The sequence below is a fragment of the Euprymna scolopes genome, chromosome 19 (genome assembly GCF_053919585.1).
Source record: "Euprymna scolopes isolate OS-2025 chromosome 19, ASM5391958v1, whole genome shotgun sequence".
Taxonomy (NCBI): domain Eukaryota; kingdom Metazoa; phylum Mollusca; class Cephalopoda; order Sepiida; family Sepiolidae; genus Euprymna; species Euprymna scolopes.
This window is the reverse complement of record NC_136500.1, coordinates 21,475,764-21,603,850: the sequence shown is the minus strand read 5'-3', so window position 1 is coordinate 21,603,850 and position 128,087 is coordinate 21,475,764. Positions and strand designations below refer to the sequence as shown.

Sequence of the window (128,087 nt, the reverse complement as noted above, 5' to 3'; positions counted from 1 at the left end):
TCTCTTTTATTTTTACTTACATGAAAAGGAAATAGCCCTTATCATGTAACAGGATGAGATTAAATAAAATTAAAAAAAAAAAAATTACGAGGATGTCGAATCTACTATCTGAAAATGCTGACGAAAAATATATCCGTTAAAAAAGTACATCAATACAAGCAATGCAATGGTAAAGTGAAAGGACTCGCCAATTTAATACACAAGAGAGAGGTATGCAGAGAGAGGAGACTTACAATCTTTACTTTTCTTTTGTTTCATTTCGGATGGTTTAAAACATATTTGTAAAGTTTGCCGTTTATTGCTGCCGACATCACCTCCTTTCTTTTGCTGTTGGTGTAGTGTTTTCTCCGATGTTGTCTCCTTCTTTGCTGTTAGTGTGGTGTTTTCTCCAACGTTGTCTCCTTTGCTGTTGGGATGGAGTTTTCCTCAGCATTATCTCCGTCCTCCAACAGTGTCAAGTCGTTTCTCTTCCTCTTTCGTTGTCGGGATGGGGTTTTTTCCACATCTGTCCAGCGCGGCGTGCGGCCGAGAGTGTGTACCAAAAATGTCTCTTTTCCTCTCTTCTCCGTACTTTTCTTATCCTTCTCTTTCTTTCTTTGTTCGCTTAGGACCCGGAACTAAAAGGGATCAGAAAGTGTGTCGCTGACCAGGCTAACTCTGCTGAACATCTTTCTCACCTCTCTCTCTTTCTCCTATACTCTCTCTCTGTTCATTTTGCCTCGGTGACAATCAAACAACAGCAACAAAAAAATTATACATTTTTCGTCGACCTAAAATTAAATTTTGAAATTTTCATAAAACACACAATCTAATTTAAGGATTATGTCACAACATTTTTTGGATTTTCCGTTTTGTATTCTCTGATCAATCTAAAAGCAAAGCAATTATATCCCAAATTGTCTTTTAGCAAGGGAGACAATTTTAAAGGGAAATAACTTTTGTACCTTTAATATTTTCCAGATGGACTTATGCATCTAACAATTTTATTTTCACTCGCATTTACCGGTTCATTTTCTGCCTCTATAACAGTGCATACGTGAAGTGCTATTATGATTTTTTTTTTTTTTACATGAAATATTTTCCAGCTTTCATACTGTCTATTTCTAAATGAAACCTACAACTAGAACCTACTATTTAGATGAGGAAATTAAATTTGCTTTAAAGAAAAACAAGAAATCTTCATATAAAAATGTTATCCACGAGGGACGATATAAAAACGATGCATGGCGTGCAAAGTTTTGTGTTGGTAAAAACAGCATATGAACCGACATATGGCGGCATGCTCGCATTTATAGACTTATAAAAATCAACACTGGCCATTTTCTTTTGTTTATCTGCAGATAAGTACGTCTTTATAATAACCCATCTCCCAAACCCTGGCACCACTCCAATCCATGCCTTTTCCGAACTGTCATTCCATGACGTTAATATTTTTTTTTTCTCATTATGCTTACTCAACCTCACCCCAACTCGTTGAGGTGCTGCATTAAATTTCAAAATATGTATTAATTATAACCCCTATTATATCTTACCAATATGTTGCGTCCTTGTTTTGTGTTTGAGTCATTCAAGGCCAAATGCAGATTATTCACAAATCTTAGACGTATCATTTCATGTCACAACTCAGTATCTGACACATTTTTCTTTTTTCTATTCATTATTTTGTTTTACAAGCAGCGTAGGGTGAAAGTGCCCACTATAGAGTCGAAGATTCTAATCATGGGGTGACCACCCCGATTTAGCTTCTGCCAGCCTGTAACAAAGGGAATAACTTTAAAAACAAGCAGGTTTTCTAAGCCAATACCAGTAGCATCCATTGAATTATCCTCTTTGGACAAGTGATGGTGAAATGAATTGACTGAAAAAACACAGCTTCGATAGATGTGAACTTTTGTATTTAGAGAATTGTCACACACACACACACACACACACACACAAAGAGTTTAATATGGAATATATAATTTGGAGTTGTTATAACAGTTCTGAACATATGCGCACCCCACTGACAGCCACCAATGTGTAAAAGACTACAATAAATAAAATGAAAAAAGATGAAAGAAAAATCCATAGCAAAATATGTTGGGTTGAAGAGTTGTCTAACAGGGGGACGACGATGACAACACACCTGGTGTCACAACTATGAACATGCATTATGTATGATAGTTACATTTGTTATGCCACTTCAAAATTATTGGTGGCACTGTCAGTGCTGTGACAAAAAAATTTGCGTTAAAAAAAAAAAAAAAAAAAAGCCACAAGTTGTACAACAAATAACAATGTATTTCCTGGAGATTACAGGCCATGCTCACTCTCCCAAGGTTGAATGGCAGACTTGCAGAAAAAGATGTCGCCTGACCAGTCCAGAAAAGAATTGACAGTCCTTCAACAAAGAGCCCCCAACAGACCCACCTGGCAAGGAAATGTACACTGCCCACTTTAAATATTCAACTCCTGCACTAAGATTTCTCCACCTCCGACCTTTTTGTCATTGTAGATGACCTTGAATATTGTTTCTCTTAAAGCTGATCCCAGCAAAATTTCCTACTGAAGGAAGAAGTTATTTTCTTCAAAAAGAATATTTCTTTGGTCTGACTCTGGTCAGAGATATTTTCAGTTGTTTGTGCCCCATCCCTCTCCTTCCAATGGCCAAACGTCTATCAGTGCAGCCTGCCATTCATGTGCACAATACATGTCAAACCCTGCAGCACATTATTCGAAGAGAAATACTGAAACTGGAATTGATTTCTGAAAATTGTGATGTAGACATCAGATGAGATTATTCTTGAGGGAATATATGATAACATTGTGACGGCAGACAAATACACAAACATTAACTAAAATGAAAATGGTTGAATGAATTTTAATTATATAATTTGAGCTCAGATGTGTTCACCTGCATTCAAACTAATATATTAAATTAACACTCACCAAAGCATCCTTGCTCCTCCATTATTATTATTATTTTTTTTTTTTTTTGCAAAGAAAATTTAATTGACGGAAGACAATCTTAAAAACTGATGACACATTTTATTGGTATACTTTTGGTCAGGTATATATATATATATATATATATATATATATACACACACACTAACATGGGTACTCGGCGTTGCCTGGGTTGATGTGAAGTTCCTTTTAAAACATGCCTGCTATACTAATCATTTTCATCATAGGTAACGTGGATACCCTCCTCCCCCCACAACAATTTTAAAAATAAAAGAACGGATAAAAAACATGTAAATGTAATTGCACCCAAAAAGAAGTATCTGATACCCAAATATTTCGGCAGAAGGGATCACTGTCCTAAGAAAACTCACGATTTTGTGAACCTAAAAAAATAATGTTTATAAACATTAATGCATGTTTATTTTGGTAAATGTGTAGTTTAGTGGCGTAAATTATTTACCAGACAAAAAAATAAAAACTATTTAATTTTTATATAAAACATTGTTAGACCCAAAGGCTGAAATAAAAACCAGAAAAAAAAAAAAAAAAAATTCATTTTTATCACTTATATTTATTATTCGAGGCCGTTATATTGCTTTTAAAATTTGGCCTTTCTAAGGTTTGGCAGGCTCTGTCATGAACTATGTTTTTTTTGCTGCCATTTTTTTTTTTTTTATATAATGAAAGTGTGAAAAAGGCCAAATTTGGCCTTAAAAAAGCCAATCTGTCAAACCTAAAAAATGCCAAATTTTAAACGTGTAAGGCATGCACATTTGATCTAATAAAAAATGATAAAACAAAAATGATTTTTTTTTATTTTTTATTTCAGCCTTTGGGTCTAATATTTTATATAAAAGATTTATAATTTTTTTGTCTTGTCAAATAATTTACGCTGATAAACTACATATTTACTTTTATTTTTTGTAAGGGCACTTTTTTTTTTTTTTTTACTGGCTTATTTTATAAAGGAAATTTTCGATTTCGATTTACCCTTTTTTTGGGTGTGTGTGTGGGGGGTCGTCGATTTTCTTTTTATTTGTTGTTTTATGTTTCTAATGTAAGGCTGAAAAAAAGTAGATCTCCATTTTTTAGGGGTTAAATGTCGCTAGGTCACGTCATATAAAGTTAACTTTTTAATTAGAAAATTAAGTTTGTAATCGATGAAATTAACGTGAAAAAGAAAAAATGTAAATTGTGGAATTTAGAGGGGTGGGGAGTATTTTTTTTTTTTTTTTTTTAAATTTTTTTTTTAGGTATTAACGACGCTCCATTTAAGGAATAAAATAAAACAAACAAATCTTTTCAGTTTTTTTTTCGTAAAAGAAATAAAAATAAAAGGCAAACATTTTTCTATCTACAGGGAATTATTTTTCCAGCTAGAAACTTGATGAAATTACCAAATGAGATTTGGTGAACGTTTGTTTTTTGTTTTTTTTTATGGATAGCCTCTAGGGGTAAATAACTCTAAAAAGAAATGTTAAAAAGGTCGTTCTGTTGGAAATATTAATTCCAAAATAAATTAATTATATTATCAATATAATTGCTGTTTAAAATTTATTAAACAATTTTAAATAGAATACTTAAATTCTCTGGCTAGAAACATTAACTAAGATACCGCTATTTAGTAAAATCGATTTTTCTTAATGTCATATGCAAATAAGGTGAGCTCTTAATTGTATATTTTTGCAAGTATAATACTATATATAGAAATAAATGAAAGATCAAGGTAGGACACGTTTTGTATATATTAATCAAATTGTAAACAAACAGACAGAAATATGAATATATATATATATATATATATATAAAACAAAAAACAACAACAACAAAAGTCAGATTTTAAAGGTTTAATGTTTTAATTATGAAAATTTATAAAATGGACAAAAGTTGAAAGGCAAAAAAAAAAAAAACAACTGCCTGGACCCCCCCTTTCTTTGTTCTTCAAAATTAAACATTTTAAGATGGATAAGAATGTTCAGCTAGTTCATGAAGTCAATGAAAAATTTGAATAAATGAGATTATTGCACCAAACAAATCAGAAACTTAGGCAAACACAAAATACAAAGTGTCATAAAATGATCTGAGACATTTGAAAATTAAAGTAAAGAAAATATTTTTATTTTTTAAAATGTACGTAGAATGCCATTTTTAATTTGGTAAAAATTAATTTATATCTGTATCTATGCATTATTTTTTGTTTAGGGAAATGTTCCTGAATCATTTGATTTCTTTATGTGGTGATATTCGTTGGTTGCCCACAAGATCATCTGATCTAAACGCCTGCAATTTTTTTTATATCAAAAGTATTCAGCCACACTGCCTTTGATCTCTTGAAGAATTAAAATGAATTATTCGTTCTGAAATTGCTGCTATTCCACCCAAAATGATCCATCGAATTATTGAAACTTTTGTAAACGTCTAAAGTCGTATGTTAGCAATTATGAGAAACATTTGGTCAATTTAATATTTAAGACTGAAATAAAATGGTATTCTACGTACAATTAAAAAAATATTTTTTTTAATTACTATTTAATTTTTTTTTCACCAACAAACGTGTCAGAAAATCTGAAGACACTCAGTATTTATATATATATATATATATATATATATATAAATAAAGAGCAAAAAATAAATAAAAGAAAGACGTGCAAATACCTAAATTAAATATAAATTAATAAAAAAAAAGTAAATTAGCTATTAAATCAAACTTCGATAAATGGTATAAGTTTGAACGTTGTCTTACAATTTAAAATATATTTTTTCTTAAACTTTAAAATAATTATTTAAGACTATATCCAAAATATAAAGGAAAAGAAAATTAACACAATATGCTACGAAAAATAACTAATTATCAATTCTGTCATAATGTATGGTGCGTTTATTTAGCAAAATGAGAGGTTTTACATTTTGTCACAAGGATAGAGGAGGGAGAGATACTTCCTATCTTTATATCTAACACGATTCTTTTCCTAGTTGGTTTTAACCTGGCTTAGGACAAATGAAATTTTCCTCAATCCAGAAGGATTTCTCCTTCACTGACTGAGGACAGAACAGATGAAGTGTAATACCAGAACACATACTATACTCCTTGTCAAAAGAGGATTAACCTTGCTGTAATTTTATGCTTTTAATGTTTAAGTTTTTTTTATATTAAAAGTAAAAACAAGCTTGTTTTATTTTTGTGGAACTGACAAGCAATGAAAGTTGTCCGAAATCCATTTCACCGTGAATAATAAATGACAATACATTAGGACATATGCACCATCTTTTTAAATGTTAAAGAAAAATTTGTCAACTGCACAAGCTTCAGAATAAAGTAAAATCATTTTATCCTCATCGTGGTTGTTATCTACATGTTTTGGCCAATGTGACTTCCAACCTCCAGCTTGTAGTTCTTATTTACTTGCCTTCTGACGAGGCACATGGTCAGTTTTTAATGTGGGGAAAATTCTAGCTCCTCTAAAAAGGTTATCAGGTTGCGACAAAAATATTTGCCTCGGTCTAGAATTGTTTTTCCCACTGTAAGCAAGGATAGAAAAGATCATGTGTAGCATTAGAACAGATACTACAGTTTTCTCCTAACTAAAAGAAAAAAAAAAGAAAAGAAAAAACATAATATAGTCCAAATAATACCAATTACAAATCATCTACAAAAAATTTTGCAACATAAAATCCGTTTCTAATAAAGAAATATTTTTTTTCTTAAAAGTTGTCAGCTATAAAATAAAATTATTTCAGGTGCAATAGACAAAAAAAGCCACTTAATTTGAGGTGCTAGGATAAATATTTTAATTTGCTTAAAAAAATAAAAAATAAAGAAAAAAATTCTTTCAAAATCTGTTTATTTTTTATCTTTTTACTTTCAGCAGACAAGTTTTTGTCTTTTCCTTTTTTTTTTTCAATGCCAGGCAACAAATTGATTTGAAAGAACAAACCTTTTTTTATGGGAGGTGGGGGTAAGTGAGGGATTCAATGCAGGTGAAAAGGCAATCATGGATTAATATGGAAGGATTAAGATTAGAGGAAATTGAAAAACGAAAACAAAATGATTATAATTGGGGGGGGGGGAGATGATAATGTCATTTTAATATTCTTTTTTATGTATGAAACATTTAGATAGAATGGTTTTATTTTTATATAAACTTTTTCTAAATAGCGAAATTTATGTAAAGGCAATGATGATGGAGAAAACAATGGAGGTTGCATTTTTTTTGTTGTTTTGCCCATGTTCTTGATAGAGTAGAATCTTCAACACTTATTTTCTTTACTCTCTAATCATAATCCATGATATCAGGTTTTGTAGGAGCAATACAAGAGGTTCCTGACATTCCAGAAGTTTCTTTCTTTCCTTTTGTATCAAGAATCCTTTGGAGTATAACAGGCATCAAACTTCTGCATTACCCTAAAAATAAAATAGGAATAAGTAAGCATTTAATTTTTCATTTTTATTAAAATAATGGCACCAATTCAATATACTGCAATAAAATATTACTTTTCAGTAGTTATTTGTAAATAAAATAATTAAAAAGAAAATGACAAGTGGTTCTGAAATTTACAATATCTAAAAATGTTAGATTAAAATAATTTTTAGTAAATTTAAGAAAAATTTTGGAGATGAGGAATGGTTATTCAAATTATTTGGATCCTTCAGACTACTGTTCCCATCTTGAGTGTTGTCCGCACTAAGGATTGAACCATCAACCTTTAAAAGAGTAACTTACAACTGAATTTTACCAAGTATCTTACCCACTATGCCACAGACCCTTCTAGAGGTTGAATGTCGAATCCTCAGAGCAGGCAACACTCAAAATATAATTGCAAATTACTTAGAACTTTTACCCAGTCATGGGCGATTGAACAAGAGCATCATACCCCTATGGATTAAAAGAGTTCTGTTTGAAATTCTGTGCAGATTCCCAAGTTCAACAAGTGGAAGTTACATGGATTAAAACATGAAAACAATAGTCCGAAGGATGCAAATAAAATGAATACTCAATCCTTATCTCAAAAATTCCAAATGTAGAAAAGTTATGTTTACAGTCAAGTTTAAGAAACATCTTTAAAACATCCAAAATATTAAGTTGGAATTAAAGTGCTGTCTGGTTTCCTTAAATTGAATTAGATTTAAAAGTGACTAATTTCTCAATTATATTTGTAACTACAGAACCTTGTTCTAATAAGTAGCAGTAAGCAAATAGTAAAAACCTCAACTTTTCATTGGACAAGAATCCTAATACAAACATCTTTCAGCTAATCAGAAGCTCAGGAAATATATGCCTCTCCAATATTCAAAACAGAGATTGTAATATTTCACGCCTAGCGCTGACCAATTTATATATTCAAGAAAAAATCCAATTAGCATGTCTATAAAAAAAGCCTTGTAGCCTACGGCAACAGATTGGGACTCAATTACATTTAATTTTATAGAGGGAACTCAAGCAGCAAGCAAAACAGATCTCTCTTCATCTGTTACTGTCCATCGCATGCAGCTGCCGGAGAAGCTTACTACTCACTGGGTACTTTGGCATACCAACTCACGCCAAAGAAACAGCTCACTTTCCTGTCCGGTCTACTTCCTTTATCTGCTCAATAACCATTTTTTGTCGTTTTTGTCTTCAGGAGTTCTTGAATTAATAATCAGGAGTATAACATCAATTTCTTCTAAAACTTTTGATAATTGTCTTTACTTTCTAACTATGAGAAACCTACAGTAATAAAAGGTTAGATAACTAAATTTTTAACAAATAATTTGGATGATTTTATTGTAAAAATGTACTATTGGTCACTGTGGATGAAAACCATGGAAAAAAAATTACCATTTTTCACATAGCATGTTTATCTGAGATGCAGGAAGTTAATCTTTGATTAAACAAAAATTTTGATCCCCTCCCATTGTTAATTGGACTACGGCAAACAAATCAAGCAGAGCTGGAGAGAGAAAGGGGTGGGGGGTATAAGATCACCAAGATCATTGCTTAAGGAAAAATAATTTTTCTTTCAATTTTAAAATTCTGCTTATAAGATTTCACATCCCTCCCCTCCAGATGTTGAGATTTTACAAACTTACTCCACATAATTAAGCAGGTCATGTACATTGCATCTCAGCTTATTTTAAAAGCACCTTAATGGAAAGTACTCTGATGATCTAATAGTACCTGTACCCACCCCCATACAACCAGACGAGGAGCAAAATCTCACCCCTTCACTGTTGAGGTCTTAGATGCTGGAAAGTCTTTCCTGGAACTAATAGACTTTAGAATTTTCTCCCGTTTTTTTTTCTTTTTTCTTCTGACTGTACTAATATGCAGAAACTTAAACAGACATCTTATTACTTAACTCCCTACATAGTACCCTGTATATATTAAATCAAATAACCGATTACGTCCAAGTGACAATAATCCTTGTTGAATAAGAGTTTTAAAAAAAAGTTCATCTGTTGGACCAAACAAAGAATTCATGCAGTTGCTAAAACTAAAAGGTTTCTCCTTAAACTATAAAAGAAATTATTTTATTTGAATAGTTTAAAATGCATGTTGGAACCTGTTTCTGAATCGATATACCATTCATCTTGTTCCGAGACCAACTATGTATAATGGATGCATGGACAGACAGCATCTTTACCTTTCTTATTTTATGTTCCAAAAAGAGGAAATTTCCCTTGTTCAGTTTGCAGAAAGAGAATCAGGCGCAGGCCAATCTTTTGTGATACCTGTAAGCACTGCATACACAAGTTCAGTGGAAGTACTAATAGTTTGAAAGTTGATAACAAGTCTGTGTGCAAGAAGTGGGATACAATTAAGATGGATGAGAACTCCGATGTGGATCGGTTGTTTTTGTTTTACGGCATATCAACCCTTTTCAGGTTATTTAATGCCGAATCCAAAGATTATGAAGAAAAATTTTTTAATAGGATATATTTGTTGTTTTCAAGTCGGTTTCTATTTAACCCATAGTTGGGACCCTAACAGGTACTACAACTTCGGATCAGAGTGGACCTGGTAGCAACGGTAATTAAAGGGTGGCTCCACACTCCCCAAGGCCTGCAAGCTGGGGCCTCACCACTGGGTATAGTTTAAGGTCATATCCAGGACTCTCCGATGTGGAGAAAGTACGTTTGGATGATGGAGCTATTGAGGTTGTTTTAAAGTTTTACCTTTGTGCTGCCATTAAAGCACAAGGTGGTGCAGCCATTAGTGTGATTACAAGAATTAGCAATGGATCAAGTAAGTTGAGAGAGTTCCTGCAATTACCAAACATTGGAACGTCACCAGCGTCTAACAAAAGTAGTCTATCAAACGTGTATGCAGTGTAAAGACGTATGGAAATGAAACATGGACAGTGAAGGTTGAGTACATGTGTTGCATGGCGAGAAATATATGAATGAAACTGATGGAGGTGTAATGCGAGTCTTCAAATAGACTTTTGATGATCTTAGGAAAAGGTTAAATCTGGACGGGACAGAGACTTTTGCAGAAAAGTAGACTTTGATGGTATGGCCACATTGAAATGGAGTTCTTGGATGAGTAAATCGATAAGTTATGTTAGGTTCAGTTTACAAGAGAAGGCCAAGGAAAACGAGGAAAAAAAGTGATAAAAATGGACCTTGAGAGAAAGATAATGACATGGTCTGTTGCATACAAGATCCAAACGACAAAATGAAAACAAACCAAAAACTGAAAAGAAATAAGAACTACACAGACAGTTGGAAATTTGATTGTAATCCAATCAAACAATAAACTTAAGTTTTTAGACATTACCACTCAAGGATATAGAGTTACTGTGATAGGGGCTAGATTTATAGGGAGTAACCTGGATGGGAAGGTAAGCAGCAAAATGTTAGTTTACATTACATTTAAATATCTACAGGCAAGAAATCAGGGAGCAACAGTCCGAGGAAAGAAACCACCATAGAAAATTCTTTGGCATTTAGGAATATCCATAGTAAAAGAATGGTATTTTGCTGTTAGTCAGATGAGTCAGGCATATTTTCCTCGAGGGAGTAGAAGTGATGCAAACACATCAGAACATTTCATGGAAGTAATCTTAAAACAAGTACAAGCATGCAACTAAGACGAGACATTGTGAGCATGCTCTATCGTTATTTTCATGGCAAGTGCCAGTCTGAGCTTTAATCTATGCCCCCCCCTTCTCCCAAACTTTCATAAAAAGCACTTGTCTAGCTACAACACATAACAGATCCCCCCCCACTATCTGTGCTTAAATGTAAACGCAAATTGCATGAACAAAGCTTTCCAAGAAATGCTTGCCTGCTGACCTGCTTTTCAGCTGACTACAATATGATTGTCTTCAAGTCCAATGTAAACAAGTTCTTGTTGAGCTGACCCCCTAAAAAATCCATTTCTACCACTAACTATTAATATTCTGTTGTCTCAGTGACTACCATACACCTTATCCTTGACAAGTGATTTTCAGACCTTGATAAGTGGTGACTCCCACATAAAAATAAAAAAATTTGTTGCGATACAAAAGAGGCTGAGCAATCAGTGCGAGATCTATTTGAATCTAAATTTTTCTTCTGTACCCTGTCCAATATGGAAATGCTAGTTCACACTGACAATACGCCACACACAGACAAATGATGGCTCTACAGACATACTATCTATTGCTATTGTCTTACAAAAGTTTTGTGGGAGTGGAAAACTCCCAGCCTAACTCGATTGTCGCCCTTTAACTCAGAAGAGCGACCTAGCTATGTCACTTCCTGTTCCTCATATTTCTTCCTCTTTCATGCCGAACCTTTGAGCAGTCAAGATGTAACAAACACTGCTCTGGTGGGGCCATGGGCCACACCGCATTCCTGACTAGCCAGTCAACCGCAAGTAACGTTACTCGTCTTTCAATGAACTCTCATTCTTTCTATCACTTCTTCATGTATATTTATGTAAATAAATTGCATTTCTTTCGCTGATATTTAACGGTATGCTTTCGTCCTCATTATGCGACCTTCTGTCTTTTCAATTCCTTTACCATTAAATCCATACACCATTATACACATGGGGACGGGGTCGTCTATCACCACAGCAGACCATCCTGTCCCCCAACAGTTTGTTATCAAAATACTAGAAATAAAAATTTTAAATAAACATTTAATTCATAAGTTTCTTGCAAAATCGTAACATTTATTCATAAATAGATAACCATTAAGAACAGAGAGAAAGAAATCAATTTGATTGGGGGGGGGGTATAGTTAATAGGAGAGAGAAAGCTAGTAAGAAACAATTTAACCCCCTTCCTGCAAAAATTAGGGAGCGATGTTAAAGTTTTTAATGTTATTTTCTTATCAAACCATTTTAATTACTGTTAATGTTGACAAGATTATTGTATATATTTATATACACAAAATGACACAATAAAATTATAAATGTATAACACCAAGCATTAATTTATTATTAATCATTAAAAAAATAGTTATGCTAATAAGTTATTCAAATAACTGTCTTTGGATTGTTTGTTGATATTAATATACAGTCTTGAAATATGTATTATTGATTTAAATAATTGTAAAATATTTTGATGGTAATATATCAGTGATAAATTTAGAAAAAAAAAAACAACCACAAAAAAAAAAAAAACGTTCACAATTATTCATTTAAGTGCAATAAGTCTTTTTTTTTCTTTTTTTTTTTTTAAAAAAATCAATTTCCTTGATCCCAGCTGATGAATGTGACAGAACGACGAAGACATGTAGGCTAAGTTAAGGTCGACAAAATAATTACCAAATTAACTATTTATGCTTACAACTAAAAGAACCAATTGTCTCTGAAATAAGGGGAAATCCGTGGAAAATATAAATTTATTCGAAAAGACTGCATAAACCAGTTTCTCAGTGTTGGTTTGTTTATCAGAGCTGAAACAGGAACGTCAATTGTAATATTGCATAACTCCGCCTAACAATGTTAGTATGAAGCAAAGTTTTATTTGAACCTCAGTTCTCTATATTGTATGAAGTATTCCTGATATGTTATGGAAAAATTGATAACTCAAAAACTATGTCAGCATGCTGGTTACTGTTATCAAAATAACGTACAAATTTAGAAGTTGAAATTCTGACAAAGTTTTGAGCATGACCAAACTTTTTAAGGTCATAAAATGTGGAACTTCATTGGCTACAACATTAGACCAAATAGAGAATCTCTTGGAACACAACAAAAGTTATCACTAAAAGTGTGACTCACCATTTTGGTGACCTTGATATCCCAAAATTAAGTCAGTTCTAAATTAAACTGTGCCCAACATTTTAACCAACTTTGGTAACAATTGGTCTGGACACAACACTGTACCCAAATAAACTAGACAAAAAAAACAAAAAAAAAAACAATCTCCTCTAGTGGAGGTAAATAATCTTTCAGTTGTAGTTACGGCAGCCGGTTTAAGAATTTTTTTTGATGAATGCACTCGTAAGTCAAGGCAGGCAGGTTTACAAGTAAATTTCTCTGACTATTTTACATGAACCTGTAGAAGAAACGAGGTTGAATATTACGATGTTCATCCTTTTCAAATGCTTTTATTTAAAACAAATACTGGGGTATATAAATAAAATTCGATTCAAAATCCTTGAGTGACCTTTGGGCTTTGATAAGCAGTGAACCCCCCCCCCCCCCGAGTAAAAAAAAAAAAAAAAAAAAACACAAACACCCATAAACAGTTATGTAATACACAATCTGTTTAATAAATAACTAAATAAGTACAAATTAAATACCACTTTCAAAAACATTTTCCCTTCCTGCAAACACATAATTTGGGTTCAAGTAACTCTACTAAAAAGAAAAATTTTAATATTTGTTATAGAAATCAATAAGGTAACAGTTAAAAAATGATGATCAAGAATAGCGTTTAAAAAAGAAGCTAATTTCATTCAAATTGATTTGATTTATTTGTGGAGCACTAGGTTAAAAAAAAAAAAAAATGTTGATATTAATTTCTTTAAAAATAAAAATATTGTCTTTTAGCGGCAAATAGAATAGAGTTTTATTTTAACTAAATTTTTGGGAATATCTGACAAAGGAAACATCTGTTACAGTGAATATGGATAAAAATCACACACACACATCTACGTAAATATATAAAAATTTATGCTCAACATATGAAATCTGGAAAATGCCAGATATTTGTTACTAATTGTAACATTTACTATATAAAAAAAAAAAATCACAACTTACAAAATAACCATCCTTTCTTCTGTTGGGAAGGAGTCTAAAAATAAAAACAAAAAGAATAAAATATAGGGGTTGCGCGACTATTTTGGGTTTTTTTATGTTAAATTTAGGATGCAATAAGGGATATTTATTTATTTATTTATTTGTAGATATAATTAAGATTTCAGTTGATTAAATTATTTGAAATTTTGACAAAAAAAATAAAGAAAAACAAAATACAACGAATTTTGAAGAGCTAAAAATCAAAAAGGTTACTAAGGGAGATAATTCTGCCAAACTTAAATATCTAAGACATAGAATTAGTGATTAGTGCTGTAATTAAAAATATTGAGATTTGAATTTAAGAGTACTAACTCATTTTTTATTAGATTTTTTATTTTATTTTTTTTTTTTTAAATTCTTTTGGCAGAATTCTTTCGGGGGGGGGGGGTCTGCTAAACCATTATCAAATATTGGACATAGTATTTCCCCACAAAGATTAAAATAAGTTCTAACCGTTGTGAAGGATGCAGTGTATATACTAATGTGGACAAACTATAAATACTAAACTAAATTTTCTGTTTTAAAATTTCTAAACTTTTGACAAACTATAAGACTAGAAATAATCAAAATCTAGCATTAAATAAAAGGAAAATATTCTGGGTTGAGTAATTGTAAACATTTCTATCAAAAAGCAGTTAAAGAAAAAAAAGAAAAAAGAAAGATATATCAATCATGAAAATGGAAATGCCATTTTCCAAAAATCACTTAAATTGATCAAGTAGTTTTAGTTTATTTAAAAAATCATTTTCGAACAATTTAAAGCGATTTGTGTGAAATTGGTGCCGAGCTTTTGAGTTAGAATTGTTGGACTTGTGCCTTTTTTGCTTACTCATAAAATTTACTAAAAAATAAACAAAAAACTTGATCACTTTACATATTTTTGAAATGACATTTTCGTTCCACAAGAGGTATAAGATTTAAAAAAAAAAAAAAAAAAAAAAAAAAAAAAAAGGTTGAATTCTAAGAACCAAAAATTAAAAACTTTCAGTGCAGTGCCATGCACAACAGAATTTTTATCAGTGCTGTAAAAACGTAAATGTTAGTGGAATGATTGAAACAATTTAGAAGCAAAGGAAACAGAAAAAGCAATTCGCATAAAATTAGCAGAGAAAGAGATAAATGGAAGACAATGGCGATTACAGATCAAGATAGAATGAATGAAGAACCTGGAATGAAGGAACTTAATGATTTACAATGATGGATATAAAATTAAAAGTGTCAAAAATTACAAGAGTAAAAAAATAAAAATAAAATAAAAATTGCATAATAAACGTACACACAATAAGATAATACTTCAAAGAATTAAAAAGGAGAAATTCCAAATTATGATAATCACAAAATTAGGTGAGAAGATCTGACGCTTCAAGATAATTGTCTGTAAAACTGATTCTAATTTTATGTTATGCAGAATTTATAATATCAACTACTCTCGTGACCCAACCAGTCACAATCAATATTATTTTTTGATGTCATTTAAAAATTCATAAACTGTGCTAAAATCTTAAATTTTTTGGCACAACTAATAATAAATCTTCACTTTTATATTATTTATCTTGATGGATAGTACAGAAGCAAAGAGACTTATTTTATTATCTAATTTATAGATCTGCCTGTGCACACACTATGGGATACCGATTATATAAATCTCAAATGTTGATTTGGGTGTCTGTTCGTATATCCACTAAAACTTTTGTCAGCCGCATCGGACTGGGCTGAAACGGGTGCCATCTGAAAGAGCGATCCCTCGGATGCATAATGTGAAAATTAGGAAGAAAAAAAAAAAAGAAAAAAAAAAAGATTAATCCTGTAGTGGCCAGCTGGACAATTTCTTGCAAGGGGTGGGGGTCACTTTTCACAAGTCATGCACGCGTCATAATCATCGTGATTCGGTGGGCAAAAACGTTTGCCAGTAACATTTTTCTCTTTTTCCATTTCAGGCTCGATCCTGCCTATCTATCGCAGCTAATTTTTTTTTTGGGGGGGGGGGGGGGGGTTGTATGGGCACTCGCTGCCATTTTGATTGAATGAAAAGTTGTTTTGATTCATTTATGGGGGGGGGGGGAAGAAGTTGTCAACTACTTCTGCTCTTTTTTGGGGGGTTGCTCAATATGTACTTCGTACAGCAGCTTTGTCCAAACCAAACTTCATGTCAACCTGGCCAACACTGGGTATCCATGCTAGTTTAACTGAAAAGAGGGACTTTCTTTAAATACTCAGCAACATTAAACACTGTTAAAGATTGGTTGACTTAGCACAAAAGGTGAGAAATTGTGGGCACGTATGTAATCTTCACATACAGATGCACGAGTGCATTGTCAAATTATTTGTATATTAGCAGGACCCATGGAAATATATTTAAATGTTTTGATAAAGTCGATATTTTTTTCTGGATAGCAAAAAAAAAAAAAAAAAAAATCATTTTTGACAGAAATCAATAGCACGCAAATGAGTTTAACATGTATAAAAAAAAAAAAAAAAAAAAAAAAAAACAGTGCCCATTGTATTTTAAATATAGAACTGACCTAAATGAGAAATTAATTAGTATTAATAAATACTCAGAAAGTAATATTGTGCTACATAGTTCAATACAAATAAAATCACATTGTAAGAAACCATTTTTAATTTACTTCCTCAGTTTAGCACTTCTGGGAAGCTAACGTACTTCCTATTTTTATGTTACGTTTCGCTGACTTTTTTTTTTTTTTTTTTTTTTTTTTTTTCGGAAAAATCATTGCACGTTGCACCATTACAACAACAATCATATTATAATGATATTCGAAAACGAGGCTACAAAGAGGTCACTTGCTTTTTTTTATCCAGGATTGCCAGACTAGACTTTTTTTTAAAGCCAAATTTAGTCTTTTTTAAAGCAGTTCGGCCTTCAAAAATTGTATTTAGCTCTTTTCAAAACGTAACATACAGTAAAGAAAGAACAAGCAGAGTAATATAGATTTTATTTCTCTAAATGATTCTTTAGATCAATTGTAATGAGTCATCATCAGCTCACATTTTCAATTATCATAATTGAAATTCACCTTAGCAAAAGTACATGAAACAGTAAAGTATATAAATAGAAAAATAAATTTGCATCATTCAGACTATTTTCTTCTTGGCGTTATTTCCACATTTCAACCAATTGTAACCAACTTTCTTCAGGTACATCTTTTCAAACTTTAGAATCTTTATATCGAATTAAGCAGAATTTCTTTTAACCAAACTCATTATTTAATACATAGGTGTAGACTGTTCTTGTTCTCTCAGCTATAAGCAAGTAGAAGTTTTAATTTTTTTTTTTATTTCATTTATTATATTTTTAGTTATCACATGTAGTAGGGATTGAACCGGCAACACCAGAATAACAAAGTGATTTTTAACACCTCTAGCTGCTACATCAAGGATTCATGTGAAAAAGGGTTTCATTGGTTGTAACCTGGAAATGGATGAGAATAGTAGTCTGAATAATCCAAATATAAAATCCCCATCTCAAAAATCCAAAGCATAATGCAAAAATTACAAAAAAAGCTTTTTACACTTGCTACTTTTTTATTTTATTTTTTTTTAAAGCATCTCTGTATAGTGAAACAATTCTAATTGATGTAAAAAAAAAAAAAATGCGGAAAATAAATGCTGCAAAAGAAATATTAAATAGGAAATTTAAAACTATGTAAATTGACAAAATATTTTTTTTTTTTTTAAATCAAGAAAATCAAAGGTCATGAATTTTAGAGATTAAAGTTTTATTTATCTCTACAATTATATAAATGCAACTGTGTGCGTGTGTACGCGCGTGCAAGTTCATTCTTTATAGAGTCCGAAACGGCTGAGCAGGTTTTTCCTTAAAATTTACAGAACTTTAGTTAGTGTATAAGTCTAGGAGTGATCTTAGTTTAGTTTTTTTCTCAGAATACCCATCATGATAATTACTGCTAATCAAAACTCTTATTTTAATTTATCATCAGTAAAGCCATTTCTTCTATGTCATCGCTTAGCAACAATGATAGAACAACAAGTGGTGGAAATTCTACTGTGGGTAAGTTGATAGTGTTTTTTTTTTTTTTTGCATGACGTGGTCTGTAGGTTCGTTAACTAGTAAGAAGTTTATATAAAATAATTTTTATAAAAGAAACAGTAGGCTCAATTTACACGATTTTTGGAATATGACATCTCCATTCTGTAGTACGTAGATCAAGATTTTTCTGTATTTTTTTTTTATGCTTAAATAAATAAGCACTGGGAATTCAACACAAATTACCATGATTTTCATATTAGTCATGTTAACAAACAAAATTAAAGAAATGCTTTGTAAAAAGAGACTTGGCCAAGTTTAAAGCTAAAACAGCAGAAAGGAAAGGTTAATTTCTTTTTTCAGAGTTAACACGGAAGGCACACTTTTTTTTTTTTTTTTTAAACATCTTTATAATGCTATTAATTTTATTATAATATTCAAAACACATTTTATCTTTAAAATATACGCTTTCCTGATAATTGGAGTTCAATTTAATTTTTTAAAAATTTATTTTAAGTTTGTGCTTATTTTGGTTCTTTGCATTACATTAGCATAATCAGATTTAAAGAATTCAAATCCACATATATTATATAAAAATGATCTTGCTTGTGTGCAGAATAGTCTCTACCAAACTATTATTAAATCTGGTTTACAAGCTTGATTTGGTTTTCGTTGGAAAAAAAGTGGTAAAAATTCTCTACACATGCACAAATATACATTTAAGTACGTAAATTTGTCAAGTTTAATATGCATCTGTCATTAAGTAAGATAGTAGTGAATGTCGCTAGGTTCTTTGGTGTTTTGGTTACAATTCTAGTTGATGGCACCTAAACCATTTTTAAAACTTGAAATCACTACTATATATTAGATGCCATATAAACAGAGAATTGCCTCTATAATATGAAATCTACATAAATTATTTTACGATCTGGCAAAGTCGAGCAGTGTGTAAATTATATATATATTATAGTACCAGTAATTACCAAAATTCTGTGTGAAGACTGGTGTAAATTCCTTGTAGCAAATGATGGCAATTACAAGAAAATAAACTTGCAAAAAAGGGATATTTATATAAAAAAAAATATCTTGATTAGTTTTATGGTTGAAAGAATTTCAAGATATATACAAGAGAGGACAAAATTAAGAAATGTAAGTAAAAAAAAAAAAAAAAAAAAAAAAAAATTATATACCATATATACAAGTCAAACCAAACTGAAATTACTAAATACAGAAAAAATTGAATACTTCATTTATTAAGAATTTTTTTTCTCTGGAATTATGCTAGGAATGAATGAATAAAACATGAAAAAAAAAGTATAAATTCTAATAAAGAGCTTTTCAATAAAAGACGAAAAACAAAAACAAAAAAAAAATACTGGAGTTGCTTTGTCTGTTCATGCAGGACATGCAGAACAGTGATTGCAGCAGAAGTAAATGAGGGGGAAATGATAACAGTTTATGGTGATTGTGCTGGAACAGTTAGGGTTGGAGCAGTGGGCAAACTATCATTCAGTAGGCAATTTTTTTCCGCTTCATTCACAATCACACCACCATGAGAGAAACAGAGGAGGGAAAAAAAGAATGCAAACAAGGAACGATAACTTACTAAAAGTAAGAGTTATTGCCCTTAGCTGATTTTTCTTTTAGTGATCATTCAAGAATTTTGAAATGTTAAAAAACAATTTGCTGGATAAAGTATTTTTGTTTGTCTATTGCAAAGAACATTGTCTAGTTAGTATTCAAGTCAATAAAACTTATTTTTTAAAACCAACCTTTAAGATTATTTTTTATACGTTAGTAATAAATGCGGAATAAAAGATATTTTAGATCAGAATCGCAAACGAACGCAGCCACTACCAATTTCTACTGTACACTCTTTAACCCTTATCCTTGAGTGGCCTCTGGGCCTTGATAATGTGGTGATGCCTATGTAAAAAAAAAAAAAAAAAAAAAAAAAAAAAAAAAAAAAAAAAATCACAGAATTATGCCAGTAATCTTTCTGCTATTAGATAAAAGGAACTTTGTGTGTGCGAGTTCGTTCTTTATCAATTACTAAATAGCTGGGTTGACATTTTAAAAATTTCACAACAAATGCCTGGTCGTGTTCTTAATTTTTTTTTTTAATTACATTTTCACCTCAAACAAGGCACATTGCTACTTTGATGTAGGAGGCTACTATCAGGGACATAAGCTACAGGGGTACTATGTGGGGATTTGGGCAGCAAGATGTTTGTTCACATTACACTTGAACTTTTGCATGTTAGTACAGTTGGGGAAGCAGGAACCCAGAAGGGAATTTCGAAGTCTAGCGGTTCTGGAGAAGAAACTACTAGAGTAGAAGGCTCTCTTACATCTAGGGATCTCTGTGAAGGGGTGGAATTTAGCTGCTTGTTGGGTTTGTTGGGGGTATTTACGTCAAGGGGGGTACAAATGCTTGCAGTGCGTCGGAGCATTCACCGTTAAAGTACATGTAGAACAGGCAGGAGATGTTACATTTCGTCGATGAGACAGAGGCTGAAGCTTAGATGAGGTTGGCGACTCTTTTCAACCTTGTCTAGGAGCGAGAGACTAGTGGTATATGCATTAGCCCAAATATGACAACAATACTCCATACATGGGCGAATGGTGACCTTATAGAGGTACAGGATACTTTCGGGCGTTAGTAGCTTTCTAGCACGGTAGAGAGAGCCTACCAGTGGTCCTGGCAATGCTCTCAATGTAATTGTTCCAACTCCTGTTTCCTGTGAAGGCCGAGGAGTTTAAAAGATGTACTTTCAGATAAAGAGTCATTGGCCATTGCTATTGATGGTAGAGAAGGTTCCTTGTAATTATTGAAGGAAACAAGTTTAGTCTTGGCAGCATTGAATGTGACCATCCATTTTTGTCCCCATTCCACTACAGATTGGAGGTCATCCTTTAGATGTGTTCATTTGTTTTCCTGTTGTGTCTGTTATAGAGCGTGGTGTCATCAGTATATATACCCATCTCAGACAATTTTGTCAGGGAGGTCATTTATGAGTATTAGGAATAATAGGTCCAAGGATAGACCCTTGAGGCACTCCCGCATTATATCATTGTTTAGATGTACGACCGTTGAGGATAACCTGGATTTTTCTCTTATCTATGTTAAGTATTCTTCCAGTGATACTGTATGATCTGATTTTCTGGAGAAGACCTTCATGCCATACTCTGTCAAAAGTCTTAGATATATCTAGAGCTACCGCTCTACCCTCCCCTGCTTTGTCCTGTGAATGGTATATATGTTCAGAGATTACAGTTAGGATGTCTGCTGTGAAACAGGCTTGCCTAAATCCATATTGTTGGTCGGTCAGAAGTTTAGTACCTGTAAGGTTATGGACTAGAGCTTGGTTAATTATGGACTCAAATATTTTGGCGAAAAGTGGGAGGAGGCTGATGGGGTGGTAATTTACTGGGTCAGTTCTTTCGCCAGAATTCTTGAAAACTGGTACTACAGAACCAGTTTTCCAGCAGGCAGGAAAGCAAGATTCATTAAGACATTTATTGTAAAGTTTGGAGAGAACTGGAGCTACTTCAGCGGAGCACTTTTTTAATAGCACAGCCGGGATGAGATCAGGTCCACGTGCTTTTGAAGTGTCAAGATTTTTTATGATAGCATGCACCCGAGAAGGGGTGATTTTGTATTGGAATGTTTTCGGTAAGTATCGATAATCGGAAAAATCCGACGAAAGGAACAGGCAATTTTGACCAAAGTAAACACCTTATACAGGCTAACATCACAAGTGCATTTGAGAAGTTTTATTACCACAAAAGCAGACGACCCAGCGTATAAAATCAACAGCAGGTTTTTTGATATGACATGGGTGCATTCAAAATTAATGTTTCTATTTAAAGCACAATTGCACCATGATACTTGACTTTCATTTTAAACTTAAATTGAAGCCATTATATACAAAAAATAATTTTTATAAGATCCACAGTAGGTTCTCTATAGAGCAATGAAGACTATAATGTATTGTGGATTAAGTCACTGCAGGAAGCATGTGAATCTTTCTCCTAGTGCACCGTGATGGGTCCCCAACTAGAGCAGGCAATCAATCCTTTTGATTGAAAAATTTCAATGGCAATAAAAACATGGGTGAAACATTTGTTGATCCTCATTCAATCCCAGGCAACGTCAGATCACTCTACTAATTATATATATTTTTAATGACCAGTCATTTCAGGCTATTTGCTTTTTCACTCTTCACTGCTGTTGAATGATTTGCGTGTGTGTGTGGGGGGGTACCACTTATAGTGCCTTTGGGGTCTTGATAAGAGAAAAGTGTTAGGTCGAGACATGATCAGTAATGGTGGAACTTAGGTAGGGCTAGATCATTTAAGAGGACGGCTCAACAAGAGTCTGTTCACCTTAGATTTGAAAATGGCCACGTTACAGTCAGCCAGTAAGCAGCCGTACAGTATTGTGTTTCACAGATCTAAGAAAGAAGCTCTGTGAAATTTTTGTTTAGTTTTAAACACAGAGAGTGAGGGAAAAGCACCATAAAAGTAACGATAGAGCAGAGACAGACTTGTAATATCTCTTCTGTGAGAAAGAGGAAGTCGGGAGGCAAAAAAATCATTATCCACTAGATTTTGAACAGTTTTGTACCCTGTCAAGGCAGAAAAGGGTAGGCTTAGGAGCTTTACTCAAAATGTGGCACCGGTACTCCAATTTAGGATGTAAGTACATATATTTATTAATATACAGCATATTAATATACGGCATATTAATGTGTTTATTAATATACGGCATATTAATGCGTTTATTAATATACGGCATATTAATGCGTTTATTAATATACGGCATATTAATGCGTTTATTAATATACGGCATATTAATGCGTTTATTAATATACGGCATATTAATGCGTTTATTAATATACGGCATATTAATGTGTTTATTAACATACGGCATATTAATGTGTTTATTAACATACGGCATATTAATGTGTTTATTAACATACGGCATATTAATGTGTTTATTAATATACGGCATATTAATGTGTTTATTAATATATGGCATATTAATGTGTTTATTAATATACGGCATATTAATGTGTTTATTAATATACAGCATATTAATGTGTTTATTAATATACGGCACATTAATATATTTAGGTTGACACACCGGTTCTCATCAGATCACAGAAGTTAAGCAACTTTGAGCCTGGTTAGTACCAGATGGGTTACCATTTGGAATTCTAGGCGCTGTATGTGCTCTCTGCTTATCTCGGCATTTGTTTCCAGTCATCCTGTGCATATACTTCACTTGCCACTGATATTCAACAATGTCGACTCAGGACAGGTGTGGTTGGAGATTGCGCATCTTTTGCCACAAAGATTTCATGCGCAGGCATCCTTTACGTGGCTATCTATAGTCTGTCAAGACTGAAGGAGCCTCACATGTAAATACATACTGGTCTTTATTATAGAGGGAGCGGGGGAATGTATAATGGTTTCATGGTAGGATTGCGGAAGCACAAAACTGTATTTCAAAGCGGAAAAAAAAAAAAAAAAAAAAAAAAACACACACACAAAATAATGAAAATTTATACTTTGCAAGACTTTTTTTTTTTTTTTTTTTAAATACTTAACCATTTCAATTTTATTTTAAATGAAAATCAAATAGTTCTTAATTTTTTCACTATTTTCTAATTGTAATAGTTGTACATCGATACTGATATAAGAAATGTGTAGGACTTAATGTCATCAAATGTAATTAACACGTAAACATGTCTCCAAGATTAGTAGACATTATCAATTAACGCATAAAAAGATCATTGTAAGGGGGGGATTAATTATGCGACCTCACCTTGGATCAACAACAAGGAGTATTTTACATAGGATGAGTAAAGGTGATATTATGGTAACTGCAATAATTTTTTTTTTTTTTTTTTTTTTTTTAAAAAGGAGGATAGACAGAGGATGACTCCTCTCCCATGTTAAAATGTATATCTTTTTTTTTTTTTTAATATCTTACAGCAAAAAAATATAGTGTAGTATCTGTTAGATCAGTGATGGAGAAATCACTGACTGAAGCAATTTAATTTTTTGAAGCTGGATTTTTATTTAAAAAAAAAAATAAAAAAAATAAAGATCTTGTGTAATAACTAATCTATTCTTCAGAAGGCAAGTTAAATAGGAACATTTTTTTTTTGCTACGAATTTGAAAAAAAAAAAAAAAATTTTTTTTGATTAAAGCAAAAACTAAATCAAATTATACAGATCCTCAAAATTAAAAACTTTCTGTAAAAATAATCTTCGGCAGCTAAATATTGTTTAAATAAAACATCTTTTTAAAATTATAAGAATTTAATTCTTTCTCAAACAAATATTCTTATAGAAATAATGTTAGCTAAATATTTTTCAAATGAATAAAACTAGTTTCTCTTAAAAATGTATTAATTGAAAATTATACAGTTTTATTTGTCAAAACAATTCAATTTCAGAACAATTCATATTAAAATGGGTGAAGTTGGATTGATAAAAATCCAATTTTATTTTAATATGAATTGTTCAGAAATTGAATAGTCTTCTGGCGAATAATACATTTTTAAAAGAAACTGGTTTCATTGATTTGAAAAATAAATATTACTTATAAACGTTAGCAACATAAATCCGATCGTTACGGATTGGCATATATCATTTAATAAAAATGTGTGAAAGGCGATAATGCACAGACAAACAAAATATCTTAGTGCGTTATATAGATCCTGTAAAGTATAATTTTTCATCATTTCATGTGAAAAAGAATGCAGTTGTAGCAACAGGTTCTTTTTTTTTTTTTTTTCCTTTAGCATTGTAATTTCGACGTTTCTTCACAATTCAATCGATGAAAAAAATTGCCATTACAATGTAAAAGAAAAAAAAAAGCAATTGGCAAAAATAAACATAAAAAAAAGCATTTTATAACAGTTTTTTTTTCCTTTTTACCAGATTAAGATCGACCTAAACAACCCTAATTAAAGCAAGCACACCTCACCATGACAGTAATGAATAATTCACCTTCGATGTTTCAACATGCCAACATTTATTCTTGCATTTCAATCTAATTTGGAACGCTAAGATGACCCCAATAAAGACAACAAAAATCTGTGTGAAAATTTGTTATACTTCAAAAGTGTATACTGAAGCAGTTAGCTTTAAAAATATCCGGAAAAAATTTATTCACTAGTTTTGTCTTTTTTTCACAGCAGTGACAAAGATTTATTAATCTACTTATTAATTTGCTACATTTTTTTTTGCAAGTTTCTGTATATTATTTTTCAATCTTTACTTTTCAAATGTTAATATACCCTGTTGTGCACGAGATGATTTCTTTGATGACATTCTAAATCGTATATGTCATCATAATCATTTTGGTGCTTATATAGAATTATACTTTTAAAAAAAATAAATAAAAAAAATATTGAGAAATCTTTATTATGTACGTATCCATCACGGAACAAATGGGTCATATTCCAAAAAATCATACGCAAAAAAAAAAAAAAAAAAAAAAAAAAATACTTGATCAATTTAATTAAGAAAATCAAACTATGATTTTTTAGCAGCCATTCTTTATAAATTAAATGAGACAATTCAATTCGAACTATCAAAATCATGATCAGCATATAATGAATACAATTTAGTCTAAAAATTCTAGAAAATGATATATAAACTACTTTATAGATTTACGTGATTTTTGGAATATGATATCTTTGTTCTATGACGTGTATGTACATCATAAGGATTTTCCCCGCGTTTAAAAAACAATTTTTTTTTTAAATTCTTAGCAAGCCCCTATATTTTATTTTATTTGTTTCTTACAAAACTACTCTTCTTGGACCCCTCTACATACCCTAAGTTTAGGTGGCAACAAATCTTTATTCACAAAAAAAAAAAAAAAAAAAAAAAAAAAAATGTAGGGGGGGGGGCATTTGACCTGTCACTGCTGCAAGAAATGGACAAAACTAGATAAAATTTGCCAGCCATATACACTACTCCAATTTCTTTTCTACAAGATAGAAGCGTAATAATGAAAGTTTATGAATTTGCTTTTACTGGTCTACTAAATCTATAGGATTATGCTAAAATTATTTGTTCCAACACCGTCATGAAATAGCAAGAAGAAATTTGACTCAGTACGTGCCACATATTCCTCGAAGCAGCATTATATACGTACAAGATGGCGACGGGAATATGAAACTCGTTCCCGTTCCTGAAAAAACAAAACAGATTTTAAAAATATTAACACAAAAATGCTGATTGGAAGTAAAAATTGTCATTTTGTGATATAGAATGAACCAAAAGATTTGTTTAATCCCCCCACTTTTTTTTTTTTTTTACTTTGCCATTGCATTTTTTGTGCAATATAACATTCTATAAAATAATCTGGTTATTGAAGTAGGTTATGGAGAAAAAACATTAAAAGGAGCAAAAAGAACAAATTCAAGGATTGAATTAATAAATTTAAGTAATATTAAAGTTGAATAAATAAATTAAAAAAAAAAAAAAAAAAAATGTTAGAAAATTAAAAAAAATTTTTTTATTTTAAATGAAATTTAAGATTGATGTATTCTGAATCAAAACGGTTCATTCAAAACAAGTCTAAATTTCATTTAAAAAAAGAAAAAAAAAGAAAAAATTGAAAAGTTTAACCTGAACAAAATAAGTGAGTTAATTATGACTCTTCTTCAAAACCTTACCTTAAAAAGATCAACTTTTGAAACCTAATTCAAGATAAGGTTAATACAAAATAATTGCATTACTCAATAGAAATAGTAAATAAATTTTTCTTTAAATCCATTTTTTTTTTTTTAGACATTAAGTTTAAATGTAAGTATTTTTTATATGAAAAAAAAAAAAAAAACAAAACAAAAAAAAAAACAACAAAAAAAACTATTTCATTTGATAATTTTCTTTGCCCTTTCTCTTCTACATATCAATATTTCTTCAGAGATCTTTAAACACTTTATATCGATACGTTTCCATCATTGTCTATACAGTGTTTCTTTCCTGTGTTTCATAGCCTCACATATTTTGACAATATCACGTGTAGATGGTTTTATCCAACTTAAATTCAAGACTTTATAATATTCCCACAGCCTGAATAAGAAAATGCATCACCTCAAATTTAACTTTTTAGTTTGGAGGTACCAACTTGTAGCGTAAAGAGATAAATTTTCTAAAATCACAGGATTATTTTTTTTATCAATTTATTTTTAGATCTTGTTTTTAAACGATTGTTTTTTATATATAAAAAAAGACGTTTAGATTTTTAAATGAAAACATTAATGAGCTATAACCTTCAACTAGTTAAAATATTTTCTTTACTTTCATTTCAAACTCAAACAAAAACAATGTTTTTGGAGATAAAAGTCGATTACAGAAGGCAAATCTAAAATAAATTTCCTGTAATTTGAGGCAAGTTATCTCCCTTGATACAAGTTTCCATTAAAAAAGATCAAAATTCTGGAACAGTGATTCTCAACAAGTGGTCTACTTCATGACAAGTTTTGATTAATGCTGAAATACATATCTGAAATTATTGTATACAATTAGTTGAATACAAGTTGTCAGTCATCATTCAGTGGGGTAGTGTGATATTAGTATCTAACTGAACAGAACAAACCCGACAGGATTTAGATTCCATTTATTTTAGCAAAAAGATTTTATGCTTGAAGCTCACAATATTTTCCACCATTTAACAGATCCAATCTCGTAAACAGATCATTCATAGAACTATTGTTTTTTGTAAATAACAGTCTGCAATTGATTTTGTGGATTTACAGATATTACATTGTATTAGATACAAATCTGTCTTCAAAAAGGACATTACAAGTTACACCTCGACGGCATCAGTTCCTTCATAGTATCACCATTGTAATATGTTTAATGCATGGGACCACATATGAAACATAAGTCACACGCCACGATGATTCAGGAATGAATGTGTGGCTTTAATCCTGTCCTCGTGACACATTGACAATTGGCAGTTTGAGTCGGCTTTCTCTAAAGGAGGAAGTTACTAGGGAAACTTAAATTCACAAGTGATCTCTAGTCGCATGATCTCAGTCAGGAGAGAGAAAACTTGAATGCCTACTAGACACTATCCTCAAGCGTTTAAAGTCTCTGTACAAACCTGGCATGAGGATACTTTTTCCTATAAGGAAACCCCAATTAAATATTCAAAATCACATAGTATTCGCAGCCCAAATAACATCTTTGTATGGCTAGCCAAAACTGGCTGTTACAAGAAATGATGTGCCTTCTTTAAGTGAGGTTACTTCAAGTAACAGTGTGAAGCTAGATACTCAACCAGACTAGATGAATTCTGGTCCTGGAATCCAGAAGATCAAGAGATCAAAATGAAATGTATACTATAACATATTTAAATGGACAATTAGGTTTTCAACTTCTTTATTAACTCAGTATTTGAAAAGTAAAAGACTATTGGAATTTTCGAATATCTATGTAGCAAGAGTTATCAACATCAATACTAGTGTCAAGACATGCAAACACAGATGAGTAGGGCACATAGAACATAACAGATAGTCCATCAGGACAACGGAATGGACACCTCGTGAACATAAGAGGCCAAAGGGAAGAACAAGATGACCTTGTTGCAATATTTTGGACTTATAATGGGGTATGATCCCCACACAGTCGGACGATTCTATTTATAAACGATGCTGCTAGGAACTGACGAATCAAATTAATTCACGTTCTGCTACCAACCAATCAGAAACCAGAATTGCTTCATAAATATTAAACCTTTTCTGTAGCAATTTCACGTTTTTTCCGTCTCGACACGGTAAGAATATTTTGCTCTGTGGAACTGTCTACTGCAAACAAGTCACCTCTCAAAACTTGTTTAGAACAACGAACCATCAGAAACTGTTCTGAAACTACACATGGCTTACACTTCTAGAGACCTGATATAACACATGAATCCCACATGGCAGCAAATAGCTTGGGATAGAGTTAGATGGCTAAAGTCCGGTTCCTCATTGAGTGATAAACCCCTTATTGATTGATTGATGTGGTAAAGTGTTAGCCCCCGGAAGAACTTTAAAGTAAAATAACAAGAGATGATTTTAGAAGGTGTTAGTTTTGAACATAAGATTTGAGGCTGAGAATCACTGAACTAAAATCTGAAGAACATTTTCCTTTGAATAATTGTCAAACAGAGGCGAGTGTAAAAAAAAAAAAAAAAAAAAAAAAAAATATATATATATATATAAATAAATTTTGCCAACTTACAGGACTTTCACTTCCTTCTCTAACTGCACTAGTCCTGAAGGTTTCTACGCTTCGGAGCACGGATTTACTCATTTCACGTGATGCCATCTCCTATAAAAGAGAAAACATTAATATCTATTCATAAAAAGAATTTTTTTTTATACATTTCCTTAAAACATAAAATTCATAATTCTAAAGTGGTTTATGAAATATGAGTTATGTTTTTTTATAACTTCAGACAAGTTTATCTTTTATATCTGTATGTGTGGCAGCATTAATCCAGTGAGAGTTGAGCCAACAAATTCACTACAGCTCTCACTAGGATCCTTTTGTAGGCTTCTTATATATAAAAGATTTCAAAATCCATCAATTTGAAACGACGAAGTATAGAATTTAATTACAGTAAAAGCTATTCTAGATATCAAACTGCTTTAGAATATTCATTGATGAAATTTAAAACTCAATTTCTTGAATGCACAATGCCATTTAATACACAAAATTTTGTTAAAAAAAAAAAAAAAAAAAAAAAAGAGGGAGAAAAAGGGCGCGAAAGGGGACAAAAAGGGAAAGAAAAAGAAGATTTACAAGAACGTACATCTCCTGCTGGGTTCAGTAATGTAGTTTTCATAGAGTCTGCCACAAACCACTTTTGAGACTTCATAACCAAATCAGTTGGTGGATTGTGCGTTTGATCACTTTCAGCACTCCAGACCTACAAGTAAAAAAAAAAAACGGAAGAAATTGTAGAGAAGAATTCCACGTCAACACACCACAACTACTTTGACAAACAACTCACAAGCATTTGTTAGTTTTTATCTCATGTTGTGGACCGGAGCAAGCCTTGCAGGGGTAAGGATAACTTTACTGATCTTACCAGTCTATTCTGATAGACTCTTCGTTGTCATTCGTGTACATCTCTGCTGATGACACGACCATCTATGGCAACATGTCATAGGCCGTAAATGACAAAGTAACATTTTTTTTTATAGGAGTTAGTCACATCTTTTGAAAGCATTATTTTGTAAGGTTAAATTTGTAAACTTTAGAAAACCGAGTAGTGCTGTATTATCTTTTTATTAAATGGACAACTATTTTAGTTTTTTTTTGAGACTTTGGGTGATCCACTATAATCATAGAAGATGACTTCAATTTTTTTTTTTATTTTTTTCTCTCATTTTGTTGCTGATGTTAAGTCCAGGAGAGGTGGCCTCACAAAGAGAAAATTGTATGTCCAGTCTCATTGACGAGTGTATTAATACAATCGTCAATGAGATCGGATGTAATAATTTTTCACTTTTTCATTTAATAAATTATACAGAGTTGCCCGATTTTGTAAAGTATCAAAATTTAACCTTTTTTTTTGTGTTAAATCCTCTACATATATCAAGATTACAACGGATTATATAGACGTAACAACAGTTTTTCTAGCACTTTTGGTTCCATAGCTTTTAACCCTATCTGATTTTGTTTTAATAATAATTCATCAACAAACCCACTAATTATACATCGACCGTGTATCTAAACCACCAGAGATTGTTGAAAATTAAACCAATATTAAATCTGAGTGAATAAATTAAATATGAATGTTTACATTTAACAAGTCTGTCACTTAAATTTCCTCTGAAACCTTAACTAGAGTTAAATTTAAACAAAATAAGATACAATAGTGCTTCTTGACATAACAATTCTTGGTAAATGCACTAAATAAAATTTGAATTTTGGTGATTAAAAACTGCTGATCAAATTTTCGAGAAAACAATTCAGTAGTTTTTCTAATTATTTAAGATATATTAATATTTTTCTTTTCTAGATGCAAGTGCTAATATATTTATTTCAGTTTTTAATCTTTATCTTTTATTTCATTGTTTTATTAATTGTGTAAATGGTTTTTGAGGAAAAATGTGCCGATTCTATCTGGCAAGTTCATTTGGAATATATATTGTTTTATTTTTTTATAATAGATTTTTCTGGTCCATAAATGTTTATATTTTCCAAGTTGATAGCATAAACAGATTAGGCAATTGTATTCATCTTCAGTTAGTGAGGAGAATCTTTTACCATACCTTCCCTTAAACATGGCAAATGAATTTTTATTAAGTAAAATACTTAATTTTTTTTTTTTTTTTTTTTTTTAAATGGAGAGTAGACAATGCATTGTGGATGCATTATCGGCAGCTCCCGTTACTCTCGCTTTTCTCTTTATTTATAACTCAGTCCTCATATTTTAATGAGTGATTTTTCTGACAAAGGGAGAAGAAATTTTGCGTGAACAGTCGCCAGAGATGTAGGAAATTTTCTGTTTCTATATCTATCCTTGTAGCCATGTCACTAGTAAGGGTGCTGGAGGTAAACGTTTTATCTGGGCTGACGTTATCCACCTGATAGTCAGGGACCCAAACCTTGGATTAACCATTAACCTTTGAGAACTCTACCAAACTCCTCCGACAATTTTGGGCCTAAACACTTGAAATTTTAGATATAGGTTCCTTGGACATGAATCTAACTTAACTTGATTTGAGCCCAAAACAATAAATGTTAAAGGGTCACAATAAGGGTCAAACTTAAAAAAAATTGACCCTTTTTTTTTTTTTGCTCAATATACACCTCCAAACGCCCGGGCAGAAATGCTAGTATATATATATATTCTTTTATTAATATTATTGGAATTTTTTCCTTTTACACATTTTTGTGAATTTTTCCATGGATTTCTGCCTTTGGATTATTATGGACCATCTTCTTCCAATTACGGGACTTTTGGATTTTATTTGTGCAAATGGAAATTCATTTAACTTTCTTGAAGTTATATACTTGGATTTTACCGTCACTTGATTATTTATCTTCCACCAGACTATCCATTTCAGGTGTAATCACCTTTTTCTTCACCATATTCCCTCTGCTTCACTTTTTTTGTTTTCAAGTAAGATCTTTGACTTACTTGTCGTTTCATCAAATACTTTTGCATGCAAAATCCGATCCTGCATTTTGCTAATTCCTACCCTCTGATAAGGAAAGTATTTCTTCGAAACTCTGCGGATTAAGGACTATCCACTTATCTAGTGTTTCCTTTTCAGATTAAATATGTTTTTAACTCATTTCAAAGTGTTTTTTAACAGGTTTTATTAACTGTTTGCTCGTATACATATAAATAATATATATATATATATATATATATATATATATATTATTTATAAGTAACCGTTTCCATATTGTGGGTTAGGAGCATTACTTATTTCACGCTCCTTGTTAAAAACAAAAATAAATTTCAGATATAAACAGAAATCATTTTTGAATTTTTGAGAGCAGGATTGGTTATTTGATTCGTTTGAATTCTTCGGACTATTGAAATAAAATAGGTTGAAGCCTCCTAAAATTGTCACGCAGTGGTTAGAGTACTTTAGTTGTAAAAGTGACACTATTAGGAGGGTTGAAAGGTCAATTCTCAGTGCAGGCAACCGAAAATACAATTGCAAATTATTTAGGACTTCTATCCAGTCATGGCCGATGGAACAAGAACATGCTATAAATATAGGATTCCGTGCAGATTCCCAAGTTTGACAAGGTGCACTTGAAAGTCAGAGGTAACATCGACCAAAATGTTGTGAAAATGATGCTCAAGATGGGAACAGTAATCTGAAGAATCCAAATAACATGAGTATTTTTTTCATGGCTTACTAGCAAAACGCCAACAGCTGGCATTATGACAAATTTGAATATTGTTAAAATTCATGCACACTTACCGTTACTGATGAACCAGGTTTCAAGACAGCCTGACGATGGAATTTGAAAACGGTTTCATCATCTCCAGCATCATGCTTCAGTTGCCAACCGCCAATAGAAATTTCCTGGAAATTAAAAGAAAGAAAAAGGAGATTCTGTTAAACACTACAATTATTATTTTAAATGAAAAATAAATTTTTTTTTATGAAGTCAATTTGAATTCAGTTGGGTATATCCAGAAACTCTCACATTGGTACAACTTGATTGATCGGCTTGATTCTGTTGCTTTCTTACTGTGAAAGGAACATGTGAAGGTTGCCAACATCCTTTAGTGAAAATAGCACAGGCTGGATTTGAATTTGGTATGTCCACACTATCAAGTTACTTAACTATCATCCTACCTCCTTCCAAAAATGAAATCTGAAGGTTTCTTAAAAAAATTAAAAACTATTTTTCAGTGGTTTAAAAATCTCTAACCAGGTCTTTATTTAACCTTCTTTCCGTTAAGAACATTTTTATTGTTTTCTTCCAGGTTTTTCTTGGCCTTCCCCCGTGAACCAAACTTGCTATCTTAACTATTCTACATTTATTAACCCCAGAACGTTCATCGATTTATTCGATACAGATCGCCCCCCCCCCATACTGTTCAGATTTAATCTTCCTCGGACGTTATCAGATCTAAACACATGCACACATACCACTTGAAAGGGGATTTCAAGAAAGAAAAGTGTTAATGCATTTCATATAATTCGATCATCTTCACACTATTCTAGTAATATAGCTTTCTTTGATACTTATTTAGAATTACATTTTGAATAAGAAAAGGTTGTGTACTTTATAATGACATTCATAGAGCCGAACAGGTGGAGACAGGGGGGAAAAAAAAGATGAGACTAACCTTGTCACCAGTATTCGATAATTTTATGAATTTTCCCTCAGTGTCAACATCTTCAATACTCAAAGCAGATTTGCTCAAAGCCTTTGAAGCAAAACCTTGATTCGAAGAGGAGGTACTGGTTTGTTCAGAGGTCTCTGCAGCAATTTTTCGTTTCTTAGCACTTCGTACAGTGGTTCGAGAAGTCGATCTCGAAGGAGTGGAGTCAGAAAGATTCAACCTGAAAAAAAGCTCAAAGTATGAATAACAGTGTATGCATATGTAAATCGTTTTAAATGTGAAAAATAATTTTTTTTAACCAACTTATCAAATCATAGGCCAGGGGTGGGGGATGGATAGTTGGTTTGGTTGTTTTCCGGAATATCAACTTCTTCCAGGTTATTTAATGCTATTCCTGTTCCATTCAGTTATTTTGTAGAAGGTTTTTATTCGTCAAGCTCTTTGTATCTTCAATGGCTAGTTTGTAGGGTTTTGGTTGTCTTGCAGTGGATTTTGTTGTTTTTGTTCCCTGCCTTGCAGAACATGAATGAGTTTTGCAATGGGAGAGGGAAAAGGGTTAAATTATTAATGTCTGGTACATTTTATGTTGAACTGGAACCTCCTTCAATCGTCTCAATGCACTAAGTAACCATCTGTCTTGTAACGTCACTTGTTTAGCGTCTGAACAGCTAAAAGCTCTCCCAACCCCTCCAAGCGACCTGCTTTATATTACATTCTTCCACGTGAATCTCGCGAGATTACACAAGACCATTTCTGTTAAATATCACAGTCGCCATCTTGCTTTTTCTTTTTCCTATCCAACGCGCATGACAAGCAGACACGTGGGCGCTTAACAGGTAGGTCGTGTTTTAAAAAACATGACTGATCAAAGCAACATATTGTTTCATCGCAAAATTTGATTTTCTTGGTTAAAAAAAAAAAAAAAAAATACTTGATCAATTTATATGATTTTTGGAATATGACATCTTCATTCTAGTGGGTATGTACATCAAAGTTTTTTTAAAAAATAGGTTTAATTCTAGATAAGCAACTTTCATTATATATATATATATATATATATATATAGAGAGAGAGAGAGAGAGAGAGAGAGAGATATTTTTACAATATCCTTTTTTTTTCTTACTGAAATTATGCACAAATACATTTTAAAAAAGTCAGGAAGACATTCATTGATGAAATTAAAATCTACCAGCACCCTATCATGAACAGTTTGAAGCGTGGCAAAATTAACACTGTCATAGAGTGAAGAAAAGGCGAATCAAAACATGGTAGAAAGAGAGAGAGAGAGAGAGAGAGAGAGAGAGAAATAAAAATTGGGTACCTTTCCTCCTCTCCTTCCAACAACTTCCTATAGGCCGCAATCTCCATATCAAGTTTAACCTTGACACTCCACAGTTCTGCAGATTCTTCAGTGAGCTCAGCCAAAGATTCACGAAGTCGTTTGATTTCATCGTCACGGGCAGCCAATTGACTTAGGAATTCGGCAGAATCACGTTCAATTTGAGCCTCCAATTCAGCGATACGTTTTTGATATTGAGCATTCTGGAGTAAAATAAAATTGTTACCAGTAATGAATGCTAAGTGCTAATTATTTTCACACAAAATACGACAAGATGCGTAATGCAGCTAAATGCAATAAATTATATGTATTGATATGCAAATGCAATAAATTATATGTATTGATATGCAAATGACTGGAAAACTATACTAAAAAAAAAAAAAAAAAAAAAAAAAAAGCACTCAAGATTTACTTGTCTGAATAATCCAAATAAATCCATTGCAGTTATTTACTTGCATGCCAATACTAACATTTTTTTTTCTATAAAGCGTCACAAATTATTTCTTTGTAAAACGGAATTTACCGCTCAATAATAACTTAAAGATTTAATGGTTACAAAAAGCAGACAAATGTGAAATTGTTTTTTTAAATAAAAATTCCTATTTATCTATAAACATAAAAGCAAAAATATGTATGTATGTTCGCCTTTTGTGTATGTCCGCAGAAGGATTTTTTTTTCATCGGCTTACGAACGGAGGTCGCCCATCTATTTAATTTGCCCGAGTTTGAAACGTTAAATATTCAACATTTTGGGATCGCCGCATATTGCTTTCGTTTTTCGGTATAAAAAAAATGCGAAACTCGATTCGAATCCCTGGCCCACAGCCAGTGGTTTCTAGAAAGCGATGTAATATTTGGTCAATGTCGGCGTACCGTCGCCATATGAGACGGTTGTTTTCATTTCGAGACGAGACACACCCCTAATAAACAGGGGAGCTGTTTTTCCCCAAAGTTAGCTAAAAACAAACAAACAAACCGGATTATTGACCTCATTAAAAACTGTCCCGCAGAAAATGTTAACTGCTGAATAGCTACTGCTTTCGTCGTCGTAACACCCGGGCAACGCCGGGTACACACGCTAGTTAAAAATAAAATTGAATTTTTTTTTCTTTCAAATTTTTGAATAGTAAAATATTCATCTTCAGGAAATTCGACAGTGTTTTTTTTTTTTTTTTTATATGCCACTTGAAATGTTTGGAATTAAGTCAAAATGATCACTATATATCCGACTAGCCTTGGTGCCTGGCGTTGCCTTGGTGTTTGGAGGGGTTTTGAGCAGGGTAGAAGAAAAAAACCCAAAAAAACACTGATGCCTTTGCCGTTGCATCCATCGCCAAACCGGAAGTGGTGAATGCTTAAATTAAGGCTAGCCAATCGAAAAGAGGGGATGGTTTTCGAAAATATTGGCGGGGGGGGGGGAAAAAAAAAAAAAAAAAAAAAAAAAAACCACCCACCTTGTAGAAAAGGGCCCAGTTAAAGGTAAAGGAATTTAATGTTTTTAACCAATATTTTGATATTTGTCATCCAAAGGGTTGACCTTCAAAACAATACCGATCTTGTGAAAATCGATCACCTCTGTCATACATTTAAACAGACAGGTGAGATTTATATAGTAGACTAGCGGGGGTACCCAGCGTTGCCCGGGTGTTTGGAGGTGTGCGCGCTCTTAAATAAAAAAGAAACCGGTGGGGGTGGGGGATCAAACCCGAAGCCCTAAGGCGAAGTTGGAAAATAAAATGTGAAAAAAACATGAACTGTTCGGCCAGTCAGAACGAGTTACTGAAAGATGTTTGAATTTATTTAAGAACAAAATTGACAGGTGCCCGCACGGAAGTCGTAGAGCTAAGATTTTGTGCAAGCGTTATGACGACGACGTAAGCAATAGCTATTCAGCAAATGAGGTCAATGACCAGGTTTGTTTGTTATAAGCGAAGTAAAAAAAGAAAACAAAAACAAGTTAAAACTTAAGCTGGGGGGGATGAAAACATTGAGAAAAAACACAAAAAAAAAACCTAACGTAAGGCAAACGAACGATGTTAAATGTAAAAATCGAAAAAACAAAGAAAACAGAAAAACGAACGTTAAAAGCAAAAACAAAAAGCACATGAAAAATGGCTTAAATAAGCCGGTTTTGATATTAAAATTTAAAAAATCGGTGGGTACCCGGGTGTTTTTGGGTGTGTGGTCGGGGTGGATAAGCGAAGTAAAAAAAAAAAAAAAAAACAAACGTTACGTGAAAAATGGCTTAAATAACACTGGTTTAATATTTAAATTAAAAAAAAGACATCTCACACCACGATTCAAACCCAAAACGTTTAGATAACGAACCAACGCGCCAACCAACTGAGCTAACGCGACGTACATGAAATTTAATCAGTTTTTCAACTATTTAAAGTAAATCAGGTCATGACGTCATCGGACTTTGCCAGACTTTTACACACTATTTTTTTAGATTTTTCTTCTTCAATCGCCGCATCTTCATTTTGCTATTCAGTATAAAAGCAAAATAATCCGTAGCATCAGTTCTCTGGCACTCGTGGCAGAGACGTCCAGAGAGAAAATCAGCTTTGATCAATGCGGCAAAAATCGTCATATCAGACAATTACTTTTCAAATGGACACTCCTATTTTTTTATGGGGAGCTGCCCCCTCACCCACATCTTGGGGAAACAAACAGCCAAAGTTGGGAAAAAAGAAGATCTAGAAGGCAATTAGGTTTGATCAAACTCTTCATATCAGACAATTGCTATTCATTTAGACACTGCCAGAGTCCCCCTTTTTTTGGGGTGGGAAACTAGTTTTTCCCAACATTGTGGAGAAACAAATACAACAGAAAGCAGAAAGCTTAACTGGCCCACAGCCAGGTTTAAGTTTCGCTATCCACTATGGTGTAATGGTTGACATCACTAAATTTCAACGCTTTACACTTCTGCTTGCATCATGGCGTAGCGGTAAACTCTTAGCTTTTCTTTCACTTTCTTTTCCGCCTTCGCGTCGTGTGTTTGAGCCTGTCTGCTTACTACCACTTTTTTTTTTTTTTTTTTTTTTACACCTAGACACCCACACAACGCCAGGCACCCCTGCTAGTTGAGGATAAAAATAAACACAGGCAAATGCAAAATTATTTCAATGGACTACTAAATGGTTGAATATAAAGTAGAATTGTGTTAATGCCGAGCTATGAAGACATGTTTGCTGCAAGGCTAAAAATTAAAGCATGAATAGATATTACGTTATGCATGCATACTTGTAATGCCATCATTTGACCATCACCTGGCAAATTCCATTTTTCCAATTTTCACACGTTTGCACAGATTTTCCCCAGCTAAAACCCAAATATGAAAGTTTGCATGGGTTCAAATACCCTATATATTAAGTTTCATGTTTGTAGACCAAAAACTGACAGGTAGGCAAAACTTTTCTAAACAAATATATATATATATATATATATATATATATATATATATATAAAGGCTTGTGATTACTATAACCTTTGGACACAAATATTACACGGTAGAATACCTGCATAAAGATACTCAGCCCATAAGAAAACCGAAAAAACTAATAGGGAATTAATTAAAATGAACATTTAAAAGAATATGCAAATTAGCTAGATCTTCTACAGATGAATGCAATTCCATGACTCAATGTTGTATTTTTTCTTTAAATAAATAGAAATAAAGAGTTTTTAACATGAATATAAATATGCAAGAATTTTTTTTATAGAAGTATGTGTGTGTGTATATATATATATATATATATATATATAAATAAATATAAAATGACTAAATATATATGTATATATAATGACTAAAATAGACCAATTAACATGATTTAAAAAAAAAAAAAAAAAAAAAAAATTTAAAACAAAGGCTAGCTAGTCTCATTCCTTGCTCAGAGCTAAATCAAGGAAAATTACTATTAAAAAAAATTTTTTTTTTTTAAATGTCCCTAATATGGGGAGAGAAAAAAAATTAAATGAAAAACAAGAAAATAAGCAGGGGGGGGAAAAAAAAAAAAAAAAAAATTACAGAGAAATCAAATTAAATCCTAAGAGATTTTTTTTTTGCTTGCAAAGAGAAGGTCTCAGGGACTTGAAATGGTTTTTAGAATTTTTAGATGAAAAGGTGAGTCTGACTTACTCAAGATCGTATACATGTCACCACTGAAATTCGCGGCACACATGTTATTTATGAGATGTTCGCAAATCGAAGAACCATATGTATTACTCAGAATATCCAAAGGTGAAAAATTTGAATAACGAATCTTTGATGGTACGTGTTGTTTTAAACGAAAATATAATCTTTGCAATATATTTATTCACTATCATCTTTTTTAAAAGATGGAATCACCCGATTATTAAAGACACGATGCAAGCAAACAAGCAAGGTCCAGAGTTTTAGAATTATATAGATGATTTCGTTTTATTTACTTCGATATGTTTCAGTTATGTCCAAATTTTTAATGTTAAAGATTTTTTTTTTGCATTAACGCGGCTAAATCACACGTGTACATTGTTTCTAAAAAAAAAAAAAAAAAAAAATTCTGCAGTAAATTTTATTGAATGACTTCTAATTGTGTGCGACCTTCTCAACACAAATGAACCCCAAGTTTGATCTGTCTGCGATAGACTACAGTAAGATATCCAACAAAATTCTAGTGAAATAAAGAGTTGCAAATTATAACAGGACAAGGATGAAGACATACCTGGGCTTTCATGCTGTTCATCTCGGACAAGAGATCATCAATTCGACGCTTGGAAGATTTCAATTCTTCACGGATAAGACTAGAAGAGCCGGCACTTCTATCAATTTGAGTTTGAAGGTTCATCAACTGCAAATGAAAAATAAGAAACAGTTTTAAAATAAAATCTTATAAATTGTAATCTCTACAACTTAAATATAAAAAAAATATTTTAAAAATTTTATTTTTTTATTTTTTTTATTTTTTTTATTTAATTTTAATTATAGGATTTCTAAGGTTAGATTATAGAATCATTTGTTCCTTAAAGTATCTATATATGTCAATGTTTACGGGTACCCTATAGAAAAAAAGGGTTAGAGAATCTACATAAAAACAAAAAGTGTATACAATGAAAGTGATTCAGAATCTGAGTGCACCGCTAATGGGGGCTACGAAGCAGAAACTGCTTAAGACTTCAAATATATCTTATTTTGAAATTTAAAATCATATTTATGAAATTTAACAGAAAATTTCAGTGATCCTGAACCTTTATCCCACCTCCAATCTATAGAAGCTAAATTCATCTAAGACTTGAAATACATATCTGATTTGAATGAAATTTAAATTGTATGTACAAGGTACTAAATTCAGAATTTTCCAAAATGTAAATTTCTTCTGGATTTTCCTGCTAGTTATTAAAAAAAAAGTATTGTTGAGCCTTCTGTAGCCTTCCCCCTCTAAATCTGTGATGTACGTACCCATGACAGAAAGAAAATATTGTACACAAAAAATTAGTTCTATTTTTATAAGGAAAACCATTTTTAAGCAAATTTTAAGTTTTTCCAAAGCTAAGTGGTGAAAAAGGGAATAGAAATCCATAATGAAAACTTCACTGATTTTAGTGAAATTTTAACAATAAGTACAAAGGCATTAATAAATATAAAAAAAAAAATTCAGTTTATTTGAAATACTATAAATAGGTGTTTTTCAGGGATATAAACACAACCTCCCATTTAAAAATTTAGCCCTTTTTCTCAAATTTGATCGATTGTCATCAGACAATAAAATTCCCTAAATAAAATTTTTTAAGCCTAAACTTTCAGATAATTTTTAGAATCAAAATTGTGTAATAAATTTTGATCAAAGTTTGAATAAAGATTGTAGACACAAGGTTTAGTAGCATTATATATTGATTTTAATCTGTAAGGGGACATAAGTGTTAAAAAAAAAAAAAAAAGTCATTGTATAGGATGGGGAGGAGGAGGTGATTTTTTTCCCAGTTATATATTAGTGTTGGGTCAATTAATCGGAAATCAGAACTTTTGGGGGTATCGGAAAAATTTGTGCCTATTTTCCGATTCCAAAAACAATTCTTAATATTTTTTAAACTTAATATTCTATTGCTTTTACTGGTGATAAATCTTTGTTTTTAAACTTTAAGTAAAACTAAAGTCTATAAACCATAATAACATCCAAATAAGATGCAATTATTTTTATTTTTGTAAAATAAACCAAACAAAAAAAATGTGTTTTCAATTGATAAGTTCGGCATTAAATAACCCGAAAAGGGTTGATATGCCGTAAAACAAAAACAACCAACCAACCAATTGATAAGTATTCAATAAGGGACCGGTTTTCCTTCCTAGCAAAAAGGTAGGAGTTTTCCAGGCACCATTCGAAACTGATCTCCCTCTAAATACTAAAATGATTACTTTTTCCAGGCAAGGTCTTAGGGGTTTCACATCTTTAAAAGTAATATTTCATTTTGGAATGGCGATTTAGCTAAGGGTGTTAATCTACAAATTTATCATTAATCATTTTTTTTTTTTTTTTTTTTTTACAGCAAAGCAAGTTAATAACCCACCAAATTTTTTTTATAATTGAAATAAAATTTAAACTTCATTCATAGAGAGAAGGCACAGAAAAATTAAAGCTCACGCCCTCCCGTGGTTTTCTATATAGTAACATTACTATTTATAAATCCGTTCGTAACAATGGGAGAGCGTTGTTAGATATTTCGTTCTTACATCGTTTTCTCACTTTGCCTACCAATTGTTGACTATTTTCAACGTTTATGAGAACTTTCAAGTAGCATGCTGTACACTAACTATGAATTGATGCAATCTGGCTTTGTTTTAAAATCCAAATAAACCTTTGGTTATCTTACAATTTTCAATAAATTACAAGGAAAATAATTCAGAAAAAAATTATGTGGAAATTACCCGGGGGTTTGTGTAATAATTTGAAAACTTAACCCCCCCCCCCCCCAATAAAAATAACCCAAAAAACAAAGCTCTAATTAAATGTTTATAAATTTTAAAAGAATTGGAATTGAGAATCATATAGGAAATTTAGAAGGGAATCAGTAAAAAAAATTGGAATCGTCCCATCTCTAATTGTGTGTTTCTATGTTCTTTATGCTACAGGTAATATAGAGTAGCTACACCAGTAATGGAAATAATGAAGTCTGTTACATCTCAATTGGCGAGTTTTTTTCATAAATTTCTAGCCTTTTATGAAGATATTGTTCGCAAGCAACTTGTAGTTAATAAAAAGTATATCTATTAAGTAAGCTATAACTGAAAGTTTCAAGTTGAGCATGTGGGGTCCTTCTCCACAAACGAAAAATTTACTTTCACCATGACTAATGTTAGTGCAAATTTTTTTTTTTTTTTTTTTTTTAAATCCAAGGCATGGTTAGTGGAAAAAGTGCGAATAAGTAAACGGATGAAGAATTTAGGACCAATTTTACCTCTATAATGTCCCCTAAGGGGGCAACCAGAGTTTATCTAGGAAAATCCGTTCTGGCAAAAATTTACTTTAACCATGACTAATGTTTGTGCAAAGTTAAAAAAAAAAAAAAAAAAAAAATCCAAGGTGTGATTGAGAAAAGTGCAAACAAATGAACAGGAGTGAATTACTAAGTTCAATGCCTCCTCTGTCAAGGGACCAATAATCTGTCAAAGAAAGCTTTCCAAGCATCAACAGTTTAACTTCCCTCCCCTTTTAGACTTGGACAATACCAGTAGTTGTGATCAAGGAATGCTAAAATATTTGTTGGAATTTTATCCCTTCATAACATTATAGGGGCGGGGAGAAAAAAAAAAAAAAATCACCTTAGCTTCATAGGAAGTTTCAATTTCTTCACGAACCAACTGCAAATGAAGATCATGCTCTTCTCTCATTTCACGCAGGGCATCGGCAAGCTTGTCTTCATATTCGGTGTTTACACCATCAACTTCTTCAGTTGATGTTGTTGTACGGGTTCGGGTTTCATTCAGCTCCTGAAAAACAGATAAAATAAACAGGTTTACAATTATAATAATAATATCTACATAAATAAAACAGTAGACATATGTAAATATTTAACCTCTAAATTCTTGAACTGCTGGTCTCATAACAGTGAAATTAACAGGAAATAGTAATCATACACCAAGGATGGTTTAACGAGTAAAAACCGTTTGGATGGATGAATAACGTGTACAGAAATATATCGGCAAGCAGAAATGCAAAATGTTCATTTCAACTTGCCGACATTTTTATTAGCTTTACACATGCACAAATAGCGTCATCATAGTAATAGCTAGAAGTCATTTTAAATTCGTTTTATCTATATGTTAGGTTAGCTCAAACGGTAGGGAAAATGAATGGAGTACTAAATGTTTTGGTTTCAATTCTAACTGATGGCACCCAAGTCACTTTTTTCCCCCTTTTTTTTTTTTACTTTTTAAATCAGTACTATACATTAGGTACAATATAATATTCAATAGAGAATTGGCTCTGCAATAATAATCATGAACTCTAAGCGTATTTTACAACCGGCAAGGTTGGGCACACATCTACTAATATAGTTCTTTGTGTAAATTATATTTAAATAATAAATTAAATTACAAAGGATTCCTCCTGAATTATCCAAATGCTTGATGGATAGAAATGGTTTAAGTTTATTCAAAATTTATTCGTGTTAACAATTAGATCATTTCCTTTTTATATTATCTGTGAAACCTGGCCAGTGAGGGCGGAGGGTAATTTATAGACAGATCTCATGATCTCTGAGGTAGATCAAACTTAGACAGTATAGAGAAAAGTGTGAAGAACAGAAGGCTTCAATAATCCGACCACAGTTTTTTTTTTTGGGGGGGGGGGGGTAAATAAATAATCAATGAGAGTTCTTGGGCTAGTAGATATAGAACAGTTGAAGTAGCAGGGTAAGTCAACAGGGGTATGCCAAGAAAAACATGGGAGGCAGTGATGAAAATGGACTTGAGAAAAAGAGGGATAAATAAAGACCTGGCCAGAGATAGCTAAGTTTGGAAGCCAATTTCTTAGTCATCAACCACATGCTAGCATGACAAATGCGGAATGGTGATTTCTTTTTTAATACACAGAAACACTAGGTGGTCCTGCTAAATATAAGATCTTGAAATGCTGAAATGCAATACACTTTTCAGATATAGATTTTTTTTTTTTAAAATTATCTATCTATATCGAGATATATATATATATGGTCTATATACTTACGTAGAATTCACAGAGATTCAACATTTTCCGAATATGATCTTTAACATAATTCATAATTATAAAATATTCATTAAATCTAACAGTGTAAGATAATATTTTAGTGAGACAGTATTTACTGTGCTTATTTATAGGATACAAAATATTTTAATCGGTTGGCACATGATCAGAAAAGTGGGGAGGGCAAAGATAAAGAGTTTAGGAACAGTAGTCATGCCCCAATTCATTTATTCAAAAAATAAACGAAAGACGTAAAAGCAGGTGTTATGTAATGTTAGAATTGGGATTTCAATGGAAGGGTAAACTAGATAAATTGCTGAGGCTGAAAATTGGGTTGTTCCAGGATCTTCAATTTTTATTTTATTTTTTAACCTTTGGCTGGTTTCTGAACAAACGAATGCATTCAGTAAATACCAATTCATTTTATTTGTATCACTCTTCGGTCATTCTCTAATTATATTAGTAATACCTCAGGCATCAAACATTTCTCTAGTTGAACAAGTGTTCAAACCAAAAGTTGGAGATTTTGTCAAATGAAATTTCAGATTTTGAACAGCCAGCTTCACTGAATGTTTACAAGCAACGATGTTCCTCAGTCAAGTATTTGTGATTCGTACTAGTCAGATCAGATCAGGTCTGGTGCAGGATATTTTTTGAATTATACTGACCCTCCCCCTCACCCCAACAACATCACTATGCAAGCCTGAACTTTGCGACAAGTTATTTTTAGAATGGCATCATGGCAACCCATTTGATTGTCTAGACAGTTTCTGAATTATTTTTAGATAAAAGAACCTTACAATTGGTCGACTCCTTTTAACATGGTACGCAAGGTGTCTATAAAAAAAAAAAAAAAAAAAAAAGGACCAGGGCTTCAATGTGACATGAACAAAGCAAACTGGCTCTGGGATACAACTTGTTAATTGTGAGAAACAAAAAATCGATTTGATGATAAACAGGTTATTTAAACAACGAAGAAGAAATGGAAATTCTTTTCCCATTGGATAAAAAGAAAAGAGAAATGAAAGTGAAGCTGCTGCAAGTGCGAAAAGGAAAACTGCGAACAACTGAATTTAAAAATGAACTGATAGAGAAATTTGAAAAAGAAACGTGTATTTGCAAAGGAATACAATATGGCAAGTACTATTTTAATGCATAAAGATTCTATTAAAGCTAGAGATATAGTTAAAGGTGTGACTGCAATTACTAAAAGGCTACAGATGCTTAAAGGAAATAGAAAAGTTAACCCTTCTTTAACTAAAGCAATTGACGTTAGCTGAAGACGATATGATGAACTAGTGTGCAAAAAAAAGCAAAAGATAGAGACAATGGTTTATTGAAATCAAATCCTTCCACAAATGAGAAATTTGAATTTAAAGCTAGCAGAGGATGGTTTGAGAAATTCAAAAGGAGAAACGGTATTTGTAGCATTGTCTGACACAAGCGGTAAGTTTGGATAAAGTGTTGGACAATGGAAATGAAGGGGTGGGGGGAAACCAAGTTTCATTGAATAAGCATTTTAAATGTAAAGAAAACCACGTTCAGGAATCATCATACAAATAAACTTGACTAAGAGAGAACCCCAGATTACAATTTGCCTTCTGTTTTGATGGAAGCAGATTTCCTTTTCCAAGCAGTGACTTCTCTAGCCACTAATGGCACCAACTGCTAATCATTGAAAAGAAATACAAGCAGTTTAATTGGAATTACATTTTATTCTATTACTGTAGGAATACAGTATATTATAATCATCTTAATATATGCTTCTTAGTAATTTTTTTTTTGTGCACGAATGAAATCCTCAAAATTTGCAGATAAAAAGGGACTTTTAAAAAACTGGAACCAATTCTATTTCAGTTAACTTAAAGGGAAATATCATTTCAGTTGTCAAACATATCGGTGTTTGAACAAACTTCTGGAATGACGTATGACTGAGCTCTGAGGTACTACTGTAAAAGCAAATAATCCTATTTCAACTTTTAAAGAGAAATGTTCATAAAACCAGTTTGACAAAAATAGATGCTATACTTTTCAAATAAATAAAACGGGGGGGGGGGGGGCATTTCCCTTTAAATAAGTATTTCCATAATCATCACCAATATCAGGATTTGTTACGACAATCACTTATTCCAATTTTACATCGAGTGACTAAATAATCCTCACTTTATATAATACATTGAATCAGCTGCTCCTGATGTTTTATATACTGAATAACCTCCTTTAAGGTTTAGAAAAAAAAAAAAAAAAGTTTTTTTTTTTTTTTTTTTTTTTTCAAATAAAATAGAAACCCTGGATGTACAATACCAAAAAAATTAAAAAAAAAAAAAAAAAAAAAAAAAAAAAAAAAAAAAAATTACCCCCCCCCCCCCCCCAAAAAACCCGATTTATTATGGAGTCAAAAAAACAATTTATATCATTTACTGTTCAAAATATACATCTTTAAATGTTATCATATAGTCTGTTTGCCAGCCACTAACAAAAAGGTAAGTGGCTGATTTTTTTTTTTTTTTTTTCAAAGTTATTTTTCCCAAGTTGTGTGCACAAGTACAGAGAGAGAGAGAGAAATAGAGAGAGAAAGATAGAGAGAGAGAGAAATAGAGAGAGAAAGATAGAGAGAGAGAGAAATAGAGAGAGAGGAATGGGCTGGACAAAGAAAGAGGTTGGGAAAAAGAGGCAAAATGAGAGCAGACGAAAAAAAGAGAAAGATACATTTACATTGTTGCTAGTGTTACCATAAAATGTAAATCACTAGAAATGCAGAAGTGCTCCGTCATCTCTCACGAGTCTAAAAATTTATGGATAATACAACAAATGCAATCTGAAAGGTATTAATCAAAACAAAGATGTATTTTTGTACAATTAGCAACAAAAATCTCATTTGAAATTAAAAATGAACATGGAGGAAAAAAAAAGAAAAAGAAAAATAAGTAGCTAAACAAAGGGAGACAGCTGCTGCAGGACATTTCATGATGTGCGAAGGTTTTCAAATACTGGTTAACCACATTCAGTTGCGAGATACGAGCATTTGTTTTTCTTATTTTTAATGAGAAAAACCTGTTGAGCAAGTTCAAAAGCGGGGGGGGGGAAAAAAAAAAAAAAAAAAAAAAAAAAAAAATGATTAGCTGAAGGTGGAGGAGGGGGAAAAGGGCTTAAAGGGAAAACTAACTTATGATTGGTCGATATTTTTACCAATTACTATGGCAACAGATTGAATAAGATGTGGGAGCGTACAATTAATTACGTATCATTCAGACTACTATTCTCATCTTAGTTATGTTTTCATTGTAGCAAAAATAAAAGTATAAGTTTATATATGGTAAAAAGTTAACGTAAGGACTTATTTTGTCGTTGTCCTATTGTAAATTTGTTTTAATGACCAAATTTAAAATGCCTTTGTGGTTATATTCCAAATATCAAGTTTAATCCTTCCTCATGCTGACTTAGCAAGCCGAGAGTAGGCTCTAAAAACATCCCTTAAATAACGGCGTGATGTGACATCAATAAGATTTGGGCAATTGAAGTAATTTTCACAACATTTTGGCAAATTGCAACCTTTTTCAAGTACATCTGATTCTTAAGAACTTTAAGCAAGACTGTTTAACAAACCTTCCTTCATTTGTTGCTACTATATCAAAGCAACATTCACTTCATATGGGTTGAACTAGTTTACTCCAAAAGAGGAAGTTTCACAGGAATATCAAATTCACAAACGATCCCAGGTGCATGAATGTTCTGGTAAGGAGAGATGCACTTTTCTTTTTAGCCGTTCTTGCAGGAAAGCATTAATGTTCTATTGCCAAATGGTTGCCACCCATTTAGTGCTGACCAGGTTCAACATTGCTTAAGTATGGTGATCTAACAAGAACCTGTGTTCTAATATGATTATGCCATTTACCTTACCTTCATAATTGTAGATTGGTAATTCCTTATGCATTGAATGAATGTATCTTTCAATTTACTCTGAACATCTAGATCTATGAGATTCCAGGATCTGATTTTAGATATTGGAATTTGTGGCGTGTAACAGGACATGCTATCCCGAAATCACATACAAGAATCTTGTGTTCGATTATCCATTTCTAGTCAGAGCAGAGTTGGAGTTTCTTTATTCATTTGATCCAGACACCCTCCCTCTCACCTACCCGACAGCAAAATGTAGTCAACCGTCATCTTCACATTTCCAGAATTCTAAGACATCAGATTATTATAGAACAAAGTGGTATTCACCCTTGAAGGGTTGAGCTGGCTTCCTTTCCAGCAAAAATTATATCCACAAGCAGTCTACAGTTACAACTATATTTCACTCAAGAGGGACGACCTCAGTGTAGCAAAGCAAAAAAAGAAAAGGTCTAACGAGACGCAAAGCAAATTTCATTCTGTACATCAGATAAATTGCAGGTGATAAGAATAACAAAACTTAACATTTCTACCTGAGCATGGCTGACAGAACGAGAATAATCAACCTTAGATTAAACAAAAGAATCAGTTTGAAATACTGTATTGGTTCTTCAAGGTATAGCATGTTTGAAAAGACTCACTTGAACGTCCATAGTTACATTAAGCTAAACATAAAAGAATAGTTCAGATAATCCAAATACAAATTATCAATCTCCGATCATAGTATAGTATCTGTTTTGATGCTTCACTAGAGTAATTAGGTTTTGGTCACTGTGGGGGAGACCCTTCATACAGAGAATTACTTTTTTTAAGTCAATTAGGCCTTGGTCAATGTGGAGGAAACCTTTTATACAGAGACAATTGCTATTTATTTGGACATAAATAGAGTGTCCCCCCCTTTGGGGGGAGCTGGTTTTCCTCACACATTAAAAAACAACCTTGTACCTAATTTGCTTTCGTGGGGAAGCAAATGAATACCAACCCTTTTCAGGTTATTTAATGCGGATTCCAGTAATTTTGGAAAAAAGGGTTTGTTTCAAGTTCTTTATATCTTTAAATATTTATTCAGAGTTTGGTTTGGTTGTTTTGTAGATGAAAATTGTTTTTGATCTCAAAATTGTGTTTTGCGAAGGAAAAGGAAAAAGAAAACATTATGTTTGGTGCATTTTTAGATCAAGAAGCCAGCAAATTAAAACCGCCTGATCTGGTAGCACCAAATGAAAATAATATTGCATTCCAGGTCTGAAAACTAGCAGCTTTTAACCGCACAATTTAGGATGGGCAACCACCGAACAAGAAAAAAAAAAAAGGTTTATTTGAGATGAGAGTAATCTAGTTATGCAAGCTTTCTCTTCCCTACGACAACTACTACTTTAAAAGTAAGAGTTGCCTCCCTCCGTGATCACTGTTACTGTAATTTTTTTTTAATTTTAAAATATTTTCAAAAGAATTGACATTTTAATCACCCGGATAATGAAACATACACCACTTCTCCCTTGCTATCTTTGTTCATTATTGCAAATTCATACAAAATTTTGTGAGCTTGAGCCAAGTGAAAGTATGATTTACTATTTAGAAATTTCACATTTTTCTATGCATGTGTTATATATAATGCCCATCTCAACGCATATATATATATATATAACTAAAGAAAGCCAAACAATAAGGTTTTTTTTTTCTTCTTTAAAAAAGATGTTTATTTACCTTTAAAGATATGGAGCAATCTTTCACCTGATCGGGGCTTTACAGGCAATGCGTGACATTTTTCTTAAAAATTTTGATATTTATTCACAATGATAAAAAAAATTGTGCCTCCTATTTCTTATAATATTGTCACATAAGCCTCATTTATTTATATATTTAAAAAATGATTCATAATTGTAAAATTTAACATAAAAATACATTTTTAATTTAAAAACCAAGCCTTTAAAGTGTTCAAATGTCAGTATATAAATGTCTACTTCTTTAAATAGCGCTGATAGTAACACAACTGGATATTATATCCTAACTTTATACATTCTCCACACAGAAATATACAAAATATGAATCATTTTACCTGCTCAAAGACTTGCGACTTGAAGGCCATATCTTCTTTTAAACTCTGCATACGGTTCTCCAAATCAACCCTAAGGAGGGTCTCTTCTTCCAACTGCTTGCGGGCAGTGGCAAGTTGACGCTCAATAGCAGCAAGGTCCTTTTGGAGTTCCTAGAATATGAAAAAAAGATAAACATTACATAATGAGTCGGATTAGAACTTAATTAAAATTTTTTTTTTTTTGTAGTGAAAAACAAAAACGTTGAGATATAAGCTAACCCTAACCTCCCCTCGCCAAAACCACTATCGACAATTTCCCACACTCTTTATCGGTGCCTGAACCTAAACGTAGATTCCATGAACAAAGCTTCTTTCTTAGAACTGCATGCCTGTGGAATTCTCTTCCATTTGCCTGCTTTCCAGCTGACTAAAATCTAATTGTCTTCAAGTCCAACAAACAAGTTCTTGATGAACTGTCCCCCTAAGTAATTCAATTCATAAAATTCCCACTACTTATGTTTACTATGCTATAATTTTATTTCATGTTTTTTTTTTACAAGATAGTTACCACTTATCAAGGCCTGGAAGCCAATCGAGGATAAGGTTTATTGCGTTAGTATTGGAGATTTGATAAAGTGTCTTAAGGGGGGGCAGTTCATCAGGAATTTGTTTTATGTTGGACTTGAAGGCATCCAGGTTGTAGTCAGGTGGGAAACAGGCAAACGGAACAAAGTTCCACAGGCATGCAGTTCTAAGAAAGAAGCTTTGTTCATGGAATCTATGTTTTGGTTTTGGCACAAATAAAGAGTGGGAGAAATTTTTGACAGTGGTTTCAGCTAGACGGGTGTTTATCGTGAAAGATTGGCGAGGGGGGGACCAGAGATTGGAGCTCAGACGAGCACTTGCCATGGAAGTAACGATAAAACAAAGATAGGCTCGCAACGTCTCCTGTGGGAGAGAGGTTGCAGGGAAGAGAAAAGGGCATCCCTCACTAAGCCACGAAGACTATTTTGTACTCTATCAAGGCAGGATAGGTTGTTTTTAGCAGCTCCTGCCTAGATGTAGCAGCAGTATTCCATCCTTGGACGTACTTGGCTTTTATATAGATAGAGAATTGCATCAGTAGTGAGATATCTTCTGGAGCGGTAGAAGGATCCTACCATTTTTCCATTGACCTTGGCAACTGACTTGATGTACGTGTTCCATTTCAGGTCAGGAGTAAAGGTCAAGCCCAGAAGCTTATCAAAACATGGAGCTTCCCCTAGACAAGAGCCATCCATTTCAATTGATACCAGATGGGGATGAGAGCGTTGATGATGTAAAGATAGCTTGGTTTTAGATGCATTAAAAGTAACCTCTTCCCCCACTGTACCACGCGCTCCAGAGAGAACTTTGTCATTTACGGCCTTTCGCAATGACTAATGTATACCCATTAACCCTTATCCTCGAGTTGCCTCCAGGCCTTGATAAGTGGGGACTCCCATGTAAAAAAAAAAAAAAAAAAAATTCTATAATGTCTTTTTCATTAAGTTCAATAAGCTTGGATTTAATAAGAACGAAGCAAGACATAAGACAAATATACAAGGGACGTTTCAAAAGTAATGCCTCCTATTTTTTTCCCATCCAAATGGATTAGAGGAGATTGCAAAGCACTGTTATGATGAATGAATTTATGCATTCATAATCTGAAAGTTTTCTCTCTATTGCAGATATTGATGGTGTGAAACTAAGAAAGCAATCGGTCATGGACATGCATTAGAAACAGATAATTGAATTCCTCAATATAGAAAAAATTGAACTGCTTAACATTCACCGGTGCCTGTTGAACTTTTACAAGGCCGATGGCACTTGATATCAGCACAGTTAAGGGATGTGTTCATCAATTTTAGCGTGGTAACAAATGCGAGTGACAAAGCGTGCCCTGGGTGCCCATGCATAGCCACTACCTCATCGTTGGCAAAAGAGCATTGAGAATGGTGGTGACTATGTAGAAAAATAAGTTCAGAAACACAAAAGGTTGCTCGTTTTAATGTGTGGAGAGACAGTCTGTAGTTTCGCGCATAACGAACACAATGCACAACACTTTCGTTTGAGACATACAGTTATCACCCTTATTTTCAGCAGTTTCATGTTTCAGCTGATATATGGCGATATCCACTTCCGTTTTTTCTCTCTTTTTTCCCCCCCATGGCAGAGTTTGGTTACACATGCAAACCAACCCGATAATGGAATGATTTCTGCGTATCGAACAGCCTTATAGTGATAAGCTAAACTTGGAGGGGGAGGATCATGAACAGTACAATCATTGAATTAACTCCAACCACATTAAACAAAACGTTATTCTTACAATCGCAGAGGTCAACAACATTCATGTACGTACACTCACATGGTTTTATGCATTTTTCACCAAAAGCTATTGTCTGTATTAAAAATGTATAAATATTTTTGTTTTAAATAAAGTCTGCGGTTGTAAATATATTTGGTGTCGATTTTCATTAATTTATGTCGAACGTGCAATGCATACCGCAACAAATCGTATGACTCCCGTTTTTGTAACTCTTCAACGTATTAGTATTGAGTTAAAAGAAAAATGGGCCTTACTTTTATAATGACCTTCATATAAATAGGTTAATAATCCAGTGCTTTGCTGCTGTTGACATGTTTTAAACATGCGCTTCCCAAGTTAGATGTTATGAAACTAAATGAATTTTACTACAAAAAGTTCATTTATGAATATTTAAAACAAAACCATTTCAATGCCTATACTACAGAATGGGAGATAATCCAATAAAAAAAAAACCCCAAAAAAACCCAAAAAACAAATAAACAATACTAATACTAATTCAGCATAGCACGGAATCCATTACATTCAAATTTGTTTAGTAAGTATTCCTATGTTCTATAACACCTTTTTTTTTTTAAAGTTTAGTTTTCTAAGTTAAAAGTGAAGCTAGTTTTGATGTTATAAAAACGAAGCAAGATGTAAGAAAAAGAATGAAAAGGTAAATAATCAGTGTCTAAACAGTCAACATTGTTGTTCATAAATCCTGAATGACAAAGAAAAAGGAACGATAACTCCTAAAAGAATAAGAGTTATTTCCCTTAGCTGAATATTCTTTTAAGGTGACAACTTATTAGAAAACTGCCAGATCAATTACAACTTCCAGAATTAGATCAAGTTTATTATTCAAAAATTAAATTTATTATTTAAAAAAAAAAACCCCAAAAAAACTGCAGCTAAGCGTGTTAGTTTATCGTAAGTAATGTGGTACAACAATAACAAATGAAAGTTAGCAAGCTGGAGTTAAAATTAAATTATCAGTTTAAATGCCATTTAGGTTCAACCATTAAAATCTGACCAGACACAGAACTTGTGAAGATTGAGGAAACCAATATCCCCTCCCTCAGAAGTAAATTGACTGGTAAGACTTTTTACACAAAGTGCTAGGCATTTTGTAAAAAAAAAAAAAAAAAAATATAAATAAATCTATATATCTATAAAAGTGAACGTGTGTGTCTGTGTCTGTCTGTCTGTGTACATTTCCCTATGCAATAACTGTCAATTTTTAGTCTATAGACTCGAAATTTGAAATACCGGGTACTGAGATTTGGGAAAATCGATGTGACGGGTGTCAGCCAGAAATTTGGCTGTTAAGGGGTCAAATTTCAACGATTTGACCTTTAAGAACTCTACCAAACTCCTCTGACAATTTTGGGTCTAGACACTTGAAATTTTAGATATAGGTTCCTTGAACCTGGATCTAACTTAATAAAGTGATTTGAGCCCGAAACAATAAATTTTAAGGGGTCATAATAGGGGTCAAAGTTTTAAAAAATTAACCATTTTTTTTGTTTTTTTGCTTTTTTTGCACAGCATACACCTCCAAACACCCGAGCAACGCCGGGCACCCCTGCTAGTAAATAAATAAATAAAAAAAAACAAAACGAGTAATTGTAAAATAAAAACTACACACGCACAAATGAGAGAGACAACTAGAACGCTAAAAAAAATGCAATATGTAAACAAGTTAATCCGTGAGTTCCGGGACACTAAGTCTTTCTTGAATGTGACAATTGTACTACTTGTGCCACATTATAAATTTGCTGTTTCACATAGATTGGCCTTGCACAGTGAGCTGGGGCATGGAAATAGCCGAAAGATGACTAATCAAATTTTTAAAGTCATAGTTTTTCAAAAACTACAAAGAATTTCCAGATAAAAAAAAAAAATAAATAAATAACATAAAATAAAATCAAAAGCTAAACATGGTGAAAAATGACGAACTTTTGATGTTGAGCGATTATATGAATTACAGGCGGACATTATTTCAGTAGTTTCATAGAACCTAGAAATTCCCCTAAATTGTTTAGGACCTAAATATGTGTCAAAAATAAGTTTACTTGACCAAATTTCTTCTGAACTAACCATAATTGTATCTAATTTACTAAATCTAAGCATATAATACACCTTAGAACAACCTTTGAATACAAAAAGATTTTCAAACAAATGTTCTTGCGAGTTCATAGAAATTTAGCCTAAAATTCATAGTTTTTTCAGCCAAAATTAGACATATAATATTGAAAATCTCAAAATTCCACAAGCCAGATTTGTGAAAGTATATTTTCTGAAACTATAGGCATAAATGCATGAGAAAATCTACGAGTTATCAAATCTGGTGTGTGGAAATTAGAAAATTATGAAATTTACACTTAGGCATGCTTTAAGAAATACTGGCCCGAACCGTATGGCAGGCAACACCTACAGATTAATGCTTTATGTATTTTAAGTTAGAATCAAGTTCTAAGGCTAAAAATTCTTATGGGAAAGTTTTTTGACCTGAGAAATCCAAAAATAACATCAGAATTATCCTATAAAACTACAAAATCATAAGAACTTTCACTAATTTACACTCCCTGTTTGAGAAAGTGGTTGCTGGTGTCATCATCAAACATCGAAATGACTACAATATACAAAAAGGTTTGATGCATAAACCAATACCAAATCACAAAATCAATTCAGTTCAAGTTCTTTATGCACTGCGTTGAATATTTGATCATTATATGAAGATAGCAGTGCATATGAAGGCAGAAGTGTTTGAAGACAGAGTCATCAGATGCCTCCTGCGACCATGAATTCCTTGTGGCTGCCAAAAAGGAAATTCAACAGAAACTGGAAGAAGTGTTAGGTGACGGATGGGATTTCCCAGATGATAATGGTAAAGAAGGGACATCAACAACTGGTAACACAACCCGGCGCATCTTGCATCATGGTGGCAGAAACATTGTCATTCAGATGTTACCTGACAGTTTTCAAAATGTCATGACACAGATTGTCATCCTTCGGTTGTTTTCATCATCAGAGAACATCAACGTCCAAGAAAGTTTGCACTATTCTTGACTTCTTGTGTTTTTTGTTTTTTTTTCACAGTGATCACCACTTATCAAGGCCCGGAAGCCACTCAGGGATAAGGGTTATTGCAAGTACATTACGTTAGTGTGGAAATTTGATGAAGTGTTTACTTAAGGGGGGCGGTTCATTAGGAATTTGTTAACATTGGACTTGAAGACATCCAAGTTGTAGTCCGGTGGGAAGCAGGCAGATGGAACAGAGTTGTACTTAGAAAGCTTCCCCACCCATCGAAGAATAAATCGCCTCAGCCAGTGGATTTGATGTGGATTAGTGTTCCTCCCACTCGGCACAAACTTCTCGACCACTCTTGGGAACTCCTCAAAATGAACGATTACCGTGGGTTGAAGTGCTTTGACATATCACACGGTACTGCAAGAAAGCCCACCCAGTGTTTGGGCCTTTTTGCTCTGTTTGAGAAACTTTATCTCAACAAGATGTTTGTATATGTTGTCTTACTAATTGAACATGGTTTATTTTATTAATTAAGTAATGTTAATTGAACAAGCCATTTTTTGCTGTGATGTGATACCCTTCCAAAAATCCCTTAACCACTATCAGGGGATTATTTCAATCCACAGTACAAGAATGTGTTTCCAATTCATTATGCCAAAATAGGGTAATTGGACCTGGACCCCTCCAAAAATTAAAATTTTTGAAAAATTTTTTTAGGACTAATAAGCTTAGTAACATGCCTCCAATGAACCCTTAACCATGATCAGGGGATCATTTTAAGTCAAAATTTCCCCAAAACATGTTTTCAATCTGTTATGGCCAAATATGTTAATTTGGACCTAGACAACTCAAAAATCAATTCTTTAAAAATATTCTTTTAGGGCTCTCAACCATGATCAGGGAACATTGTAACCCAAGATATTGACATTTTTCCAATATTTCACTGTCTCAGCCCACTGTGCCTTGTGAGGAGGCAAGTAAATAGAGATCCACTGCTTTAAGTTTAAGAGGAGAAAAAAAAAATAAAGCTAATCCGTCCATATTGTTTGTGATGCATCAGTTCCTCCCTTGTAGCTGAAAAGATGTGTGCATTGAGATTAGAAGGGTGGGTAGAAATTGCCTTTCAGGATTCTCTAAAGATAAGGACAACAAGGTGCCCCAACGAGCAAGAACATTTAAAAATTTTTGTAATGTACAAAAAGATTTCATGGCAAAAATGTCAGATACTTTTTCAATGCACTGTGTACAGTGAAAACTTGTTAAGCTCAAATTTTGATCTGTTAACCAGTAATGCAACTAAAATACTTCATATCTTTAAATGTGTCGAAAATACTTTGAAAGTTCAAAGTTATTAAGCAAGGTAATATTTCATGGAAAAAAAAATAAAATAGCTTACAGCATTTTGAGCCTCCAGATGTTTTCTGGCATTCTCAGCATCATTTAATTTGGCCTGCAGGTCGTTGACTAGAGCCTCTAGTTCACCCAACTTCAATTGAGCACTTGCAAGTTCCCGTTCTTTACGATTATACCTGGAATAATAATAAAAAATGCATTTTATTAGGAGAAAATCATTATTAAACAAAACTAACTAGATATGAAAGGTTGGTGATTGAAACGCGATTTTCTAATCCTGGAATAAAAAAAAGATGCCAATATTCTAAATGGTTTGAGACATGAAATGATCCTTATTCCAAATTTCTGAAAGTGTTCCATGTATAAAAAGAAACACAAACTGAGCCCCAACTAAAAATCAATAATTATTGGAAGTATTAGATTTTAAAAGCGATCCAAAATTAGAAACAAGCTTACTTTAAGATTACAAATAACTTGCTGTATCTACCCAGGAAGGCTCGGATAAATATGAACATCTGTTTTAAACTTATATAAATGACATACAATTTGGACAAACAAAAAATGTAATTTATAGAAGGCAAGGTAACAAACACCAATGGAAACAAGACGCGGGAATGAGTTTTGTAGTTTCCATCTTTGTTTTTCTTTATTTTATACATAATTGTCACAAGTGTGGTTCAATGGAAGTTCTGTATAATATTTCAGAAAATATTTCAATCTTAATTCAAACAAATAGAGAAAACCATTGTTGTGAGAATAGTTCAGCCTAAACCGAGATAAATTTAAAGGAAACAAATTAGAAATTTGTTTCAAAGGTTTTGTTTTTAATTATAGTACCACTGCCAATGTTTGTTTATCTACAGGGTGGTCAAAAAGTCAGGTTACATGTTAAAGGTAGAAAAAACAATATGATCCATTATAATCTCTATTCGTTTAATATTATTTGTTTAAATATTTGAGTGTAATATATAAACTTTAATTTTAAATCTAGATTTATGGTACTTAAATATACGTGTATTGCTAATATCGTTTTTCTTTAAAATGTTACCTGACTTTTTGACCACCCTGTATATCTAACTATTTTTTTACTCTAGGTATGTTATAACATTTTTTTTTTGGGGGGGGGGGGCTCTAGGTATGTTATAAATAGGGCTATGACAAGAGAATATTCTTTTTATTATTTTGACTCGAGTATATATATCTTATGTTTTTAGATAAAATGATGTGATTTTCAATTTCTATCTTTCCCTATCCCCCATTTTTCCATCCTTCTCCCCAAACTCTTTCACTTATGTAATACATTTAGTATAACCATCTTTTTTAAATGCAAATGTGATTTTCTAAATTTTAGGTATTATACATCCAAAGCAACAAACTGAAGACAAAAAAATGTACACTGGGAGTCTAATTAGTAATTTTGAACTTTTAGCTGGATATAACCAACACAACTGCCCTTATCTTTTATCTATTGCATAAATCTCAAACGTCTGTGTGTTTGTGCATACGTTTTTGTGTTCATATGTCTAAAAATTTTAGTCAGACCAGGTCAAAACCGGTTTCATGTGAAAGAGCAATCCCTCAGACACATAATATCTCAAAATTGGAAAAAAAGATTAATTCTGTGCTGGTCAACTGGACCATTTCTTGCAAGGAAGGGGGGGGGGCACTTTTCGCGGTGCCATTTTCACAAGGTACGCACGTGTAGCAAACTGAAAGCACGTTTAAAAACGTTATTCTAAAGAGTCATGACACCATGTTGTTGTAGTCCAGTGAGCAAAAGCGTTTGTCAGTAACACTTTTTCTCTTCTTTCCCGTTTTAGGTCTACCGCAACTAATCTCTATCTTGATTGAAAGTAAAGTTGTTTTGATTCATTTATTTTTGGGGGTGGGAGAAGTTGTCACCTACTTCCGGATCTTTTCTGGGGGGTTGCTCAATAGAGTTAGCATAGCAGCTGTGTCCAAACCGAACTTCATGTGCACCCGGGCAATGCTGGGTATCCATGCTAGTTTATTATATAAAGAAAAGGTGTGTATTTGTATGTCTGCTAAAAACTTGTCATTCACATCCAACGGGGTCAAAACCGATACCATCTGAAAGAGCAATGCCAAGGACGCATATGTAAAAATGGGGAGAAAAAGGTAAATTATTCTGTATAGAAATAGAGTTTTAAATGATTCGTGGGGGGGAGGGGGGGGTCCAGTTACAATCGTCTCTTTCTAAATGATTTTAACTACTACGCATGCGTCAGGAACTCTCCTGAATTCATTTAACTACAAGAATTTTCACCGCGATTTCGTAATCAGCACAGTAGCCCAGTGGATTAGGACGTGGTCTCATAACCATTAGTTTCAAGGTTCGCATTCATCTGTCGGTGGTTTTTAAAAAAATTTTTTAAATTAGTTTTAAACAATTTTGTAATTTTAACGTCTAATTATAAAACAATTTCGTTCTTTATATTTTTTTTTTTATCAGAGGTGTAAATCAGCTGAAGATAAAAATTTTTATTTAAGAAACAAATTCCAATCCAATTACAATTCTTTAATTAAAAAAACAAACAAAAAAAAACAAAAAAACTTTCATTTACAATTTCTAAACAGTTTTGCTTTTGCATTTAAACAGGGTGAAGATTTTTCAACTTTGATTTATTTGGCATTTTTTTTTTTTTTTTAAATCGGTTAATCAAGGGTTACGCCAATCACAATTTTTTTGACATCGTAACTGCTAATTTGTTTCTTTTAACTGAATTATTTTGTTTGTTTTCGTTGTATCAGACCGTAAAGTGAAATCTTTCTAGACAAGCAGCATTAACTAAATTTTTCTCAAACTGGTATATAGATATCAAAAAGTGCTCAATAGCTTCTCTTTATATCCCTTCCGTCGAAATATCTGGTGGGGAGGTTATCACTTTTTTTTTTTTTATTTGGCGATTACATTTGTGTTTTATCCTTTATTTTTTTTTAAAGTAAGATTACTGTATCTTATTTTTGAAATTGTTGTAGGCGTATCGACGTTGACGACCAACTGAGAGTTGCCATAATGAAAAAGTGCTCAATATCCTTATTATAGCAGATGTGTCCAAACAGAGCTTCATGTGAAACCAGGCAACGCCAGGTATCAATATTAGTATAATAGAAAAAAAAAAAGCTAGCAGGGTTATTAAAGCTATCTCCTTACCTCTAGCTGTTCGTTTCTTTTTCCTCCTCCTTCTTCCCAACTAATTTCTCTATCTCTAGCTTAACACAAGCTTTCCTTTATAGAATAAACTAGAGGGCGGGGGGGCGTTGCCCGGTTGTAAAAAAAAAAAAAAAAAAAAAAAAAAAAAAAAAAAAAAAAAAATGCATGCCGGGTGCAAATTTGCATAACTAAAGTTAGTAACTGAATGCTTTTATCAATAAGCCCACGTGAACACAGATGCTATAACGTAGCAAAAGTAGCTATTTAAAACAAAAGAACGTATTCACGAATCACGCATGCATGGTTTGCAAACCACGTCAAAAGCAAGGTTTTTTTTTTATCTGACCCCTCCTTCAAAAACAACATTCCAACAGAAAATAATGGACGATTTTTTCCAATTTTTCAATATTTTTTGTCAGAGATTGCTCTTTCTAATGATGCCACAGTCGTGCCTGCATGATGCGGATGAGAAGTTTTTAGTGGACATATTAACACACACACACACACAGACTAATTTAATAGATTATAGTAATGAGTGCGTTTTTTTTTGTTTTTTTTTAAATTCCAAATGAGTACATAACACTAAAAAAACGACCCCCCCCCCTGGCGAAACCTGGTTCAGTTGACTCTCAGAATAAATTTTTTTTCTCTCTAAATTTTGGATATTATTAATCCATGCCAATGCTGATCAAGAATATGCCAGTTTTATGAGTTTTATGGTTAGTAGTTTGAGACTTTCAGCTGGACATACATACAACTGCCCGACATTGCCCGGGATTAAGTGTAACACAGCTTCCATTCCATTCTTTCATGAACATAAAAAACTATGCGATTTAAAAGGCATCTTCAATAAAATTAAAGCATCAAAGTAAAAGATAACCAATCAATGAAGGTAAGGTTCAGTTTAAATATTATGAAAATATATGGTAGTCAAGCCTTACAGAAGCTTCCGTGTTTCAACCATGTAAGGAATTGTCAGGCTAAAATGCATGTGTGTGTGTGTGTGCATTTATTTATTAATGAGCATTATTATATAGAGTTGTATATTTAGTATCAAACTTTCTTTATACAAACATTTTCGGCTACACACTTGCAGACATTTCAGTTCTTCCAGTAAGGTCAGATATTTGTGTTCCTTATCAAGGTAAAAAAATAACTGCGCATTTATTTTAAGATTTGAACAATGCTTATTTTAACTGACGATGCTTCAACACCATATAGCACTAAATTTGGATCACAAAGAGTATATGTGCATATCGTAAAGACAGCATCTCCAGCGGACGGACTTTTTGGGGGGGGGGGGTGCTGAGCAGTTAGCGGTTTTGAAGTTATACTATAATGAATGTCACATCTTCCTCTTTAGTTATAAATAAAACGCCATGAAAATAAAGCCCTTGACAAAAACAAAGATTTAAATTAGGCTAACCCTAACCCTGTCAAATCGTTCATGATTTAGTGTTATTTTACACTAGTTGTAGACCTACCCGGGATGTGAGTAGCCAATGGGGTAAAAAAAAATTTTAAAATGAATTTCCCAATCCGAGGAACCGTGACCTCTCGCCTTTGTAAAGAAAGAGCAGGACACAGTTTTTTTCCTAAGCCCCCAATCAGTTTTAACGAAGTCAAAATGAGAACAAGTATGCATGTACAACATTATACTCACGTTGACACACCGGTCCTTGTTAGATCAAGGAAGTTAAGCAATGTTGAGCATGGTCAATACCAAATGGGTGACCATTTGGGAAGGTCAAGCGCTGTATGTAGGTGGACGTAGACACCGCCCTGCAAGAACTGCAAAAAACCTAACACTGTCATCTCACCTAACAGATATAATTGCGACTGGGCTTGTAAATTTCACTCACATGAAATTTCCTTCTTAATAAACCAGTTCAACCTGCCTGGAGTTACTGACACTTTGGCTCAGGACGTAGGGTGGGTGAGGAAGGAGATGAGAAGTTATTCTTTGTTGAAACAAGGAAAGCCATCTATAACCTACCTCATTTGTAAATGTATTTTAGTAAACATGTAAATTAGATAGTAAAATAATGATAGGCAGTTTTAAATATCTATAATGATAATACAGAAATTAATAGTGTTATTTTTTAGTTATGCAAAGAATTTCTTAAGAGATATGCCACAGTTTATAAATTTTTTATTGTAATACTGGTTGTGGGTTGTGAATACATCGGTGACAGATTTTCTTCCATATATACCTTTATTAAAAAATCTTCAAAATTTAAAGGAAAAGAAAAGAAAAAAAAATAGTCTTATTAAAAAGACACACACACACACACACACACACACGATGACAGTGAATATAGACAAACCCAGACAGCTACCCTCCTGTAGACGGAAGGAGACACCTTCACAACTGTGGAAGAATTTTCACCAGGAAGGGAAAGTATTTGAGTAAACTGATACTTTTTACATTGATGATTCATCCAGTTTCTTCCACTCCTCCCCTGCTTGATCAATGTAGCAAGAAAGAATGGGTAAAAAATGCCATAAATCACTTGGAAATAGAATGGCACCACCAATATCATTTAATACTTAATACAAAAAAAATGAAAGCTATCCAGTCTTGAAATTTTTGTAATTGGTGTTATATAAACAGGAAGGATTTATCAGAAAGGAAGAAGGAGTGAAATTAAGTTACCATCCTCATAATAGTCTGTTTTTGAATTTAGTCATCCTGCTTCCTAGATCAGTGTTTCTCAGAAGTTCCAATGGTTTTGCAAGAACAAGTGAACTCTAAATGTTTAAATTCGCTTCACAATTACACAAACAGACACTCTTACAGGAAATATCCATAGTCTCAAGACTGAATGAAGCCGGCTATTTAATCATTAAATTAAAAAAAATTTTTTTTATATATATATAAAATCATTGGCTGTAAATAGCTCCTAAAACTTTCAAAGTTAACGAGAATTTGCTAAAAGATAACTTCCTATTCTACATGATTCGGAATTCTCTTTAATTTCAAAGCATCAGAAAGTAATTCATTTTATCCCCAACTATTAACAAAAGATTAAAATATCTCTTTAAGAAATTAAATCCCTTGGGATGAGGAAGGGGCATAATTAAACTTTTTTAAAATACGATTAAAAAAAGAAAAAGAAAAAAAAAATGTTTATCGGGCACTCGCATTTTTTTTTTTTTTTTTTTTCAATAAATATTTGATTAATAGCAAAACAAAAAATTTAGAAAGGTTGGTTACCACAAAAACGGAATATTAAATATTTTCCTTCTTTAGAATAACGATGAAAAACGTTGATAATTTTTTTAAAATTTGGAAACTATAAAATGAAACGAGAGAGAATAAAAGAATTTTCCCCAGACTCCCTTGAAATTGGATCCCTTGTTTAGAGCATGAGTGGACATCAACGCATTTGCTAATGCTACATTGTTGATCCCTTCAGACGCTTAGAAGGAAGCAATTGAGGTCATCAGTCAACCAAATAATTCTACATGTACTTATATCAAGGGAGGAGGAGGGGAAGGAGGTACTGAAGAATTTCACTTTTACACACCTCTCTCCCAAGCCATTAAACATTTTTTTGTGAAACAGTAACAGAATGAATTTACAAAGACAATGTTGGTATCTATATTAAATAGATAAAAGAATGTTATCTCTATATAATTCGTATTGTTTCTCTGTATCACAGATTTCCAGTATTGCTAGACTGGCAAGTGACTGGAGCTAAGATTGAAACTTGACAGTAGACTATCGCTGTAAATAAACAAGCAAAATCTTAATGTTTACATAGACACATGCAGTTGCTGAGAGTGCAGCATTTGAAGAGCTTTGCATTTTATCGTATGAATCCGAAAACTCTATTGCTGACATTAGTTTCCAATATTTTTCCCGCCAGAATTCTTTCTAAAAAGACATTATGAGAGGGACCACGTGAAGGTTACCAACATCACAAGTGAAAATAATTTTTGTAGAATGAACTGGATTCGAACTTGGGAAACCCAGATAGTCAGTCAGTGTCGTTAAACCACTAAACCACTGTCACCTCCCGTATTATATTGTAAGCAAAAAGCATCTGATAGTCCTACAGCTTCAGTGCAAATTAATTATGAAGCCCCACTCTTCCCACCAGGCAAGTAATGCATGTACAGATACAGGATCACAATTCAGACATCTACCTAAGTGGTATTTCAGAGCACCCACCACCATCCACCCATCTTAAGGTTATTATTAAAAGTCATGCAATAGTAGACATAAAACCTAAACACCTCACCTACTGCTACGTATAGCGTAGACTATTTAAGGACATAAATAATATTCTCAAATAAAATCTGACTTCAGCTGGGATCAAAGTGTAGTATGTCTTCATACTACACTTCCTCTGTTCAGTCAATGAAGGAGAGATCCTTCTTAAGAGGCAATTTTAGTTTTTGTACCAATCCAGAGTATCTCCCCCTTAAAAACACCATAACCCTATGTAATTGTTCTTGTGAGGAAACTAGATTATTTTCTATATTTAAGAATTATTAATGGCGACCAGTATAAACTAGTGATAGGACTCCAATTTTTCCCCCCAATTCCAATACAATTACCAATTCTGATTCTATGTCTTTATATTTAGCTATAAAAGATGTTATTTTTCACAATTACCATAAAAAAAAACATGTTAAATGTGCAGATATTTTCTCAAACATATAATGTGGGCGATGATCTATCAATTTTAGTTTTAGAAATAGTTTAAAATCAATCGATATTCATTTTTTTATCATTATTAGCAGTGGAAGATTTTGCTTTAAACAAAATCCAATAAAAAAAAAAAGCCAATTAAAAGAATCGTTTGTGGCATCAAAAAACAGGCACATTTTCTCCGATTCTGATACAGATTTCAATACCACCAAGAGTCCATTCACCCCCCCCCCAATTAATCATCTCAACACCACTATAAACATTTTTGAAAAAAATTACTATATTAACTTTCTTGCAAAAATCAGAAAGTATTATAAATGGCTCTAATAAAGAGAACGTGCCTATCTCATTGAAAAAAAAAAAAAAAAAAAAAAAAAAAAAAACTTGAACAAATGCTGCCTATTTAGAAATACATTCACATGATTCATTTTATTGTTTAGTGTTTTAAATAACTTTTCTAATTCAAGAATTGTGCCAATTAAGTGATAAGTTTAAACAATTGTTGAGATTATTTTTAATTACATTTGTAATGAATGTCATTTTCTTAGCCTTTTTTTCTGTACCAAAGAGTCACTGCTTCAAAGCCCAAAAGCCACTTTGTCAGATATATGGAGAGAAATATCTTAAAGATTGGAAACAACGGTTGAAATTGAACAGAATTTTATTTAAGTTGACGGCTCAACAAGAATTCGTTAAAAAAATTGGACATGAAAACGATGGTGTTGTATTCAGAAAGAAACTCTGCTCATGGAAATTCCATTTGTCACCAGGTACACACACAATGAAAGGAACATTTTTATTTATAGTGGTTGTAGCTAGAAGAGTTTTTGCTTCTATTGATTAATGCATTTTAAAAGATCCTATTTGAAAATCACATAACTTGTTCCCTTTTTGTATTTACTATTGGGTAACCACCCATGAAGGCCAACAGCTATTCGAGGATACACCATGACCATGAAGGCCAACAGCTATTTGAGGATACACCATGACCATGAAGGCCAACAGCTATTTGAGGATACACCATGACAGTACGATGAAGGCCAACAACTATTCGAGGATACACCATGACCATAAAGGCCAACAGCTATTTGAGGATACACCATGACAGTACCGTGGCTACGGAGAGTAAGAAGAAGGCCGATGCATATGACAGCGTAACGTCACGTCCTGATTAAATTGTAGCTATAGACAGCTTCTAGTATTCAACCATGTGGTCACGCTAATAGGCAAAAAAATATGGCTACCAACGTGTTACCGATTGTCCATGTATGTTCTAAAGAGAAAAAACAATTCTCCATTTGGATAATAATTATTTTAATTGCACATTGGGATAATTTTAATCTAACAAAATATAGTAAGTGAACTCGTTTTTGAACCTTTAATTTCTATCGGAGAAAGTTGAATATTTCATTTTATTTATTTATTTTTTTTTTTACTGCAAAACAATTTTTATATATTTTTCAGTCCGTTCTTTTCATAATAAATAAAACTTTTCACTGAGTATTTCCAAATATAGTTAGCATTTTTCACGGAAGTTTTTTTTACGATCGGTGAATTTTCAATATTTTAGCATCGGCATAATTTATGTCTTTGAAATATATTTAAAACTTCAAGTTTTTTTTTTTTTTTTTATAATATTTTAACTAAATAATTTACATGACAGGTCTGTTTTACTATACAAATAGATTCGAAAAGGTTGTCAAAAAAAATATATAACAAATAAAATATATCGATAAACATTGTATGATTTTCAAAGCGATTACGTTTTAAAGTGAGTAAAACCATTAAAAACCTTTCCAGATAGGTAGAAGAGTAACTCATCTTGCCTTTGATAACATTTATTTGTTATATATTTGTTTTTTGATAATGTTTTTGAATCTGTGTACAGTAATACAAACCCAAAATTTAATTTAACTTGGAAATAATATTTAAAATACATATGCGTACACTGCACAAGCACCTTTATTATCATAATAATAATAGTAATAATAATAAAAAATGGTGTAGATGACATCGACTGGTGCCACTCCAACTAGTTGTGAAGGGTTAGGGGGGGATGGAAAGACAGAGGTGGGCGAGTACTAACCAAATCTCCACTGGAAGTGTGCAGTTCAAATTTGGTACCTTGAAGAGACATTTTGTCACCCAAAGCCGAGGAAATACCAATGGCCGATGTCAACGAGAAATAAGTGACCACAGCTGTTGCGATAACATGCAATAATCTGCACAAGTGGTCAAGAGGTGGAGAACACTGGAAATCTGGGGAGACTTGTTGTCACTTGGTCTCCAGGGAACACCACAGGTTACTGCCAGTGATCGATCTCTGATGATGACGTGCGAGACAATATGCTACACATTTTGATGAAAAACATAGGGGGGGGGTAAAAAAATGAACATGAATAGAAAATCAAAACTTTAAATATAATTTCTGTATTTAAAGTAATAATTATTTAAATATTTCAACATAATCTTGTGGGCAAAATCCAGCTTCCCAATAAAGGGCACTCTGGATAGGAACAAAAATAATCTTAGTCATGAAAGATTTCTCTTCCACTGACCGAGGACAGAAAAGATAAAGTGTAGCATCGAAACATGCTACACTGTGATCTTGTTCTGAAGACCAAAAAATATTTGTTTAATGTTTCTTTAATTGTTTGTTCCCTAAATTCATAATTCAGTTTTATCAGTATTAAATTGTATATTGCTTTAAGATTACTTAATTTTACATAGGCAATATTTTTACTTTATATTGAATAAAGTTCAGTTTCAGTATTAATCGAACTGTGTTCCTTTTTCTTTTTAAAAAGGTTTTATTGCTTTTTTTCAAATGGCCCTCATATAGTACTGACAGTTTGACAAATCTTACCTACATTGCCTGCAGACATTTTTCAGTTAACAGACCTTCCTCTTACTCTCTGTGGCCGTGACAGTACTCGCATTTATCAATGAGTTTCATTTTGATTACTTATAGGACATTTAAAGTATTTAACATTGTATTTGAAGGAAATCAAGTTTTTATCTGCAGAGAAGCAGTTTTGTGGTAAGGTGTTCCACAAGCAGGAACATGTAGGGAGAAGGGAAATTTTTTTTCCCCCTCATTGTGGTAGCAATATGAATTATTACTGTGAATGTTTTACAAGGAGGAACCAAAGGTAGGAGCTCAGCCGAGCATTTTCTATGGAAAAGAAACTGATAATGCCCCTTACATAAAAAGAGGACTGTTCTCACTAGATTTTGTAGTTGTGTTCGTCAAGGTAGGAAGCAATGCTCCCTACAACATCTCCCCAGGTGTGGCAATAATAATCCATCTTAAGATGTATCTGACTTTTTTTATTGGTAAAAAGGATTACATTTTGAATCGGGTACTTTCTGGAGCAATAGAATAATCTAAACATTGTCTTCTATTTTAAGTTTGGAGTGAAAGCCCTAAAAAGCTTAGCCAAATGAGGGGGTTTGCTTCAAGGAGAGCACCCTTCATTTTAATAGAGGCAAAATGAATGTGAACATTGCTAATAAGAGGAGAGGAAAGGCTTGGTTTTGCAAGCTGTTGAACATAAGCCACTTTTACATGTGTGCATTCGGTGCACAAAGTTAAAGAATTGGCAAAATCTTGATTACTAGTGTTCTTTGAGATTCTACCACAGACAATTTAGCCACTTGCGTAAATGTCAGCAAATGATCTTAGAATATGATTTGGGAGATCATTAATAAAAATCTGGAAGACTATTGGCTCCAGAATAAATCTTTGAGGCACACTCTCATTGATTTAGTGTGTTCCTGACCTCTATCCATCAATTATAAACTTACCCAAGAGAAAGAATTGCCAGATATTCTATAGCTAGCCAGTTCGTCAAGCAACCCTTTATGCCAGATACCATCGATAAGCTTGGATATGTTAAAATCTTATTGCTTTAGAAACAAAGATCCAGTTAAGAGATACTTACAATCAGCACAACAGTTTGTAGAATAAAATCTGTATTGTCACTTTTAAAAAAAAAATTTTTCTTTTCTTTAATACAGCATAATCACGTTAACACATTCTCGTTAGTTGAGTGAAGTTGAGCCTGGTCAGTAGTAAATGAATGACTAGGTGCTGTATGTGCTCTTAACATCGTTTCAGGTTGTCCCAGACTTTGTGCCACTGAACTCCGGTTGAAGATTGTGCAGCTTTAAGACTAATCCATACTGGGATGTGAAGACTGATCACCAGTATTTTTAAATAATGGTCAGTCTCACAAGGGTTCTCAAATAGATAGAAAATATTTCTCTTGTGCAACAATTGTATAATTTTGTTCACAATAACTGGGGTGTTGTCTAGGTTTGCATTAAGATTCCCCGATACGTTCGGCAACGATATCGATATATGTATATCAATAAAAATGCTGTCAGTTTTTTTGTTTGTTTTTTTTTTGGGGGGGGGATCAAGAAATTGGTTCTGATCAAAGAATGGAGTTTATTGCAAACTTTCTTGAAAAATTTCACTATCAGATGTTGAGATTAACTTAGGGCTGTTAATGAAGGTTGAAACAGGTCTTATATGTTTAGTATCCAGTTAATAATAATAATAATAAACACTTCTCAGCAATTCTGACTTAAGCTTTATAAAATGTGTAAAGTCTTATTTTCAGCAGGTGCGGGCAGTGCTAAAGGCGGCTTTGGATTCAGAACACCTATTCTGGTGATGATCATTAACATTCTCCTTCCCTAGTTGAGACCAAAACAGATACTACACTATGAATTATTTGTTTATACTATACAATTTAACAAGTAAGGCTATCAAAAGTGTGGGAAGTGAAGATGGACTATATCATTTAAGCAATATTGCATCCTTGTACCCGTTTTACAAATACTTTAATGGTATGCGCTCTGACGAACTTATAGCACTTTTGTCCTCTTAACATAAATACTCCCAACAAGCAGCAAAATCCGTCATTGCAGAAATTTCTAGATGTCAGGGTTAGCCTTCTATTATTTATTTATTTATTTTTTTAAACTTCTAAACTTTGGAATTCCCACTTAGTTTCTTGCTGCCCTGACTGTAGAAACATTGAAATTTAAATGTAATGTAAATAGACATCTTGCTTCTCAACTCCCTACACAGTGTCTTGTAGACAGTCTCATATTGTAGTTCCTCACATCCAAATGGCAATATGCCTTGGTTGGAATTAAATTTAAAAAAAAAAATCTTCAAGACATGGTAGCAACACATGTAGGGAGAAGGTGTTGTATGGCTGATTATTTTGTTTCTGCTGAAACTTTTTTTTCAAGAGAGTATTAAATCCTCGATATCAACAAAGATATTCAGATGACACAGGACACATTTTTCCTGAATATAGAGAAACTTTCACAATAAAAATTCTAGAGCTATCCCAATCAGCTCCAGAGTATCAATACATTCTAGGATGGAAAAAAGCACATTAGGTTTCTGAGCTTAGATTTGGTCTTGAATGATCAGAAGATCCAAGAGGGATCAGTAGACGAGAACCAAAAAGATCAAGCTTGTGACGTATCTGTCAGCATAATATACGCAAATGGGTTTATTGATATAATCAGCTCATAGGTAAAGAAAAAGTTAAGACAAGATCTTACCATCATAATCAGCGTTTGTTAGAAAAAAACTAACCACTCTATACTGTGGACAATAAAGTTATCACAGATGTGGATGTTGGCAAAAAAAGATGAATATGATGTGTACAACGGCTACATGGAAACAGCAAGAGATCTTCGATTGAAAAGGTCCCTACCACATGGAAATCCGTCCTTAATGTCAGCACAGATTCTATGTCGGTCTTGAGTGCCGTGCTTTGAGGTCATATTAGAGTAATCTGTAAGTTCTAAGACATAGAATTTGATGAGCAAATAACAGTTTTGCATAGGAATATTAAATCAGGTTTGGTCTTCTGTAAATGGAATTTGACCTGTGGAAAATTGGAATGTAGACCCTTCGTATTGGGAAAGGATACCTGGTAGCAGAGGTCCACATTAGTTGAGCGACTGATTTTGCATTATATTTTGTTTTTGAACATCTCATGGCCAAAATTAGATGTGGAAGAGATGAGTAAATGTGGCGAAAGCAGAACACAGAGGGAGAGTAAACAAATTATTTTTGTATCTGTCATATGGCATCAAGAGGCCTCATTTGAAACTATTGCAGAGTCACAATTTCATTAACCAAATGTCAATACAACAACTGACATTATGCACTTCTTTAAAAACTCTTTCATCTCAAATAAGATATATTGCCACTTGTAACTGAGTAAAGGAGTTGAGCAATGAGATATCTGTTCATATTACATTTTAACCATAGCAGGTTAGTATACTCATGGAAGCAGGAAACTCCAAAGTTTTTCCGTCTAAGAAGAAACTATTAGAGTAAAAGGCTTTCTGGCATTTAGGGACCTCAGTGAAGAGGGAGGGGGGAGTTACTGCTTGTCGGAAGTATGTATGTCAAGGTGACAAGTGCGTAGATTTCAGAGAAAATTCGATTAAAGTACTTATAAAACAGGCACAGGATGCAACATTGCAATGATGGGACAGAGGTTGGAGATTGGCTGACAGTGTAGAAACTGCACCTGCTGATACGCAGTCTCCTCGTAGGTTATTTAAAGGTTTGAGCCATGAACAGATAATGCTAGACCTTACCTCCAGTATCTTTATTTGTAATATGGTAACAAAAAGATAAAATAAAAATTACTAAAAACTGTTGCGTACCACCCACATTAACCTCCCCAAACAACAAATTAGCTGTAGTGTTATTGCATTCAATCAAACGATTTTCTCCAGAAATGAAACAAATGTTTTTGTGTACCTTACTTTTTTTTTTTTTTTTAATATTTTTATACTACTAAGCTTTACTGTCTAAGTAAATACTCAAAAAGGTTTTTCCCTTTCTGTAACTTGATAATGTAATAAAATAACTTTATACTTTATCTTAACTTATTCTATGTCATATTTTACAATGAATTATCTATGTATGAATAGTTAATATCTTAATTTAAATGAAGATTTTCGCATTGGCAATGAAAAATGTCTTATAAGATTTTAAACTTATTTCATACTAAAAACATCTGACCAGTTAAGCCATCTACTCAGCTATTTTCTTTTTCATACTAATGAAATCACTTATCCAGGCCTAAAGGACACTCAAGGATAAGGATTTAAGAGATCCTTAGTTGGATTATGAACAATACTTTGAGAGAATTGGAAGCTGGTGAAAAGTGATGGATGGGTTATGGTTTAGATTGTTTGAAAATGTGGGGTTGTAAAGCCATTTAAATAAAAAAAAAAATAAACACAAAATCACAAATTGGTTACTGTCTGCTTGTTGTACCCCCTCATACAAGTTAAGTAATTTTACCATTTCTGGTGCTCTTATTTCCATTTAACTATTAATAAACATAGCTATGAAAGTGAGAGTACAACTGGGCTCCAGTCATTGGTTTCGGTTACATTCATAGAGAGAACACATCTTCTACCACAACAGAAGACTTCCCTTTCTTCCTCCATATCTTCCTTCCTAGTGTTAGGTGGAATTTCCACTGAATGAGCTTAACAGCTTCTCATCTGTTGGACACATTGTGAAGAGACTGCTTCTCTACCGATTACCACTTGGTCATCTCTACATTCAATGCCAACAAAATTTTGTCCTGAGAGGAGGACATTTGAAATGTTATGAAATTTTTTATTTATTTTATTTATTTTTTTTTTTAACTGTTTTTTGTTTTTGTTGTCAAAGTCAAAATTTTCGCCAATAACATGGCTTTATCAAGGGGAGGATGGTCAAAAGTTTTTTTCTTTTTCTTTGTATATTGAAAATAAATATTATCAAACAGAAAGCAAAGTTAAAAAAAAAAAAAAAAAAAAAAAAAAAAAAAAAAAAAAGCTTTTGTCTGAACTTTTTCACTGATAACCTGGATCAAAGTTTAGAATGTAATTAATCAGGAATATGTATAAAACTATACAGAACCGGCATGTTGGTCTGGGAAGGAAAGTCAAAAATGCTCTTTGAACATTTCCATTAAAATGCTCCTAGGACGTAGCATACAGCCTGCTATGACAACCTTCATTCATACAAAGGTGTAACAATAATGAATAGCAGGTTTCATGGAAATCCTAATACGAAATATAGTTAACACGCAGGCTGCCTAGTCGTAGAATACATTGAAATGTATTTTAATTTATACAGATCTTGTATTTATTATTACAGAGCCGATTGCTCTCACCTCCTCCCTGGCATGACCTGGCCGTAAAATGCACTTAAAATATTTTAATTTATGCAGATTTTGTATTTATTATATTGTATCCAATATATAATAATAAAAAATATTTGGGTGTCATTAGCTAGAATTCAAACGTAAATATTTAGTGATCCATCCGTAGTCCTTATCATTTGAGCTATCAGCAGATGGATAAAAATTAAGCGACTAACGTATAAATGTATATTTGTGCATGCATAAAAGTACAGGTTTAGTCAATTTACTCCTGACAATTTTTTTTTTTATTTACCAATTTGATCCCATAGCAACTATTTTTACCGCTTAGAAAACCAAATTGAATTTGTTCCACAGGTTCAAATCCTCTATTTATCAAGTTTCAAGTATGTAGACTAAAAATTGATAGTTTTTTTTTTTTTTTTTTTTTACATGGGCATCCCCACTTATCAAGACCGAGAGGCCACTCGAGGATAAGGGTTAAAGAATGTACAGTAGAAATTGGACAATATAGTGACCGTTAGTAATGCAGATTCGGTAAATTTGTTAACTCATATGGAACGGCTCATCAAAAACTTGTTTACGTTAGACTTGAAGACAACCATATTATAGTCAGCTGGAAAGCAGAAAAACGGAAGACAATTCCATAGGCATGCAGTTCTAAAAAAGGCTTTGCTCATGGAATCTACGCTTAGGTTTAGGCACAGATAAAGAGTGGGGGGAATTATTGATAGTGTTTTCTGCTAGACAGGTGTTTCTTGTGAAAGTTTGGCGAGGGGGACTATAGGATGGAGCTCAGCCGAGCACCTGCCACAAAAATAACAATAAAGCAGAGACAAACTTGCAACATCTCTTCTGTGAGAAAGAGGTTGCAGGGAAGAGAAAAGGACAACCCCCACAAGGCTACAAAGTCTATTTTGAACTCTATCAAGGCAGGATAAATCCTTTCTAGCAGCTCCTGCCCAGATGTGGCAACAGTACTCCATCCTTGGACGTACCTGGCTCTTATATAGATGGAGAATTGCATCAGCAGTGAGATATCTACTGGATCAATAGAAGGATCCTACCATTTATCCAGCGGCCTTGATAACGGATTTAATATACGTGTTCCATTTAAGATCAGGAGTAAAGGTCAAGTCCAGAAGTTTGTCAAAACATGAGGCCTCCCCAAGACGAGAGCCATTCATTTCAATTGATGCCAGATGGGGATCAGAGCATTGATGATGTAAAGATAAAAGCTTGGTTTTAGATGCATTAAAAGTAACAAGCCACCTCTTTCCCCATTGTACCACTTGCTCAAGATCAGAGGAGAGAGAACTTGGTCGTTTACGGTCTTAGATGTGCTACCATAGATAGTAGTGTCATCAGCATAGATGTCTACGAATGATGTAAGGATGTGATTTGGAAGATCATTAATATAAATCAGGAAGAGAGTTGGGCCCAGGATGAACCCCAGCATTAATACTAAGAGCTTCTGATTTCTGCTTATCAACCGCTACTCTTATGAACCTATCAGAGAGAAATGATTTAATAATTGAGAAGACATTTCCAGCTATACTGTAGCTGGAGATCTTGTGAAGTTAACCTTTATGCCATACTCTATCAAAGGCCTTTGATATATCAAGAGCAATTGCCCTAGAAAGGTTGCCTCCGTCAAGAGACTTGCTAATCCTATGAGATACAACTGTAACCACATCTGCTGCAGATCTAGCAGAAGGGAAACCATATTGCATGTCACTAAGAAGGTTATTTTTGCTAAGATGGTTGATTACTTCTCTATTTAACACATATTCCAGCAACTTACTCATGACGCACAGGATGTACTGTGAGGGAGATGAGCGATCACCTGAATTCTTAAATACGGGGCATACTGATGAGATTTTCCACGGTGATGGGAAGCAATTCTCCTTAAGACAACGTTTTAAACAGTTTGGTAGAAACAGTTCCGCACACACACAAGGTTACATACATATATAGATGCATGTGTTAGAATCCTTTTTATCCTAAATGCTACACAATGCAGAAAATATGCATAAATAGAACTGAGCATAATAGTAAAATGAAACCAACCATCCAAAAAATGAACAATGAAATTAGTTTTCCAAAGGAATATGCAAATTAACCTTTACAAAGTCGCTTGCATATCCATGATTTAAGTATATTAAGTCCATATTAATTTATAAATAGAAAAAGTGAGCTTTTAATAATAACGTCTGATGAACAAAAACTCAACTTTATAAGTATATAGATTAACAAAGATTTTGATAAATTGATATTTTTCCGGATTGTGCAAAAATTAGTTTTTCTTTTCTTTTTGTTTTTTTTTTTTTCAAAAAACCCAATAACATGCAGAAAATAGCAGTTTAATAAAAATTCTATAAAGATAGTGTTCTTTGTATTTTAAATATAGAACTGATCCAAAAGAGATAAATTAATACTCAGAAAGTAATATTGTGCTACATAGTTCAATACAGATCATAAAATGTCAATGTTAACTCAGATCAAGTTTGGGAATTTGAAAAATGAAGATAGATATGTGTGTGTGTGTGTGTGTGTGTGTTGGGGGAGGGGGGGGGGTGAATTACGATGCGGACAAAAACTTCACCTGCCATTCTTTAGGTGTATCAGAATTTTTGGCCAAGTCGCTATAACAAACATTTGTTTGAATAGACACCTATATGTCTATCAGATTATAACAATATGAAAATGTAATTTAAACCCGTAAATTTTATTTCGATAAAACGAGCAAAGACCACATTTTAATATCATAAAAGCTTTAATAGAGAAATAAACAATTTTATTTATTTTTTGCTTGGATTTCTTCACTTAACGTTTCACGGAATGTCGAACAAATAACACGAATTGAATCTTATGATATTTAACTGGCAAAACATCACTTACCTGTTCCACATGACTAAGATATGCTTTCTTTTAATCTTCCTGTATGAGAATTTATTCATATTTATGCATTATAATTTATGTATTTTTTAAAATGGAAGGATTTTTCAACCACATGTCACGGTAAATCGTATCGATAATACTAGTTTATCGTCCATTAAAGAAACCAGATGTTAAGATTCTCACTTTGTTATCTACGGAAGCCTATAAGTGTAAAAAAACACTAATTCAGAAACGTTAGTAATCTCGATATGGGATTATATTCCTTCAAATTTTCCACTTTTAAAGGGAGATAACTTATCGTCCTTTTTTTACTGTTGGCTTTTTTATGCTATCATACATGAAAACTGGTATCTTTTATTTTTGGATTTACACGGATTACAGATTAACGAGCATAGTAAATGTAATATTTTTTTAATATCTCAAAGAAATACCTGATTTTTTTTTTATTTATACTATAAATCTGCATTATTCGGTATAGTTTTTTTTTTTTTTTATATCGAAAAAATGGAAACCAGGAATTAAATATAAAAATATACACTGACCAAAAAATATTGACTGGAAAATTCTAAACAAAAAATAAGCTTCCACTTAAAAAAAAAGGATTTACACTTTGGACTTTACAGGTAAATTTGCACATAACTGTTCTTTTTTTTGTTTTAAAGTTGATTTTATTTATTGATGTTTTATCTTCAATTTGTGATATATAAAACTTGTGCACAAAAATTAATTATTAAAATTCTCATAGACATTTCAAAATGGGGGGGGGGTGAATTTATAAAACAACGTTGGTCTAAAATATTATATTCAGTTTATTGGAAAGAGCATAAAATTTCACATTCACCCTGAAAAAATCGAAAATTGAACCAATAGAAAATTTTTTATAGATTTTTAAAGTTTAAAAATTGAAAAATATTCAGCTCGTAAAAATCAATTGATTTCATTATGTAAAAAAAATGACTGCCTGAACGCACGCACTTTGTAAACACTGTTTCTTAAAAAATAAAAAATAATATTTCTATTATTTTTTAAACAACTTAAATAGTTTATTTTGGAAGTATATTCTATAAAGAAAATAAATAACCCACTTTAGAAAGAGAAATTACGAGTTTTTTTATATTTTATTTGCAGTTTTCTGTTAGGGGTGTCAAAAATTCCCCCAAAATTCTGATACACCTAGCCATTATTTATATAAATATATTACTCAGAATCATTAAGTATATAAACTGTTAAAAAATCATCCAGTACTTTTTCTTCCTTTTTTGTTAGGTAATAACAAATGAATTCACATAATTTTTTATTTTAAATAAACAGTCACCAAAAATGTAATCTTCTGGAAAAAAAAAAAAAAAAATTATTTCAAAAGTTTCAATCGTTATTAAAAGAAATAGTTTCCTATTATAATTTTCCAAGAATTGAAAAAAGTCCTTGCGATATTTAGAGAAAGTAATGAAGCTGATTTTTCCAATGGTTACGCTAACAGTGTTGAGACAATTAATCCGAATCAGAAAAATCGGAACTTTTGGGGTATCAGAAAAATTAGTGCCTATTTTCACATGTTAAAAATGATTAATTTTCTTTTAAATTTGATTTTGGTTCAAGAAAAATTTTCCACTGTTGGTAGTCTATAATATAAATCACCTGTCTGTTTAAATGTATTCAGATTTGTATGTCTGCCTAAAACTTTCGACAGAGGTGACAGATTTTCACGAGATCAGTATCGTTTTGAAGCTAGACCCTTTGGATGACAAATATCGTAAAATTGACTAAAAACATTAATCCCTTCACCCTCAACTAGGCACTTTTCTACAGGAAGGATGGGCGCTTTTTTCGCTGATATTTTCGAAAGTCATTCCCTCTTTTCAATTTAAACCTATGTCACTTCCAGTTTGACGAGGGTGCTACAGCAAAGATGTCACTGTATTTTTCATTTTCTTTTCCGCCTTTGCGATACAGGTTTGAGCCTGCCTACTAACACTTTTTTTTCTTTGCTCAACACACCAAACACCCGGGAAATGCCGGACACCTAGGCTAGTAACAATATAAAATATTACTTGATTTAAGCTTCCAGTAAAACTAAAATCGATAACTGATTAAAAAGCTTGCATGTCTGAATACCCTTTATGTAAAATTTCAAATGTTTGGACCCAAAATTGGTTGAATAGTTTGCAAGAGACTAAACATCAATTTTTTTTTATTTTTTTTTTTTCCAACTTTGACCACTTGGAAGCCAAATTTTCGGCCAAAAACCAATTAAAAAGCTTGCTCTATATATGAATACACTTTATGTAAAATTTCAAATGTTTAGACGAAAAATTGGCTAAGTAATTTGGTAGAGACTGCAGAGGTAAAAGATTTTTTTAAACTTTGACCCCAATTTTGACCCCCTTAACATTTTTTTTTGGGCTCAAATCAAATTAAAACGTTTGATCATTGTCCAACTAACCTACATCTAAAATTTCAAGTGTTTAGAGTTTGGTAGAGTTTTCAGAAGGTCAAATCGTTGAACTTTGACCTTTTGACAGCCAAATTTCTGTCTGAAAACTGATTCAAAAGATTTTCCCAAATCTCAAGTCTGTAGACTGTAAATTGACAGTAGTTTGGTCGGGAAATGTAGACACACAATTTCACTTTGATAAATATATAAAATTATGCTAGCCAGAAAAAAAAAAAAAAAAAAAGCTGACAACTCAAACTCATTCTAACCAATTTTACTAGATGCCAGAATTTATGTATACAGGAAAAAAAAAAAAAAAAAAAAAAAAAATTCCAATCCGACAGTTTGGTACTATGTCATCATCAGTGAACCTGCCGTTTAACAGCGTTGGCAACCATGGTTCTCCAATGCGGGTGGCTGTCCATAACCTGAAACAGCCCGTCCAATTGATCAAGTTGTCTATCAAGTCAACCTTGCCTTTTCATTCATGGCATTCTACCAGATGTTCTATGCTTCTTTAAATGTTAAATATACCCTAAGAACATTTGTCTTTTCATAATAGTTTCCATCATTCCTTTAGTGTATCCAGACCTACTCCAGATTTCCTCATTAGAAATGTGATCTTTCAAAACGACCCCTAACAATTGTTTCACAAACCAAATTTCTATGCTATTAATGTATTTCTGGGTAGATAGTCCAGCTTTCACAACCATAACAAAACAGGGGTACTATGTAGACATTCTTAAATAACCACCATAAGAGAAAAATCACTTCATAAAATTTCCAATTGATTAATAAGATGCGTGTCCCAGGACTCACTGGATGAAAAAAAAAAAAATCAGCATCATCAGGAAACCTATAACATGGACCCCCACCTCCCCTGCAAAGTCTCATCCTTCCTTACAGCAGTAGAAGTGACAACCTGGCAGTGTCAGAACTACGCGACTGCTTTGGTGAAAATTCAGAAGTTGTCATAAGAAAGCCATCATTCCCTGCTCCTGCATGTGGCAAGCATAGACATGTCAAATGTAAAGCCACAAATCAATTAAGTAAAAACGTTGCTTTTACGACATTAGTTTGTGTTTTGAACTAAACCTTTCTTGCCTTTGCATGCAACTGTTGCGATCAACAAGGGCTTCAGGCTGAGCAGACAATCCTCGAAGATGATTTTTGTCGACTATGCAGGGGTACAATGCCATCAGTAATAGGCAATTTGCAGCTATTTCAAGTTGCTACAAAAATTAGACAAGATGTAAAAATAACAATACAGTAGAACCCCAGGATATGGTGGCCTTAGGATACGTTTCTTTTCAGGTCACGATCGGGAATATTTTTCCAGACCCTGGTTATGGTATTTGCCCCGCCTTACAGTGTTATTTATTTTATTTGATTATATACACACATGTATTATATACTGTACTGTATTTTGTTATGAATTTTTAATGGCATATCCCAGGGTCTACTGTACTGTCATATGATCTGAATATAAACATTACAAACATCAGTTGTAAATGAGGATACTGTTAAATGTTTGGGGGGGGGGGGAACACACACACACAAAGTAATTCTAGGTTTACACCATTCATATACAGTGCAGGATTTTTTGTCATTATAGCCTCATTTTGGACTGCAATAACACTGATGAAAAATGCCACTATATACACTATGGACAAGTCACAGCCCAAATAAAAAGTATAATTAAACAAAAACAACCAGTCAGAAAAGCGCAATATCTCTTACAAGAATTTCTCAAATTCATCAGACTATATACAGAATAATCTCTTTAATAAAAGAGTATAGACAATTAGTAAAGTTATACAAAGATTTGATAGCTGTCTGAAGAAAAAAATATAAGATAGCAAAACAGGAATGAAAGCTGGTAATGAGTTCATCGAAATCACAATGCATTTCACTCTTACATCTTGTAGCAATTGCAGGAGTGACCCGCTTTGTTTATATGTGCCGTATCTTGTTAGAGTTGTGGTTTTGCTCTATTCGTGCCAAGACTTATAACCGCTTAGGTTTCGAAACCAATATGTGCCAAAAACAATTGGAACCAGTTCCAGACTTGATCGCCTTGACCGTCATGGTTGCAGCACTCCCCCTGGGTCGGTTGGACCAACTCTTTCGAACCATTTCAACATGTCTTACCAGGCATGGCAATTTCAGCCTGCTCCTGTCATAAGGTCAAGCCATTTGCAGTTCCAACGATGGATCCTGTAAAAATGGGGTCCAGAATCAGTTCAGCATTTTGCTTAACTGTCCTGAGTCAGGTTTTAAGTTGACCACAGTGATGTTTCTTCCAGCCTAGTGGTAGTGCTGAATTGATTACTTCACAAATGAAGTCACCCAAGTGTCAAAGGGTGTAGCCGAACAAGCGAAGGCCTCTGGTAAGGAGAGATTTTTGGAGAAGTGGAAATTATATTGCATATCACCATGAGTGGCCTATAATGTCGGTGTCAAAAGACTTTAGCTGATGACATGGAAAATTAAAGACAGAAAAACATTTCTCAGAAACAGATGTTAAATCCCTCCATTTTCTGGGAATGGCAAATTATTTTTCTTTATAGAAAATCCATACAGCCCTAGCATCATACAAACTATGAATGTGACACTGTCTTTGATTGAAGATATTAACCCTTTATGACCTGAATTATGATGTAGATGATTAAAAAAATAGTTAATTTTAGTGGACAGTTGCCATCAGAAGGTATCTGGCATCTACCCAGATACTGAACTAATACGTACAAAGCGGGTTTCAATCAATTCCCACTTTATGCCGTTATATTCATTTATTTATGATTGAACGAATTAGTTCAACTAGGTGATGAAGGGTTAAACACAACCTAGCTGCAAAAATCATCGAAATTATGCCTAACTGTGAACAAAGTATTTGTCAAAATAAACAGAACCAAATGACACGATACCATCTAATCATGCAGATGTTTAACTATGTGATAAGCATTAAACATAGTACAGCACCAAATCAATAGCTAATCACTATCAGATTAACCATGAAAGCGAATGGGGGTGAAGGATCTTTGACAGAACTGTTGTAACATAAATCAAGCTGCAAATAGAAGGCAGAGACGTCAACTTGTTTGCAGATAACCACACTCATTGGTACTATTGTTCCGAATTTCATATTTGGATTCTTCGGACTATTGTATAACAGAGCCGCTAACTCTTTAGCAGCAGCAGGACACATGCAAATGACCAAGCTGGTGCGCAATGTGATGCTACAGCAGAGGAAAAAAAAACACTCACACAATGTGACGAGGACGAGAAAAAAGTGCATGCTGCCATGAGATGGACGTGTGGCTCTATGGTGACATGAAAAACTTAAACACATGTTGAGACAGTAGGGTTTGGTTAATTACATGAAGTAAGATTTTAAAACAATAAGCAATGCGTTGTTAGAAAGTATCAGTAATAAATGCCTTTTGTTAAAACTGAAAAAGGTAAAGTTAAATTTCTTCCTTTTGTTTATTTCCTTGAGACTGTCTCACACACGATGTGTTGGATCCGAGTGTTAAAATGTAACGACACATAGATTAACAACCACGTTACATTGTTCTAATAATACGAACTGTAATGCAAAATTGGCATAATCATGTTTGACACACCGGTTCCCGTCAGACCACCAAAGTTAAGCAACGATGAGCCTGGCCAGTAACATAGTAGCCAAATAGCCGTTTTTTTAAGTTTCGGGTAATTTTGGGCAAATTTCGGCTCATTTTGGACCTTCTTTTTATCCTAAGAACCCAAAAATGCCTCAAAAATGGCTAGAAATTATGGGGTAATGTAAGTTTTAGCCAACTAAGTTCATTCATAGTCATTTCGGACGTTTTTGGAGTAACATAGTAGCCAAATAGCTGATTTTTTAAGATTTCGGGTAATTTTGAGCAAATTTCGGCTCATTTTGACCCTTCTTTTCATCCTATAAACGCAAAAATGCCTCAAAAATGGCTAGAAATCATCAGTCTCAACTATCTATACCAATTTGTATCCATTTAGGACGTTTAGGTGTATGGAATTTTGCATAATGTAAATTTTTTGCTGCAAATGGTGTTTTTGGCCCCCCCCGGGGGGGTGCACTATTGTAAAAAAAGCCCCCCACATGCCAAAAATGACTTTTTTTCAAAAATTCTTTTTTTCTCTATCTATTATCATCCTAATGAAGAGATTAAGCTAGGTGCAAATGGTTTTTGAAGATAGACCCCTAGTACTGCCGCTCTCTATTTAAACTTTGTCAAAATTACACGGTACGATTCTTGAATTAATTTTCCTAATTAATAAGTGGGATCCAATAAATTTTCACATGAATTGTGAATCCCAAAGAAAGTGGGTTAAGAAACATCCAGTAATATTACTAGAAGCTCTCAATTGGGAAACTCTGCACTAAACAGAACAGAAGACTGCAACGCACGTCATCCAAGACACACAAAACAGAGAACTTATGCTCTTATAGAGGTGTTCATCCATGAATGTTGTTCTACCCACAAAATATACAGAAGCCAAATTTCTTCATGGGCATTTGCACTAGTTTTGCTACTTTTGAGTCGAGAAATGCATCATGGGAAATTACGTCAAAGAAAAAGTTTTCAGAAAATCCTTACAGAAACAAATAGAAAGGAGAACTTTCAAACGAAAGAAATCATTCTGGTGGCAGTTGGATTTTTTTATTTTTTTTAGTGCACGTCTCAAAAGCATATATATCAGTGAAATAAAACTAGTTTCCCTTTTTAATAACTGTTTTTAAATAACACTATTTTAATTTTTAGAATATCTTTAGTTGATCTTTGGCAAAGTATTTTCGTTTACTAACCAAATAGAAAACTTACTACTAGGTACTAGCAAAAATGACAAATAGGGGGACAGTTTTTAAAGCCGGCTTATCAGTTTTTTTTTATAGGTTTCTGAAACAACGGAGGTAAAAATTTTAAATTTGATGAGAGATAAATATTTGGATCACCTGTCATTCCAGCCATTAATAAAGGAACACATTTCCCGCAATTATGAAATCATTAATCTCAAATCTTTTCAATAATTTTCAATCTAACAGACTTATCTTGTCGGATGTTAAGTCAGGCCTACATAGCATTTAAGCTAACAAATCAAACTTTGCTTCTATCAAATTTTCATTTCTTACTGGCAATGTTTCACTACCTTATTAAAAATGAGTTTGTAAAGTTTGAAAGATTGGTAATATGAAACATTTTGGAATAATCACTGAAAACCAATGGATAACTAAAATTCGAAATTTAATTGAAATTAAACTTGTATTCTACTTTTTCTGTATACATTAAAAGAATGTGGAAAAAAAAAAAAAAAAAAAAAAAAAAAAAAAACACTGCATACCGGGCAACGTTTGATAAGTATAGCTAATACAGTATTTTATTTTATTTTTTTTTTACAAATATGTAGGGAATTAAATAGTTTCCCCACAACATATACTAAAAACTTTTCTAAACTGCAGCAAAGATGAAAGTCGAGCTTAGAGGTATTAATGTGAAAATTGAAATAAATGTTAAATACTTTTTATTCATTTATTTTTTTTCCTATTTAATGTTTCTCGAGGAATGTGATATTATCAGCACTCAACTTCTACAGGAGTGGAACAATTCAGAAAAACACAAAAACAAAATAAAAAAACGGATGTCAAGCTTTATGAATGAATCGTTTTACTCCAGCAAATTACAAACTCAGGAAAGCATTATGTCAACGTCTTCGCAGATTTGAGATTTTTCAGTCAACAAAAACTATACTCCACTTTCAAGTCTAAAAACCTGAACATCAATTAAAAAAAAAAAAAAAAAAATTGGTTAATTATTACATTCAACTATTTGATTTCCAACATCAGACCTAAATAGCATTTCAGCTAATAAATCAAATTGTTTCTGACTAGCAGATTTTCATTTGTTATTGTTGTATCATGTTATTGGCAATATAATAATGTAATTTACTACAATTTTTTTTTTCTTTTTTTTTTAAATCAATCTACCACACACCTTAAATCACTTTAAAAAAAATCAGTATATTTTAGATTGAGATAGTTGTTTACCTTATGTGTTAAATAAAATTAAAATAACTTCATTACATCCTGAGCAACTTCAGGTGGGTAAAGTTAGGAATTTAGTTACAGAACGACTGAACAGGAATTTAACATCAAAACAAAAAGGAAAACCTTGGAAGATGTAGGAACCGGACGTTTCAACCTCATTATGTGGATGAGCAATTATATGTATATACACACACACATACACACTAGCAGGCCACCCGGCATTGCCTAGTCATAAAATATGCTTAAATATATTTTGATTAAAGCAGATTTCGTATTTATTATATTGGATCCAATGTATAGTAATTATACAAAAAAAAAACCCAAAAAAAACAAAAAAAAACTCATTCACCAACACTGAAAATCAAAACCAAAACGTTTAGCTTACGATTTACTTTTTCCTTTGATGTTAAATGGCCAAGTTATGAAGATCCGTTTGCTGCAAGGCTAAGAATTAAAACACGAACGAATAGCTATTACGTTAGGCATGTCGTTGTTCGACAGTCATCTAACAAAATTCCATTTTTTTAACTTTCACACCAATTTTCCCTGGCTAAAACACAAATATAAAGTTTTGCATGGGTTCGAACACTCTATATATTAAGTTTCATGTGTAGACCAAAAACTGACAGAGTTTAGTAGGCAAAATTTTTTTTAAACAAATATATATACGCATACATAAATATATAAAGAGGTTTATGTTTACTATAACCTTTTTACGCAAATATGAATCATGTAGAATGTCTGTATGAATATAATTACACGTAATTAAAGATGATCACCCCAGAAGACCGAAAAAACTAATAGGAAATTAATTAAAATGAATGTTTAAAAGAAAATGCAAATTAGCTAGATCTTTTGCAGATGAATGCAATTCCATGACCCATATATAACAAAGTTGTATTTTCTTTTTAAATAAATAGAAAAAAAAAGGGTTTTTAATATGAATATCAATACACCCCCCCCCCCCAAAAAAAAAAAATTGTAGGAGTATAGATATACGGGATGGCTATTATGCTTTAAAGGGCACAACAGGTTCGAATCTTATGACTAGGACAACAGCATATTATTTTCATTGTTTTGATCCATTGATATTTTATATGCTTTTATAGAGATTGATGTGGTTCTCAGTTGATTAACTGTCTAACAGTGTCGGATAAATACTGGGGAGTCAAAACAATGAAAAGAATATGCTGTTGTCATAGTCCTACTTATGACCAATGCTTTTAAGAAAAAAAGTGATCTCAACAATGGCAGTAAGTGCAGGCTCTGCCTCACAGAAGTAGAGAGTGTGAGCTGTAAGGTTCTGCTGGTGGGATGGCTATTATACGACCCGACACAATGGAGATGTAAATATCCCCAGTGGGCCAGCTGTAAAAAGTTGAATATTGAATGCAGCAGCAAATCTTGCGAACATGTTTACCAGCAATAACAGTCGGAAACAAGTCATACACCATCCACTATGACTATGCAATACCTACAGCAACGCACCTAGAAAAATGGGAGCCATAAAACCCGACATTGATATGGAACAAAAAGGAGAAAGAAGCAAACTTAGAAGTTAGTGTCATCGATGATGATGCTAAGTTAAATACAGCTGAAAGGGAAAAGATAACGAAATACCAAGATCTTATGTATGACATGAAAAGAAACTGGAATCTTAAGATCTTTATCATTCCAGTTATTATAGGAGTAACTGGACTCCTATAAAATAAATTTCAAAAACTACCTGGCAAATACACCTGGTAAACCAAGTGCAAGAGATTCAAATAAATGGACGGACAGAATCTTAAGATCTCTCGGTTGGAATATCTGAGTTAGCAAGTGAATGCTTGGTATCTGGCAGGATGCTCCATCCCCAGCTTGAACAAACTGATTTTAAAAATATCAAAAAAGATCAAAGTTCGCTGCATTTATTTCAGTTTAATTTTAAAATCGCAGGAGGATGTTAAAGCAATTATTGTACAATTTCTTGCATCTTTCCCGACTGTATTTGCAATATAATTCAGCAGTTAAGCTGATAACCTTTTCTTTGTAAATCTTATATTTCTCAGATTAAGCGCTTTTTAGAAAAGGTGTCCCCTAAACAGCTGGTTTCGCAGTAACTGAATAAGCAGATAAGTCTTAACTGCACCTGGCTGCGAGAGAAACGCTCAATAAAACAAAGTAATTAAAGATTTGAAGGAGTTAAAAGTATTCAACAAATATCATGGAGTTTAAAAGCCACTGAACAAATCGCGAAGCAAAACAAACTAAATAAAACCACTAAATTGTATTATACTGAAGCAGCCCCCCCCCCCTTTATTATACTTTACTACCAAAAAAGTACATGCTAAAATGTTTTTCAGTTTTGGGATTGAGTTATATTTCAAACCAAAAATTCCATTTTCACTGTTCCAATTAGACTTACTAAGTGACCTAAGAAGCGAAGGTAATATCAAAATAGTAATACAATTTTATTTCAGATCCATAATTAAGGAACGGGGGTGGGGAAAATATAGAACAAACTGAAAGCAACTAATTTTGTATTTTTTTAAAGATTTTTTTTGGTCATCATCAAGTTCCTAGTATCTGTGTTTACTTCCGTTTTCTGCTGACCAATTCTGTTCCACGATGAATGCTCTGGAAAAATTCCTTCTGGTTTATGTTTACCAATTTTAGAATAAGCAAACTAACTTGGTTGTTTTTCCAGAATAAAAGAATATTTTTAAACAGGTTAACACTAATCAGAATTAACTTTTCCAGGACATGTATTTATTTAAATGCTGCCCACATCAGCATTATTTGGCACAAGGCCTGGAAAGTGGGACCCCGCAGGCTCCCCTAAAGGAGGGGCACTCCTGCAATTTTAAAAATTGCCTGAGTAACCCCGTCAGCATTCCCCGGTCGGGGCGCCTCAGGCAGCAAGCAATAAACTTGCCCCACCGGAAAGCCCGGTGGCAAGGCCTGGGAGGGTGGACCTCCTAGGTATTACCCAGGCGGTGTACCTCAGTCCAACAGGTGCTGGGCCGGTTCCCGGCCCCTCACCTGTTGGGCTGAGTGTCAAGTGACGAATCCTTGACGTAACACTTTTGGTACTTATGCACTTATGTTACTGTGGCAACTAATCTGTACTTTCACCTAACAATCTAAGAGTAAAAGTAGGTTAAATTTTATTATCGTAAAGTTAAAATCCATACAAATTAAACGGGAGTGTCTATGTGTAAACATTAAAATCTTAAACTACTGGTTTAATCATGATACGCCGGCTTTATGATAAGCCATCCTTTATCAGTTTTCGCTATCAATGCACGCACCTATAACTTTCGAAAATGCACATTTGTTCATGAATACAAAAATACTACAGAGGATGGATAAAGTAGCAAGTTTGAAATTAGTATTTTTGTTGTATCAAATAGACTTTATGAAAGAAAATTATGCTGATTTGAGGTTTGTTTTACAATGGACAAATTTTTTTTTTTGGGGGGGGGAGTCAAATATATAACAAATGTTACTAAAAGCAAGAGAAGTTTTCTTGCTAACTGGAAAAGTTTTTTTTTTTAAAAATGTTTATTCGGTTCAAAAAACAAGTGTCGATCGTTACACGAGAAGAAAAAAAAATGGCTTTGAAGTCTCAACAATTACTTAAAAATAAAAATCAACAAAATGGTGGTAAAAACCCACCCAACAAATTTCACGATCATATTTGTTGGTGGGTTTGTCAGTTTATTTGATATTTTTAAGTCATTGTCGAAACTGCAAAGATGTAAAAAAAAAAAAAAAAAAAAAAAAAAAAAAAAAAAAAAAAAAAAAAAAAATCGCCATTAAAAATGCGTGAGAAAAACTTGAATAATTCGACCTATCTTTCAAAGCTTATAATTACTTGAAAAAAATGTAATTCAAGCCCTAATTTTTTTTCAATTAAAGGAGCAAAGACCAAATTAAAAAAAAAAAAAATAACAGGTTTAATAACAAATTATGCAATATTTGTTTTTTTTTTATCGGTTTTCTTTAAAGAAAATCAATGAATTTTGACTTAATTCGATAATATATTCCAAAAAAATCACTTACCTATAAAAAATACTAATCAATGGGTACTTCCATTCTTCATTGTTTAGAATTTATCCATATTTATATTTTATATTCCCTGTCCTTTTTAAATAAAATACTATAAGCAAGGATTAAAACAAAAAAATGCGACATGTTTTTCACAGTTGAAATAAAAGGAGACAAATGTCTGCTTTTCTTCGAGTATAAATCTCCGTAGGCTTTAAGTGACAGAATTAATGTATCTTTCTATTGCGTGCTGTAAACAAAAGTTAGTAAAAATGGGCCACCATAGATGAAAATGATCCCATTTCACTTATCAGTTTTTGCCGTTGAAAAAAAAAAAACACACACACACACACACACACACTCTACCGATTTTTGATTTAATGTATTTTATTTCTTCTTTTTGGAGTGAATTTTTTTTTAATATATATATATATATATATAAATTAATGAAATAGGAAAAAATTTATCACAAGGTAAGGTTTCACTTAAAAAAAAAAAAAAAAAAAAAAAAAATTCAACATGGTTAAAAAAAAAAAAGGGGGTTTTAAACTTTGGACTTTACAGGTAAATTTGCAAATAACTTTTTTGTCTTAAATTAGCTATTTTATTTATTGATCTTTTATCAATTTGTGATATATAAATTTGAGGTGAGAAAATTAATTATTTTCATTTTAATAAACATTTAAAATAAGGGGAAAAAAAAAAAAAAAGGTTGTCTAGAATATTATATTCGGTTTATTGGAAAGAGCATAAAATTTCACATTGAACCTGAAAATATCTTACAAATTAAACCAATAGAAAAATTGATATATTTTTAAAGTTTACAAATTGAAAAAAAATTCAACTCATAAAATTTCAAATTGATTTCATATGTAAAAAAATGGCTGCATGAACGCGCGAATAAAATATAAAAAACTTGTAATAGAAATATTTTTTATTTATTTAAAAAGTGTTTACAAAGTAAACACTTTTTTTTTTTAAATAAAATATTTCTATTTTTTTTAAACAACTTAATTTATTTTGGAAATATATTCCATAAAGAAAATAAACAACCCACTTTAAAAAGAGAAATTACACGTTTTTTTATATTTTATTCGCAGTTTTGTGTTAGGGGTGTCAAAAATTCCAAAAAAATACTGATACACCTAGGGATACACCGCGCCAATTTTTTCTTGTTATTGTGTAACGCTCGACACTACTTGCTTTCCGAACTTGATAAAAATTTTACATCAAATAAAAACACTAAAAACTTACCCAGCTAGGCAGAAGAGTAACTTATCTTACCATTGGTAACATTTGTTAAATATTTGGTTTTTAACCATATTTTCGTACCTCTGGATTGTAAAAGAAACCCTCTCCCTCATTGTTTAATATCTAAATAGATTAAAAAAGTAAAAATGAAAATCTGAAAGCGGTCCGGTATTAGACAAAATATTTGAAAACCACCTTCAGTTTGTATGAAGGAAACTGTAGTCACGGTGATGCTTATGTAAAAATAAATAAAGAAAGAAAAATAAAATAAATGAAATTTAATAATTTGTGTAAAAGAAATTAGTTTCAAGTTTGTTCTAGTTTAGTAATCTATTGTGTGATCTTTGGTACTTGAAGATACTTTGTTTTTTGTTTTTTTTAAATAGTATTTTCAAGTTACATTCAATTTTCACAGTATCTTTTTGTTTATTAAATTGTTACTTGCAAAACATCGCTCCCCCAAATTATTTTAGCGCGATATCTACAAAATGCTTATATCTCGTACATGTCCGGACTCTGGATAATAGGAATCTTACAAGAGAAAAAGCCGGGTGGGAGGTGGGGGTGGGGATGTTATGCCAACTCAAAATCTCAATTCTGATTGGATAAAATATCCCTCCCCACATCACGGCCACCGTGCCCACATACACAAATGGAAGGAAAGTAACCAATAATTTAACGACTTTTTTAGTTTAATTTTATATTTGGTGTTTATGCACTTGCTATATTGTTTTTAAATAGTACTTCCAAGTTTTACGATATATTTTTATTATTAAATTGTTAGGTGAAAGTACAAAATTACAAATCTTAAAATTCATTATTCTTGAAACTTTTTTTTCAGAAAGATAAAAGCCTGAATTTTATCATATGAAAAAGAAAACTTTTTCTATTTTTAATATATTTTCAATTTTTTAAAACTCCCATCATTTTTTTTTGTCTCGATCGCTAAAACAATATTTTTGAACCAATTTTCTCCCCCCCCCTCCCCGTTTAGGATGATTTGCTATAAGAATATGCAAAAATATATAAGTACCCGCATTTCAAATAATTCCAACTTTCGGTATTTTTTACGACCTGCCCCAATGTAGCATAAACACCCCCAACTTCCCCATGTTAAGAACGGATTTCGGAATAAACAGCCCCAATCCGTTCTTAACATGGAGAGGTTAGGGTGTTTATTCCGAAAGCCGTTCTTAATAGGGGGTTGGGGGTGTTTATACTACGCTGGGCCAAGGTCGTAAAAAAAGGTAAATATTCAGATACGTTAAAACAGAACACCTACCACTCTAATTTGTGTTTTTTTAGGGGTAATCGAGGTCGCTGACAACCAATCTGATACTCAAACCGGGAGCAAATTTACCATTTGCATGGTATTGACCCCTGAACACACGAACTACTTTCCGCCATTTTACAGATTCCGTTTACGCTACGCGCATGCGCGGCAGCATAAACGACGGCTTGCTTCAAATCCACCTAGGAAACTGCCTTCTCACATGGCGTACCAATCTCCCGCAGAAAATTTAAAATTAGATGAAAAAGAAATAAAGCAAGAAAAGAAAAGCACACCAAGTTGGGGGGGGGTGTAATTTAATTTTAATTTATTTTTCTAGAACATAGAATTTCCTAATATTCAAAAATACATAGCACTTTTTGAGTGGAAAATTCAAAATTAGTTGAAAAAGAAATAAAACAGAAAAGGAAAGCACTCCAAGTTGGGGAGGGGGGTATAATTAATTACGGAGGCCTGGTAGCGACTAAAACTAAATTTAGCCATGTATTTTTATCGTTTGATTTGACGTTTGGCGGTGGAAGGGCGGGGCGGTAGGTGTATAAGAATTTTTGTGGAATTTGACACCCCTGTGTCAGAAATTTCGTGAAAAATAGTGAATAATTCCACCCGTCTTTCCAAGCTTACTCGAAAAATATAATTTAAGCCCTAATTTTTTTTCAATTTATTAAAGGAGAAAGGACCAAGGTTTCATAAAAAAAAAACAAAAAAAACAACGTGAGTTTTTTTTAAAAAGGTTTTAAACTTCGGACTTTACAGGTAAATTTCTAAAAAAACACTACTTTTTTTGTTTTAAATTTGAATATATTATTTATTGACCTTTTAACACTTTGGTGAGTAAATTAATTATTTACTTTTTAATAGACATTTCAAAATGGGAGGCGTGAATTATTCGACCCCCTGTCTTTCCACGCTTATAACTACTCGAAAAATGTAATTCAAGCCCTAATTTTTTTTTTCAATTCAAGGAGCAAGGACCAAGGTTTCATTAAAAAAAGAAAAAAAAAAAAAAAAACAAACAACGTGGTTAAAAAAAAAGAAAAAAGAAAAAAAGGTTTAAAACTCCGGACTTTACAGGTAAATTTCTTAAAAAACTTTTTTTTTTTGTTTTAAATTTGAATATGTTATTTATTGACCTTTTCTCTTCAATTTGTGATATATAAAACTTTGGTGAGTAAATTATTTACTTTTTAATAGACACTTGAAAATTGGGGGGGGGGGGCTGAATTAAAAAAAAAAAAAAAAACGTTTGTCTAAAATATTATATTCGGTTTATTGGAAAGAGCATAAAATTTCACATCGACCCTGTAAATATCGTAAAAATAGAATCAATAAAAAAATTGATAGATTTTTAAAGTTTAAAAATTGAAAAATATTGAGTTCGTAAAATTCATTACTGTTTTTTAAAAAATAAAAAAAAATATTTCTATTACTTTTGAAACAACTTTAATAGTTTATTTTGGAAGTATAATCCATAAAGAAAATAACCCACTTTTAAAAGAGAAATTACGAGTTTTTTTTATATTTTATTCGTAGTTTCGTGTTAGGGGTGTCAAAAATTCCTACAAAAATTCTGATACACCTACCCCTACACAAAACTGCGAATAAAATATAAAAAACTCGTAATTTCTTTTTTAAAAGTGGTTTATTTTCTTTATGGAATATACTTCCAAAATAAACTATTAAGATAGAAGGATCACACCATTTTTTCCAGCGGCCTTGGCAACAGATTTGATGTAAGTGTTCCATTTCAGATCAGGAGTAAAGGTAAAGCCCAGAAGCTTGTCAAAACACGAGACCTCCCCAAGACGAGAGCCATTCATTTCAATTGATGCCAGATGGGGATCAGAGCGTTGATGATGTAAAGATTAAAAGTAACCAGCCACTCCTTTCCCCATTGCACCACTTGCTTAAGATCAGAGGAGAGAGAATCAGAGAGAACTTGATCGTTTACGATCTTAGATGTGCTACCATGAAATGTCTACGAATGATGTAAGGATGTGATATGGAAGATCGTTAATGTAGACCAGGATGGACCTCTGAGGGACTCCAGCATTCATACTGTGAGCTTCTGATTTTTGCCCATCAGCTACTACTCTTATGGACCTATTAGAGTAGTTGATGGGCAAAATTCAGAAGCTCCCATTATGAATGCTGGAGTCTCTCAGAGGTCCATCCTGGTCTACATTAATGATCTTCCATATCACATCCTTACATCCTTCGTAAACATTTATGCTGATGACACTACCATCTATGGTAGCATATTGTTATATTCGCATATCCTTCTAGCCACCATACGCTTATTCATAATATAACACTGGTGTTATATTATGAATAAGCGTATGGTGGCGAGAAGGAACCAGACAATTTCAAATGACTGATTTCTCAATCGTTTATTTATAAAAACAAACTTAACGAGAAAGCAAAACAGTGTTCAAAGTTCGTAAGAATGTTCAGGAAAGAAAGATTTTTATCGTAAAGTTAATATTTGTACTTCTTAGGAGAGAAAAGTCGGGCGCTAATATGAAATTGTGATGAAATAAGTGAAAATGTTAATTCTTGCTGTTGGTGTTTCCACGTGGAGAAATTGATGGATGATGCACGCGTGAAAGTGGGTTTAACGTCAGAGGAGGAGGGGGAATCCGACGGAGCTGATAATTATCCCATGCTGGTCAACTTGCTGTGACTCTGGGCGACTGCTTTTTTGTCGCGACGGCTAGTGTTTATATAGTGATGTCACGGACGTAGTTGAAGACAAGGGCAAACAGATAATTAGCTTACATTTTGCTATTTTAATTGTTTGCTTATTGTGTCTTAATGCGTTTTAGGGACCCGTCTGTTTGGTGTATGTATGCATGTGTTATATTGATTTAAAAGCTGAAAAAATTGTGAATGTAACCAAGTTGGTGTTGATGTTGAATTGCTGCAATGTTTTGTGTAATATTTATTTGCATTAATAAGTTGCGTTTACTGCGATGCTTGTTTTACATTTTGGTTTTCTCTTTTGTTGTGCAGCTTTATCTGGCGGTTTTCTTGGTTTGAAGTGATGTGCGAGCTATTCTATTGATGTGTGTATGTGAGAGAATGGGCTTTGAAATTGTGTGTATTTATGGAGTTCATTTGTATTAACTTGATGAACATCTTTGTCTTAGTGTCGCCATTATTGACTGTTGCAGCTGCTGCTGCATTTTCTGGTTTATCATGTCAATTTAGAGGGATATGCGAATATAACACTAAGACCGTACTTTCGTTTTATTCTCGCTGACATGTCCCAATTCAGAATTTGTATTACTGGGCCGTCATCAATGGACTTTAAGCAATTCTAAGTTTAACCTATTTCAAACTGAAATTATTGCACAGTAAAATTAAATTTAAAAAAAAACAAAAAAAAAAACTTATTTCAAATCAATCTATTTCTACTTGGATCACTAAATTTTAAGTTATTCTAGCAAATTTGAAGATGCTCATGGAATTTTTACTTGATTACATAATTCCAAATAATTAAGAACCATTGGTATGTTACCACACTATTTTTTTATATTAGTATTTTCAAAATTAATTTTCCTTATTTCGATGAACTACTTTATGCATGATTACCCGATAATCGTGCATAAAGTGAGAGCCTAACTTTCAAACACACCGAAAGTTGGCACCTGCATCTCTCAATTGAGATATGGAAGCACAGAATAGATACAAATTTCAAATATACTTTTTTTTCACCCCCTTATAATTCAAATATATAAAAATACATAAACTTATCAATTTTTTTGCGTCTCTCAATGAAAGCACAAAATGGATACAATTTTCAAATATATTCTATGTTTAATTTTAAGCATTAAAAATAACTGTTTCGGCAAGATCTACTGGATTCGTACTTATGTTGTTTGAATTTAATGTTTTTTAATACATATGTGAAGTATTCACATTTTAAAACTTATACTATTTTATCTTGCACATTCACCATTTTCTTTTTTTTATGTTTCTGTAAATATATTTTTATAATATCTAATAGTTTCACAATATATATATATAACATTAACATAGTTATTTGACAAGATAGGCGATTAAAAAAAATAAAAAAATGTACTTTATATATTTTTGTTATAAGGGAGGTAAAAAAATATTTGAAAATTATAGTCATTTTACGCCTCCATACCTCAATTGGGAGACGAAAAAATAAAAGTTTACATATTTTTATATATTTTATTATAAGTGGTAAAAAAAGAAAAATAAACAAGAAATATATTTGAAAATAGATACTATTTTGTGCTTCCATACATCTATTGAGAGACGCGGGTGTCAGCTTCCGGTAGGTTTGAAAGTTAAGTTCTCACTTTATGCACAATTACCAAAAAGTCCTGTATGTTTAAAATAAGTTTTAAAAAAAAAGAAAAAGTTCTGTTCATATTGTTTATGTTCTGCTTATTTAAAACTGTTTACATCGTAACATTTTTTTTTTTTTTTTACATGGAGGTTACCACCTATCAAGGCCCGGAAGCCACTCGGGGATAAGGGTTATTGTATGTACAGTAATCAATGAGATAGTATTGTAATAATCGTTAGTATTGGAGATTTGATAAAGTGTCTTACTTAAGGGGGCGATTAATCAGGAATTTGTTTATGTTGGACTTGAAGACATCCAAGTTATAGTCAGGTGGGGAAACAGGCGTGTACTTTTTACAAAAGAAACTAAGAAGCTTTGTTCATGGAATCTACGTTTTGATTTAGGCACAGATAAAAGGGGGGGAAAATTATTGACAGTGGTTTCAGCTAGACGGGTGTTTATCGTGAAAGATTGGCGTGGGGGGGGGACTAGAGATTGGAGCTCAGACAAGCACTTGCCATGGAAGTAACGATAAAACAAAGACAGGCTCGCAACGTCTCTTCTATGGGAGAGAAGTTTCAGGGAAGAGAAAAAGGCATCCCCCACTAAGCTACAAAGTCTATTTTGTACTCTATTAAGGCAGGATCGGCTGTTTTTAGCAGCTACTGCCCAGATGTAGCAGCAGTACTCCATCCTTGGACGTACTTGGCTTTTATACAGATAGAGAACTGCATTAGTAGTGAGATATCTTCTGGAGTGGTAGAAGGACCCCACCATTCTCCCAGCAACCTTGGCAACAGACTTGATGTACGTGTTCCACTTCAGATCAGGAGTAAAGGTCAAACCCAGAAGCGTGATGTGTTGCCATAGATGGTTGTGTCATCAGCATTTTTTTTTTTTTTTTTTTTTTTTTTTTATTACATTTTCACCCCAAACAAGGCAAATTGCCACTTTGGTGTAGGGGGCTACTATCAGGGGCAACAACTACTGGGGTACTATGTAGGGATTTGGGCAGCAAGGTGTCGGTTCACGTTACACTTGAACTTCTGCACGTCAGTACTGTTGGGGAAGCAGGGACCTGGAATGGAATTCCAGAGTCTTGCGGTTCTGGGGAAGAAACTATTGGAGTAAAAAGATCTTTTACATCTAGGGACCTCTACAGTGTGGGGGTGGGATCTAGTAGCCTGTCGGGTTTGTCGAGGGTGCTCGCGTCGTGGGGGCACAAGTGATTGCAGTTCATCAGAGCATTCACCACTAAAATACTTGTAGAACAGGCAGAGGGATGCAACATTTCGTCGATGGGACAGAGGCTGAAGCTTAGATGCCAGTTCAGGGCCTATCAGATTTGCGACTCTCTTTTGAACCTTGTCAAGGAGCGAGAGACTAGTAGCAGATGCACCAGCCCAGATGTGGCAGCAATACTCCATACATGGGCGAATGGTGGCCTTATAGAGGTACAGGATACTTTCGGGTGTTAGTAGTTTTCTAGCACGGTAGAGAGAGCCCACCTTTCTTGCAGCGGCCCTGGCAATGCCTTCAATGTAATTGTTCCAACTCATGTTTCCTGTGAACGTTAGGCCAAGGAGTTTGAAAGATGGACTCTCAGATAAAGAGTCGTTGGCCATTGCTATTGGTGGTAGAGAGGGTTTCTTGTAATTATTGAATGAAACTAGTTTAGTCTTGGCAGCATTGAACGCGACCAACCACTTTTGTCCCCATTCCACTACAGATTGGAGGTCTTCCTCTAGTGTTTCTGCCATTTCTTTAGAAATGTGTTCATTCGTCTTCCTGTCGTGTCTGCCATAGAGTGTAGTGTCATCAGCATATATACCCATCTCAGAGGCAATGTTGTCGGGGAGGTCATTTATGAATATCAGGAACAATAGAGGTCCAAGGATAGAACCCTGGGGCACTCCCGCATTTATATCATATTGTTTAGATGTGCGACCGTCGAGGACAACCTGGATTTTTCTCTTATCTAAGAAGGATTTAATTATGTTAAGTATTCTACCAGTGATACCGTATGATCTGATTTTACTGAGGAGACCCTCATGCCATACCCTGTCAAAAGCCTTAGATATATCTAGAGCTACCGCTCTGCCTTCCCCCGCTTTGTCCAGTGATTGGTATATACGTTCAGAGATCACGGTGAGGATGTCTGCTGTGGAACGGGCTTGTCTAAATCCATATTGTTTGTCAGTCAGTAGTTTAGCATCTGTAAGATGATGGATTAGAGCGTGGTTAATTATGGTCTCAAATATTTTGGCAAAAAGTGGAAGGAGGCTAATGGGGCGATAATTTGATGGGTCTGTCCTTTCACCAGAATTCTTGAATACTGGTACAACAGAAGCAGTTTTCCAACAGCCTAGATGTCAATGAATTATTTAAGTATGTGTTTTGGGAGATCATTGACGTAGATCAGGAAGAGACCCCTGAGGGACTCCAGCATTAATACTGTGGGCCTCTGATTTCTGTCCAACCACTACTCTTATGAGCCTATCAGAGAGAAATGATTCAATAATTGAGAAAACATTTCCAGTTATACCGTAGCTGGAAATGTTGTGAAGTAGGTCTTTATGCCATACCTTATCGAAGACCTTTGATATGTCAAGAGCAATTGCCCTAGAAAGGAAGCCTTTGTCGAGAGATTCACTAATCCTATGAGATATAACTGTTAGCACATCTGCTGTAAATCTAGCAGAATGGAAACAGAGAAAGCTAAACCTGATGGTTCGGATGCAAGAGACAGCCTTTTGGGAAACACCCTTGCACGATGGTTTCCTCTTTTACACATGAAGTTACAGGTACTGACAGAAAACACACCCTCTCCTCCCGCACACAAAAAAAAAAAAAAAAAAAAGAACTTTTCAGTTTTTGTCCAAAATTCAAATTATCCCTTTAATTAAAAAACAATAAAGAAAAAAATTGTATAAGGTATGTACTTATGACAGAATCAAAATATATTCCAAAAAACATAAATTAATCAAAATTTTTTAGATAAAAAAAAAAAAGAAAAAAAAGTTGGTCGAGTGGGAATTTTTTTAAATGACAAAAACTGATAAGTGTGATCATTTATCAAGTACGATGGCCCATGTTGACTAACTTTTGTTTACAGCAAACACGTGCTAGAAATAGAAGGGGGAGATTAATTCTGGCGCTTACAGGTAACCATGGTTCTCAACTCTAAGAAAGGTCTAAGAAATTGTCTTTCCGGTATTCCAGTTGTGACCATCTGGTATCGCAGTATTTTTTAATCCTTGCTTAAAAAATTCTTTATTTAAAAAGTACATGGAATATAAAATATAAATATGGATAAATTCTTAACAATGAAGAATGGAAGTACCCATTAATATTTTTTATAGGTAAGTGATTTTTCGGAATTTATATATATTTATTATATTCGAAGTAAGTTGATTTTCTTGAAATCTTTTTTTAAAGAAAACCAATTAAAAAAAAAAAACAAATATTGCATATTTTGCTATTAAACCTGTTATAAAATTTGGTCTTTGCTCCTTTTATTGGGGAAAAAAATTAGGGGTCAAATTACATTTTTCAAATAGTTATAAGCTTCGAAAGATAGTAAGTAATTATTCAAGTTTTTATCACGCATTTTTAATGGTGATTTCTGACACTGCTACCAGATTGCTGTTATATTTTGTCAAACTATTTAGATATTTTAAAAATATATTTACAGAAATATACACAAAAAAAAGAAAAAAAAAAAAAAGAAAAATGAAGGTGTCACATTTTTTTTGTTTTTAGCAGTTTCAAAAAGGTGAATGTGCAACAGAAAATAGTTTAGTTTTAAAATGTGAATATTTCACGTGTACAGTAATACAATAGGTGTGTCAGAATTTTGGGGGAATTTTTAACACCCCTAACACAAAACTGCGAATAAGATAAAAAAAACTCGTAATTTCTCTTTTAAAAGTGGGTTTTTATTTTCTTTATGGAATATACTTCCAAAATAAACTTAAAGTTGTTTAAGAAATAATAGAAATATTTTTTATTTTTTAAAAACCAGTGTTTACAAAGTGCCGGCGCGCGTTCATGAAGCCATTTTTTTTTAGTTAATGAAATCAAATTTTTTTTTTTCTATTTTTAAACTTCAAAAATCTATCAAAATTTTTCTATTGGTTAAATTTTCACGATATTTTCAGGGTCAATGTGAAATTTTATGCTTTTTTCAATAAACTGAATTTAATATTTTAGACAAACGGTTTTTTTTTTTAATTCATCCCCCGCCCCCCTTCATTTTGAAATATATCCCAAATTGAAGAGAAAAGATCAATAAACAATATATTGTAAATTAAAAAAAAAAAGTGTTTTTTGAAAATTTACCTATAAAACGTTGATTTTTTTTTTTTTTAATTGGAAGCCTATGTTCTGCTTATACTGTCAAGTAAATATTGGACGCTGACGACAATTTTTTCTATTTTATTCAAGGTTTTCTTTTCTTTTTTTTTAGATATTTAAAAAAAAAATTTTCACTCGATAAAGAATTAAAATACAAATCAAAAATTTATGTATTTCTTTAAGAAAAAAAAAAATACTCGACTGTTTTTTTTTTTTTTAACTATAGGAACACATTTCTTCACGCACAAGACTAGACGGCTAACGCAAACGTGTGGTTTTTACTGCCTTCTGTACATCCGTAGTAGTTCTAAACAAGAAAAAAAAAAACCCCGGCACTTCCGGTTTTTTGATAAGAACGTAAAAATGGCGCTTTTTTCAAATAGTGGATATAAACTTATAAAATTATTTTATTTAAAAAAATAAATGGAATTTAAAATATAAATATGGATTAATTCTGAACAATGAAGAATAGAACTACACAATCAGTAGTATTTTTATAGGTAAGTGATTTTTTGGAACTCATATCGATTTTTTATAATCGCAGTAAGTAAAATTTCGTTGATTTTCTTCGAATCTTTTTTTAAAGAAAACCAATTTAAAAAAAACAAATATTGCAATTAAACCCGTTCTTTTTTTTTTTTTTAATTTGGTCTTTGCTCCTTTAATTGAAAAAAAAAAAAATTAGGGCTTGAATTACATTTTTAAAATAGTTATAAGCTTGTAAAGATAGGTCGAATTATTCATTTTTTTTTTTTTTCACGCATTCTTAAGATCGGTTTCTGACACTGCTAGTAATACAAGCCTGGATCTTCTTTATGAGCAATATTACCACTATATAAGAACCAAGCAAATAGTCTATAATACTATCCTAATTTTTTTTTTTTTCAAGGGGGGTAACCCAAACTTGCACATTTAACACCTAAATTTAGAGAAGCATCTAAAAATTGTAATTTATTTCTTTATATTTAAGATTTTTAAGTTAACATTAAATTGCTTCGGTACAGTTTGATTTTGTTCAACTTTGAAAGCAATTTTGTCTTAATTTTGTTTTATTGGATGTAAATAGCCTCCAAAAAACCTTCAATCTTTTCATATATTGAGCTTTAAGAATTTTAAAGCCAGAAACTTTTCCAAATTCCTTTCAAACAGTCACGAAATATAATTGGCAATTCGGAAACTTAACTCATTGTCCTAAGGGAGGTGCTAACTATTCAAGAATTGTAAAAATGATTTTTTCAACTACTTCAGTAAAATATTTCCTACCCCCTTATAAAAATGAGTTAAGCTTCTGAATTGAAAAAAAATAAATAAATAAAATGGTAAATTTTCAGATTAGGTCCCCATCCACAATTTTCTTTTCTAAAAAAATACCAATAAAATAAATATGATTAAAATTCTATTTTACACTTATTGCAGCTATTAATAAGTTACGTAGGGACGAGAGATGGTTACAATTTAAAGAGAATTGCAATTCTTAACCATCAGCGTATATTCTTGAACAGATGGAAAAGTTATGAAGGGGGAGGGGCACTATCCTCGCTCCCATCAATCAGAATTTTATATCCTAATGCCCACTCAAAGGAGCTGCCCCCCCCCCTCCCGATATAAAAGGGACTTCATGTTTAACTTTTTAAGTGATAAAGCAAGTACCCTCCGGCAATATTTTATTTAGAAATTCGTGAAAAGAGAGAGAGAAAAAAAAAGCATCTGTGAAAAAATTTAGGTGTGGTGGTGACCCACTTCTTTTCAAAGTGTTTTTTGTTAGAGACGATTGACGAGAAAGAGGGATGATTTGGAGGGAAAATATGACCGACCAACCGCGAACCAGAATTATAAAATCCACAACAAACACGCCTAAAATAATATGTAATATTGCATCTCACTGGTATTGCGAGTAAGGAATTTGGTTCTTTTTCCAGGTTACAATTAAAAATTATATTAAAAAAAAAAAAAATTAACGACCTGTTGAGTGACAAAATTCTTTAGAATTATACGACTTTAATTTTTCGAAAAGATATATAAAATGGTTGAAGACTCATGTTGGTAATCTTAAAGTTTAGTCACCCTGTGTTTACAAAGATTTTTGTGCGGCTGCAAAATGAAACTTTAAATGGGCAAACGAACAAAATTAATAAACTAAAACAATAGAAAGGATTTCCAAAAAACAACCGTAATGGTTCTACGTCCCTTTAGAATAAAAAAAATAAAAACTTAAACGTTTTGATTTGTTGAAAATCATGAAAACAATTTTGTTTTGCGCTTCCACACTATTAAGAACGAAATTTTGTAGTCGATAAATTGAGTTTGCAGATAAAAGCAAGGTTTTGATTTTTTTTTTGTCAATTCTAATAAATCACAACAGTAGCTTCCAAATTATGCAATCGAAATTACCTGAATATTACTGAATTATTAATAATAAAAAAAAACAACTTTAATCCTGTTAGCAGGTGAAAAATTGCGACCATCTTGTTTGAATCGAAACGGAAAATTACCTCCCTTTAGAACTTTCCTGTGTCTTACGATAGTTTTCAAATTCTATTTTTATTTTCTTTCATAAATAATTTTGTACCTTATCTATTTTCGTAATTTGTGGATATAATCTTTAAAAAGATACGAGAAATACATAGATACCATTGTTTTCATATGAAATTCAGTTTTATACGATTTCCGAAATTTCGTCCTATTTGTAAGCGCCGATTTCTTTTAAATTTTGAAACGAATTTGAATACAGTACTTGTGTCTAAATCCGGGTGTGAAATAAGGTAGTTAAAAAGTTAATTAAAATAACATTCAGAAAACCATTCTTAACATGAAGGTGTAAAAAAAAAAAAAAAATCTGTATTTTGTTCAAGTTTCTAAAAGTAGCACGATCCGTCATCATATGTACCAAAAATAAAATGACAAAAATAAAAACGTTCGGCTCCTTAATTATAGTGACTAATATGCAAGTTTTATTTTTTTTAATTAATATTATTGATTTCTCTTTTCGTAAATAGTGTTAAAACATTTTTGCGATTTGGGTTAAAATAACTTCCACTGGGCGTTAGTTTAGTATGTGAAATGCGAAGATATAAAATTATTTTTAGAAATAATGTAATAAACACCATCACTGTAGCCAAGTTCAGCCAACACAGACTAAATTGACAGACTGGAATAGTTCCAAGTCGAAGAATTGTCGCAAAACATACGAAAAGAAATTAAGTTAAAATAGGATTCTTTTTGGTACTTAGTTCAGACTCCATGGTTGCTAAAAATGACTTTAATGTGTGAAGAGCTCCTATTTACCTACCCCTTACAAACGAGGGTTAAATTAGACAAAGTCTGTTTTTAATGCGAGGGTGCGAGAGGGTAAATCCAGCAGTATTATTTTTACGACCTTACCCAGCGTAGTATAAATACCTTCAACCTCTCCATGTTAAGAACGGCGTTCGGAATAAACACTACCAACCTCGAAAGCCGTTCTTAACATGAGTAGGTTGGAGGTGTTTATTCCTTAAGCCATTCTTAACATGAGGTTGGGAGCGTTTATACTATGCTGGATTAGTTCGTAAAAAAAAAAAAAAAAAAAAAAAAAAAAGGTTTGTATTACTACTATACACAGATTCGAAAAAGTTGTCAAAAAACAAATATATAACAAATAAATGTTATCAAAGGCAAGATAAGTTACTTTTCTACCAAACTGGATATATTTTTCGTGTTTTTATTCAATGTAACATGTTTATTCAGCTCGAAAACCATAGTGTTTACCGATGTATTGGAACATTCAAGATGGCGTCTTATTCTCTCTTTAACACGGTAAGTTTGGGAAAAGATGTTATAAATAAAAAAACCGGATAAAATACTGTTAAAAACTCGCTCAATATATGTTACCGTGACATAGGTTGACATATATTCGGCGGGTTTTTAATAGTATTTTGTATAGTTTTTTATTTATAACACCTTTTTCTAAACTTACGGTTTTAAAGAGGGTGTGAGACGCCATCTTGAATTTTCGAATACATCGGTAAACACTATGTTTTTCGAGCTGAATAAATATGTTACATTGAATAAAAACACAAAAAATATATCCAGTTTGGCAGAAAAGTAACTTATCTTGCCTTTGATAACATTTATTTGTTATATATTTGTTTTTTTGACAACTTTTTCGAATCTATGTGTACAATAATACAAACCCAAATGGTCAGTCATTTTCAGGCCAGTATGTGATAACTAGGGCTATGACAACAGCATATTCTTTTCATTGTTTTGACTCAAGAATATATCCGACACAATCGACCGAGAAACATGACTATATAAGAGCATACATACTCGAGAGTCAAACTGAAAAGAATATGCTGTTGTCCTAACCCTAGTGATAACACATCCCTTATCAGGTAACCTATTTTTTTCTAATGGAAGTAAATTTTGTGTGCCCGGGCGGATGATGTACGAGTTAAATTGAACAAAATCTCCAGTCTACCGACATTTCCGTAGAAATAAACATTCCAACATTCAAGTTTTCAATCAACGATTTCCAAGAAATGGCCGAATAATAAGTTGGTGAGCCAAGAATCAGAGGTGTCACGTAAACAGCCGGAAATCTTGGCGTTAAGAAAAAACAAAAAACAAACATGTACCCCTTAACCCTAAGTCTGGATGGCAATAAACAAATTCCTCACACTTGATTTTAAATTAAAACAAAGTAAATGTGACTATTGGAATATACTGGCCAAATCACAGCTAAAAAAAAATCATCCGCGTCCAAACTTAAACACCGAAACCGGAACTCGAAACGAAAATTTTTATTTGTTATTTCCCCTGTTATTTTAGTAAGAACGAATGGTATTTTTTACGACCTGCCCCAAGCGTAGTATAAACGCCCCCAACCACTCCATATTAAGAACGGCTTTCGGAATAAACCCCCAACCTCGAAAGCCGTCCTTAACATGGGGAGGCTGGAGGGTGTTTATTCCGAAAGCCGTTCTCAATATGGGGTGGTTGGGGGTGGGGCACTGGGACAGGTCGTAAAAAACACTTTTTTCTTTTGGAGGTATTATTCAATTATAGAACTTGTATGGACTTTAACAGGTGCTTCTTTCTAAATTTACCCTTTTCCGTAAGTAACGCGCCGACATACACCAGACAGAACTGTTTAATTTTTCACAAAAATTCTGAATTTGAATGTTTCTGTAAACCGCTCGTGAAAACTTTTTTTTTTTTTTTTGATCAATTAAAAAGCATCAAAACTACGTAACACAGAAAAATGAACCACATTTTTTTGTTTTTGAAAACTTTCTTGTTATTTCAAATGTCTGCTAAAAAATTCTTCCGCGATGTGACAAGTCACTTTACTATACGCGCGAACGCATCATGTCAAAATAGTATAAACAAAGGCGGTAAGATGGCACAAAATAGTGCGAGGGTTCACCAGGCAAACGGTTAAATTTGCGACGGGTTTGAATATGATTCGGGTACTTGAGGAGTGTGGACCCTACGCAAACGTTTGCATTCCACGAATCGCTCCCTCAACAGACATGCGCAGAAGGTTTTCAGTGGTCTATTTAAATATTGTTGTTTTGATTATTCTAAGTTTTGTCATTTAGTTTTTATTATTTTTAATCTCCTCGGGCGACGAAAATTAATTGCACTGTAGAGAAAAATAAATGAACATACGAATAAATTTGGTCTTTAATTTAGGTTTTAAATATTTTAAATTGTATTTAAATTGATCAGAAGTTCTTTTTCAAGAACACAATCAATTTGGCATTTTCTTTGGCTTTTGTTTTTTTTGGGGGGGCCTGAAAAAGTTTTTCATGGCTAAATAGACCACTGAAAACCTGCGCATGTCTGTTGAGGGAGCGATTCGTGGAATGCAAACGTTTGCGTAGGATCCACACTCCTCCAGTACCATGATTCGTTGTCAGCGACCCCGAAAAACTATAAAAATAAAAAATAATTTATTGGTCGGTGTTTTGTTGTAGTTAAAGTAAACATTTACCCATTTCCTAATTTTAAATTGACGAATCATTATCGACGGTTCCTGACTAGATGTCTTTACTCGTCAAATTTTATTGAAGGTTGACAAGTAATTTTAAACCGACGAAATGCGCCAGGGAAAAAAATACAAAAAGGCTTTGCTGATAACTACATAGTTAATGTTTATAAACTTTAAAATGCAAAATAATCCTTACGAAAGGCGAGAACTGTTGCCACATCTGGACAGGAGCTGCCAAAACAGCCTATCCTGCCTTGACAGAGTACAAAATAGACTTCGTGGCTTAGTGGAGGATGGACTTTTCTCTTCCCTGTAACCCCCCTTCCACAGAAGAGACGTTGCGAGCCTTTGTTTTATCGTTATTTCTATGGCAAGTGCTCGTCTGAGCTCCAATCTCTGGTCCACCCTCGCCAATCTTTCACGATAAACACCCGTCTAGCTGAAACCACTGTCAATACTTTTCCTCACTCTTTATCTGTGCCTAAATCAAAACGTAGATTTCATGAACAAAGCTTTTAGAATTAATGCATGCCTGTTTCTTGCCTGTTTCCCATCCGACTTCAACTTGGATGTCTTCAAGTCTAACAAACAAATTCCTGATGAACCGCCCCCTTAAGTAATGACAATTTATCAAATCTCCAATACTAACGAATACTACAACACTATCCCATTGATTACTGTACACGCAATAACCCTTACCCCCTAGTGGCTTCTGGGCCTTGATAAGTGGTGACCTCCATGTAAAAAACAAAAAACACTTAAAAATAATTTGGTCAAAAAATGTGTAGAAATGAAATCAAGCAAAATAGATGAAGTCTTCGACACAGCTCGTGTGCACCAAAATGTATGAAGTCATCCTAATTCTACGATTATTGGGCTCACTTTTATATACCTTTTGGGGTTGTTTTACAATTCAAAGATTCGAAAAAGTAGTCAATTCAAATATATAGCATAAATGTTACCAAAGGCAAGATAAGTTACTCTTCTGCCTAGCTGGTAGGTAGGTAGTGTTTTTGCTTAATATAAAAATATTTGGCTCGAAAAACTGAACTCGTAGACAAGCACAAGGAAAAATGGCCGCAATGTTACGCGGCATTTTTTTTTTTTTTGTACTCATGCACTTATTGATCCGTGCTGAAATAACGTTATTTTAAAAGTCATTCTTAACATGGGGAGGGGAGGGTGTTTGTGCCTATTCTGTACTTTAACCTTTACAATTGAAAAAAAAAAACAAACTTTAATTAAACTTCGAAATGCGATTTAAAAAAACAGCGAAGATCAGTAAATGCATTAGCACCTTTTGGGCTCGTGTATTAGTTGTTCTTCGAGGTGAATACCAACATTTTACATTAAGTAAAAAATACTACAAACCTATGCAGCTAAGTAAAAGTAACTTTTCTTGCCTGTGGTAATCAAGTTAAAAAAAAAAAAAAAAAAAAAAGGAACTTTTTACTTGATTAAATAAATCGAAATAAGAAAAATGATTTGTTTTAATTTTAATCAATTTTACTGTGCAATAATTTATATCAGTTTGATGAAATAGGTTAAACTTTAAAAAAACAAAAAACAAACATTAATAACCGTTTTGGTAAAAAAAAGAAAGTCCACTGATGTTGGCGCACTGCTACGAATTCGGAATAGAGACATGTGAGCGAAAAAAAAAAAAAAAGAAACAGGGAGACAACTACATGAGAACCTATTTTATTTATTTATTGTTTTTTTTAATCAATAATAAAAACTTACTTGGTCATCCACTCGTCCGCTTCAGCTTTGTATTTTCCAGATTCAATTTGTAAACGGGCTTTTTCCTTGGCCATTTCATCGAGTAGTTTCCGGGCATCTCCGAGCTCAGACTCGTACAAGGACTTGATGTTGGTCACCTCTCGGGAAACCGTTTCCTCGGAGGATTTAACTTGGACCAGAAGACGACTGTTTTCATTTTCCAGATATCGGACCCGGTCAATGTAGTTAGCTAGACGGTCATTAAGGGATTGCAGCTCTTCTTTCTCCTGAATGCGACTAATTCTGGCCGGAGAAGCCGCCCTCGCTCGGCGGGGAGACGAATAGGAGGCTGACGAGCTGCTTGTCGCACCTCCGGGGGAATCGGTGCTCACGGTTGTTGTGGTCACCTTGCGGGAGATTCTGGTCGCCATGTTTTCACTTTATTTTTTCTCCTTACAAAGAAATTTGAATTAACGTCAGGTCTTTATATATATATATATATATATCTTGCTCCCAAAAAAGCGGTTGTACTCAATTGTGGGTGTTTACCGTTTCTTAGACGTCGTCTACACAAAACATCTATATAGTTGTACACTCTTCGGCCCTTATTAGCACACAGTTCGTTATCTGGGAAGTTATCAAAAAAGAAACTAAAATAATAAGACTTAATGGCCGGCAAAACAACGTGCGCGCCTTCGAATAATGTTATCACGTGACCCTAACCGGTATCAGAAATACTCTCCTCACCCTTTTCCTCTTTCTTACTTGTTCTCCCTCCCTGTCTAATACTCACTCCTTCTTTCTCTATTACTTTGTTCCCCCTTCACTGCGTCTATCTCTTTCTTTCCCGCACTCTCGCCCCCTCCTTCATTCTTCCTTGCTCTCTGACACTCCTTTCCTCTGTATCATCTCATAGTTTATCTTTATTTTTTAATTTACACACACAACCTTTATTTCTTTTACCCCCACTTTTTTTTAAAACTTAGTCATTCTATTGCTTTCGTATTTTACCTTTCCTTATTGCTTATCTCTTTTTGAATGTGCAAATTCTCTCTTTTAAACTCTTCTCCGTACTAATTCACTTTCATCGCTATAATGGTGCCTTTGTCAATAATTCATATTTTATACCCCACCCTCACCTTTCCCAAACCAGACAACCCATCGATTTTCACCCGGTTTCAGGCTTCAGTAATTTTGTCAGCATAACCTTTTATGGTCCAATGATATAATAGTAGCGCTCCGCTCCGCCTGCAGTCTCGGTCGAAAAAAAAATCGTTTATTTCTTTGGTTTAGGAGTAAACTATAAACTTTAATTATAGTCAGAAATTACTTCCTAATTTACACTTTGGTACTTGTAATGAATAGATATCCAAAAGATTTCGATACTCTGACGGACTATCCCGAGTCAGTTCCGGAAATGGCCAAAAACAGATTATGATTTGAAACTCACCTTTTCTTTTTCTTTTTTGTTTGTTTAGAAAGTTTTTTTGTATTTATGAAGAATACGGATTGTGCTATTTTTTTGAGATAGGAATGTATTTGGTATATGTACCCGCGACAGAAAGAAAACATGGGTTTGTGTTACTATACACATAGATTCGAAAAAAAAGTTGTCAAAAAACAACTATATACCAAATAAATGTTATCAAAGGCAAGATAAGTTACTCTTCTACCTATCTGAAAAAGTTCTTAGTGGTTTTACTCACTTTAAAACGTGTAATCGGTTCGAAAATCATGCAGTGAGTATCAATATATTTTAAAAATGCAAATGGCGGCATGCTCGCTGTTGAACACGGTAAGTTTGGGAAAATGAGTTAAAACAAACAAATTATACAAAATGCTGTTAGAAACCCACCGAATATATGTCCGCCTATGTCACGCGTCACGGTAAAATACTGAGTGAGTTTTTTTTTTTTTTTTTTTTTTCTTTAAACTCGTTTTCCCAAACTTACAGTGTTCAACAGCGAGCATGCCACCATTTGCATTTTTCAAATACATCGGTAAACACTGTTTTTCGAGCCGAATAAACACGTTACATTAAATAAAAACTCTTAAAAATTATCCAGTCAGGTAGAAAAGTAATTTCTCTTGCCTTTGATAACATTTTTTTTTTTTTTATATATTTGGTTTTGACCACTTTTTCGAATCTATGTGTATAGTAAAACAAACCCGCAAATTTAAGTTTTTCCAATACCCCCTCCTCCCCGTGTTAAGAATGGCTTTCTAAAATCTCCCTAGTTTGAATTATTGATCCTTACCATTTCAAAATAGCGTCACGTAAAATTTGATTTTATTTATAAAAATAAAACTACTACTAAATATATGTTTTTTACAAGGGATTCACCACTTATCAAGGCCCGAAGCCCGCTTGAGGGTAAGGGTTAATGAATGTAAGGTGGTAGTGTAGTAATTGTTATGGCGTAAGTTAGGTAGAATTTGATTATTTAAGGAGACGGTTCAACAAGAACTTGTTTACATTGGACTTGAAGGCTACCATACTGTAGTCAGCCGGGAAGTAGGCCAGCGGAACAATGTTTAACAGGTGGGCAGTTCTAGGAAAGAAGCTTTGTGTTAATAGAATCTGCGTTAGGCACAGATAGAGAGTGGGGAAATTGTATATAGTGGTTGTAGCTAGTCGAGTGTTGTTTGTGAAAGTTTGGCAATGGGGGGATCATAGATTGGAGCTCAGACGAGCACTTGCCATGAAAATAATGATAGAGCAAAGATAGTCTCACAACGTCTCTTCTGTTGTGGGGAAGAGAAAAGGTCATCACCTACTAGGTTTCGAAACCGATTTTGAACAAAGCAGGATAGGGCACGCCGAGCAGCTCCTGGCCAGATGTGGCAACAGTTCTTTATTTTTGTTCTTTCATATGTGTGAAACTCTTGACAAGCTCCGAAAATACAGTTGGGAAATTAGTTAAAAACAATTCATTTTAGTTTACCTAATCATTAGTGCCCTATTTGCCTTTTATAAAAGTTTAATATTTTATGCCAATAACTATGTTAATTTGACGTAAATATTAGCTGTGAGTATATTAATGAGTAGTGCCTTATTATATCAACGCATCCTTTTTAATTTAATGGCTTGAACTAAAGTAGTATTCGGTTCCACTCTGAAAAAGAAAAAGGTCTGCCAATGATTATTTGGTATAAGGTGACAAATAATACCTTATTCTCTCCGCGAAAAAAATAGTTTGTCTCCAGAATCAGAAGTTGATTTAAGAAGCAGAAACACAGAACTGGAACTGAAAAACGAAACTATGAAATGAAGTAAATAAAAAAAAATAAAAAAAAATGAAATAAATTCATTGTCATGTGTACATCATTGATAATATTATGTTCAATTTCAATTTAAGTGTTACAATTTCTTTTTCATTAAATTGTGAGGTGAAAGTACAAAATAGTTACAAAACACTCTCCCCTCCTCATGTTAAAAATGGGTTTCTAAATAATAATGTTATTATTTCAGCACAGTAACATAAGTATATAAGTACCATAATTTTTGTATTGAATTGTTAAGTGAAAGTACAGAATACTTACAAGACACCTTCTGCTGACCATGTTAAGAATGGGTTTCTAAATAATAACGATATTATTTCAGTGCGAATTGCAGCTGTATGCAAATGACCAAGCCATGTGCGACATGATATCACGGCAATGAAAAAGAAAAAAAGATTATAAAAAGAATGTGTGCGCAGACCAAGGATCACGTTCGACAGGACAGAGGTCAGAGAGAAAGATCACATTAGCAGCAAAGAAAAGATGCATGCTAAACATGGCCGAACAGAAAAGTACCTGTAAATAAAAGCTGTTGTTTAACTGAAAAAAAAAAAAAGAAGTCGAGTTTTTCCTTGGCGTTGTTCCTTGCGATGGAGTCTACAATGTGTTGTGTCCCTACATATTAAAATGTGTGTAAACGGATACTACATTTCACAAAATAACCTACCCTTAAAAAAAAAAATAACATAAAAGAGACAGTGAGAATTATTTTTGTATTGCCACTCGGACTTAGGGTTAATGATAGGATTAAGGAAAGGCGTATATGTTTTCATAACTTTTACCACTCACAACTTGACATGAATATTAATGTGGCACAATGTACCACTAAGAAATGTATAACAATAATCTGACGATTTAAAAAATAAATAAATAAAATGCTTATTCTACTTTAGGAAGTTTAAATCTGGACATTATTGGAAAATGTGTGCAGAAGAGTAGACTCTGATGGTATGTGGTATGGCGATGTCGAAAGAATGAATGAGAATTCTTGGGTTAGTAGATGTAGAATAGTTGAGGTAGCAGGTTCAGTTTACAGGGGAAGATAAAAAAAAACAAGGGAGAAAAAGAGGTATAAATACAGACCTGGGCTGAGATAGGTTACTTAGGAAGTCAATGTCTTAAAGTTGTCCAACACTTGCCAGCACGTAAAACCAAAATTAAATTGATTATTATTTTTTTTTTTTTTTTAATTTTTTTTATAATTTATAATTTAACTTAAACGTCGTAACTCTAACTCCGGGTGGCAATCTCAATGGAGCGACTGTTACAATATTTTTTTTACCATAATCATATCAAGGTCATATTCAAACCCATAATGAAAGATTTGTTTATATCTTGTGTAGTTTCTGACTTTTAACTGAACACAAAGAACAGTGTCTTTCCTGACTAAACAATAAACCATAAGATAAAAAAGAAAAGTTATTAAAAAAATACTGTTTATATTTACGAGAGGGGTTCAGTTCATCATGTAAATGCCATTATGAAATCATCCCAAACATTAACACAGGATTGGAAGATTTAGATTAAAAAATACTGCATAAATTAAAATATTATTCAGAATACGGTGGCCCTAGAATATGTTTTTTTTCAGAACGTGCCCCCTATAGTACCAGACCTAATGGAATGGTTAATTGCCGCTATTGACCACTCCAAAAAATTTCAGCAGAAACCTAACAGCCAGCCATGGTTCTCTCCAGAATGTGCTGCTGCTATTGTGCACAGAAATCGCTTTCTTCATCATTTTCAATGAAATAAATGTACTGAGACTAAAGCCGCCTTCAGGACTACCAGCAACCACTATAAAAGAGTAATAAACAATGCGAGGGAGTTATATGCTCAGTCTGTCAAGTCCAAAATAGTTAAGCAGTAGCTTGGTTCCCACCAGTTTTGATGAATAGCAAGCAGGGTCCTGAAGATCGTGCTTTATCCCAATGACTCAAAGGACTTGAGATAATTTCATCAGCATCGGAAAAAGTCAAACTCTTTGCCAAGATCTTTGCAGCCAATTCTACCCCATACGATTAGAGCCGCCAACCTCCCATATTTCCTTTTATATCTGAAAACATACTATGTGACATACAAATATCTGTATGTGATGTTGCCATGCTACTATAAACATTAATTCCAGCAAAGCAACTGGCTCTGATGGCATTCCAATTATGGGGCTGAAAAGGCTTCAACCAGAACTAGCTCCCATACTCTGTTTAAGCATTGTCTTAAGGATGCTTCTCGACACCCTGGAAAACTTGATCAGTATGCCCCGTATTTAAAAATTCAGGTGATTGGTATCTCTCTCTCAGTACAGACCAACCAGTTTCTTGTGTTTCATGAGCAAGTTGCTGGAATCCGTGTTAAATAGAGAAGTAGTCAACCAACTCAGCAAAAATAACCTCCTCAGTAACATGCATTATATTTTCCGTTCTGCTAGATCTACAGCAAATGTGCTAATTGTTATATCTCATAGGATTAGCAAATCTCTTGATAGAGGCTTCGTTTCTAGGACAATTGCTCTTGATATATCAAAGACTTTTGATAGGGTTTACTCCACAAGATCTCCAGCTACGTTATAGCTGGAAATGTATTCTCAGTTATTCAATCATTTTTCACCAATAGGTTTATAAGAGTAGTGGTTGGTGGGCAGAAATCAGAAACTCACAGTATCAATGCTGGAGTTCCTCAGGGATCCATCATGGTGTGGCTGGTTAATTTTAATGCATCTAAAACCAAGCTTCTGTCTTTCCATTATCAAGCGTCTGACACACGTCTGGCATCAATTGAAATGAATGGCTCTTGTCTTGAGGAGGCTCCATGTTTTGACAAGCTTCTTAGTCTGACCTTCACTCATGATCTGAAATGGAACACATATATCAAATTTGTTGCCAAGGTCGCAGGAAAATGGTTGGATCATTCTACTACTCCAGTAGATATCTCACTGCTGATGCAATTCTTACCTGTATAAGAGCCAAGTGCATCCAAGGATGGACTACTGTTGCCACATCTGGACAGGAGCTGCTTGAAGCAGCTTATTCTGCCTTAATAGAGTTCAAAATAAACTTCGTAGCCTAATAGGGGATAATCTTTTCTCTTCTCTCCAACCTCTTTTCCACAGAAGAAACGTTACAAGCCTGTCTCTGCTCTATCATTATTTTCATAGCAAGTGCTCGTCTGAGCTCCAATCTCCTCCCTTGCCAAACTTTCACAAAAAGCACTCGTCTAACTGAAACCATTATCAATAATTTCCCGCACTCTTTATCTGTGCCTAAACCTATACATGGATTCCATGAATAAAGATTCTTTCTTAGAATCGGACGTGTGTGGAATTCTCTTGTTTCCTTGCTCTCCAGCTGACTGCAATATGGTTGTTTTCAAGTCCAACGTAAACAAGTTGTTGATGAGCTGTCCCCTTTAATAATCCAATTTTCCAAATTTCCATTATTATGACATTGTTCCATTGACTACCATACACTCATTAACTCTTATTCTTGAGTGGTCTTTGGGCCTTGATAAGTGGTGACTCCTTTGTAAAAAAAAAGAAAAAAAAAGCTGCTGATTTCAAACACAACAAACACTAACTTGCATCAGTAATTTCATCACATTACATGCAGACTAATTCACAAATCTTGCACTACATAAACCGTGCAGATGCACTTGAACATCTAACATTAACCATAGTGCACCAGTGATCCCGACAATTGAATATATAATAACTTCACCAATGGCCCAGCTCAAAACCAATGCATTTTGATAAAAATACAAACTAATTTTACTTATCTCTTCAAATTTGCAGAGTCACTGAGCACCTAAAACAATGCAGACTCACTTGCATTCATTACTTTCTCAGTGCAAACTCACCTTCATACGTGACGTAAAAAATGATGCAGACTCAACTGCACTAATCATGTGACAACAGTGCAGACTTACTTGCACTCATCATCAAACAACAATACAGACTAACTTGCACTCATAATCTTCAACAGTGTAAACTCAGCACATAACAACGATGCAGACTTACTTGCACTCATCGTGCAACAATAATGCAAACTCAGTTGCACAGATCACCTTATACAGTGCAAACTCATCCTCACTAATCACGTACAAACAATACAAACTCCATAGCACTGATCATATGACATTGATATAGATTCATGCATATATGTATTCGTATGTGTTATTTTTGTGGTATGACAGTGAACCTGTTTTTTTGTTTGCTTTTTTTTTAGTGCCAGAACCTGTTTCTAGTGCATCCACTTATACAAATAACCTAATTCAGTGCCATCTCCCCTTACAGCTTCCTTCATTATTTTTTTATCGAAGCAAGCAAAATCTCTCTCTCTCCCTCTCTCTCTCTCTCTCTCTCTCTCTCTATATATATATATATATATATATATATATATATATATATATGATTACTTCATTTAATCACATAAATTAATATACAAAGACATAATTGTATGTGTAAATTTACAGTATTTACTTCAACAGTGCTCAATACATAAGTGGAGCTAGGTAGTAAGTTATGAAAATATATATGTTTCATTCTCGTGAGAATTCGTCAGGCTTAAGCCTGACATATTCTCACGAGAATGAAACGCTGATTATTAAGCCTGGTGAATTCTCATGAGAATGACAGGTGGATATTCTGTGTAGCTTAATTGCCATATATATTTTCATAATTTACCATATATATATATATATATATATATATATATATATATATATATATATATGTTGTTTATTTGTTTTTGTTAGCGATACTTTTTGAATGAATTCAGTTATTTATACGAAAGTGTATTTTTACATAAATGCAAGTTGGGAATAATTTTCTCTTTGACCAATTTGGTACCCCCAAATGGGGAGCGGCATATGTATTGTTTTTAAAATATAATTATCCACAAACAAATAAATAGCATTTTCGTAAAATATAATATATTCAGTAGTACTGCAAGATATCCCAGTGGAAGAAGTTTAGGCTTCTTATCATGGGGTCCCGATTTCGAATCTCGCTACATTCAGCCACTCTGATGAGTCATAGATGACAAAACACATGTCAGTTGATAATTATATTTTAAAAACTATATATATATATATATATATATATATATATATATGACATGATATATAAATATGTATGCTCTGAAGATATATATATATATATATATATATAGTTTTTAAAATATATATATATTTATATATATATATATATATATATATATATATATATATATATATATATATATATGACATGATATATAAATATGTATGCTCTGAAGATATATATATATATATATATATATATATATATATATATATGCTCTGAAGATAGAAATACATTTGCATTGAGCTTATCATTTGTAACAATTTTGACTACATTATAAGGAATATATGCTTAAAAAGATATATATTTTTATATATTCTCAAGAAAAAAGAATGTGTATAGTATGCTTATTTATTCACACAAACATTATTGGCTACACATGTGCATACATATTTCGGCAATGAATTCTGTAGAAAAGAAGTATCATCAGCCCGAACCTTTACTATGAAGGCAGATTTTAAATATTCAAATCAAAGCATACATTTCTTTTGTGCTCAAGGTTTCTAAGCTGATTTAGACTAATTTGGTAGTGCTTCTTCCGAAAATCATATTATTTTTGTTTCATCAGGTAAAGTTGTTGAGATATTTGCTATTTTATAACCTTTTTTTTACCTTAAAATTAGGTGTTCTACCTCCCTGTTTCAAACCCATTATCTCCCTTTAAGTTACTCTTAACTCAAAAGTTACTTTCTTCCTAATTTCCTCTCCCAGTTGGTTATTAAATTTTTATTTTGCAACCACTGGCGATATATCACACCTCTTCTTTATCTGCTCCCATCCCCGACATCAAAGGTATGTTTTACTCATTACTTCTTCTGGACAATGTGTTTGTTTACTTTGTCATGCAATGTGAAATTTCATATTCCATTTCCTTACGAATTTATTCAATCTTTTGGTTTCTTTAACTCCTTCATTCCCCTACCCTCGTTTGTTATTCTTTTTACTTTCTCATACTCTGATTTTTTACTTTTTCTCTTTAAATAAATATACCTATGGATTATGCCCTAGTCTTCAGTCGTTATTTTTTTTTTAATAGTTTACCTGACTGTGAAACGTAGGTGCATGTGATGAGAGAACAGAAGACGTGTTTCTATTATACACTCTACTCTAGTTTCGTAATTACAACTGTAGGTTGTTATTGTGATATGTGTTAATTGATTATGATATCACAAACCTTAAAGTAAAAGTCAAATTCTTATTCATTAGACTCCTGTTCTAGTCTTGAGTGTGATTTTCACAACGTTTCGGTTGATATAACCTCCGACCTTCTTCAGGTGTATCTTGTTGAACTCGGGAACGTTTCTGTTGAACTCGGGAATTTGGATGGAATTTCGAGCGGAACCCTTTATTTACTTCACGAGGGTAGCATGCTCTTGTTCTATCAGCCATGACTGGATAGAGTCTTAAGTAATTTGCAATTGTATTTTTTCGGTCGCCCACACTGAGGATTGAACCTTCAACCTTCAGGAGAATATCACTTTTACAATTGATTTTTCCCAATACTCTAACCACTGCGTCACGGGTCCTTGCGGACAATTCTAGTATGAATTTTAGGAATCTTAAACTTACTTTTGTATTTCTAGTTGTAAATATCACCATTTATTACTAATTATTACTATATATTAATGTATATCTATCTCTATACTTATTACTTGTATATATTGTTTTACTTATTACTTGTATATATTATCTATTGTTTATAATTACTGGTTCCCATATTGCATTGAATTCTATACTAGGTCTATTTAGCAGTTGGTTATTCCCCAGCTTATGTGCTGCTTCTTTGAGTCGTCTTACTCTCCATCGTTCTTCTCTGTCTATAATTTTTACTTCGTCCCATAATGGTAGATCGTTTCCCTTTTCCTTCCAGATATGATCAGCTATATTTGATTTTTCAATCTTTTCGATGTTCTCACCATACTTTCAATGGACGATACGTTTCACCTTTGTATAGTTTTCCACATTTATACTATATATTAATGTATATCTATCTCTATACTTATTACTTGTATATATTAATTTTTTTTTTTTTTTTTACTTGTATATATTATCTATTGTTTATAATTACTGGTTCCCGTATCATATTGACTTCTATACTAGGTCTACTTAGCAGTTGGTTATTCCCCAGCATATGTGCTGCTTCTTTACATATAACCAATCCTCATCTCAAAAATTCAGAAATGTCAAAAGTCAAATTAGCTACACAATGAGGTTTGTAGGTGGTAAGAAGTGGACACTGAGTATGAAATAGGCCTACCATGTTTTATGCAAGCAATGTGCTGAGCATCATTGAGAGCAGACAAAAAAGGATAGAAAGTCACTCTGTTTTGGTATTCCAATGATCTGCCGTGAACTGAAAAACCATTTTTGATGATTACTATTTCTATGCAGTCAAAACGAAGGAAATCAACAGGAAGAACAGGAATTTGTTGGTTTATCTAAACCTCAAGTCTGCAATTAGACCAATTCCACATTACAATAAAATTCCTGTTCCAGTGTTTAAAGGCTTGCTTGAATTGGAATTGCGTGGTTCTGAAGAAGACCAAGCCTCTATTTTGTCCACTGACAGTAGTGAAGCCACTGTTTCAGATGTCAGTTGTCCTCCTTCTTCCCTACCTCAGCTTTTTAGTTTTTGTTTTTTTTCCCAAGAAGAACTTAATGATCTGACTAAAGATCTCAACCTTTCGAAAAAATCTTCTGAACTTTTAGCTTCAAGACTCACAGAAAAAAATTCTCTTTCAGCCTGGAACTCTCATAACCTTGTATATAAAATGTCATATTGAATTCTTGCCATATTTCACGCAGGAAGACGACATAGTATATTGCAACAATGTTACCAGCCTTCTGCGGCAGCTTGGTGTTGAACAGTATTATTCTCAAGATTGGCGCCTTTTTATAGACAGTTGCAAAAGAAGTTAAAAATGTGTTCTTCTTCACAATGACAACTTATATGGATCAATTCTTCTTGACCATTTAACGTTCCTCAAAGAAAAATATGATGAAATCAAATTTGTTCTAGAAAAGATTTCATACAGACAGCACCAATGGATCATATGTGTCGATTTGAAAATGGTTGGGTTTCTCCTCAGGCTACAAAGTTGCTACACAAAATTTCCTTGCTTCTTGTGTTTGTGGGATAGCAGCGCAAGAACAGAGCACTGGATAAAAAAAAAAATTGGCCTGTGCGCAGTGAACTGATTCCTGGATCTCTCAATGTTCTGGCTTCTTCTTTGGTGGAGAGTTTCAAAATTATGTTTCCTCCTCTTCACATAAAGCTTGACATCATGAAACAGTTTGTGAACGCTCTTGAGAAAGATGGCGACTGTTTCAAATGCATTTGCATGAAATTTCCGGGCCTAACCATAGAGAAATTAAAAGCTGGAATTTTTGATGGACCCCAGATTCAAAATTTAATGAATGACGCAAATTTCTGAAATTTTATGAATCCTGCAGAATTGAGTGCTTGGACGGCATTTACGAATGCAGTAAAATTCTTCTTAAGAAAAATAAATGCACCCAACTACAAAGAGCTTGTTGAAATATTACTCATAAGTCTTCATCAACTGGATGCAACTATGAGCATCAAGTTCCATTTTTTGCACGGTCATCTTGCCTGTTTTCCAGAAAATCTAGGTGATGAGAGTGACGAGCAAGGGAAGTGCTTCCATCAAGACATCAGTGACATGGAAGTTCACTATTAAGGTTGTTGGGATGCCACCACACGTGCAGAATACTATTGGTTTATCAAGCACGATGATGCTTTTAAAACTATATCTACCACAGTATTTTTTAATTGTCTATTTTTGAGCGATTATCGAGACTTCTAAGGCATAATCCTCTCGTGTCGGACATTTTTTATTCAAAAGTAACAATCGACATTACTTGTTTTTTTTTTTTTAACTAAATAAACTTTTTAAAATAAGTTGAACCACTAAAAACTTACAAAGCTAGGTAGAAAACAAACACTTAGAAAAATCAATTTTATTTTTTGAAAACAATAGTAAACAAGTAAAAATATTTTAAAAAATATTATGGGATGTGTATTCTCTTTTAAAAGCAATATCTCCTTTAAATAACGGTCATAAAATGTGTTTTCAATCGATATTTATTCAATAATGGACCAGTTTTTCTAGATAGCAAAAAGGGACGAGTTTTCCTAAATACTTTTAACATGGGTAGGGTGTGGATATTGTTAACTATTATGAGCCTTCCTTCTATGAGGGAAGTTTAAAATTTTATTTTAAATATAAAAATTTGGTGGGTTATTAAATTGATTTGCCTTGCTGTAAAAAGGAACAAAACAAAAACGAGATGTAAATAATAATAATAATAATAATAATAATAATAATAATAATAATAATAATAATTTTAATAATAATAATAATAATAATTTTAATAATAATAATAATAATAATAATGATAATAATAATAATAATAATAATGATAATAATAATAATAATAATAATAATAATTTTAATAATAATAATAATAATAATTTTAATAATAATAATAATAATAATAATAATAATAATTTTAATAATAATAATAATAATAATTTTAATAATAATAATAATAATAATAATAATAATAATAATAATTTTAATAATAATAATAATAATAATAATAATTTTAATAATAATAATAATAATAATAATTTTAATAATAATAATAATAATAATAATAATAATAATAATTTTAATAATAATAATAATAATAATTTTAATAATAATAATAATAATAATAATAATAATGATAATAATAATAATAATAATAATAACAGTAATAATAATAATAATTTTAATAATAATAATTTTAATAATAATAATAATAATAATAATAACAATAATAATAATAATAATAATAATAATAATTTTAATAATAATAATAATAATGATAATGATAATAATAATAATAATAATAATAACAATAATAATGATAATGATAATAATAATAATAATTTTAATAATAATAATAATAATAATAATTTTAATAATAATTTTAATAATAATAATAATAATAATAATAATAATAATAATAACAATAATAATAATAATAATTTTAATAATAATAATTTTAATAATAATAATAATAATAACAATAATAATAATAATTTTAATAATAATAATAATAATAATAATAATAATAATAATGACGACGACAAATTTATAGATTTACACTCTAAGCTAAATTTCCATTCTAAAATGCAATATTACTTAAAAAAAAACTTAAGAAGAAGGAAAGAAGAGCAATCATTTTAGTATTTAGAGTGGATGATCAGTTTCGAATATAAATTTAATGTAAAATAATCGGCAATTTTCTTTGGGGGGGGGCGCCAGCACACCACATTTCAATCTGCCATTTTTGTTCACCAAAAAGTATGTCAGTGCGTCGAATTTCATTCTATCATAAAAACAAATTTCTATAGAAAAAAATATTTGTACATTTTTATCTAGCGAATAAACATAAAATTACATATGGAAAACCATGTTTATTATTTTTTTGAAATCCAACAATGGAGCTGAAGCCGATATTTTGCTTCTAAAACAAAACTAACTTTTTAAAAAAAATTCTCCGTGGTGTACCGGGAAAATGTTTTTCTAATGGAATAAAAATGAATAAAGTTTATTTTTATAGGAACATTTATACATTTATCTAGCCAATAAACATAAAATTATGAATGAAAAGCTGCGTTTATTATTAAAAAGAAAAATCCAACCTATATTCTAATACGAATTTAGGTAAAAATGGCACTGGTAAAAATGGAACCGGAAAAAATGGCACCGTAAAAATGCCACTGGTAAAAATTGCAAAAGTGAATAAATAGGTAAAAATGGCACGTTGACAACGGAACCATAGAAAAGTTGGAGAAGTGCGATCTAAGCTCTCATTCCTTTAGTTAAAAATCCTTCCTAAAATAAAATTAAATAAATATTTTAGTAGACACAAGTAGGGGTGGGGTTAGGCTTTTTAAATAAGGGCTAATTATAGACAACATAAAAGTGAAAATGCTTTTTGTTATGTTGATCAATTCTTTTAGCAAGCCAATGTGAAAAGTCTTTAGAGAAGTAAAGATAAATATAAAATGTTATTGCTGCTATATCCACTCTCTTTCTTTCTCTATTTGTTTGACCGTTCATCACATCATAACCCTAGCAAAGCCATTATCAAAGCACCAGCTGAAAGCCAGGCATATAAAATCAACAGTGGGTTCTTTGATAAGACAGTGGCGCGTCTTAAATATATGTTCTGTTTAGAGCACAATTGAACAATGATACTTGACTTTTACGTTTTAAACTTTTATTCAAGACATTATATGAAAATAATTTTATAAAATTAACAGTAGGTTCTCTACTTTGCAATGTAGACTACTATGTATTGTGGATTAAGTCACTGCGAAAGAGGCACGTGAAGCTTCCGGTGCACCGTGATGGGTCTCCAACTAGAGCAGGCAATCAAGCGATTTGATTGAAAACTGAATGATTTCACCGATTTCGATGACAATAAAAATATGGGAGTGTGAAACATTTGTTGATCATCATTCAATCCCGGGCAACGTCGGGTCTCTCTGCTAGTAATAGGTAGTTTTCTTTCACAGCAAAAAAAAGTTATAATTGCGAATTGGTGAAAACATAAACAAACAAAAACAAAACAAAAGCAATGATAATTTTATAAATATTGGCAAACCAGAACAGTAGTATCTTATTCAAAGTTAGCAATAAACGGTGTTTGGTCATATCCTTTTCCTGATGTTAAATTTCATCAGTAATATAATTTCCGGAAAGAGTCTCAATTTGCCAAGTTTATTTATTTATTAAATTGTCAGGTGAAAGTACAGAATAGTTTACAAAGAAGTTTCCTCTTCATGTTAAGGGCTTTCTAAACAATGTTATTATTTCATTATTATTATTATTATTATTATTATTTATTTTTAAGTCATTATCGAGACTCCTATCGTGGCGTTCATTTTTTTTTTTCTTATTCTCACTTAACGTTCGAAACTACTTGTTTATTGAACCGAGTAAACGTTTTATATTGTAAAACAACCCCAACATTCCTATCATATATTAAAAAAAAAGTTCTATTTGATTATTTGTAAATGTAAATTTGTAATTTAATTTTGCAAATTTTCTGTATGATAACATGTTTTTTTTAACAAGTTAAAATCGTTTTGGCGCAAAAAAAGAAAAAAAGAAAAAAAAAAAGAATTAAAAGTAGTGGCCGCCAGCGATTAAATCTTTGAATTAAGTTTTCATTTTCAGAACTTAAAAAATAAATTGAATTTAGGTAAATATGGCAGCGGTAAATTTTATTTCGACATTTTCAGATTATTATGCATAAATATTTATAATAAAATAATTATTAATTAAAACGTTATAATAATTTTTTTAAACATTAAAATTTATTTTCTTTTAGAGGGTGAGGTCTCTTTTAAAACTAGATATCCATTAGTATTTTCTTTAATTTTCTATTTTGGAGCGATTATTATCAAGACTCCTAAGATGTAATCACCTCATGTCGGACATTATTTCTCGTTCCCACATAAACAGTCGACATTACTTTTTTTTTTTTTTACTGAATAAATGCTTTAAAATAAATTAAGCCACTAACAACTTAGCCAACTAGGTAGAAAAATCGATTTGGATCTTTTAAAAACAACAGTAAATAAGTATGAATATTAAAAAAATATATATTATGCGGTCTGTAGTTTCGTTTTTGAACTTAAACGCTTTCAAATAAGTGAAACCACTTTAGGGTTTAGAATGCTTTTAGGGCACAACCTAATAAAATAAATAATTCCATACAAGCTTCTGAAATGACGAACACAACAACTTCATAAAATGTAACACAGCAAAGGTTTATTAAGGAGAATGTGATATGTTCCTTGTCAAAAGCTGGACTCCGGCTACCTGGTGCTATCGCGGTAGTTATTCCCACTGGAATCGTCGATACCGTTAGAAATCACCGAGGTGGAGAGAGAGAAGAAAAAGGGTCCGTTCTGTTTGGTGTCTCTCTCAGTAAGGACGAGTTGTTCTTCTTCAAACCGGATGCTGGCGGATTTCCTTAGGGGATAGGAAGGATCAATGCGCCGTACCCCTGATTGGTCAGTATGTGGCCAAATAGCACAGGGGAGAGGCATTGATCGAGGAAGAAAAAAGTTCCATTTGTTTCTGCTACACCACTAACAACTTAGCCAGTAGGTGTATCAGAAGTTTGGAGGAATTTTTGACACCCCTAACAGAAAACTGCGAATAAAATATAAAACCTCGTCATTTCTCTTTTTAAAGTGGATTGTTTATTTTCTGTATGGAACATACTTCCAAAATAAACTATTAAAGTCGTTTAAAAAATAATAGAACTATTCATCCATCCAAACAAAGATTTTACTCGTTACAAACCACCCTTGCTGTATGATTTCTATTTCCTGTGGATTTCAGTGTTATGTGACCAGTAGTTTAAGAGTTTATCGGTTAAATATTTACACACATATATATACATCTACTATTTTTTTTATATATAGATAAACAAGATTCAATCCATCATTTTTTCAGTGCTACAATTTAAATAATAGTATTCCCATTAATCATCATCATCATCATCATCATCATCATCGGTTTAACGTCCATTTTACATTCTGTCATACATTTGACAGCTTTTAGAAATTGACTTCCAAACTAGCATATCTCCTGTCAATTCTTTATCTCTTTTTTTTTTAGTTATTTTTTTTTTTTTTTACCTTCCCCTATGGACTTGACCTGCTACCTTTCCTGCTTTAGATCGACTGATCCGAGAACTCTTATCCATTCTTTCAATGTGGCTATACCATCAAAGTCTCCTGTTCGACACATATCTCTTTATACTGTCCAGATGTAATCTTGCTCTGAGATCATCAAAACTTAGCTTGCCTGTAAATAACACCAAACATTAATTTATTATAAACTGTTTAAAAATAATTATGCAAATTAGACATGCAGATAATGATGTTCGGGTCTTTGCCCCTACTATATATATACTACATATATATACTATATATAAAAGAAAAAAGAGAAAAAAATACTTTGCAAGGATGCAATATAGGTAAAATATTTTCGCTTGTTTTCTTTTCCTTATAAGGGAAATGGTTTCCATAATGTTTTATTGTTAAAGTGTTTTTTTATTCAATAAGTCTGAAGAAAGGCTGTTCTTGTGGAAATTTTCAAATGAAATAATGTTTGAATTTTTCCGAATAGTCTTGAAACAATTGTAACTAACGATGAAATACACTATTTGTTGCTATCAACCCATTCTTTGAAGTCTTGGTTTTTGTTAAAACAATATACTATGTATATACTATATCTATATAAGAGACAAGCTCGTCCAAGGACGGAGTACTGTTGCCACATCTGGGCAGGAGCTACTAGAAAGGACTTATCCTGCCTTGATAGAGTTCAAAATAGACTTCGTATCCTCATAGGAGATGTCCTTTTTCTTCCCTACAACCTCTTTCTTACAGAAGAGGTGTACCGAGTTTGTCTTTGCTTTATCATTATTTTTATGGCAAGTGCTCGATTGAACTTCAATCTATATTCCTCTCTCACCAAACTTTCACAAGAAACACTCGTCTAGCTGAAAACACTATCAATAATTCCCCCCACTCTTTATCTGTACCTAAACCTAAACGTAGATTCCACGAACAAAGCTTCTTTCTTAGAACTGCACGCCTGTGGAACTGTCTTCCGTTTTCCTGCTGACTACAATATGGTTGTCTTCAAGTCCAATGTAAACAAGTTCTTGATAAGCCGTTCCCCTTAAGTTAACAAATTTACTGAATTTCGATTACTGACAATTACTATATTGTCCAATTAACTACTGTACACTCTTTAAACCTTATCCTCGAGTGGCCCCTGGGCCTTGAGAAGTAGTGATACCTATGTAAAAAAAAATACTATATATACAGTATTTCAAAAGACAAACGTGTGTTATGGATTTAAATAAGAGTGAGCCAATTTGATAGTAATATAGGTGTCATCATAATCATCATCATTATCATCATCATCATATTTGATGTAACGTCCATTTCACATGATGGCATGCATTAGACAGCTTTTAGAAATTGACTTTCAAAATAACCTACTATCTCTGGCCAGGTCTTTATTTACCCTTCATTCTCCTGTCCATTGTTGATCACTTCCTCACATGTTTTCCTTGACTTTCTCCTGTGAAATGAACTTGCTACCTCAACTGTACTACATCTATTAACGCAAGGAATTTCAGCCATTCTTTCAACATGGCTATACCATCAAAGTCTTTACGTCTCACAATACACATTGATCGTATAATTCTTATACTATTTCTCTCCATGCAACGCATATCCTCAACCCTAACTGGCAAAGCTTCAGTTTTATGCATCATCACATTCCGTACACATGCCTGATAGACTTTTTCTTGTTTGACAGTGATAACACTCTGCTAGTGCATGTTTCATTTTTATTTTTGTTGACTGCCTTTCATAAAAATTACATACTCTTTGATGTAATGTATATTTTGGATTGCAACATGATTATCAAATATGGAAGCTTATCTCCAAATTCAATTAGATTTCGTATTATTTGGATTATTTGGACTACTGTTCTCATCTTGAATGTTATTTTTGGTCGATGTAACTTCCGACTTTCTTTGGGTGTATCTTGTCGAACTCAGGAATCTGCACAGAATTTTGAATGGAACCCTTTATCTAATCTCCGGGAATAGCATGTTCTTGTTCCATCAGCCATAACTGGGTAGAGGTCCTACATAATTCACAATTGAGTGTCGCCCACACTGAGGTTATTAATGAAAAACTGTTTTCGATAAAGTTTATTTGGAATAAATTTTGTCCGGCATTTTGAATTACGTTTGTCACAATTACGTAAGCAACAGAACTTACTTATCTCCCCTGTCAACTTATCTCTTTTTTATTCGGACGGTGCAAAAATAATGTCGCTTTTTACGTCAAAGAACGATATTATTTTTGTACCAACCTAATAGTAAGTGTAATGTAGTGATTTCGCTTCTATTCCCAAATTTCTTTTTTCATTAATAATTATTTTTATTGTTTTTCGTAATTTTTGGATATGTTACTATTTGAGACCTAGAAATTACGTAGTTACCATTTGTTTCACTTGAAATTCAATATTTTTTTCTTTTGTATAATATAAAAGCGCCACATAATCTCAATTGGGGTTGAAATGTAACAACACTGTTAAAAAAAGGTGTACAATGCTACAAAGAATATGATTGTCTGATTAAGTCATTAACAAAAGAGTACTATTCATTGTGCAATGATAAACATTAAGTGCAACATCGTCATTGTCAAGTTTTGGTGCATACAGATCCGGTTCAAACGTTTTTACTGTTTTATAAAATTTCTTTTTTCTTTCAAATTCTATTCTTTTTTTTTTGTCTCTTTCAAGTGAGAGGAATTTCCGAGAAGGATCCGTTTTCTCTTTAGTCAATATCACCATTTCCTGCTTGAATTCTGAGCAAAAAGATCCACGATCCACACCTACAACGAAAATATGCAACCACTTAAGACTAAAATGAATGTAAATGCTTGGTGGGATAGTTGATGAGCAAGACTATCTCTTAAATAAAGTAGAAAGTATAAAAAGGGTGTTTTTTTTTTTTTTTAGAGATGACGAAGTTTAAATTAAAATAAAATACGGAAAAATATTTTTTATTATGCAAATATATAGTTCATTCCAAAGATTAATTGTTGGCATTTATAATTTAAATACAATTTTAGGAATATGGCCATCTGTGGTTTGTGTGTGTATGGCGTAAACTAGAGGTCTAATTTTCACAAACTCTACGCATTAGATCAGACTGTATTTCGGCAATAACATATCGAATGTTGTCTTCTAAGTGGTCTATTATGTCTGGTTTATTAGCATAGACATGGCACTTTACACATCCCCAAAGAAAATAATCTAACAGGCTTAAATTGCACACACAAGGTGGCCAATTGGCAGATCCATTTCATGAAATTATTCATTCATCAAATGTTTCAGTAAATTGATTGTATCATGTGGCTGTGTGGCATGTGGCTCCATCCTGCTGGAAGCAAATCTCTCCAGAATTAATGCCTTCCATT

The 128,087-nt window shown here is 32.7% G+C and overlaps 1 protein-coding gene and 1 long non-coding RNA gene across 10 annotated transcripts in view; one reads left to right on the top strand and one right to left on the bottom strand.

Moving 5' to 3' along the window:
* Positions 1-6,771: 6,771 nt before the first annotated feature.
* Positions 6,772-108,695, bottom strand: LOC145303481 (lamin-B1-like). Of its 7 annotated transcripts, none has more exons than XR_013873719.1 (13): positions 107,623-108,351; positions 57,254-57,386; positions 50,517-50,666; positions 43,162-43,329; positions 40,070-40,195; positions 35,346-35,566; positions 34,028-34,244; positions 33,150-33,254; positions 30,008-30,124; positions 29,434-29,523; positions 26,321-26,389; positions 14,127-14,160; positions 6,772-7,348 (listed from the first exon to the last, which is right to left on the bottom strand). XR_013873719.1 is itself a non-coding variant. In XM_080144841.1 (13 exons), the coding sequence occupies exons 1-13, from the start codon at positions 108,030-108,032 to the stop codon at positions 7,344-7,346; spliced, it is 1,812 nt and encodes a 603-aa protein (XP_080000967.1). In that variant the 5' UTR covers positions 108,033-108,695; the 3' UTR covers positions 6,772-7,343. The 7 variants fall into 7 exon arrangements, 6 of the variants coding, with proteins under 6 accessions (XP_080000967.1, XP_080000968.1, XP_080000972.1 ...); XM_080144841.1 differs by having other exon boundaries at positions 26,354-26,389; positions 107,623-108,695; XM_080144842.1 differs by lacking the exon at positions 26,321-26,389 and adding an exon at positions 26,877-26,900.
* Positions 108,696-116,675: 7,980 nt separating this feature from the next.
* Positions 116,676-128,087, top strand: part of LOC145303480 (uncharacterized) — a 185,267-nt gene continuing 173,855 nt past the window's right edge. For all 3 annotated transcript variants that reach the window (XR_013873716.1, XR_013873717.1, XR_013873718.1), the window contains exon 1: positions 116,676-116,770. This is a non-coding gene — a long non-coding RNA (uncharacterized LOC145303480). The remainder of the gene's footprint in view (positions 116,771-128,087) is intronic.

Excerpts from the sequence above, each read along its gene's own strand:
- LOC145303481 (XM_080144841.1), bottom strand. The coding sequence starts at position 108,032 with ATGGCGACCAGAATCTCCCGCAAGGTGACCACAACAACCGTGAGCACC. Across the intron at positions 29,524-30,007 it reads TACTGAACCCAGCAGGAGAT|GAGATGGCATCACGTGAAAT; the intron begins GTACGTTCTTGT and ends TCTCTTTTATAG. Across the intron at positions 26,390-29,433 it reads GAGAAGGAAGTGAAAGTCCT|GAACGGGAACGAGTTTCATA; the intron begins GTAAGTTGGCAA and ends TTGTTTTTTCAG.